This window comes from Sciurus carolinensis, chromosome 7 (assembly GCF_902686445.1).
Source record: "Sciurus carolinensis chromosome 7, mSciCar1.2, whole genome shotgun sequence".
In the NCBI taxonomy this organism is placed as follows: domain Eukaryota; kingdom Metazoa; phylum Chordata; class Mammalia; order Rodentia; family Sciuridae; genus Sciurus; species Sciurus carolinensis.
In genome coordinates this window covers 12,739,938-12,868,669 of record NC_062219.1, presented here as the reverse complement: position 1 = coordinate 12,868,669, position 128,732 = coordinate 12,739,938, and the positions used below count along the sequence as shown (strand labels likewise).

The 128,732-nt window shown below is 39.4% G+C and overlaps 1 protein-coding gene across 3 annotated transcripts; it reads right to left on the bottom strand.

Annotated features, from left to right (window-relative positions):
* Nucleotides 1-10,769: 10,769 nt before the first annotated feature.
* Nucleotides 10,770-126,176, bottom strand: Ipcef1 (interaction protein for cytohesin exchange factors 1). Of its 3 annotated transcripts, XM_047559688.1 has the most exons (11): nucleotides 126,090-126,176; nucleotides 89,943-89,995; nucleotides 77,014-77,053; nucleotides 76,227-76,396; nucleotides 54,379-54,452; nucleotides 52,832-52,903; nucleotides 47,436-47,494; nucleotides 46,060-46,145; nucleotides 34,741-35,113; nucleotides 19,730-19,923; nucleotides 10,770-13,359 (listed from the first exon to the last, which is right to left on the bottom strand). In XM_047559688.1, the coding sequence occupies exons 2-11, from the start codon at nucleotides 89,964-89,966 to the stop codon at nucleotides 13,156-13,158; spliced, it is 1,296 nt and encodes a 431-aa protein (XP_047415644.1). In that variant the 5' UTR covers nucleotides 89,967-89,995; nucleotides 126,090-126,176; the 3' UTR covers nucleotides 10,770-13,155. The 3 variants fall into 3 exon arrangements, with proteins under 3 accessions (XP_047415644.1, XP_047415645.1, XP_047415646.1); XM_047559689.1 differs by lacking the exons at nucleotides 77,014-77,053; nucleotides 89,943-89,995; nucleotides 126,090-126,176 and adding an exon at nucleotides 76,759-76,889; XM_047559690.1 differs by lacking the exons at nucleotides 77,014-77,053; nucleotides 89,943-89,995; nucleotides 126,090-126,176 and adding an exon at nucleotides 76,640-76,743.
* Between the last annotated feature and the right edge of the window lie 2,556 nt (nucleotides 126,177-128,732).

Here is a 128,732-nt window from a genome sequence, read left to right as displayed (position 1 = left end):
AGGAAAGACCAACTTGTCCAAGTTCCCAGTGTGCATAAAAGACAGCCAGTGGCCTTCAAGGTAATATGCAGCTGAACACTTGGGCCCAGACCTGCTCTCACTGTTCCCTTAATTTGGCGAGGTTTGGGGAAACAGAAAGGACATGGTGTTCTACTGTGCCCCTTGCTTTGGGGAATGACACGTATGGTCAAACCAACTGAATTATTTCTCATCACACGCTTTGCAGACTCGAGCACAAAGAAGTGACCCAGGCATCCTCCCACACTCATGCAGCCAAAGCCAACCTGGAACTGTCGCTCCCGGGTAATCAACGGTTAGATGCAGCACTCTCAAACTGGGGTCCCTCCAACTCTACCACATGCGTGACTTTGAGCAAAACATTTAACAGACCTGAGCCTTAGTTTAGTTTTCTCATTTATAAAAAGGATTAAAGCTGCCTCCCATAAAGGAGAGGCATATAAGTCACCAGATTATCCTGTTCTTTACCAGCTGGTAAGTACAAATATCCCGTTGGCTTGTCTCACCCCTACGCCTCAGGGCTCTATGCCCCAGGGTCTTCATGTTCAAAAGTCCAGTCCTTTCCATTTATTTCCTCCTGAATTAGTGCCCCTTGGAGGCCTTGGTAGGGGTGGGGATGGTGGACTTCCAGGCAGCCCTGTTGCCTGAGCTTGTCTGAAACACGGCATGACTCCCCCCTCTGCAAGCCTCAGTTGCTGCTTTGCCTTCTGCCTCTCGGGAACAAGTTTTAAGCCAGGGGCCCTTGTAGACCTGTGGCACCAGAAGCAAGATGGAGCTGTCCTTGCCAGTGTGCTCAGGACCTGAAAGAAGAAAGAATGTAAATGGCCCAACTCTCTGTACCTCTGATACTCCAGCTCTACAGTCTGTCCCCTCCCACCTGTGGCCCTCTCTGGAGTGGCCACAGTACTCTACCCTCACAGTGCCCGTGCCCCTCTCTCACTTCCTCGTCCAGCCTCATCCCAGGTTCGCCCAATCCCATGGAACAGTCTTGGTCTCACCGCAACCCCAAGCCAGGACCAGATCCTTTACAGGATTTACCTCTGTTCTGTACCAGTCAGGTATTGATTTGAAAGAACACCTTGAACACTCTCTGTCCTGAGTAGAGGACCACCAGCTAGACTAATCAAATCTTATTTCTAACATACCAAAAGCATCATCACTCACATATACATACATATACGCACATAATTGAATAGGCATAATTCATGCACAACAGAAGATACTTAGCGTTATTTTAATCACTTTTCTACAGGATGCCAAGCTGCTTTTGCTTTTTAGGATATACCTTATATTTTTCTGAGTTCAGTTCCCTGTACCTAGACTGAAGGGGTTAGGGTTGAACAGATTTTACAGTACCTCTGGACTTTCGCAACGAATACTTAATCCCATATCCGTCTGATTGATTCAGTATTCTCACTTTGATATCCTATGGATTCTTTGAAATAATACTCATAAATAATATTTATTGAGCATTTATTATGTTTTCTCCCCCCTCCCTATGCATATGTGTGTGTGTGCATGTGTGTGTGTGAACATGAATGTGTCTGCTTATTCACTTTTCTCAACAATCCAATAGCCATTTTGATAAAGAAGAATTGTAGGCACAGAGAAGATAGATGATTCGTCAAAATCACAGAGCATGGAAGTGGTGAGCGAGGATGTGAGCTTAGGCAGGCTGACTCCACAGCCTGTGATCTTAATAATCACACCCGCTGCCTCTTTAATGAATAGTAAGTTGCTGTAAATAAAATACTTTCCTAAAATTTTTTTCCCTCTGTTTACTCTTGCACAAATGGCAGCGCCACCCCCTGTGGTATAGGACGGAATGCTGGTGGGGATCCTGACCTCACCCTCCCATACCCTAACAGCCCCCAGGCCCTATGGCATCCAGGTCTTGGAGGCCTCTTAAGTCCCCCTGTTCTATGCACCCCATTACTCCTACTGTAAGCTCACGGTCCACAAATGACAGAGGCAGGAGACAGGAAGCAAACCTCAGATCAGCAAGCTGTCCTTATTCTGCAGCGAGGTCCATGGATCAGGCATGGGAGGGCCCATATTCTGGAAAATGGAGTTGGCCCCCCAGTTACAGGAGGAGTCTGGGTTTCATAGTTCCATTGGAGACTGCGGACATGCGGTTTGGACAGTCAGGGACTCGTTGTACAGGTTAGAACTTTAGCTTAGGGAAAGTAGTTGCAAAAAGGTTGAAACTCATTATTATCTGGAGAGAAAAGAGTCCAGATCCCGAGGGATGAGTGCTCAAATCTTGCCCTTTGCTTTTCTTTCTCTGGGATCCATTGTTTCCCAGAGTTTCAGTATTTGCTGTGACTCCACTTAGGACTAATTTGCAAGGTCACAGTTTAGGGCCCAGCATTCAGTATTTGCCCCTTTCCTTTAGGGCCCATTGTTTATTAGGAAAGGTTGCACTGGGAGAGGTTAATGTTTGGTCAAGTTCCCCTCCCTCCTCCCAAGCCACACTGTCCCTCCCACTAACTTGTAGGAATATTATTTTCCATAACCCTTCACCTACCATACAGCCACCGTCTATCAGAGACTTGCAAAGGGCTCTGGCTGCCTCCCTCGCTTCTAGCCCTGTGCTCGCCAATCTTCATTCAGCAGCCAGACACTCTTAGCACGCAGCTCTGATCATGCCAATCCCTCACTTCAAACCTTTCAATGGCTCTCAGTTTGGCTTCTATATGAATCCATTCTGTCCCTGGTTAAGGTCACAGCCTCCTTCCTTTCCACCTTACCCAAACACAACCCACTCACTCCAGCAGCAACATGAACTACCATTATTCTACATGCCACATTCTTGCCATTCATTCCCCTAGAGATGTACTACCTTCCCCTACCACTGGGGAATTGTCTTTGAACCGATTTGTATTCTTTTCTTTCTTTCTTTTTAATAAGGATGCCACTTTCTCCAGAAAACTTTTCAAGATAATATTCCTGCCTCTGCTTCCCTCCCATATTCCCAAAGCACCCCATGCTTTCTTCCATCATGACACTTAACTTGTGGATTGAAATTTCCCTTTTTAACTAGTTATGCCCTGAGCCAGATTCTAAAATTAAAAGCAGGAAGAGCAATGTGCATAATAAATTCACCACTTCCAGGGAAGATGGAATACATGTATATTTTCCTATTTCTCTCACAATATACAACAAAAAGTTAAAAACAGAAAAGCAAGAAAGAAAATCAATGTAATAAAAAGATAGCAGTCTGAAAAGAAATTGGCAAACCTTTAGCAGGATAGAAAAGGGAGAGAAAACACACATTATCAGTACAGGAATAAAACAGGGATTACAGACCTGCAGACATCAAGGGGATAATAAAGAAATATTAAAGAAAACTCAATAAAAGTAAGTTGGGTCATTTATTTGAAATGATCTAATCCCTGAAAATCACAGATTACCACAAGTTTCCCAATATGCAGTAAGAAGTGATTATCCTATTAAGGAAATAAAATATTATTTTAAACTTCTCAAAAAAATAAGAGGTCTTTAAACTAAGAATGTTTTCCTAGATAACTATGTTACATATTTAAAGAAAAATTAACATCAATTCTATACAATCTCTTCCAGAAAATGTAAGAGTAAAGAGCTCTCCCTAATTTACTTTCTAAAGCTACTTATGCATTGATACCAGAGCCAGATAAAGATATACTAAAAAACAATTATAGACCAATATCCCTCAAGAATATAGAAGGGAATATTCTTGACAAATATTAGAATAAAGTTCAGCAATACATGAAAAGAAGCATAAACTACTGCCAAGTGGAGTTTATTCCAGGAATGCAAGGCTGGTTTGATATTCAAAAATAAGTTAAGAATTCCACCATATTAACAGTTAAAGAAGGAAAATCATGATAATATCAACTAATGTAGAAAATTTATTCAACAAAATTCAACACCTATCTGTCATAAAAACTTTCAGAAGAAAAGAATAAGTTGGAAAAGACAATTCCTCAACTTGATAAGTAATATCTACTAAAAAACTACAGCTGCCATTACACTTAATGTGAAAGGTTGAATGTGTCCCCCAGTGAAGGGAAGCAAGACCAGGGCATTCAGCCTCACCATTTTACCCAACGTTATGCTAGAATTCTAAGAGAAAAGAAGGAAATAAAAATATGTCATAGAGTAGAGAGAAGAAAAAACTAAAACTTCCCCTGTTTGCCGATGTTGATTGGTGTAGATAAAATTCTAAGAAATCTTTTCAAAACTCCGTCTTCTAGAATTAATAAAAGTGTTCAGCAAAATCACAGCATTCAAGATAAACACACAAAACCAGTAGTATTTTACATACTTGCAGTGGACATGTGGACACTGAAATTAAAAATACAATTTCATTTACCATCACTCAAAAAAAATGAAATTCTTAGGGGTATATCTACCAAAAATATTCAGGATTCATTTGCTAAAAGTTTCAAAACACTCATGACAGAAATCAAAGAGTTCTAAATAGTTGGGAAGTTGTACCTTGTTTATAGGCTGGAAGACTCAATCAACCTAATCAAGATGTCAATTTGCCCCAAATTGATATACAGGTTTTTATGCAAATTCCTATCAAAATTCCAGCAAGAATTTTTTTTTAAGATATAGACAAGATTATTCTAAAATTTACATAATAGGGCAAGAAACTAAAATAGTTACAACATTTTGAGAAAGAAGAAGGTAGGAGGAAGCAATCTGCCCTATTCTAATACTTACTTAAGAGCTACAGTAATCAGGGCTGTGTGGTATTGACACAGAACAGAGACAGAGCAAATGACAGAATAGAGAACCAGAAACAGGACTGCATGAACACACCAAGCTTGTTCTGGACGAAGGTTTGAAAGTAATTGGATGGAGGAAAAAGTATTTTCAAACAATGATGCAAGAACAGTTGGTCATCCATAGGCAAAAAAGAAAAGGACTTTGATTTATACAGTTAACAAACATCACACCTTATACAAAAGTATCACACATTCCTTCATAAAATCACCTAAGGATAAGGCATCTTTGCCAAGCAGTATCTTTTTAGGGAGGTTATTTGCCTAACTTGGATATCTGGACCATGATTTATAATGGCAGGTAAATACTTCAAGTCCACCCAAAGTTTTTGAGTTATGTAAGGAAGGCTTCTGTAAAGAATGCATAAAATCAGTGTTTGTGAAGTGTTGTGTAATGGCAAACAAATGATTCTCATTTTCACTCACAGATGATACATTATCATGATGGGATGGGAAAAAAAGAGCATTTGCATTCTGACTTCATTCTTGGGGTTGGCAAATTTTTGAGCCTGGAGAAATACAATAGCACCTTCACTCTGTTGTGCTTCCTGGGGCTGTTATGCAAGATGGAATAAGAGGTGCCCCCTACATGGAAGAGCCGTGCAGAAAGATGGATAAGTACTTTAGGTCAGGCGACCTAAAAAGACAGCCAGACATGGGGAATTTGTTAAAGCGCTGTATTGGGGAGGGCTCGTAGAAGGGGTGTTGGGAAGCAGGATGGGGCAGGGAAGAAAGCTCCTTAACAAAGGGATCTGGAGAGAACAAGTTTCAACCTGATCTCGAGGGAGGCCCTGGAGTATTCACTGTACCATGGAGCTGGTCCTATCTTAAAACATGGCGGACAGAATCTTGCACCCTGTGAAATGAGTTAATGGCCATTAGCTGCTGGGGGAAGGACAAGGAAAGGGAGCAGGACACCCTCTCCATAGAGGAACCTGCTGTGTAGTCACAGGTCAAACTCTGGACAACAGGGCAGTGGTGAGCTGTGGAGAGCCACCCATCACTGGGGTTTGGTCCATTTGCCTGCACAAGGGGATCTAAACAACTGCATTGATATCCAATGGAGTTACCTCTCGTGCTGTTCAGATCCTCTTGCTCTTTCCTATTGAGTTTGCCTTAAGTCACAGTCATATTCTGGGTAAACTTCCAAGAGGCAAGTTAGCCTGATGAGCTGTGCATGTCTGCCGTGTTATTAGTCTGACGTCCTTAATGGACTCAACATCTCCATCCTCCTGCACCCCTCAAACACCCAGAGACTGCACCTGCTGTCTATATACAGGCACTGTGAACACCTGATCTGATAACTAACTATTGGCCCTGTTGTACCTGTGTGTGATTTCATTAGCCAGGAAAGTCTTCCTTTTCATATAAAGTCATCTTCCCTTGATAAAATCAAATTTGAGTCCCAGTAGATATGACACACAGGACTTTCAAGCTTGTTGTTAAAACTTTGAAATCCTGGAGTTTCTAGGAGATATCATGGGGAGTTATGGGGATCAAACAGGATACCTAAAAGGGAGATTTGTGATAAGGGGCATAGTGTGCAGGCCCTGATCACTGGCACCTGTGTATATATTCCAAGGGGAATTGAGGCTGCAAATCACCTGGCCTGAAATAGCCAGTTGAGCCCATTGTGACCACATGGTCCTTGAAAGAGTCAGTCTGAGGAAGATGTAACAACAGAAGAAAGGCACAGAGGGTAGGAAGATGAGAAAAGGAACCAGAGGCAAGCAGCGCGTGTGGAAGCTGGAGAAAGTTATGGATTCTCCCCTGGAACCTTCTCAAAAAATGCAATCCTGCCAATGCCCTGACTTCAACCAGGGAACTCTGTGTCAGCCTTCTGACCTCCAGAGCACTAAGGTAAAAACTTGTTCAAGCTGCTAAATCAGTGACCATCTGTTACAGCAGCAAGAGGAAACTAATGCAAGGCTGCTCTAGAAATCAGGAACACCCTCTATGTCGGTCTTTTTCTGATCCCTTTAGTGTAAAATAATTTTGCTGCTTGCACATGGGAGCTGAGAATCGTTGGTGGTGGCAGGATGGAGAAAAAGGAGGGTTTAGGCATGTGGAGCAAGAGTTAGGCAAGAAGGAAACGCATGAAAACCCGTTGTGTAGACAGGTACAGGAGATGTGAATCACATCTGAATGCAGGTCAGCCCCCTGGGATCCATGGATCCAAAACAAAGGCGAACCATTCAGAGCTTTCAGTATTTGCTTTGTTTACTTTTCCCAAAAACATATCTTATGTGGTTTAAGGAGTTTTGTGCCATTGGTGGTAACTTTTAAAATCTGCATATCTTTAAAATTACCAGAAATAAAACGTGGGTGTCCAGTAATGATAAAAGGTACTATAATATGCAAGTCAAATTGTGTGGACCAACGGCAATATAATTAGATCTTTTATTTTAAAGTTTCCTGGACTCTGTTATTTGGTGACTGCCACCAGAGGGCACTATAGCCTTTGTGGAAGATCACAGCACGGCCATTACACACTTCCCAGATCCCCCCCCCCGCCCCCCAGGAAGCAACAGAGCAAGGCAGAAACAAACGCCAGTCGCATATTTCATTTTTTAGCATGTAATTTTACTAATACATTTTCTTTGTTTTTATCTGCATCTTACAATTCAACCTTAAAAACAGCAGAAGAAACAAGCCATGCCTCTTTTTTCCAGTTTTGTCAAAAAGGGTAAATGAAAACAGAATAAAAGCAGAATGAAATTTCGGATATCATTTCCACATGAACATCTTGCTCCAAACACCATGCAGTGTTAAAAGTCACATCCCCATCATGCAAAGACATGAAAATACGTGGTGATTTTAGATCCTGATTTTTTATTATCAAATGTCTCCGTGGAGCATGCTTCCCTTTGAACTAATGGTAGAGATTATCAATACAAAGTAATGCAGCTTCCTCACAGTAAGAGAAATGCAAAAGCTACTTTTTCAACGTAGGATCCATTTGTAACTTTTCTGTGTGGTGCTGTGGTTGCATGGGAGAGAATAAAGACGAACAGAAGAGGCAAGGAGATTTCTTCCTGTCTCAAAACCAAGAAGTGAGTGTCTGCTCAGTTTTCATTCCCTGGAGTGCAGCTTATTTTGGTGGGGGATGGAATTCTGCCCCTCCCTTATCACCACCAATTTCATGTGTGTCGCAAAACTCTGGTGAAGAACATTTAATTACTGGTGATCAAGTTTTATGCATGTAATCTCTCTTGTGAGAGAAGTGTATGAAAGTAAACACATTTGAATAACTGCGTCACCTGTCACGAAGAGACACATCCTAACACTTCAGGGGACACAGCAGTTTTTCACATAAAGTGACATTTGAATTTTCAGTCTCTGTACCTAAATTATTCCCTAAGTCATCAGTGTGGCTTCATCAAAAAAATTGTGCTTCCTTCTTACAAAAAACTATATGTCCATGAATTTAAATATGGCTTGGATTGGTACAGCACCTCCCCTCAAAAAGCTCAAAAGTATTTTCTTTTATTTTAATCTGTTTCATGGCTGTGACACTGTGACATTGTTTGTGATTTGAGGTCTCCCTGAGGAAATTTTCATGACAGGAGAAGAAATTGAGAGAGGAAGGTCAGAGGACTAACCCCTAATCACTGAATTGGGTCTCTGACATCTGATAGTCACGCCTTCAAAAGAAAACAAAATATACCCTATTTCTTTAAATATACTTTTTTCATGTGAGATCTCACAGCACTAAAATGAGTAAAATAGTAACATTTTCAGAAGGAAATAAAGAAGTGCAGAGTGATAAGTTCAAGCCCCAGTTCACAGGGTGCAGGACGTTAGAAAGAGATGGAGCTCAGGGTCTGGAGCCCCTCAGGCTTCCGTAGACCAATTTACATAAAGCCACCCTGGCTGGCCAGGTCTGTGTGGAGCCCAGGGCCCTCAGAGTGGATGGTGCACATCAGACTGCAACTTAATGGCTCTGCTCCAGCGGCAATTTTGCAAGAGAGCAGGCAATCAGGGAGGGACTCTGAGTCCCTGGGCTCAAACTTAAATTCTGGTCCCACTACTTGGGGTTTGGGGTCAGGTACCTCTTGTATCAATAATCCACATTCATCCCACTCAGACTACAGGATAATAGGAAGTGGGGCGGGTGTGGAGTGGATGGAGGGTCTGCAGCACACCAATTTGCAAACTAAAACGTACTGAGTAAATAAAGGCATGGATCCACACTGAAATCTGATCCATGGGCCTCCTGGATTCTTAGTGATTTTATGCTTTAGGATTCTTTGTCTAATTTGGGATTCCATCTTAAGTTGAGACATATAGTAGCAAAACTAAGAATTCTTAAAAGTAACAGATACTCTTCAAATGCAAGATGGATGTGGGATTCCTGCACATTTGCAACGTACCTAACAGTGAGGGTCCCCATTAGGCTCTGGTCCAGGTCTATAGGCCAACAACAGAGGGAAGAAGTCATCCCACAGCCCCAAAGCAGAGAGCTCCCCAGATCCTATCCTTATAAGAGCCACAGGTTTGGAGCGTCTACACCGAGTTCCTCCTCTTCCTCCCCAAGTAGCCATGCATGGCTCTGAGTCAATTCACAGCCACAGATGTGGCTACAGGAGTGGGTGCAGGAGTCTCCCTTAGGCCCCATGAACTCCTCAAAATCCACTTGAGAGATGATCACTCCCCAGCAAGGAACTGGAAATAGTCCAGTTTTCCCAATATCTTTTGGACTGGAAAAGTGACTTGAAGCCAAGGCATAACTTACCAGGTTCCTTTTTATACTGAGTGTCATGAAAAGTATCACCCACTCTTCTTCCCACTCCGCTCCGTCTCCCCATCCTCCTCTTAGTGGTTATAGCTGAGGTGGAAACTCAGAAGCAGCCTCCTGCTTCCTAACTCAACCTAGCATGGAGCAAAAGCATTTCTTTACAAAGGAGGAGAAACTAAGGAGTGGGGGATCTGGCTCTAAAAAGACAGGGTGGAAAATCATGCAACTCAGTCTGACTTTCATTCGGGAATGTTCTGCAAAGTATCTTTTAAGTGCCGAAGCAGAAACTGCTAGGTACTTTCTTGAAGTGACTTTAACAAATAACTTTAAGCCTTGGTCAAGTAATCTCATGGGCTGATTTTGACTTTAAAGTTTGAACGATACTAAAGGGGTTCACATTAAAAACTCAGTTAAATAGGTATTGCTGAAAAGTCAAAGTAAAACATTTAAATGTATGCACAAGTTCAGGCCAAAAGTGTTTGAAGATCTACAATTTAGGAAAACCTGTTCAGAAGTTTATATGTTAGTGTTGCAAACCGAATACAAAGTACAACCACTCTGGAAAGCAATATAGAGATTCCTCAGAACACTAAGAATGGACCCACCATATGACCAACTATCCCACTCCTTGGCATTTACCCAAAAGAAGTAAATTTATCATAGTATACCAATGCATACATACCAGTGTTTATAGCAGTGCAATTCACAATAGCCAAGTTATGGAACCAGCCCACATACCTGTCAATAGATTCATGGATAAAGAAAATGTGGGATAAATACACAATGAAGTTTTTTAGGATAAAGAAATTGGTATATATACACAATGGAATTCTACTCAGTCATGAAGAGAATGAAATTATGCCATTTGCTGGATAATGGATGAAACTGGAGAACATCATGCTAAATGAAATAAGTCAGAAAGTTGGGGTGGAATGTTTTCTCTCGTATGTGGAAGCTACAGAGAATAAAGGAATTTTAAAAAAGGGATCTTGTGAAAGTAGAAGGGACATCAGTAGAGTAGAGGTAGAGGACCAAAGGGGAGGTGGGAGGGGCAGGAAAGGGTAAGAACTAAGAAACAAATATGTGCAAGTATGAACATATTACAATGCATTCCTGCGTGTGTGTGTGTGTGTGTGTGTGTGTGTGTGTGTGTGTGAAATGCACCAATTTAAAAATAAATAAATAAATAAGAGGAAGGTCAAGAGAGTAGAGGAAAGGGATCAGGGAGAGCAGGGGATAGTACTGGGTATTGAAATGAAGAAAACTATGTTAAATTCATTTATGAATATGTCAAAATTAACCCCACTATTATGTATAACTACAGTGCACTAAAAATTTAAAATCACAAGAAAGAAAAACCAGTAGAGTCGAAGAAAGGGATAATTGGTGGAGAGGTTCTAGGGATCAAAATTGACCAAATTATATTGTTATATTGTATGCATGTACAAATATGTAACAATGAATCCCACTATTCTATATAATTTTAATGCACCAATAAAAAATAGAAAAAAAAAGAACTGTGAAAAACCAAAACATCAAAGAAGTGGAAAAATACTGTGTCGTACTATGATTTCCTCCCTTGTATTATTTCTGCTTCCCTTCACACTTGGTTTACATTGTGAATTCTAAACCATTGAACTGCAAAACACTGCTACCTTCTAAAACCTGCTAATCACAGAAAGAACCAATGATCATTGCCAGAATAAAGAGGTTAAAGCACCAGACTCTCAAACCAGAACACCATCCCACCCCAGGACCTGGGGGACCTGTCATTCAGGCAGATCTCTATGCTTCATTAGGTACAGGACTGCCTAAGCCTTTGCTGAGCTAAACCAACAGACAGGGTGCCTTGTCTTAGAGAAGTTTCCGGTACTTCAACTTGCTTCCTGTTTTGTGTTTGGTTCTTTCTTAATGTTAAGGTCATTTTTTGTTGTTGTTCATAGAATATGAAGACCTCTTAGGAAATTTGGGGGAAATATTTAACAACTATTTCCATTTAGGGTTGCAGACACAATTCAGGTGGTTATCTGCATTTAAATGTCAAGCCACACTTTGATGCAATAAAATGAAACGTTATACCAACAATTTGCTAGTGGCAGGTAAGGTTCTAGAAGGTTATGGTTATTATTACAGTGAGAAATCTTCATTGTGATTAGTGAACAATTTCATATTGTTTCTCTGTTGAGTTCTTTAGCAACAAACCCCACATTTCTATTATATTTAGTCAAAATATTATATTAGTTGTGTTTCATTTGGCCTAGGGTTTATGGACATAAACAGCATAAACTTAAAGTTTATTTAATAGAAGGGATCACCTAAGATGAAAGTTAAGGGAAAGATTCACAATGAACACAAAAATTTAAGAATTCTAAAGAGAAACAGAGACAGAAAGAGATATCCCAGAAAATGAAAAATTAACAATACATGCCCCCAGAGTTTTCTCACAAGATTTCCTGAGCATTCCTTGTACATTATAGTGCAACCTAATGCCAATAAATCAATAGTATCCTTTAGTTTTCTCAAGCAAAAAGTATATACTTTCAGAATATATATGAACAAAACATAGAATAGTTATATCATCTTTTAAAACACTAGCAATTTGAACCTCTATAAATATATTTAAATAAAAATCATAGATGGCTATTCACACTGTTCACACAGTGACACATGAGCTTACAAAAATAAAACAATCATGTTGAACTCTTTAGTTTCTAATTCCCCCACTTCCAGTATAGACACTGAAACAATTCAGATGCCAGAATCATTTTTGCAATATTGATCCCAGGAAAACTGGATATAAATCCATACCGTTTGTGGGGACCAAGCCAAGGACAAAAGAGTAGGACATTCCTTGCTGGGTCTGTTAGTACCCCCTATGGTCATGTAGGGAAGCCAGGGAGGAGCAGCCATCTCTAACTATGAGGAGTAGTTTTTTGCTAACTGCTGTGAGAAAAAGACACGTTAATCACATTTGACATCCCCCAATCTGGGTGAATGTGAAAATACCACGCTGTCCTCTGAGCGAATGGAACACAGTGTACAACCCCTCCTTGGGCCCTCCTCCACACCACTCTCTTATAAAGTATTTCTCAACAAAATGGAAAAAGCACCACCTTTCTATACCAATGGCAAGGAATTTTTGTTCCATAATACCACTGTGACCTGTTCCAGTTGCCACTATACAAAGCACTCCTCCATTCAAAGAATACTTTGGAGAAGGGTGTGGGCTGTGAAGGTAGAGAGTGCGCATGCTTCTTTGCAGGAAAAAATGATACTTCTACGACTCATTATCTCTAGTGAAATTGGATCTTTTGTGCATGGTACATTGTGATTCTTTCTAGAGCAAGGGACACAGGACAGATTTCTCACATCCCTCCTGGAGTCTCCCATCTCTACAAGCTCCCAGTAGGGACACAAAATCATGTCAGCTCAGCTGGACTCAGTCACTCCAGTCTTGACAACGGTGAGACGCCATGGGGAACCAGGAGTCCTGCTGCATCCGGTGACTGTCTTCAGCTAAGCTGCAGAGGGGAACTTCAGTTTTCCCTTCAAGGGGAAACAAGCTCCAGCAACATCTTGCAAAGTTGCTTGCAGTAAAATACAACAGGAGAGAGTTCTGACTTTTTCTCAGATAGAATTTTCAAGACAGGCAGGCGAAGGGGGCTTCTTGAGTTCCTGTGGGGCACCTTCAGATGCAGCTGGGGCCTGCTGCTGCTGATAGATGTCCTGGATCAGGAGGGTGTTCATGACCTTCCACTCTCTGTACTTCCGGGCTGTCAGTTTCGGATCATCCAGCAATTGGTTGATCATGGCCAGATCATGTTCTTTACACTGCCCAGGAAGAAAAGAGGGAGCACAGGGGTCTGTCGTGAGCATATTAGTTTCAGTAAGCCATCACTGACCCTCTGCAAAGGCACGTGTACACACATCATGAAATTCTCAAAGTGGTTTTACACATTGAAATTTGAATCCTTGCACCAAGTCTAAACAATCTGACACAACATCTGTTTACCATGCTGGCCATAAAGAAGTTAAGTGTCATCACAGGAGTTAGGGAAGAACTAGACAGAAAGCCCAGGTCTTCTATGTTGCTCTTACCTGATCCGTCCATGAGTCTACACCCCAGAAATGATTCTGTCTTGTTGTGAACATAACTGCACACCTCCAGGAGTTTATAATTGTACCCCAAAGCATTTCTTTGACCGCCCAAACTTTACTAAGTAAAACTGGGACAAACACTTTCACACAAAAGGTAACACAAAGTATGTTTTTTAAAATTTTTTAGTTACTAAATTATCTTAATTGATTTTTGATAAATTGCATTTAATTAACATATACTGAATAAATAGGCAGGCTATCTTTTTAGTCAGAGAAGAGACACCCAACCTTCCATTAAAACAGTATGTATTCCATTAATACTATCAGAGTTAAAAAAAAAAAAATCCATTAGTGTTATTTTATCTTTTTATCTGCCTTTTAAAAAAGCAGTGATTCACTTTTTTTTTTTTTTCTGCCTTGGGTTATAGTTTCTGAGTCAAGGAATGGAGTAAAATATAATATGTATCCTTTTCCACACTAAATTAAGTAGAGCACTCAGCTCTGACAACTTTATCTCCAGTAGTTTTCTCCATCCCTGTGACCACAGTCCCGATCTGGGAGGCACTCCCAGTGTATCACACTTGCTCTGTGGCTACGATCGCCTACGTGAGGCCCCTGCCCCAGTCCCCACTCTATATCCAGGTTCTGCACGGCAGGGCAGGATCCGTCCACATGCCAGTCCTCTTGATGACTTCCCTCAGTGTCCCAGGTCCCTCAGCAACCTCAGCTCCACTTGCTGATACCCTTCCTCCTTCTGCCTTTCTGCTCTGACATGCACAAGACTAGTTCGTTCCTCCATGACGTCCAGCCACATGGAGGACCTTCCTCACCTGTATTCATCCAACACACAGAGCTGCTTTCACATGGAACACCTTCTGACCTTTCTTTACCTGATTTTTCTATTTTACTCATACATCTAAACTCACTTCAGGCATCATGTTCTCCAGAAAACCTTCCCTGGACTCCCCAAAGTAGACTGTGAAGCTTCTTGATTTTTATACTCTCCTGCCATCCAATGCCCACACCACCTATTCTAAAGCTTAAAGGTGGTGACAGGGAACATATGCTCCTCATTGCTGTACACCCAGCACCCAGGGCAACGCCATGCGCCACATACACACAGCACCTTCACACTAGGAACCACTCTCTCTGCCCACCCCAGGGCAGCACTGTAGCTAGAACTTCCCACATGCTTGCTGGCCTCCCTTCAAATTCAAATTCAAGACCAATGCCAGTAAGACACTTCCCTCCTATCCAGTAATCACACTTTCGCTTCCCTATTCTCTCCCAAAGTAATTGTTTCAAACTTGTCACCTCGCTGGGCACAGTGGCACAGGCCTGTAATCCCACCAACTAGGGAGGCTGAGGCAGGAGAATCACAAGTTCAAGGCCAGGCTCAGCAACTTAGCAAGGCCCTAAGCAGCTTGGTGAGATCCTGCCTCAAAATAAAAAGGGCTAGGGATGTGGCTCAGTGGTTAAGTGCCCCTGGGTTCAATCGCTGATACCAAAAAAAAAAAAAAAAAAACAACTTGTGATCTCATCTTACAGCAATTCTACCTCACTCACAGCTGATGGCCTTGCGCTGGTTTTTTTTTTTTTTTTTTGAAAAAATGGAAATAATCATCAGAAAAGTGCTCCCAAGTTCCTGTCACTCACTACCTATGTCAGCACAGATACACGCTGCCTTCCCTCCTATTCATGCAGATGAAATGCCTATGCACCTGCAAAGCCGGTCCCTCCCTTTGGCACCAATGCCCCTGCTCTCCTGTAACCGGTCAGCTTCCATCTCTGCCTGGTCATTCTCACTGCCCACTCTGAGTTCTTCCACTTTGAAAGTCCCCTCTGACCCCGATCCTTACCCAACTGCACTCCATTTCCCTCCTTGTCCCCTGGTCCCTGTGCCCATTCTTTCACAGACTCACTCCCACCAGATTTCTGCCCCCACCATCCCACCACAGCTGCTCCTGAGAAGATCAAGAGCCACTTCCATGTTGCTAAAAACCAGTGCAGCAGGAAGTAACCAAAGAGGGACAACAAGCAGGTGGTCCAGGACCCAGAAGCGGAAGAAAGGGTCAGTAGGTAAATAGAGGGATTGTTTGTGGAAGTCAGACAAGTCCCAGAGAGTTTTCTTTCTCTTCTATGAGTTCCCAATATTATGCTTCAAAAAAAACTTTCAAATAAAATATAAATAAATAATAAGCTTTCATCCTCTGATAGCACCCCAGTGCTATTAATATGAAGCTATTTAGGGAGTTTTATTTTGTTCTAAAGAAATTTAGACATCTGCTTCAGAGGGAGATCTTAATATTTTATTGAGAAAACTAAATAGGATCTCTGAAGATTAATAAAAAGTTGGGAAATTGATTTTTAAAAGGCAAGAATGAATTAACTGCTGCTTTAAATCTGATCAAAGTTTTTGGGAAAAAGTTAAAGGTCTCTCTAACTTTGGGAATGAGGCTAACACTTCTCACATGGTTTCTTGCTATAAAAAATCCAAAATTCTTGCTATTTGGGTGAAATCTGTGTTAGATCTTGCAGTAATAAAGGAAAAACTATGAACCAGAATACAGAAGCAGGAAATTAATGAAATGACAAAACCTTCTGAGCTCCTTCCCAGGTAAGATGCCCTGAGGGCCAAAGCATCTCGCCGTGGCCCTGCGGCTCCTGGCTGCTGCAGGAAGCTATCAAAGGCTTTAAGTTCTTTGCCAAGGTCCACTTTTCTTCCTGGCAGGCAAGCAAGGTTTCAGGCTGTCCAAAAATGCCAGAATAGAGAGAATGTGGACTTTCTGTTTTTAGTCCAAATATTCAGTTCACAGTCGGACTCAGGATCTAAGCACACTGGAAATGTGCCTGCCAGAACAGTTCCAGAGAAGACAGGGTTCATTCCTTCTGAAATAGGCCAGAGTAACTCTGAGAGGGTTTCATTTAGACCCACTACTCATTCTATTAATCATTCATAATCATTAAAATAAAGGCAGGCTTACTCGAGTCTATAAATGTTGAGCTATCAGAAATTCCAAAAGATCTCCACTTAGTGTATGACATAACAGTTTACTCAACCTGCAAGAATTTCCCAAAAGAGCATTCATTCCAACATAATCCAGGACAGGAATTTTTCTTTATTTATGGAATGCACCTATTACTAACATAAACATTATTACTACAACATTTCTTTGTTTCTGTGTGAAATGCTGCCTTGGTCTCACCCCATTCCAGGTTTGAAGTATTTTTTAAAGTATTTTAAACTTTATTTTATTTATTTATTTTTTTATGTGGTGCTGAGGATCGGACCTCTGATGTGCTAGGCAAGGGCTCTACCACAGAGCCACAACCCCAGCCTCTTGAAGTATTTTTTTAAACCAACGTCTTATAACAATGCCACCTACAGAGAGAGAAGTGCACAGATAGAAAGGTTTGTGCTCAATGAATCATCACAACGTAACCATATCCATGGGACCATCACAAAAGTCAGAAAAGGACCCTGACCCAACAATTCTGAAGCTCCCCTTGTGCCCCTTCCAGCCAAATCCTCCCTTCCCTCAAAGGCAACTGCTACCTTCTAACTGCTTTGAATTTTAAAAACAGTTTAAAAATAATTACTATTATAGCTTTGCAACATGAATAAACATGTATGCTGATTTATTTTTCCCCATTGGATAAATTGATGTGCTTCATTTTTGTTTGCTATTTGTTTTTCACCAAGCCAATTTCCACATGGTTCTGTCCTCTAGCTGCTGACCTTGACAGGTCCACACGGCACGGGTTACTTTCATCAGCACCCAGGGCTGCACTTCCACAAGATCTAAGAGATCTATGGAAAGATCCCAGAGATCTGTGCTCTCCTCAAGTGAACAGAGGGCAGTTCAGCTGGACATAGGAGGCAACCCTAAAAATGAACCCCAATGTCCCTGCGTCCTGAGAGTCGTTTCCTTGTGTAATCCCCTTCCTGAGTACGGGCCTACCTAATGACATGCTTTCCTGCTAAATAGAATACTACAGAAATAATGTGATGTCAATCTGAGACTGGGTTCTAACTCATGTTGCTCATTTACTCTTGCTGTCTTGCTCCTCTGAGAGAAGCCAGCTTCTAAGCTGTGAGCTTCCTATGAAGGAGCCCATATGGTAAGGAACTGAAGATGGCCTCCAACCAACACCAGAGAGCAACTGAGACCCTCAGGCCAACAACCTGCAAAGAACTGAATCCTGCCAACAACCAAAAGAGACTTAGCCGCACGTCCTTCCCAGGGGAGAAATGAACACAGCCCCAGCAGACACCTTAGCCAGAGCCTCATAGCCATGTTTATTCACAGATGCACAAGCTTGGCCAAGCCATTCCCCAATTCCCAAACCACAGGAAGTCTGAAATAGTAAATGCTTATTGTTGACGTTGCTAAGTTTGGGGGTAATTTGCTACCTAGCAACAGATTACCTAGTAGTATGCTGGGAGAAAAGAAAATGTTGGTGAATTCATCGATGATGTGGCCATAGTGCACAAAAAGCCAACTGCCACAGAGCCCCCTGTGGTTCTTCGGTTGGTGATGGCCCTGTGAAGGCCTGACATCTTTAGTCCATTGCTCTGTGGAGATTCAGAGACACAGTCTTTCTCCTGCAGTGGTCCACGCTGCCCCTGCTCTCCTCAGCCTCTACCTCTTATTTCTCCCAATGCGGGCAGTAGTGTATCTTCCGCTGGTAGACACTGCACTTCCTGGAAGGCCCTTCCCTTTCCTTCCTGATATTCTTCATCTCTCACTCACTGACCCATTGCCATCCACTGAGCTGACAATCAATCATTTCCCTTCTCTGGACAACCAAACCCTCCAAGATCACATCCACTGCAGTCACAGCATACTGAATTGTAACTGTACGTTTCTCTCTCTGTTTCCACTCTATGGTCACAGTGACCTAGAATAGTGCCTGGTACACAGTATGATTCAGGGAATGCTGTTCAATGAAAAGTAATTTGCTCATCTCAGTTTTTGCAGACAAAGGCAAATAGACAATAAAATTCCAAAGTACTGTGGCATATTACACTGAATGACCCATCACATTAATCCATTCTGTACGCACCATGGAATGAATGCCAGTAATATATTTCCATCATTTCATATTAGGGAATTTCTCTGCATTTGGAGTTTCTGTATATAATTAAAAATATGCTTCTCCTTTTCTTTTCCAACCTCATTTTTGCAACTTTTAGGTGCTATTGACTCGCTATTGGCTTACTGGAATACTGACTAACAAGAGCCATTCAGCTATGTCTTTGTAGCCTTGTTCTTTTGATTACTGACATTTCTTCCCAGAAAAGGACTCAAATTCTTAATGCACAAGGACATGAGCAAAACAGAGTTAAACTGCAGGACCTATCAAGGCTTTTCAGAATCTATAAATCTTCTGCTAATTTAGGACTATTTTACAAAGTATCCTGGCTTTCTCCTGCTTATGTTATAATCTAAATGTGAAAGCAGGATGCTTTTGTTATAAAGAAGCATTTTAGTTATGGGAGACCCTGAAAATAGCTTCAGTACATCCCGTACACGGTCTCTCTCGCCCATCGGGAAAACATCTGCTACTCCATTACCACAAGATGTCTACCACTCACTGCTGGGCTCTCATGGTTTCACTTGGCTGCAAGTCCTACAGCTGAAAGTCTTTGCTGTACCTGAAAATGAGGACTTTTTTCCCAGATATAGCATGTAAGAGTGGCACCCTCAGATGAATCAGGTGAAAACCCAAGAGCTGATTCACATTACCATCTATTCTAACCCACTGATGATCTCCGTCTGTAGGCAAGAGTTACTGAGCCAGGTACTGTGCTAAGCTACAAAAACAAATGACACATGGTCCTTGCCATCTCAGAGTTCAAAATTAGAAATTTTATATGAGAGTGAAAGTAAAATGAAGGCCGACTGTGGAAAACCGCCATGGGTGCCACCGTGTGAATGTCCTAGTGACTGAGGATGTCCAGGGTCACCTCACCCTCTAACGGTCGAATTTACCTTTGCCTCCACCCATGCATACACACCGTCATTAGCAAGAATCTCTGCAGAGCCGGTCATTCTTAGGCTCACATCCACAGAGTTCAGCCAGCCTGAAACTGTCTTACCTTTAATGTGCTATTCAAGGTTCGAATTTTGTGAAGTTTCTCATTGATGGATGGGTTCTTGCACCGTTTAACAAAGGACTTTCTCAACTCCTTTTTGGTCGAAGGCCGGCGGTCCCCAAGAGGAGACAGACTCGCTTGCTCTAATGATTTGTAAAGTTTCTCCATTTCATCATCCTCAGGTGCTTTTGTTTCTTCTATTGAAAAAAGAAAGAAAGAAAGAAAGAACAATAAAACTAGTCAAAACAAGAAGAGAACATTAGACGCTGTGGTCCCAAAGTGTGGCTCTGCTGACACTTTATCTCAGACTTAGCTCCAGAACTCTAAGAAAATGGTTTTCTTGTCTAAGCCATGCTTGTCCTGGAAAGCTGGAGAAGGAACTGTTCCAGGCTCCTCTTCCAGACTCTGGTGGTTCTTCAGTTTGTGGCAGCTTAATTCCAGTTCACATGTCACTGTGTCCACACCTCCCTTTTAATAAAGACACCAGCCATACTGAATTAAGGGTTCACCATAATGCCCTCGTTTAATTAATTGCAACTGCAACAATATTTCCCAATAAGGTCGCATTCTGACATAGTGGAGGAAAGGCAATTAGGACGGCAATGTGAGTCTGGGTGGGACATAATTCAGTTTAAGAGACCACTTGCTGCCCCCTCAAAATTCACATCCTTCTCACCTAAAAAATACCTTCATTCCAGTCCAATATCTCCTAAAGTACCTATGCCAACATCAACTTGAACTCCAAAATCTCAGTCAAATGAAAACAAAGTCAGGTATTGGTGAGATTCTGGTACAAAATTCCTCTCCAGCTTCAAACCTGTGAAACTAGGTAAATCATCTGCTTCTAAAACACAATGCAGAACAGGCAAGCCCTGCAAGCTAATAGCCACTCTCAACTGTGAACACCATGGCCTCGGATGGCTGCTGGGTGTCCGTCTCAGAACTGCCCTTTGAGAAAGACGCCCACCTGTGGTCTGTGGTTGTGAGCAGAGTGGCCATTTGTCACTCTGCCCACACTCTCCTCCCCTCTTCAGCACGCCTTACCCTCCCCAGCCCACATGAGTGACTAGACTAAGCAGCCCACAGTGCTGGTCACAGTCAATGACTCAGTGATGAGGTCACCACTTGGGTCACGCCAAAGGGTCCAGGAAGACTCATTTCCAGGACTTTGTTTTGTGGGTGTTGGAGAAGCATCTCTCTTCTTAAATGGAATGCTGTGGTGATAGATGCTTCCAGGTGGCATCTCAAGAACAATGGAGCTAATCCATTCTGAGACCGGGCTTTTGATGAGACCACGGGTGCCCTCTCTGCTTGGGGGAGCCGATCTGTCGCCTTGGTTAGGCTACTCTGGGTGTGGGATTCAATCCTATACAACTATACAGGCTTCCGGTGACGATGCCCGGTTTACCCAAAGTAAAGCATCTCTCGGTGTTGCTTTAATTTCTCACACAGAATTTCAATCACTTATTCTTTCAATCCCTGAAAATAATTCTGGAGAAGATCCACAACTAGATTTCTTTTTCCATCATGTCCTCTTTAGTGCTAATATGTTTCACATCCTGTCCTGAGGACAAACTTGAGAGTCCTACACAAGTATGGTCTCAAGAGAAACTGAACAAAACAGGCTCTCCAAGGAGAAGAGAGAAGCATAAAATGGCACTATATGACCCCAGAATCAAGCAAACTTCCTTCACTTTTCAATTTACTCCTCTAAGATTAGAAATCTTTAAGCAAGAATTAGTTTGCCCCCACCAAACCCCAGAAAGTCACCATGAGTGTTCCCAACAGTCTTATAAAATGAAGAACAAAGATTGTGGGTTAACTTGGTCACTGACTTAACGTACTAAACAGCACAACCTCTTTGTTCTCTAACAAAATAGTCTCAAGTAAGGGAGAAGATATTTAAAACTGTGTCTTTTTGGCTCAGGCTAGGCGCAAACATCAAAAGCAGACCTTTGCCTACAAGAACATGAAAAGATGCTCCAGTTCACTGATCATTAGAGAAATGCAAATCAAAACCACAGTGAGATGCAACTTCACACCCACAAGGATGGCTAAAATAAAGAAGAACAAATAATAAGTGTGGTCAAAGATGTGGGGAAATTGAAAATCCTCATGCTTTGCTAGCATAGATGTAAAATGGGACTGCCTCTTTGGAAAATGGAGTGACCATTCCTCAAAATCCTGAACACAGAGTTACCAGGTGACCCTGAAATTCCACTCTTAACTGTATCTGGAGACGATAAGAAACAAGTTCACACAATGGTGCATGAATGCTCACAGCAGCATTAAGCATAATAGGTGAAGAGTGGGAGAAGCCTATTTTTATCATGAAGATCATGTATTTTATTTTAAATACATTAAATAATATTAGAATTGTCCAATAAAGGAATCCTATGTACTTTTTATTTGGGAAATAAGCTCAAAATAAAACAATATTTTGTTAAAATCTCCATTCCATTGTTAAATATTTTTCTAAATTATAATTCCATACTAGAAAGCACTAGCTTATTTTTCTTATCTCACCATATTAGAAAGAGCAAAAAAAAAAAAAATGATTGGTGGAAAAGACTACTTGAAACTCTCCCATTAGAAATGGAAGCCAAGTTAATTATTTCCACCTCCTTTATCTCCTGAAGCAAAATAAATGAATTTTGTCTGACAGTGACTTGTTCCCAGGCAATATTTATCCTTCCTTTCAAGTGCCCGTTTCAATTTTCCCACATTCAACAGGTGAATGGACACACAAAATGCAGTGTCTGCCTAAGGGACTATATTATTCAGTTATTAAAAGAAATGAAATACTAAATCACCCACAATGCTGCAACATGAAGGAACCTTGGAATCATGCCAGCCAAAAGTAGCCAGTCACAAAAGATCGTAGACTGTGTGATTCCACTTACACGAGACATTCAGTACAGGCAAATCCACAGAGACGGAAGGTAGCACAGTAGCAGCCTGGGGCTGAGGAGGAGGCAAGCAAGGATGAAGATGCAGCTAATGCTGCAGAGGTGTCCTGGTGGTGCTGAAAATGTTCCCAAATTAAATTGTGGTGACAGTTGCACAGCTCTGTGAGTACACTCAAAACCGCTGAACTGCACATCGACACATGCATTTTATGGAAGGTGAAATATAGCTCTAAATAGCCGCAAAAAAGGTAGGCTTTTATGAGGCTGTCATGATACCCCATAATATGTCCACAGCAGAGATTCTAAGCAGGCAACAGTTCTGGGTAACTGGGGACATTAAAAAGTCTTAAGAAAATTAAGTGGAAAGATATCTTATTTGCAGAAGAGACATTAGGATTGAGGATTAGGAGCTTTCAGACAAACAAGGACATGGTAATCTCACATGGCCTTTATTTTAAAATATATAACTAGCCAGGTAGGACGCTACTTGGAATAGAGCCTAAGTACACAGCTTTCAATACCGCACCATTTTAAATTAGGTTTCACATGTGTATAACATTTAAACAAATGAAATACTAAATCACCCATAATGCTATAGATATGTTTGTAGAACCTTCTTTGTGATCAACAAGCAGCTCTATCCTGGTCCTAAACATGATGCTAGAAAACAAAAACTATTTTTTTTTTTTTTTTTTTTTTTTTTGTGGAGCCGGGGATTTGAACCCAGGGCCTTGTGCTTGTGAGGCAAGCACTCTACCAACTGAGCTATATCCCCAGCCCCCCAAAACTATTTTTGACTAATCATTTAGTTTGCAGTTATGTCAGGGTAAGAATTATTATATAAAGATGATGTATCTGACCCAATTGATATTCAATCAGGAAATATGAAAACAATAATATTGGAATAACATGGCATTGAGTTTATTTCCCAAATAAAAAATACATAGGATTCCTTTATTGGACAATTCTAATATTATTTAACGTATTTAAAATAAAATACATGATCTTCATGATAAAAATATCAGAAGCTGTATTTTCCCCCTCCCCAATTTCTTTCTCCAACTTAAACTTTAAGTCATTATCCATGAGGATATTGTGTGTGTGTGTGTGCGTGTGTGTGTGTAATTAGACCCTCCAAGAAATAATTGAGTTTTCAAACTAACAAAGATAAAGTAAACCTGCTTGAGTTACTGAAATTTAATATAGAATTCACCTAAAATTCATATGTAATGTTGAAAAGACACATTCTATTTTAATTCATCCAGAAACAAGATAACAAAGAGCAAGTATGTTCATATAAGCTTAAACCTGACAGGAAAATGAGGAGAAAAAAGACAGGCAAATTACCAGGAGTTCTTCCTCCTCACAGGAAACCTGAGGCAGAAACACTATACACCTGACCTTTAATAACCTGATTCCAGATTCAACCACAGACATCAGGAAACTAACATTATGAAGGGTTGCTAGGAGTCAAGAAGTTACCCTCATTTTTCCATGTGTGTGCACGCTCTTGTGTGTGTGTGTGCACATGTGAACATGCATCATAATTTGTGATGGAAAATACTAAAACCTGGGACACACCTTGGTCCACCCAAGTCCACACCCCATCCAGGGGCTTAAGTTTGTTTTGATTGCTGCTCATGGCTTGTGCCCCAGTCTTCACAGGGCCATAAACATCCAATAATAGCAAAAGAACAATTGAATATCCAATAATAACAGAAGATGGTAAGGAATAGACTCTCAGGATAATAAAGGGCACAATACCAATGCACCAAAAATAAAAATACACAGATTGACCTTAAGCAGAGGAGAGTCCTTCCACACTGCCATACCAAAACCAGAGCTGGTGGGCTGGTTAACCCTCTGTGGCTACTCTTGTACCTCGAAAAGGCTTCTCCGTAAAACAATATTTTGTTAAAATCTCCATTCCATTGTTAAATATTTTTCTAAATTATAATTCCATACTAGAAAGCACTAGCTTATTTTTCTTATCTCACCATATTAGAAAGAGCAAGAAAAAAAATGATTGGTGGAAAAGACTACTCGAAACTCTCCCATTAGAAATGGAAGCCAAGTTAATTATTTCCACCTCTTTTATCTCCTGAAGCAAAATAAATGAATTTTGTCTGACAGTGACTTGTTCCCAGGCAATATTTATCCTTCCTCTCAAGTGCCTGTTTCAATTTTCCCATATGAAATAGCAGGACTTTGACTTCCCACTGCCAGATAGTGTACTTGATGGTCTATCTCAGCTCGCCTCACAAGTGCTTGGTAAAGAAGATAAAAGCTATTATTATTTTGTGGGTGAGAAAGTGAAGATTTTGGAAAAAGAGTGAGTGATTTTTTTCCAAAACACAAATCAGTGATGGAGTTAAGAACCAAAGTTCCATTCCACAAGATACAGGCCCATGAGCTCCTAGACCAGTGTCTTCCAAACTTAACAGGCAAACAATCTCCCAGGGAACTCGTTAAAATGCAGATTCTGTTTCAGTCCACGTGGGACCGCACTTAGATGCTCAATTTTTCACAAGCTCTAGGTGATGCTGGAACTGCTGGCCCATAAACATACTTTGAATAGCACAGCTAGACTATCAGTTAGCAATTTTTCATGCAGCATCAGCCTCGACTCATTGGAAGAGAAAGGGACTGGAGTTACAGCTAGCAAGTTGGGGCTTGTCCATAAACCAGCATTTATTTTCTCTGTGTCATGTCCTAATTTTAAAAGAAGAAGAAGAAATATTTGCTCACAGAAATAGAATCCCTGCTTGAAAACCGGAGCACCTTGGATGCTGAGTGGTTGAGGTCAATTTCCATGAACTTTGTATCTGTTAGACTAGCTCAGAATGTCTCAAAACTAGTCAGACTAGTAACCATCTCCAAACTTGGGTCAGCTCTCAAGTTAAATTCAAGAAGGGGAATATTAAGTAAAAGGATGTTTTTTAAAACCTGGCTTCCATATGTATGCATTTTTAAACAAGTTCCTTCTTAGTGATATTAACAAATGAAACAAAACATTTGTAACTAATGGTTAGCAGCACATTCCTTTCCAAAATTATGCCAAATGAATGTGCAGCTCTCTCCTCCCACGGCCCCAGCCTTTTGTCAGCCACTGACAGGACAGGCCTGCTCAGGCCCAGCACTTCATGGCTGTTGTACACTGTGTGCAGATTATCTCCTGAAATGCGGTATTTTCAACTTTGCCTCCCCCACTATCTTATTTTTGGTCTTTCTTGTGCTTTCTAGAATGTGGCTGTTTATTTTCTGCTTAGAACATAAAAGCTGGCTTCAGGACACAAGAGAGGGATTCACTGCCAGATTTCACATCAGGGTTTGAAAGGAATTCGTATAGCAATTGGAAAAGTCTAAATGATGTCCCAAGGGAAATGATTTTAGTCCTCAACAGTGGAACACTTGGAAAATTCCAGGTAGAAAATGGTATTACCTAGTTCATATGTAAGGTTCTAAGTATTTCAGAACAAAACTACCGCTTGTCTCAAACAAACTGCTCCTCTCAAAAAGGAAGAAACCACGACACAGTCATTGGGACATTCTGCAAAGCTTTTAAGACTTTACACATGTCATTTAATATGGCATCTGATGCCAACAGATCACAAGAATTTCACAGTGCTTCTCTACTTGGAGATTTTGACGACAACAACAGCCAGACTTGAAATCATAATGACATTTAAATTACACAACTAAGAATAAATTTGGATAACTCGTTTTAATAGAAGGGACACCAATGACCAACAACATGAGTACAGTATAATTTGAGGGAGGAATCTGCTTCTGTCATTGTCGTGAGCAGAGCTTTACAGTGCAATAGGCACTGTTTTAACTGTTATGCCAACATTATCTCCAAATCTTTCAACTCCCTGTGAGGAAGGTATCCTTAACCCTGACATAAAGGTGGAGATCTCAGCCTTGGCCCAAGTCACCAAGAGACAAACCAGGTTATGAACCCAAAGCTAGTGTCCTTAAATACTGTCTTACCCTGTAAATCTATCAGTGGCAGTTTCTTTTGCATAAAACTCCATGAAGACAATATAGTTCAAATCAGGCCATCTACAGCCCCTGAGATGATAACCAGAAGTCTGGACAGGCCATGGCTCAGACCCTGCTTGGTCTTCCCTGCCCCAAAGGGAAAATACTCACTCAGAGTCTCTGCTGGAGCTCTACTGAGGGGCCCAGGTTTTGTGCCTAAACTCAGTTCCAACAAGACCACAGGGTGCTAGACCCCAGGACTGGAAACTCATGAGCTGGTCAGCAACCCAGGACAACCAGACCTTCAGATCTGACCTGGGCAGCTGGGGAGAAAAAACCAGTTAGAATCAGGAGAAGACTCCTGAGTATAACCTGAGTACATGGCAGCAGCCTTGTACTCAACAAAGGTGCTAAAAAAGGAGAAGGCAGAGGCAGGGAGCTCCAGCTAGGAAAGAGCTTAAGAAATAGCAGGTGAAAGAAATTCCATGGGAGAGAAATCAAACTGATTGTAAGAAACCAGAGCGAGAGCACTCTACACAGTTAGCATTTCACTTGTGCTTTTGTGAGTCTTGGACAAGAGTGGCTTCACATTGATCCCCCACGTTCCTTTCTATTTGTTTGACCTTCTCCACCACAGTCACGCACCTGTCTTCTCTGTGTGATCATCTTGTTCAGTAAGACGACTCAGTACTCTCCTACGTACTCTTGCTTTTATGAACAAGAGCAAACCTAGTCTATCGGGTGATCTTTAAAGTTCTAACACTGGAACTGGTGGTGGAGACTTTCTGAAATCATCTTAGTTTGAACCTGCTGCTCAACCATCTGATGAGTAGCTTTACCCTCTTAAAACTAATGTTTCATTTTTTTTTAAATTTTATGGTCAAATATATGAGCACCTAGGATGAAATGAAGTATTTAAAGAGACTAGATTTCCACATCTGTCACATCTCAAGGGAAAAAAAAAAAAAAAAAAAACACGTTGGAAAGCACTCAAAAGACATTTGGTCAGGTTTTTTTTTTTTATTTTATTTTAAAAACACATTTATGAGGTGGAGGTTAAATGGAAAAGATATGGGGGTTGTCTAAAAATCACTTAAACCGTGGGGTACAAATCCAATGTACCACAGATAACTATATCGGCTTGGCCCTGTAACCTGCTAGTTCCAGCAAACATTGTGATGCGGACAGGTGAGCAGAAGAGTTAGAAATGGAATATTCAGAAGGAGAAAGGAGATGAAGCAAGGGCTCTTCAAACCAACAGCAGTGAGGCAAGAGGAAGGAAGAAATTGGAAGTGTGGAGCAGATCAAAGATGGGGCTTTCTTTTCCTTATCTTTACAATTACAATCAAGCACGATCCATCATTACCTGCGTCTCATGACCTAAATAGGTAGATACACCACATTCGTGGGTTGAATGCTTTAAAGACAGTACTTGATGCCAAATGAATCCACACATTCAAGGAAATGGGAACCAAAATCTAAACATGATACCCTGAATAAAGCTTGAAAATTAAATTCCAAGATTACCTGAAAGATAGTACCAAGAGGAGCAGTGCTGTGTGAAATAACAAAATATTCTAGAAAGGTGGACTAAAGGTGCTGAAAATAAAACTTGAAGAACAAATAATAGACAAAGAAAAATCTTCACACTATGCATAATATAACAAGTAATCATGAAAAATAAATGGCTCCTAAAAGCCAGAAAGAAGTCAATTAAAAGTATACAAAAGAATGAACAGTATATTTATGGCAAATAAAAACACACAGACAAAACTTTGGGAAGAAGTTGGGTTTTACCGATAATCATGGCCTTTGGGTGCTTAATTCTAAACAGAAAGAGACATACCATGTACCTTTCAAATATTTAGAAAATATTTCTAACGGGCATTTTGCATTTTCATGGCAAAAGGTTTAAGGTTTAAATTGTGACTGGCCAAAGATGCCACCACCCAACCCCAAACTTGGAAAGTCTGTTCAGTCACTTCACATGGTTAAGGCTTAGTTTTGAATGGATGAAGTAACATCTCAATAAACAGGGTCATAAAATTGCTATCCATTGGTTTTGACTTTAACACAGAGCATACTGTCAACTTATGGTGGACAGATAGTGTCAAGGTCCATTTTATGATTTCCTCGGTTCCGTAATGTTCAAGCAATCCTTACCCACTTGGCTTTTTAGCAGCATCTGACATGTTGACATGTTTCCTCACTGAGCCTCTAGCGCATGTTCCCTTCCTGAACAGACACTTGTAAGTGCCCTCAGCAGTCTACACACTACCAGGGCACCACAAAGCTCATCACGCTGAACTCCTCTTCTCACTACCTCCGGGGGTTAGCCCCACTCTTCAAATACAATCTAAATGCTAGAGATAAAACATTCTGTATCTATGGGACCGCCTCTGAATTCCAGACTCACATATCCACCCTCACTTGTCTTCTTCACCTGAATTTCTATGAGACATTTCACCTTGACATATCCAAATTTTTGTCGGGCAGGGGGCGGTGGGGGAGAAAGGGGGTTACTAGGGATTGAACCCAGGGGCGCTTAACCACAGAGCTACATCCCCATCTCTTTTATTATATTTTAATTTTTTGAGACAGGGTCTCACTGAATAGCTTAGGGCCTCGCTAAGTTGCTGAGGCTGACTTTGAACTCAAAATCCTCCTGTCTCAGCCTCCAGAGTGACTGGGATTACAGGTGTGCACCACTGCGCCCGACTCAAATTCTTGATCTGCACCTTCAGCCAGAAGTTCTTTCCAATGTCAGAAATGGCAACTCTGTTCTTTTCATCATTCAGGACACAATCCTTGAAATCAACTTTGACTCCTCTTTCTAATCTCATATCAGCAAATCCTGCCATCTTTCCCAGAAATACACATGGGGCCTGACCTCATCCACCCCCATCGCTGGTGTTCAGGGTGGGGCACCACACTCCACCTCTCACCTGCCCCTGCAGGGCACTGGCCACTGGGGTCTGCTCTCCATCAAGGAGCCAAGTGATGCTTTCAAAATAAAAGTCAGGCAGCTTCACCGCTGTCCTCAAACCCTCCAGCAGCTTCTTCCCTATCACTCAGAACGGATCCCGGAGTCTTACCGAGTCTTAGAGAGTCTTGCTAGACACTCCACTTCCTGCAGCTGCTCTTCGATGGCCTCAGCACTGTACCTGGAAGCTCCCCCCAGGGATCCATTGAGTGCTACTCTCCCCTCCATGGATTTTTGCTGAAATGTCAATTTCTCAGAGAGACTTCCCATGACCACTGAGGTAAAAATAACATCTCTTACCTCACATTCCACCTCAGCTCAGTCTCTCTAAACCCGTACCCACCCTCTTACTAAAAATCATGACACAACCACTGGAGACATTATGTATTCACCTGTCAGCTCCTATTATTTCCCCTACCAGTCTTTCTCTCGCCACTATGAGGGTGTTTGTTTTGCCTTTTGATCACTTCTCTTCTCAGTGCATGGGCCAGTACTTGGCATGGAACAAGCACTTGATAAATATTTTTGAATGAATAAAGTCCCCATATCCGGAAATGTCATAGGAATATTTAGATGCTTTTGTTCCTATCACTTGTTGATCTGCACTAATTCACTAGTAATTATAGAAGATGTGATAGAATGATTGTCTAAAGAGGGAAATTATGCTGCTATATGTGACTTGATTCATCTATTTAACTTAATGCTGTGTTCTGCTGATTATTTATTTTGAATATTCCTTGGTATTTGGGTAACTAAAATCTCAGACTCTAGAGTCAAAAACAATTTCATTCCAAATGCACCTTCACCCTTATATAGTTGTATGATCATTTGAGCAATTTGCCTAACCACGGTAAGCCCCAGATTCTTCTCTCATAAGGTAGAGGTGAAACAAAATACTTATTTCTAAGTTTGTGGGAGTGGGGAAACACAGAAAACTTTTCCCTTTGAGATCGAGCACACCACAAAAATGCCCATAACTACCATTTATATAAGTATCATGCACAGGCAAAGCCAGAGCAAGAAAAGTAAATGACGGAATGACTGAAAAGAAAAACACAAGATAGTCATCATTTGCAGAGGTATAATTGTATATGACAAAAGATAGTGGTTTCCCTATACTCTATACAAATTTAACAGATTGAAAGAAAACATTGATAAAACAAAATTCTGGTAGCAGTGAAAGAGAAAGGTGGACTTCAAGCCTTGTTTTGTAACAGCAGGCAGGGTTCCATCTGAACTTGCCGCAGAGGTCTTGTGGCACAAGTCGTGGTATATCTAGTGCTCTTGACACCCAGAGCACTTCATTTTTATTGCTCCTTTCTCCATTCTTAGAACTGTTTACATCTAAAATGTCAACTCTAAATTTACTTCCTTCTGAGTACAACAATCTTCTTTTACCTTAACCACATTTTCCCTCTTCTGAACTTGTTGATCTTTCACCTTTGGTCATGACCTCCAGCTATTTGACCCCTCCTACCTCTTCCTACCTGTGATTTCAATCTGCATGCCTCTGAGTGCGGATTTCACTAGTCATCAGCTTCAAAACCCTGGCTCCAATGAGTTCCCACATCCCTCACTTCCAACTCCCTGTCTCAGGAAAAGTTGTAGAATATAAGAACAACAGCAACAAAAGATGCTAAGATAAAAGTCTGCCGGACTTCGAATGACCTGTTTAGACTGCACAAATTTATAGGCAACTTACTCAGTTTCTTTTGTGGCAAGTCACGGGGATCTTCAGCCACTTGTCGTGGGAACATGTGATAGCAGTGGTAAACCTTCCATGCCTGAGGTCCATGCTATTGAGACCAATGACCATTCAGACCAGATTTCACAGTATTAAATATTCTTTTCCATTTTAAGATCACTTCTCAAATTATACTTCAAAACACAGGAACACTAGGAATACTTTAGGGACTAAATTAAATTCTAAGGATGCACAGACCATGACCAGCCTTCACCCTGATAGGGCACAGAAGCTTCCTAACTCTTCTTGGTCGCTGCCTCTTCTTATTCTATTGTGCCCTACATCCTACAGCTAAAATCATAGCTTTAATTATATGATCACCTTAATTAGAAATGGTTATCAATTATATATTGTAATTCACTAACACCTGGTTCAGCATTCAACATGACCAGAATTTCCTTTCGGTCCTCCTTGCCTGGGTCTCCCTCTCTATGCACAGATCCCCACCCTTAGGTGTGACCACCCTGGGATGTTCTGTTTGTAGCTCCCTGGTGGCACCGTTTTACTCTGATTTCTTGTGTGAGATATGACTGATTCCTCCCAAGATTCCATTAGACTTTTCGAAGTCTTTTAGAACAGAAACTCTATACTGCTCATCTTTGGATTCACTTTAGCACGAAGTACACAAGTACATATTAGGTACTAAATAATGATGATGATGATGATGATGATGATGATAATGATGTTAAATTGAGTCTAGCTCAGTATGGGGCTTATTTTTTTAATCTCTTTGTTTCCTGAGGAGGCATACCACACAATTCCTACAGCAACATTCCAAATAACCAGCTAAAATATTGTAGCATCTGTACTGTCCAACTGTGATTTTTTCTAACACCCATCGGATCCTGAAATCTGGCTCAGAGGTGGTGTGCATGCTCTAGAAGGCCTCTCTCTTCATTAACAAAGCTTTTTATTCGATTTGTAATCAACATGACTCCCAAATTGATGCTGGCGGCACTGCAGTTGGCAGTGGATCTGCATCCGCTGGGCTTTAGTCTCATCAGTTAACCTGCAGCTTTTCAGCATCTGGGGTACAGCTGCTCCTCCTCACCGAGTGAGAGCAACCTTGCCTTCCACACTGTCCACAGGTAGCACGCGTCACATGTATGTATACAGAGGCGCACCATGTGTCGCACCACCACAGGCATGCCACTGGCCAAAATATCACTCAAAAAAGAAAGGCAGATCCCGGAGTGACGCTGAGATGAGAGGAGCACTCCATTAACCTCATCACCTCTCTTCCCGCCACGCTTTGTGGAAAGACGGCCATGAACCCTGAGAGCTCTCAGAGTCAGACTCTGCAGAGTAGAAAAGCAATATGATGCAATTAACACCCTCTTTTTTTTAATAGCTTTCACTACAGGGAGAAATGTCTAAAAGGAGATTTAAATTCAGTATCAAATTCTAGCAAGCACAATTTTAATTGCATACCAACTGCAAAATATTTCTTTCATTGTTTAAATAAAAGAAAGGCTATAATACATGCTGTCTGCTTGTTTCAGGACTCAGTTATTAACTTTCAAACATCTTTTCTAAGATAAAATCCTCTTTCTCCAGCAAACACATCTTGAGACTGGGAATTGTTAATCTAAAATTTTAACTTCTCGGACCATGTTTGAAACTCCAACCCTGATATAAAAACAGCCACAGGAGTATTACAGACACAGCAATTCCAGGGTTTTTTTTTTTTGTTTTTTTGTTTTTTTGTTTTTCACATTGACAACTCAAAGCAAATATTTTTTTTAGAAGTCACAAGAATAAAAAGCTACCTTCTTCTCCAACGTACAAACACGTTAAGAAAATACACCATACGCAATTTGATTACTCAACAGCAAGTCATCAGAAATACAAGCAAAGGCTGCCTTGCTGTTTCCATAGAGATGACTTTATGTGGTTCAGTTCTTTGGGGAATTTGACCAAATCCTCAGCAGCGGGAGAAAATCATCAGCAAAAATTCTGCAACATATAGTAAGAAACTGCCAACAAATCAGTGAGGGAAAAACACTTCCATTTTCTCTTTGTCTCTGTTGAGAGAGCACCTTCACCTCAAGCTGTTCCAAGAAGCACCCAGACTTTGTTGGTCACTCTACATGTAATTCAGAACTAAATAACCCCTGGTTTCTTCATTCTTAGATTAAAAGAGCTACACTGATGTCCTGCCAGGCTCCGCAGCACATGCGTTCCCAGGATGGCGTTTACACAGGGACAAAAACCGCACTCATCTTCCCACGACTCCCAGGCTATGGATCCTAAAGGAAAGCTCTCCATCTGCAGGGTTACCTCTTGGGAAAGACTGTAAATGGAATTTTAGTATCTACAGTGCTCTGGAAACTATGCTCATCATGTGGGGGTGAGTGGGAGGGAGGTGTCGGAAACTTTTTAAATTCTACTCGTAGATTAAAGTAAGAATCTTTTTTTTTTAAAATATTCTTGTTTTAGTTATAGGTGGACATAATACCTTTATTTTATTTTTATGTGGTACTGAGGATCGAACCCAGGGCCTCACACATGCTAGGCGAGCGCTCTACCACTGAGCCACAACCCAGTCCCTAAAGTAAGAATTTTTAATAGGAAAATAATAGCTGTGATAAATGTAGTACTTTTATTATTTTCTTCAGTCCCAATCCTCTATCTGCAAGGATCTTCTAAGCATCAAATTTGAGGTCCTCCAGATCAAGATACCTAAATTTTCTCTTCATTATATCATAAGAACAAAAATTGCCATCAACATGCAACATGTAATCAATATTCAATGAAAATGGTTCCCTCGGAATGAGGAAACACCCCCAAAGACAAGGATGCACAAACTCCCAAGGAGTCCGCTGTGTACAGAACAGTTCGCAGCGTCAACAAGGAGATTCTGATGCTGAACCTAAATGTACCTCTTTTTCACTCACACCACTGACCTCAATTTTACACTTCCAAGGAGACACAATTAAGCCCAATCCTTGGTCCACACAACAGCAGGTCCTGAGTCCAAGGCCAGGGTGAGCCTCCTCTTTCAATCTCCACCACCCTATCTTCACCCCAACATTTCTCAATGTGCCTGTGCCCCCCCCCCCACTTAGCTATCACAGAGCATGGAACCAAAATCAGAGGCAAGCTCTTCCTCAAATTGGTGGAAAGGTATTATTTTAGGAGCACATGTCTCCGTTTTAAGCATTTGGTTAATGACACTTAGAGCAGGTCATTAGTGGCCTGGCAACAGAAGTTGTCACAGGTGAACTACCCAAGCAGCACCAGGGTCGGCCCCACTTGACCACCTAAATTAAATCACCATTCATGGGTTTGAGCATTCTTGTTACAAATTCACGTTAGAGTCACACACACACACACACACACACACACACACACACTAATTCTCTGAAGAAGAGTAAATACTTTCTTAGTTTACCTCTGTCCATCACCCTTGATCCAGCAGGCTTGTCGGGTACAGTGAGATGATCTTGATTGCTACTCAATGAAGAAGTGTCATCACTAGACAAAGAGTTCAAAAACCCACTTTCAGATGTGACGAAGCTGGTGTCCGGGGCCTGGCAACTGGGAGCCTCCGAGGGCGCAGGTGCGTGGACCTGCATGGCAAAGGCCAGGGCGTGCCCCACGTCTCCAGCAGCAGGCGAGCTGTTCACCAGATCCAGCCAGGACTGTCTTTCTTTAGATCCCGAGGACAGACCGCTGCTGGGCGTCTTTATTGTATTCTCCAGGGAAGAGAAAGCACAGGACGTTTCTCTCAGTTGGGGTGAGGATGAAGACGCCCGCTGTGAGGCCTATTTTCCACAAATCAAACCGGGAAAGAATCAAATACATTGTGATTAAACCGTCATTCTCTATTTTTATTTTAAATAAAGGCATCCTGCTGTTGTTTCAAAAAGTGACCAAGAATAAGAGAGTAGATGGACAAATACATGCTATTTAGTTCCATCTGGCAGCCATTGGGATCCCATCCCCTAAAACTGATCTGTATAACTTTGAACTCACCATTCTAGAATCTGAAAAATCGCCACATCGTGATTTACCCTATTTACCCTATTCTTCAATGTTCTCTAGAAACTTGAAACGTCTTTGGGGGGCACTCTTTAGAATACTGAAGTACACCTAGAGTGAAACGATATAATCTGTCACCTGTCATTCAGTGCACACAGATGGAGCAAAACCTCTAGAGAAAGGCCACTAAGAGAAGGACAGCAGGGCTCGGAGGTGCAGCTCAGGGGTAGAACATTTGCCTGGCATGCACAGTGCCTCGGGTTCCATCCCCAACACTGAAAGGGGCAGGGGACAACAGAAGCTGAAGCCAGACGGGAAGCATGATCATGAGTGCCCGGGACATGGTCCACATGTTCCTCAGCACATGACCAGTGTCAACTCAACTACCCCGGTGAGGCAAGATGAATCAACACGCCCTTCAGTCTTTTAAAAACATTTAATAAAGTTTCAAGGACAAGAGCAAGGAGTCTATTCACAGCCTCTTAATTCTTTCACAAGAAACCCAAAGTGGCACCACTTAGGAGAAGGGGGTAGATGACATGGGGTCTTCTGGATCTCCTCTTCAGGGAGCTCTTGTTTAATGTTCTATGTAACAACTCTATGCTGCTCCCCCATTGTTAATTTTATTGGTCAATACAACTCCAAAATCTAGACTCTAGTGGTCTCTGGATCACCCTGTATCTCCAATGCCATAAGACAAGAAGGAATTTTTATGGGTCAGTTTCATTAGATCACTCTTTCCACCTTGCTGTTGGATACTCCTATTGGTTTCAAGAACTCAAAACTCCAAGGAAGCGGCAGGAAGGAGATTTACTAAAGAGAAGAAGCAAAAAAGCAAACTAGGATCCTCTCCCAAAACCTCAGAACTATTGCAACCAACTCAGAATGGCTTTGTTCCAAATTAGTATGGTCCCATGAATTTTGCAGGTTCTAAACTCCGAATTTGATTGGGAAAATCCAGTGTTTACCCAACACGTGCCAAACTCAGTGCATAGTAAACCTTTATTATCACATAATAAATTTAAGAAACATGACATTAAAATATCTAGTTCAGATGCAAACCGATCACACCCATCTTCTCAATTGTAAAAAACTGGCAAGACATAAAAATGTTCCATTCAAGAATGTGTCAAGCAGCTTCGGAACTGGCTACTTTAAATCACTTGGACCATTTAATAGCTAAGAGATCAAAGATCTGTAACTCACTAAATAAAGTCTTACTTATCTGGAGGAGGGAACACACAAGCCCCAAATGCTCCAAATAAATGTCAGGAATAGTTTACTTATTAACAGGATCTACAAAATAAATATTAACAAAAATACCCAAGCTGGCCCAGTCCTGAGACGTTCCCAATTGTGAGCTATTTTGGTAAAACTCGGCTTCCATGTGATCAGCTTCCTTTTTTTGAAAAGAGACCAAGCGTGAGCTTTTCCTGTTGTTCCCGCTGATACTACTTTAATTGGATTAGAGCAAAATGGGCTATTTGAGAAAAAGATTGTGTACTCAATTGCTGCCGTACTTTCCATAAGGTTCTCTGAATCTTAATAAACTGCTTAAAGGACTAAGGAAAGATCCTTAAGATGAGAAGCAGAAAAGGCTGTGGAGTGTTCTATATCCCTGCTGGGTGCTGCTCATACGAAAAGCAAATTATCAGTGAAATTTCTGCTGGCACCATGCAACACTGATAAAATGGAGAAAAAGAGTGAAGAAAGAAAGATCTAAGATTCTGTTGTTACCAACGACCAGTACCAAGCACAGAAGTCTTAGCTCAGTGCCTTCTAGGAACCTCCCTGCAATGTACTCATAAAGCCCCCAAGGACAAATGCAGGTAGAAAGGAGTGAGGACTCCTTCCACCCACTTTGTTTGACTGACAGAAGCCCATCCTCTACAGTCAGTTCAAATGCCAGCTCCTCCGGGAAACCTTCTCTGAAAAACCTCAGGGCCTGGTAGATACCTATGCCAGGTGCTCCAGGGTTTACTTTCAGCATACCCAGTAAACGCCATGTTGTCACCTTATATTGTAATTGCTGATTGACTGCTAACCTTTCTTGGTAAGCCACTTGAGAACAGGCTGTTTTTAGTCATTTTTGCACCTCCATTTTTTGCATCTGTGCCTGACACACAGTTGGTAACAAATTAATGCCAGCAAAGAATGGATGAGAGAGCCAGCTATGTAAAAAAAAAAAAAAAAAAAAAAAAAATTCAAAAAGCTCCCTACAGTAGTTTAGTTTCTTACTAAAGACTTCCCTGAAATTCTCTGCAGAGTTGTTAAGGGTAATTTATTCTAGGATCAAGGTTATTGCTATAAATTACAATGCAATTAATGCCACAAAATGTTCTTCATAATCTTAAATAAAATTCTTTTGCTTAGAGATTGATAATTCTATATGGTTTCATCCCTTTTAAAACATTCAGGTTTGAAATGTTTTAATTTTGATGAGAAAATTAAAGACATTTTAATGATCTTGGTTTTAATTAAGAGACTATGATAAGATTCAACTTAACATTAAAACTAATTTTTCCCATTTTCTGCATAGGATATTTTATTTATTGAAGGAGTTAAACTGAAATTTTAGTTAGCTGTAAAATTCTTTTCTCTAAATTGTTTTCAAAACACAAGTTTGACATGGTAAAAAATAGTTTAAAATAACCACCAAAGGCCTGTAATTAGGAAAAAGTGATTCAACATGTAAATCTGGAGTAACATTAGTCAATGTACATGAAAAAAAGGAAATAGAGAAATCATTTAAGATGGAGCATAATAAAATCAAATGAGAAAAGGGGAAGGAAAGTACACAGACTTTCTTTCCTTTATTTACCTATTAATGAAAACAGACCAGTCCACTGTTTTCAGTCCTTAGGAGGTGTGGTGTGTGTATTCTCCCATAAACTACAAGAAGCAGTGCCCTAAAACCCAGAGGGCCACGTTCAGTACACTGACTGCCTCCTCCTCACTGACCTTCCGCATGACCTTGGGCAATGAGCGGACAGGCATCCACTCCTCACTCCAATCCTTAGTGTCCAAGAGACCTTGGAGAAATCTCTTTACCTCCAAGGCCTACTCTGCTGGCTTCCGACCTACACCCTTGTCCCTTCCCTGAGAATCCTCCAAACAAGAGTAAGAGTATTTCTAAAGCACAAACCAAACCATGGTGTTCCTCTGCTGTAAGCCCTCCAACGACTGCCCATCACAAGGACAAAAAGATGCACTGTCATCATGAGAACAGAGGAGACCCACATGGAACCCTGACCACCTCTCCACTACCTCTCCTTCCATGTCCCCCTTCACCTATTCTTTCCAGTCCCTTTCTGTCTCTTAAGTACATCTGTGATTCCTGACAGGCCCTTCCCTGTGGTTTCCTGGTCTGCTGCCTCCTCCCTCTCACCTCGACCTCAACTCAAATATCACTTTTTCTGCAGGGTCTTCCCATGCGGTACACAAAACAACCCCAGCCACTCCCGAGCACAGGATCCTATTTTATCTTCTTTACAGCACTTATCAGTGTTTGAAGTACTTTGCTTGAGCTATCAATTTATTTTCAACTTAGAATTTAGGATGCTCAAGGGAGGGGACATTGTCCAGTTCTGCATTCCCTTATCCCCAGCAGTAGCTGACACATGGAAGATTTATGAAATTTTCATCAGATGCCTGACTGACAGATTTATCAAGAAGATCAAATACTATAAGGAAACGTTCTCAATAAAACATAAACATTTTGCAAATGTTACTTACAATGGTTGCTTTTACTTCTTGGGACTTGGCTTCCTCATTTGTAAAACTAATAAAGGAGTTTTGTTAAATGAAACGATTCCTCTTAAAGCTATGCAAAAGCATGGACAAGGATAAAGTCATTTCTTCTAATTCACATACAAAAATATTTGCAGAGCAAGAAATTTGAGGCGGGTACAAATGAGGTCACAGTAATTACCTACTTATGTATCCATTCATTAAATATTTATCTAGTTTCAAATATGTGCTCAATATAGTCATAAATATTGTAGGTAAACAAAAAAGAAATGGGGCACCACCTTTGATTTTAAAAATTTAATAATTAGACAAATAAGTCAGATATGTAAAATCTAAAATACAAGGCAGATTATGATAATGTGGAAAAGCATCAAAAACCAAAAAGCTACAGAACTGCAGTTCAGAAGAGGGCAGAATCTCCCTGATATGGAAGCCCAGGGAAGCATCTGTGAAAGAAGCCACCTTGAAGCAGTCTTGAAAGGTATCTCACGGTGGGGTTGGAGTAGGGATGGGGACACGTGGTTCCTGCAAGTCCAGAAACTTCTCACTGCAGGGAAAATAAAAACCTCTTGGGAAATCACAGTTTCCAGGACCAGTGGCAAAGGAGAAATCGGCAACAAGACTGTAAAGGCAGTTTGCAGAAATCCCAGGTCCTCAAAGACCAAGCCAAAGAGTCAGGAATTAATGTCATAAGCAAAGTGATTCACTGAAAGGTTTTGTGCAATGACTCAATCTTCTTAGCACTTCAGGAAGAACAATTCAGAGGTGGGTTTTAACAGAGAAAGCAACTAGAGATAGGAAAACAGCCTGCTATTTCAATAGCTTGCTGAAGTTATTGAGGGTCTGGACGAGGGCAGGAAGACAAGAAGAGGTGGTGGGGTAGCCACCAAGCTCTGTGATTGCCTCTGCCAGGGAGCCAGCTTCCAAAATGAACTGGTCAAGCAAGAGGTAAAAATATACAAGCAAATTTTAGAAAAATCTTAAAATCAGTTCAATGTTCAACCATAGAGATGATAATAATAATAATAATAATAATTGTATCTAAGGGAAAGAGTGAATTTTTCTTTTTTCTGATTTTTTTATATACAATTGTACTCTGGCAAGCATTCTTACCATTTCATGTTGCACAGATATTGAATGATAAAGTAACCTTTAGCAGATAGCTATTCAAGATCCATTCTGTTATAATTAAATCTGAATTTCTAAAATTAATTTTACCCTTTCTGTGTTTAATCTTCAACTTCCTCCTCTGTCACTGGCCAATGAGCCAGGCAGCAGGATTTATTTTTAATTATTGCTTCTTTAGTTTGCTTTAGTTGATTTTTTTTCTTCATTTGGATATAAAGGAATTATACTTTTAAAAAGTATCAAAATTTAAAGACCGTTATGTCAAAATGATCTTCAAGAGCTATTGTAGTTATTCATCTTTGCTTCTCTCAGATTTGATCCATCTATTGCTGTTCTATCTTCCAAATATAATCAAAATGCAAGCTTTGCTCTCTCCACCACCCCACTGCTCTGCCACCATGGGCTCACCGCTATCTTTCACTATACAATACTGCACACCCTCCCAGGTCTTCTCTGCCTCCATCTTGCTCCCTATAGCACAGGGTCTTTTCCACACACCAGCCTAAGGGGTCCTTTTAAAATGGAAATTATCACATCCTCCAAAGTCTCCCTAAACAACTCCAACAGAACACCCAAGTCCTCAACTGTCCCACGGGTCCCGTATGGTGGGACCCACAACCCCCTGACCTGGCCTCTGACCGCTCTCATCCTGGTTCATCCCACTCCAGTCACATGGGGCTTCATGCATTACTCTGCACCAAGAGACCTTGACCTGATGCATTTGCTTGGGAAACTCCTTCCCCCTCTAACCCTCTACTCAATTCCCACAGTACCTTTCAAGATTTCTGCTCAGACCAAGTTCTCACTGGGCTCAACCTGGTGACCCTGATCATTGCCACCATCCAATCTCTACCCCAGGACTCCCAATCTCCACACTCTCCCTCTCTACTTCCACTGATATTTCACATGTTTACTGAATGTGTTGACGGTTGATGTTCCATCTCCCTCCACTGCAGGTTGGACTCCATGCAGAATGTGAGTCATTACCTGCTTTATTCACTGATATGCCCCAAGTATTGAAAAGAGGGGTTCCCAATACTCATTAGATAAATGAATGAGTATGAAAGCACAGATCTGTTTATCAGATAACACTTTTTAAAAATTAAACTTAGAATACAATCAACAGATATAGGAAAAAAGATATGCTCAATATCTTTAGCAATTAGAGAAATGCAAATTGAAACTACTCTAAGATTTCACCTTACCCCAGTCAGAATGACAATTATCGAGAATACAAAGAACAATAAATATTGGTGAGAATGTGGGGAAAAAGGTACACTCATACATTGCTGGTGGGAATGCAAATTGGTGCAACCACTATGGAAAGCATTATGGAGATTCCTCAGAAAACTTGGGATGGAACCACCATTTGACCCAGTTATCTCATTCCTTGGTTTATACCTAAATGTCTTAAAATAAGCATACTACAGTGATGCAGCCACATCAATGTTTATAGCAGCTCAAATCACAACAGCTAAACTATGGAACCAACCTAGGTGTCCTTCAACAGATGAGTGGATAAAAAAATGTGGTCTATGTACAATAGAATATTACTCAGTCTTAAAAAAGAATGAAATTATGGCATTTGCCAGCAAATGAATGGAGCTGGAGAATATCATGCTTAAGAAAAATAAGCTAATCCCCCAAAAAACCAAAGCCTGAATGATTTCTCTGATATGCAGACGCTAACTCACAATAAGGAGGAGAGGCATGCTAGGGAAGAATAGAGTTAGTTTAGATTAGGTAGAGGGAAGAGAAGGGAGGGGAGGGGGGAGAGGGGTAGGAAGAATGGTAGAATGAATCAGACACTATTACCCTATGTACATATATAACTATATGACTGGTGGGATTCTACATCATGTATAACCAGAAGAATGAGAAATTATATTCCATTATATATGATATATCAAAGTGCATTCTACTGTCATGTATAACTAATTAAAACAATTTTTAAAATTTTTTAAAAAAAATTTAAAAGACAAATATATGGAGGAGATTTTAGTGATATTTACAGCTCTTAACTCACTTTTTTTTTTCATTTTTACTTTTTTTTTTATTGTAAACAAATGGGATACATGTTGTTTCTCTGCCTGTACATGGCATAAAGGCATACCATTTGTGTAATCATAAATTTACATAGGGTAATGTTGTTTGATTTATTCTGCCATTTTTTTCCCTTCTCCCCCACCCCTCCCACCCCTCCCCTCCCTCTATACAGTCCTTCCTTCCTCCATTCCTGCCCCCCTCCCTAAACCCAACTCCAATCTTAACTCACTTTGTAACTTAGAAAATTGGACTTAAAATGTGAATGAAGTTAGTTCCTTTTTTGCTCTTTTGTAGATTTCAAGGAATACTGGATAATGATTTCTACAAATAATCTTTCAAAGTGAAACTTCCAGATTCCCATCTATTTTGAGTCTTTCAATAAGCCTGTCCAAAAAAAAAAAAAAAAAAAAAACTCCCCATTTCTAATTCCTTTGAGGATAAACAGTATCCTTCCCATTCTCAATCCTATAAAGCTTGTTCACAACAAGAGAATATGAACCGAAACCTCTTCTGACTACAGGAGGATCCCAAATTGTCTTTATTCTTTACAACCATTTGAATGGGTGGACATCGAATTAATTTTTTTCAAGATAACATTTTATGAGATAATTTTCAATAATAATAATGTTTAGCATTATTATTTAGCAATACTAATTATTTAATATTAATAATATTAATAATATTTCATTATCATGAAATGAAAATCCATTATCCAAAATATTTTCTAAAACAAGAACTTAGAAAAAAAATTATGTTTCACCCCAGGTTTGTATATTATTTTTCACCCTAGACTTGTATGGACTGGCCTATATCATGCTGAACTAAACAATAACTTGCTTCATGCACTAGACATAAGTTACCAGAATTTCTTAAAACATCATCTGTTTACATAAAAAGCCTAAATGTTATTTTAACTAAGTGTCTTGCATGTCTGTTTTTCAAAACAAGAGAAAACAAAAACAAAATCTGCCTGGAGAATATGTGAGCAGGAGGAACAAATTCTGTTGCTAAGGGGAGAAAAAAAATCTGACTATTGAACATTTATCTGACTATTTTCCATTACATTTCTTGAGAAAACATTAAACTTAATGGGCTTTCAAAAATTGATCAACTTAGAAGATATTAGGAAGTAACATTTGATTGATGACTCAGAAAATTCTAAAGAATCTTTTGAGTTTAACAACCTCGTTTACTGATCTCATAAGCATCCTTCATTTATTTGTTACCAAACTAACACTTCATGAGCTTTGGCTCTGTGGATGGACAATTGTAACCACACAGTGGAAAGATTACACACTACCCAGCCAGAACAGCCGAGATTCCCCGCCAGGCGCTGTCCACTGGGTGTCTGGCCATGCTGCTCAACGCCTCTGAATCTGTTTCCTAACCATAAAATGAAGACAATGACATCTACTTCTTCATGACCTCAGCAGAGGAAACAATTTTTTAATTCAGAAAAAAAAGACATTAACCAATGGAAGTGATGGATAAATCTGACACATTAACATCAAGAACATCTGTTTATGAAAACAAACTGTGAAAGAGTCTAAAAAGTTAAAAAGTGAAATCTAATCACTTTTAGCTGAAAAATATATATTTCATTTGACATATAATGTCATGTCAGCTTAGGACCCGACTTCCTTGACAAGACTCCTAAAGTGCAAGAAATAAAATCAAGAATCAATAAATAGAAAGGATTCAAACTACAAAGCTTCTTCTCAGTAAAGAAAACAATCAATAGCATGAAGAGAGAGTCTACAGAGTGGGAGAAAATCTTCACCACATGCACCTCAGAGCACTAATCTCCAGGATACATAAAGAACTCAAAAACTTAACACCAAAAAAATGAATAACCCAATCAATAAATGGGCTAAAGAACTGAACAGACATATCACAGAAGAATATGATCAATCAACAAAGATGAAAAAATGTTCAGCATCTCTAGCAAGTAGAGAAATGCAAATCAAAACTAAGATTTCATCTCACTCCAGTCAAAATGGCAATTATCAAGAATACAAAAAACAATAAATGTTGGTGAGGATGTGGGCAAAAAAGGTACACTCATACATTGCTGGTAGGAATGCAAATTGGTACAACCACTATGGAAAGCATTGTGGAGATTCCTCAGAAAACTCGGAATGGAACCACCATTTGATCCAGTTATTTCACTCCTCGCTTTATACCTAAATGTCTTAAAATCAGCATACTACAGTGATGCAGCCACATCAATGTTTATAGCAGCTCAACTCACAATAGCTAAACTATGGAACCAACCTAGGTGCCCTTCAACAGATGGATGGATAAAAAAAATGTAGTAGATATATATATGATAGAATATTACTCAGCCTTAAAAATGAATGAAATTATGGCATTTGCCAATAAAATGGATGGAGTTGGAGAATATCATGCTAAGGAAAGTAAGCCAATTCTAAAAAACCTAAGGCCAAATGTTTTGTCCGATAAGTAGTTACTGATCCAAAATGAGTCGGGGAGGAGGGGATAGGGAAGAATGAAGGAACTTTGGATTGTGCAGAGGTGAGTGTGGAGAGGGGAAGGACGGTGGAAGGAGACAGAGATTATTATCCTACATATATATATATGCTTACACTACCCATGTGACTCTGCACCATATACAGCCAGAGGAATGAGAAGTTGTGCTCCATTTGTGTCCAATGTGTCAAAATGCATTCTACTGTCACATATAACTAATTAGAACAAATTAAAAAAATAAAAAATAAATTCTTTAAGAAAAGTACATAACAAATATATATTATTCATATACAAAATAATAAAAGAAGAATGCTATAAATCAAATATAAAAAGAGGAATAGGAGGAGGAAGTGGCAGCAGCTTAAAATACCCAAAAGACTTAAAAGACACTTTGTAAAAGAGAAAATCTAAATGATCAATAAACAAAAAGATGTCATTTTAATAGTGTTAAACATAGAATGAGGTCATTATTCATCAGTAAAATGCAAATTAAATAATGCTACTTCTCAAGGTTGTTAGAAGATTAAATTATCTTATATTAAATATCATATATTTAAGGCATTTACATAAGCCCTGGTACATGGAAGATATAAAAAAGAAATCTGGCTGAGACTGAAGCTCAATGGTAGATCATGTGTGTAGCATGTATGAGGTCCTGGGTCCAACCACACACACACACAGAGAAAAAGCAAATTAATCAAATAAATAAAAAGCATAAATCTACTTCCCCAGTCATCCTTCTCTGACCCTTTCTAAAGGCCATCCATCCAAATAGGAAGCAATTCTCCAAAGTCTTACTACCCATAAATAAGAGCAGACACAAAGCTGAGAATCAAATTTGGATTTCTCTCTAGTGAATCACAAAATTATTCCACACACAATTTTAAGGCAATAAGCCCACTCTTGACTTCCTATTTTTCTGACTCTTTTATTCTATTTTTTATCCCCTTTAAATTCATTTTGCATTGTTAGAGTACAGGCAGCTAGGTAAGGCACTTTAAATTCTTTCTGAGAACAAGTAGTGTATTAAAAACAATGCAAAGCAAGTCTTTCCAAGTATTAGATCATTACTTAGATACCCTGTGCATTTCCATGAATTCTCTGAGCATGATGTATCTGTGGGTCATGCACAAATGTATGGGTTTGTCCTATCAGTGGGTTGCTAAGGAGAAGGCTCAAAGTCAGTGCCTTGGGAACTGCACTTGCTCTTTTGCAGGCACCTTAATTTAGCCTATTCAAAAAATGCATCAGTCAAGGTAGTTTCTACTACTTGGCAGAGATGGCTGACCAATGGACTGCTCATGCCTCCACCTACCAAAGGAGAAGAAGCAGTGGAGTAGGGAGGGGGCGGAGTCTCCGTGGCCACATCGGGATCCTCCTGTTCGCTTTCGCTGTAGCATTCTGTAACAAAGAGGAAAACAATGTTAAACGCTGTCATCATTTATTCCGTGATGTGTGAGCAAAGGTTTTTCCTCCATCTAGCTATTGCAATTTCAGTCTAATTCAGAAAGAAGGCATCTGGTGAACTACTTGGTGCAAAGGAATTGCTTACGGTGGAGAAACGAACGGCCCCTCTGGGTTTCTGCTCTCAAAGTGCATCCCATGTTCCCAAAGAAGACCCACAGGAGCTCAGGGAAAATAGAAGAATTCCTCAAAGAAGGAATTCATACACTAAGAGAAAAGTCAGCGGTGAACATGTTTGATGATAGGAAACGTCATGAGCTGAGGGAGTAACTAAACCATCAGGTGTGCACAAACAGGGCCAAGTGAGCACACGTCTAGGGAGACCCCGAGGCCTATGGCAGAAAACGAAACTTCTGAAAGGTTGGGGGCAGCATCGTGGAAGGCCTTAAATACCAGGAGAGAGCAAGTTTTTTGCATGCTTTCCCCTCCCCAATCTCTATCCAGTGGGTGCTAACTTTATGGAAAAGAGGAAAGAAAATGGCGAGGGCACTGATTCGACAATATCCTGTTGAACTGCTTTGTGCCTTTAAGTCGATTTGCCACTTTTCCCTTTCTAAATTTAAGATGTTACCATTTGTTATCAAAAATAAATAAATAAAACTCCTTATTTCCCATTCCTTAGTCCAGAATCGACTCAGGATGTGGTTCCAGGATCTCAGGGACAGTCTCAGTTCAGGGGCCCTGGCAGCACCAACACTCTTCTCCTCACTGCGGAGCAACTGCATCAGGAAGAACTGGACTCCTGAGGCTTTTGAACCCTGAGAGCTACAGAGGAAGCTAAAAATATGGCCTGTGTCCCAGTCTGACCTTCAGGTTCCTAGTACAGTCTTGGGGTAATTAGTCTCAGCACACACCTGGCGGAAATGTTAAAATCTCAGAGAGGAAACAGTGGGATGAAAGTTATCTGCCTAGATCATGACAAGTTCATGGGTATGAGTAAGAATTCAGTTAAGTAGAGCAATAAAACATTTGCATTGGCAATTGTCTGAGAGATCAGTGAAGCCTACAGCTGCTCAAGTGGGTGAAGTGTGAAATCATTCAGAGCCGGCCTGGGGAGCTCTCTTCTGTGTTGGTGAGTCTGTGTGAATGTGTCTGTCTCTACATTCAGATCGTTTCAAATGCCAAACTGCTTCCTCAGGATCCGTCTATACATAGAATCTGACATTGTTTTTCTCATCCTAGTCTAATACTCTGGCTACTTTTTCAGAAATTTAAAATGGAATATACCTTCATCCTTTGTAGTGGATTCATGATGGATCACAGCTATACCAAGCTTATTTAACCACCTAGGATTCAAAGGAGAGTAAATGTTAGAACAGGGAGATTTGGCCCCCTTCCCTCTCACCTTCCCCTCAGACCCTGAGGGAGAGTCTTGTGCCAGACTTCATCATGAAATTCAGTCCTAATTCAACAGTCAGCCTGAACATTTCCAGAATCAGCATAAGCCTATGGCATCAAAATATAAGGCCTCTGGTTTCTCAATACTTTCCTTATTCAGGGTATGCTCTGTAAGATAAGCAAGCTGGCCATTATCCAGTTGGTTAAGGCAGGCAGTTAAATTAGAAATTCTAAATACATAAACAAATATATCTTTTGAAATTATGCACTTGAAAATTTTAGCAACCATCAAAACATTTACCACCAAATGCAATAACTTGCTCATTAAAGCTATGTCTCTATCACACTTAATAATGTCAATTTATTTTGGGAAATATAAAGACCATCCATTTCAAAACCAGGAAGATTACCATGTCAATCAATAAAAGATTTGCCTGAGATCGACAGTTATTCCTAAACTGGGAAAAGCAATTCCTTGAAAATTTTTGTATAGAATAAAAATTGACCATGTTCTCTCTTGTACTGACTTCTCATTTTATTGACAATGAAGTCCCATCAAACTTCAACAACAAAAATAGTACGACGAGGCAAACCTTAAGGAACTCAAACTTGGTTTACAACTTCAGGCCACTGTCATTCCTTTTCAAGAGTTTAGCTAAGAATTCTCTTTAAAACACAAATTTTCAAAGATAAGAGAAAATAATGGGTTTACTTCATATATTCCTAATTATATAATATTATGCTTAATGGTAAAACATGGTTTTGAGGCAATGAATATCCAGGTGCTTTGTTTCTAGTTCTGTATGTTTTTTAACTATTCATACTGTATATTTGCTTTTTTTTTTTTTTTTTTTTTTTAAGAAATGAGCATTTCACAGTGGCCCAAGTCAATCCATACGAACAAAATAACAGAGTCCCTCTTGTTCCTCATCGCTTCTAGACCTACACCTCGCCCACCTCCCAGCATGCTGCACTCCCACCGGGACCCACACACTGCACATTCCCATCCACAACTGTCAATTATTTGTAAATCCTCACCTGACCATCAACCAGCAATGATCTTGCTATATGCATTATTTTTTAACAGAAAAAAATATAATAAATTTAATTTTTCAAAATACATGAAACAGGAGATTCTACAAGAAAGAAGATGAACCCAAAATGGCCATTTAAGACTGGACCAATCTCAGGACCCAGACCATGCCACTGGAACGCCAAAATGTTGATCAAATTCCAATAGAAACATATGCAAAATAAAGGATCAGAAAATCATAGGAAAAAATTCAATCATTAATACATGTATGGAAAAAAATTATCCAGTCTCAAGAGCATTTTGGAAAATGCATATCTAAACACAGGAAGATATTTTCACCATTGGATTGGCAAAATTAAAACTATTGATTTCTAGTGCTTAGGAGAAAAAGAAAAAATAGTCATTCTCATCCATTGTTGGGTTAAACATGAAAATCAATACAGCTAATTTTGAGCAGGTAATTTGATATGATTATTCAGATTTTAAATATCCATCCTCTTTGTACAAAAATTAAAATATAAAGTCTATTTTATGTGTCTAAATACACCTTCATGTACACAAACATGGGAAAATGTAAACTGCCAGAGAGATTTATAATAGCAGAAAGAGAAAAATTTTGAGACAATATAATTGTCCAGTAATAAGAAAATGGATACATAAATTATGACATTGATTTTACTGACACCATGTTATAATGAAGCCACTAAAAGACTAAGGGGAGAGCTTATAATAACCTGGAAAATCCCAATATATGGTTCATTGAAAGGACCAAGTATCACAAATATGTAGCTGTTCTAATGTATTTTTAAAATTATATATTTGTATAAATGTATGAATTGCTATGCTAGAAAAGTGTCAGGAAGGATACATATCACACTATTAAAAGCAGTTAATCCCAGGAAGAGGAGTGGAGTGGGAAGATGAAGGGAGAATTAGATACGGGCAGTCTCTCATTTTTCCTACTTCTGCACTGATTTTTTTTTTACAAGAACATTTTATGTATTACTTAACTAAAAGAAACATTAAAGATTACATTTTAAAAACTTGATAGGCAAACACAATATATTTCAAGATTCACTTTTTAAAATACCATAATAACCATTTTTAGCTTATACCTAATTTCAAAATCATATGTTGTCCCCCAAAAGCATCCAAAATTGTTTTAAAAAGTAAAAAAATAGTCTTGAATTGAAGGTGCCTGAAATAAAAGAATGCACTTCTAAACCCCTTTCCAGAACAGGAGATTACAGCAAAGTGGAGGAGTGTTAACTAAAGATTCCGCTCCATACATGCCCAGAACTGGTGGACTTTTCCTTGCCACCGTCAGTAGCTGCTGTGACACTTTGCGGTGGTTCAGAACCCTGCGTTAAGGTTTTCTTTCTAGAACCCACTGGCTTGGGGTACCTCCTTTGCCAAGAACTTTTTTCTAACCTCCTGGCAGTACAAAAACTTCTGTGGCTAAATAGATGGGTGCACAAAAGGACTTATATTTACCCACAAGAAGATGACAGATGCTTCCTGGGAGTTTGTTGTGTGTGAACTTGATGAGAATGTACCAGTTGGAGCACAAGCGTTAGGAAATCCATGTACAAAACAAGAGTTTTCTTCCCACAAACACCGTCTGAGAAAGTGGCAATCTCCTGTCTTTGCCTAGAAACCAACTCTTTCATTACCCTGAATTACTTACCCAGTACTTGTAAATTGAAGGTCGCTGCAGAACATGAGAAGTTTCTATTAAACTTAATTACCTTTCCTTCCATGTCCCTTGAGAGAAACGTCACTACCCAGAAAGGCAGTTACCCCGGATATGAACATCTGAACCCAGAGCCCATTACTGCGGGGTCACCTCCTCCCTCCCCCACACCTCTGCATTGCACCAGGTCATCCCCAGGTGCATCAGGTACTGGTGTAAACAGACTACATCGATTGAAAGGAAAATCTTCAGGTGGTGGAAAAAAGTTAACTTGGTGGCCCAGAGAGATTCTGCATTCTTGGCTATTAAAAGAATCATCTTCCGAATAATGAAATTCAATCAGAGTATTGATACTTTATTTACATATATTTCTTATACACAAAGGAATCATGACATATTCAGGCATAGACAAAACAGGCATGTAACCATGTGGGGTCAGGTGAGTAATTTTCAAGCAAAAATGTCACTACAGAGATTCAAAAACAGGGGGTCAAGGTACCGTACTTTCAAATTTCCATGTATATCTTGCTTGTAAATTGGAAAGAGGAACACTAACAAATTTTCAAGTAAAATAACAGCTCTTCCCAGCATAGGTGGGCAATAAGACCTTGAACTTGATAACTGTGACAGATGTTGATTTAACAGCCAACACGTTGTGTATGTACACATCTATAGCTAATATGCATACAAATGACTTGCCACTCAATAAGTGTCTGCAAAGGCAGCACATAAATATAGAAGACTGACTGGAAATATAAAGGAAAACCAGAGAGCTGGTGGGGTAGGGAAGCAGGAGCTAATAATTCTGATGTGTGATTTAAAGAGCTAATTATGATCTGAAATATAATGGATTCAGCGAAGGCACTAAGGGTCTCGCCTTTTATTAATTGAAAAAGGCATTTTACTACGTAGGAGGAGAAATTCAGTAGCTGACAAAACATTTAGAAGGGATTGTTTCTCTGGGAAGCTCAGGCTCACTGATACCTTACTGGGGAAAACAACTACGCTAAAAGAACCGGCCCCAGGACAGATGGGAACCACCGTGAGGGAAAGATCTACCGATACAAGGCACCATTACAGAGGAGAAGCCAGGGACCACAGGAGGCCACTGTGAACGGGTGGCAGGCAGCACAGTCTCATGGCCAGAAAAGACCAGAAAAGACCATTCAGACTTCCCTAGTGGCTCAGCAAGACTGGCACGGTGACCGGGCACCAGGTACCTCTGGCTAGGCCTTGTGCCTTGACCCACACCTTACAGAGCAAGGGCTGGCTAGCCAAAGGACCTGCTCACCAACACAAATAAAAGATAAGGATGGACCTTTGTGAAGGGCTGAATCTCCTCTCCTTTTGGGTGTCTGCTCTTAATTTTTCTCAGCTGCTTAAGAAAGACATGGGGGAAAAAAAGCTAAAATCAGAAAGGGTAGAAACAAATTCTATCTTTAACTAAATAAGTCAAGGACTTATTTGGAAGACGGTTGTGAGAGTCATGCCTGGTTATGTCTATCACAGGATTTCCCAGCCTCCTGTGCCCCATTCCACCCTCATCTGGAGGGATGTGGCGGGAGGTAGGAGTGGGGAGCAGGCGCAAAGGCTCCTGGTTAGCCAGGGCTGTAAAGAGAGGCGAGTGTGTCAGAGACGGGACGAGGGAGGGTGAGGCAAGGATGCAGATGAAGGCTAGACATGATTTCCTTTAAGTTTCTAGGATAAGAAAAAGTACATAAGGCAGATAAGTAAGGATTTTATTAGGTACAAAAATAATGGGTTTTCAGCATAAGCTCTATGAATGGAGGGCTCGGTGTGTGTTTATTGCTCCCACCCATCATCTGCTACATTGGGGCACACAGTGAGTGTTTCATGAACGTCGTCTCATTGGTCAGGTGAAGGTAATAAGAGACGCTGGGAATTATGGGAAGAAGACTTAAATTAAATGGCACGCCTGGAGTCAGCTCCTGAGACACAGCCCCGTTCAAGTAGCGGCCATGGTGATGTGCCTTAACCTAGGCAGTGGGGGACATGAAGTGCACTGATTTAGACAGGGCAAAGAGGAAATGCAAGCTGCCGATGTAAAACTTTTAAATTAGAAACACTCTGAGCAAGGACATTTTACAAACTGTTCAGAATGATGCGTGAAGAAGTGATAAACCGTGATTCATCATGGTGATCACACAGCGCATGTGAAATGCAGTAGAGGGAGTTTAGCGTGTGGAAAGCCACAAAATCAGTCACAAAACACTTCTAAGTTCTTCTCCTGGTAATGCTGGTTCTCATTTTAACATTGTCTCGTCATGACTTGTGTCTACTCTTTTCTCAACTTAGTGGTTCCCTCAGAAGAATCCTACCACTTCTTCCCTAAAATAGCCATTCTGGTGTGTGTGTGGTTCTCCAAAATGCTTCTGAACATGAGAAGACAGCAAGGAGACTTCATAGCTGGTAAGGAAATTCATTCTTAAGTAACAGAAAGAAATAATAACTAATATGAAAATAAGCTGAAAATTCCAACGCTTGACCAAGGCAAATTTGTTCCAATTAGGATTGGATTTAGCAAGTTCTTCTACTTACACGTTCATTTCCTGCAAATTCTCAGCTGCAAAATAGAAGGTCTTGATCTGTGGATGGTTGATCTTAAATGCACTTGAAGAGGGAAAAGCATAAACATATAAGAGTAAGTGTTTGCATTTATCAGTGCTGTAAGTAAATCAAATATGACCATCATAAATATCTGCTTTCCTTGTAAATTTGCAAAAAAAAAAACAATTATTGCATTAAATACTTATTGCCTAGTCCCTAGACCTATTGTCTAGTATGGTGCTGATGGTCAATTTATATGTCAAAGCTTCATCTTAACTAGTCCTTAGTTTCCATTTAAAACACAAGGGCATGACCTTTACTTGCTAACTGCTTTACTATACAGATACGATAAGTTAGAATTTGGATTCACAGAGATGTCACTTCATATTAACTCCTTCCCACTACTTAAGTACTGATTCAAGTTTAATCAAATATGCAGCAAAATTTTATTTACAGGAAAATAATCAGATATGGAACATCCGTACACAACAACTCATCAGAAACCTTATCTAAGGCACCTTTTATTAGTAGAGGGAACATGGAAAGTGGATTTTAGTTTAAAGAAGACATATGAAACATTGAAGATAATAAACAATAAAGTATTTCCCCTTTACCATTTAGACCGGAAGTCCTGCGGAACAGGACAGTTTTTTAAAATAACCAATCAAAAAAACCACAAGCATCAACATACCCCATGTATCACGGAACACAGGTTGCTATGCAGAGTGGCAAAGAATCACAGCAAACACCAGTTTATTAATTTCTGACAAGAAATCAATGAATTACAACAACTAGTGCCACAGATGAATGAGGAAATCCCCTTTCTGATAAGACTAGTAGAAGAAAGAATAGGGAAGGTGAGAGAAGATAGAAAGAGTAAAGGGTGGCAGGAGGTCTCATGGAGGAGCACTTGACCAGGAGTCTGGGGGCCAGAGTAAGAACCAGCTCTGCCCAGAGCCCTGGGCGGGTCGCAGACTCCAGGTGTTTCCCTCCTTAGAAGAACAAGCACCGTGAGCTGGGGACTGCTCTGTTTCTCCTTCCGTGGGTTATCAAATCTTCTGGACTTAAACTCCATCAGGGTGCAATCCCACGTTCATGACATCCCAGGGAATTCACTTCCAGGGCTGCTCTTGACAATGCCGTGAGCTTGGAGAGCCTGGTCCCTCATGACACCTGAAATGCCACCCGGTAAGCCTCTCGAACCATTGTTCCCTCGACAAGGTCAAAGCCTTGACACTTGACCTTGCCAGGCCTGGGAGGGAGCACATTTTTCACTCCACCGCATACTCAGTCACCAAGGACATCTGTGCCAAGGCCTCACGGGGGTTCGAAAACCCATCTGCTCCACAAAACGAAATGCCAGAAAGCAAGAGGTTAAATACTTCTATTAGTATTGAAGGTGCCAACCCGTGATGCTCAAAATACTCAGACAGGAGAGCACTGCCTCACTCACTTCCAAACCAGCACCTCACTCGGTGGACATGGTGGAGGTCTGTTATCCTGGCAAGGGGTTTTGTGGAGGGGAAGAGGAGACTTACTGCTTTTTCTTGCATTCAGAGGCTCTTTCCACAGTGAAATCGGGCAGGTTCACAAATCCGTCAGCTTTCTCTGCCTGAAAGAGACACAAACCACAAACAGGAGTAGATGCATCAGCCCCAGGGGTTGGTCTATTGAGATCATCTACGGGGAACAGCGATCGTCCAAATGAAGGGAGGTAGAATCAAACCTGCCTCCTCCGAGCAGCGTTGATTAACTAAGAGCTCATCCCAGGTACTCTGTTTATAAGGAAATTAATATCTCGTCATTAGTCACCCAGAATCTTTTGGTGACAAGAGATGTGACAGAGCTTAGGGACGGTCCATGTGTCAGGCACACAGCCTCCCCTGTCTTGGTGGGCCCCACAAAGCCAACCACAGAGTCCTGCTTCCTGCTGGGCCCCAGGCATCCTCAGACTCCTCGTCCTACCGCTCTGGCAAGCCCCAAGCACAGAAGAGGAAACCTCATGAGCTCCTGACTTTGGAGCTCGCGCGCATCTACATTCCTACCATGGCTCTATCTCCTGGGAGTTGCGATGGCTTAAATAAGTCCAGATAAATAAAACACTTAGCAGACAAAACAAACATCACTCCCTCTCCCAAGACTGAAGGCAGCGTTTGGGGAATAAAGTCCAGAGCCACATCCTGCAGAATCAAAGTTCCACGATCAATTCCTATGAAGGAAAGACTTCAGGGAACAAAATGATGCTTTTGAGGACATTGCATCACTGTTGCTCTAGATGGTCTCAAAGTTCACAGGACACGTGATCGTCCTACCCCTCTATGAATTCCTTCATCTGTATTTTATGCGTAATGTTTAACTGAGCCACAGGCAAGTCAGACTGTCACAAGTGGAATGCACATCTCTTTTCATCTACCCTGGTGTCTCTGAGTGGAGAGATACGACCCGTAAGATTAAACGTGGGCGACTTGGTGGTTACCGGAATACCAGTGACGATTGATTTTGAAAACACAATCTTAATTTTAAGTCAGCTGGTTATAAGTTAGTGCCATGGTGCTCTCAGCTCACCTCCTGGTTCTGTGTCTTTTATTAACAATGAGAGGGTAACTTTGCACTCTTTCCTTTGTAAAAATTAAACCTCATCCCCATCTTCTGTCTCCCCGCGACTCAGTGTGTTTCGTTCTTCATCTACAATGCCTTCTTCTTATAAAAATGAAAACTCAATTTTAATGAGCACATTCCTTTAAACATACCTACATATGCATATACTGAATGAATATATATTCAAACATATATACAAATACTTATATGTTTGCATATATATTTACAGCTCATCTCCTGAGGGCTTCTTAATTACCACATGGTAGTTTCACCAATCCTATCCAAAAGGGAATATAAAGTATTCAAAGAGCTTACATTGTATAAGTCAATTTTGTATAATTCACAATGCCTCCTGTGGATTTTTAATTAGCAGTATATAAAAGTGTAGTTCTGAAAAACTGGTTTGTTCTATCAATTCCAATTCTAGAGATACACTCAAAGGAAGCAAAAGCAGGGACTCCAATAAATACACATGCATGCATAGTCACAGAAGTACTATTTACAACAGCCAAAAGCTGGAAACAACCCAAATGCCCATCAACAGGTGATAGATAAACAAGTCATACTATATCCATCCATACAATGAAATATCATTCAGCCATGAAAAAGAAGTACGGATACATGCTACATGAATGAACCTTGAAAACATTATGTTAAGTAAAAAAAAAAAAAAAAATCAGATTCAAAAGATCCCAGATTACATGATTCCTTCTATATGACATATTTTGAATAGGAAATTCATAAAGACAGAACACAGCTTGATAGTTCCCAGGCACAGTGAGGTATGGGGAGAAACTGCTTAATGACTTGGGTTTTCCTTTTTGTGTGATTAAACTATTTTGGAACTGGACCAAGGAGGTGGCTGCACACCATTGCAAATGCACTGAATTGTCTACCTTTAAAATGGCTAATCTTATGTTATATGATTTCCTTCTCAATGAAAAAAATCAATGTTATGCTAAGGTGTTCTTATATAAATTCCCATGACTGATTTAGAAAGAAAAAATCATTCCTTTATATTCACCATTTGTTTCAACTTCCTCCTCCCATTCAGTACTATGCTCATTGTTCCAGGAAAATGGTAGATATTACGGACCCCACTGACTTCCAAGTTGCTGAGTCCCATCCACCCGCTTAGCTCCCACTGAACTCTGAGCCTGATGCCCTGGCTCGTCCCCTCCCTGCCACACCTGGCCACCTTGGTTTGCCGACAACCTGGGACTGCTGCCTCCTCTTCCTCTCAAAGGTCTTCCCTCTCTCCCATGCCTGCTTCTGAAGGTGGAGGTTCCCCAGGGTTCTGTCCACACCCCGATACTCCTCTTGTTCCAGTACGCCCCTGGGTTGCTCACACCCCCACCTTGGCTTCGTGGATCACCACTGCACACACATGCCCAAAATCTTTTCTTCAGATTGCAATTCTTTTTTTTTATTTATTTTTATTGTAAACAAATGGGATACATGTTGTTTCTCTTTGTACATGGAGTAACAGCATACCATTTGCGTAATCATACATTTACATAGGGTAATGATGTTTGATTCATTCTGTTATTTTTTTCCTTCCCCTCCACCCCTCCCACCCCTCTTATCCCTCTATACACTCACTCCTTCCTCCATTCTTGCCCCCTCCCACCCCCCATTATGTGTCATCATCCGCTTATCAGTGAGATCATTGGTCTTTTGGATTTTTGAAATTGGCTTATCTCACTTAGCATTATATTCTCCAATTTCATCCATTTACCTGCAAATGCCATGATTTTATTATTCTTTATAGCTGAGTAATATTCCATTGTATATATATACCACAGTTTCTTTATCCATTCATCAATTGAAGGACATCTAGGTTGGTTCCACAGTCTGGTTATTGTGAATTGAGCAGCTATGAACATTGATGTGGCTGTATCTCTGAAATATGCTGATTTTAAGTCCTTTGGGTATAGGCCAAGGAGTGGGATAGCTGGGTCAAATGGTGGTTCCATTCCAAGTTTTCTAAGGAATCTCCACACTGCTTTCCAGAGTGGCTGCACCAATTTGCAGCCCCCCACCCAGCAATGTATGAGTGTACCTTTTTCCCCACATCCTCACCAACACCTATTGTTGCTTGTATTCTTGATAATTCAGATTGCAATTCTGCCCTGGAGCTCCTGTCCGCATTCCAATGCCTAGTGTGTCTGGTCACATGGATGTTCCATGAGTTCCCCAGGATGACAAATCCAAAACAAAGGCATCATCCTGCTCCACAAAATGCCCACTCCTCTTCCTCCTGTGTTCTCTTAGTCAATGAGCAATATCACTTTCTATCCGGAAAGAAGGAAGGAAGGAAGGAAGGAAGGAAGGAAGGAAGGAAGGAAGGAAGGAAGGAAATCTGGGAGACATTCACAATCCTACCAGACCAGACCAGCTTGTCACCACCAAAACTCAGGGAAGGCTTGGTCCCCAGTGTGGTGATGCTCAGAGGTGAACACAGTTCTCCACCACTTCAAACAACAATCTGTCCTGTATCGTTAATCCATCTACTACCTCCCACTCCTTCAGACCACCATTAACTTTTTCTTGAATTACTACAAAGTCTCCCATTCTCCTTCTTCCTAATTCTCTTCTCCTCTTCAATTTGGTGTCCAAATCCCAGTCACAGGGAATCTTGGCCTCATGAACATTCTTCATGTCACTTCTCTAATTAAAACTCTGCATGGTTCCCAATTTCCCTTGGATAAAGTCTAAGTGCCTTAGCAGAGACCCTTTATGATAAACCCTTATTATTCCACAGTTTCATCTTCTCCAATGTTCCTACCCTCTATTCAATCAAAAGCAAACAGAAAAATTAAAACAAAGAAAACACAATACTTCCATGGAGCTGAATTATCAACACCCAATTTATGGCATGATTAGTCTCCAGACAATTTATTTTCAGTACAACAAGCCCATCTCCAATGACAATAATACAAAATTCAATCCAAAGGGAAACATACGCATATATGCTCTTGCCGATATTTCTATTCATTTAAAAAATAAGCCAACGTAAAAGATAAGTTGTGTATCTTCTTGAGTGGATTCCTTTTCTGCATAACTGAAGTGGCTGAGATTTCTTCAAAACAGGGCCCCAAATAAACTTGAGTGAAGCCACTTTAGTGTTCCCCCAGTGAATCTTTCCTTTCATAAGCAGAGGCTTTTTCTTCCCATTATTTGGAAGACATTCAAGCTGTATTCAAAGTCACAGACAACTGTGTCAAAAGTGGTCCTTGCTTATTTGACTTGTAAAAGAAAAAGTCTCAGAAATGAGAAGCATTGAGGATAAATCTTGAGGGAATGACAGTTTTCTTCTCTTCCTCCTCCTTTTCCTCCTCCTACCCCTTTCAGGTCCCTTGTTGCCTATTATATTAACTAAAATAACTTGCTTGAATGGTATCCTTTTAATGATTCCTAACTTTCTAAAGAGTTGCTTGACAGTTATGCATTGGTGGCTGCAAGCTTCTCTGAATTATGACACCATAAAGACATTTTATTTTCTCTCGCCACAACTAGCAAACCATCCTCTGGCCACTGTGCCAACCTGTCTCACCAAATCCAGTCCTAAATTCTGAAGCAATAACACACCTCTCACTGGGTCAGATGATGCTCTGATGATACAGCGACCCCAGAGGCCTCCCAACCACTTTCCCCAGCGTCTCAGGTTTTGCTCCCCTCGGTAGAGTGACACAGGCACTTGCTGTCTTTCCAGAGTATAATTCTCACAGTTATCCCAACGGCCCGTGTTGAAACATGGGGCAGTTGAAATCAGGTGCTGATAACCCGGGTCCTGCCATAAATCACCTGTCTGTATCTCCTCCAAACATCCTGCTCTCATGGATTCAATGACCTGGATTCAGTGACCATTGACCAAGTGCCTTCTTCACACCAGGTACGGTGTCAGTATATGTGACATATTAGTGGACAAACCAAAGACCTCTGCTCTCAAGGGCAAAAGACGGCAAGCTCAACCTGTGAACACATAAGTTACAGGGCACAAGGTAGACAGCAATTGCTATGGAATAAAGCGGAGCTGGTCAGTGTGAAGGAGCTTCAGGTGTGTGTGGGGCGGGGCCTGCTGCAGCCTGGGCCCCTCCTCACGTTGAGCTAAGTTTGCAAGACTCAATGTACAGGGGACCTTCTCCAAACGTTTTTCCTGCTCCCTGCAGCCTGGAACAGGTGCCCTCCGGGCCCCCACAGCAGGGATGGGCTTTCCCTATAGTGTTCCCCTCCTTGCAGTTAGTTATCTGGGTATTCTATGCTTCTCCAATAGAGTCTGGGCACCTTGAAGGAAATAATTGTGTCATTTCTACTTCTTATTTACACATAAGGTCGGTGCTCAATACTTGTAGACTAAAGGAGTTTTATGAATGATCAAGCCTTAGGAACAATTATCTTTTTCCTCTGACAATACAGAAAGCATTAAAATGAGATGCAGAAGCCACTTTGGAAAATAGTTCAGCAGTTTCTAAAAAATATAAACATATAATTACCGCACACCCAGCAATTCCACTCCTAGGTATCTACCCAAGAGAAATGAAAGTGTATGCCCACGCAAAAATTTACGTGCAAATATTTATAGCGGTGTTATTCATAGTAGCCTGGAGCTGGAAACAACCTAAAAGTCATCAACTGATGAACAGTGGGATGTGTTCACACAATCAAGCACTGTTTAATGAAGGAAAGAGCAAACGATGAGTGCATGCTAAAACACGGATATACTTATTATTCCGAGTGGAGACACAAGAGACCACACGTTACTCTATGACTCCAACTGCAGGAAATCTATGACAGAAAGCAGAAGAGCAGGTTCCTGGTGGGGAATGGGATTAACTGTAAATGGGCAAGAGGGATCTTACCAGTATGATGAAAATGAGCTAAAATTGATTTGTTAATTCTTTATATTTATTCTAATTAGTTGTATATGACAGTAGAATGCATTTATACATTTTGATAGATCACACATAAGTGGAGTATAATTTCTCATTTTTCTGATTGTACATATTGTAGGATCACATTTGGTCACGCAGTCATATATGGACATGAGGTAATAATGTCTGTTTCACTCTACTATGCTTCCCACCCCATAACCTTCCCCTCCCTTCAATCCCCTCTACCTAATCTGAAGGAACTCTATTCTACCAGACCTCAAACTATACTACAGAGCTATTGTAATAAAAACAGCATGGTATTGGCACTAAAACAGACATATAGACCAATGGTACAGAATAGAAGACACAGAGAAAAACCCACATAAATATAGGTATCTCATACTAGACAAAGGCTTCAAAAACATTCACTGGAGAAAAGATAGCTTATTCAACAAACGGTGCTGGGAAAAATGGAAAGCCGCATGTAACAAAATGACATTAAACCTTTATCTCTTACCGTACATGAAACTCAACTCAAAGTGGATCAAAAACGTAGGCACTAGAAGAAAAAGTAGGCCCAAAATCTTCATTATGTCAGCCTAGGATCTGACTTCCTTAAAAATACCCCTAAAGCACAAGAAGTAAAATCAAGAATCAATAAATGGGATGGATTCAAACTAAAAAGTTTCTTCTCAGCAAAAGTAGCAATCAATAATGTGAAGAGAGAGCCTATAGATTGGGAGAAAATCTTTTATCACATGCACCTCAGATAGCATTAATCTGTAGGATATATAAAGAACTCAAAAAACTTAACACCAAAAAAACCCCCAAATAATCCAATGAATAAATGGGCTAAGGAACTGAATAGACAGTTCACAGAAGAAGAAATACAATCGATCAACAAACATATGAAAAAATGTTCATCATCTCTTGCAATAAGAGAAATGCAAATCAAAACAGAAAATTGATTTATTATAATGGTTTCATCATTCCGTAAATTTGCCAAAAAGATCACACTATAAATAGAGTGATTTTGTGGTACATAAAACATACCTCAAGAAACTGTTTTGAAAAACATAAGATGAAAGAAAATTTGGGAGAATAAAAGCATGTGAATAAGACCCTCTTTTTGGGCTGTCAGTGAGACTTGGAAGAAGGCAAAATAAGAGGTCTTGACCTTTCCTACTGAATATGATTGTTTCAGTCTTTCACACACCACTGAGTGTGTGAAAATATTCCTAATATTTTATGGTTTAAGCTTAACTATGGTTTCAAGTTTGGGCTACAGGAATTTGAGACATAAATATTTCATACCAAATTTGTCATGCTTCAGACATTTTTAAAAATTAACTAAAACAGGACATCAAATTTTAGCATTTAAAATAGCAGAGCACAGAGACTTTTTACAGCAGTGAAACACCTTGCAACTTTATAATGGCGGATATGTGTCATCATACATTTGTCAAGCCCACGGTGTTCCCCAGGAGTGGACCATGATACTATGCACTTTGGGTGACAGCAACAGGTAAGGTAGGTTTGTCAATTATGCCACATGGGCTGCTCAGTCAGGGACAGTGACTAAGGGCTTGTGCCCATGTAGGGCAGGGGGCAATCAGGGAATCTCTCCATCTTTAGTTCATTTTTGCTATAATCCTAAAATGCTCTAAAAATGAAGTATTTAAAAAAATTAACTAAAATAGGACATTAGATTTCAATATTTAAGTGCAAACCTAGGTGTCCATTGCCATGATAAATGTTGACTTTTACATACCGCAAGTACCTTGAAAGATAGGAAGATGACTTCTTAAGCACCTGCATATGTCAGGAAGGGAGCAGGCTGACAAACAGAAACCAGTGATCTGTATCCCAGAAACCACAGGAGTCAAAGAAGACCAAACTGGATTTTAAAAAAATGAATTGTAACATAGGACATTATTATGGGCTTCATGGTTAAAAAGAAAGAGTATTGTCATCTTTCTACTTTCAGTGGAACCATATTTTCTCAATTCTAAGAAACCTAATTTTCTTACCCTTTGATAATTCTGAAATCAAGAGGTACCTTCAAATCTGTATTCACTGCAGTGTTTCCCCCCAAAAAAGTGTGTTGTTGAATAAATTGTAGGTCTAAAGTTTGAGGAAGAAAATAATTAAAGAAAACAAAATAAAGATTTTTTTTTTTTTTTTTTGGTAAAAATCTTTTGTGTTTACAAGTGACTTAAAATTCTTGGGATTATTTTAATTCCAGTGAGGTTACCCAGTGAATATCAGAATCAGGAGAAGCTACAGAAGTCCATTTCTCCAAATAAACCCTGCTCTCTCAGTTCTGCCCTCTGGGAACAAACTCTCCACGTCAAGCAGAGCTGCACTGTCACCATAGCTGAGAACAGTTGTCACTGAATTCTTGTGGTACAACAGACTAGTGACCACAAGAGAAATCTGAATTATATTTTCTAAAATATAAGCTAAAGGAAACTAAGACCCCAGAAGAGGTAAGTTCAGCTCAGACGGGAGACAGACGTTCGGCTGCAGTGCTGGCAGCAATGTCCTAGGAAGTGACATGAAAGGAGACCAGCAGAAATGGCAAAAATTCACCCTTGACCCGGAAATCTACTTTCGATATCTGTCCCCAGTGGGTCCTTGAGAATGTGTGTGATGACGCACACACTGTAACTTGTTTGTATTTGCAAAAAATGGCGAAGAGTGCATACTGTCTGGAGGCAGTTGAAAAACTATGGAATCCACACACAAAGAACAACCAGGAAAAATGTCATCTACGGAGAGAGAGGGTCTCTAGGACATAGGAAGAGAAGAGGCAAGCTGGAGCATGACACACCGAGTATACGAATTTTTTGTGTAAGAATAAAACAGTGTCATTTGACACGCACACTTGTCTGTATTTATTAAAGCAAATAATGGAAAAATAATTCCAAAACAAATAGGAAAGAAGGGAGGAAAAAGGTAGAGGGACAGAGGTAAAAGCAAGACTTATCTGGCTGTAACTTGTTAGATAGCTTTGACTTTGGAATTGGGTTAAAGATCGTTTGGGTTTTTTAAATCAAAACAGAAAAAAAGAAGCAATTCCCCAAATTAAAGAAATTAACTGAACGTGAATGTGGTGTCATGCTCCCCATAAACAAGAATGATCCCAAGAGACCTGTGAGCACAGAATTTTGCTCATTCACAGTCAGTGCAACATAGTCTAAGAACTTTCAGTAAGGAGAGTGTTAGTATCACTTTTAGGATTGTTTGGGGAGTATTTCTCTGCTCTTCCCCCAAACTGCACAGCCTCTAAAGCTTTCTCCTTCTCTCCCTACAATAAAGTTCATCATATTGCTTTGCTCTCATAAGCAAGTCATCTCCCTCTTCCTTTCAGGAAAGGAAAGACACAAATCAGAACAGCAAGCTGATCTCCAACCTCCAACTGTCACCTGGGCCCGCAGAGAGCTGTGCCGCTTAGCGCTAGCCTGTGACCAGCACTACATAGGAAGCAAGGGAAAAAACTGATTTTTTTTTTCTTGTAGATAATAGAAGTAGGCCTGGCATGGAGAATGCTTGGCATCCTTTCAAGAAATGGAATGATTCTGAGTAACATCAAATAAGAGCTAACCATGACTGAGTGTTCAGCATAAACCAGCAAGGTTCTATACACACACAGTCTTTGGAGAAACACTAATCCTGTTCTGAGTGTTGGAACTCATGAAACTGATAGATTTTTACCTAAAGCACCAAACCAACATAGTAATAAAATGGGAAAATTGCATGATATTAATAAAATGATAGACCTCAGACCAGGCCCCAGTAACTAATAAATTCTAAACATGAGATTAAAGAAATCCTTCAGTCTCAGCCAAGAGCTGTAATAGGAGGATAAAAGGATCTGTGGTCAACGCTTGGCACAGGACAAAGAGCCATGAATTTGAAGTCAAAATAGCTCAATGCCAGTCACTCACTGTGTGATCTTAGGCAGAACACTTTACCTCTCTGAGTCAGTGTCCTCACGGTGAAAAGCAGATAAAAACAGCTTCTCAAAGCTGAGTTGAAAAAACCCTGAATGTATTTAATACCATAAATCTATTAAAACTATAAAAAGAGTTTATTATCATTAACCCATAGGAATAAAGAAGAGGAAAAAGAAAACAAAAGAAAAGGAACAATTCGGAAAAAAGAAAGGTGACGTTGAATAAGCCTTCAGACTCAGTCCATTCTCACTACCCTGCTCTTCCTGTGCTGAGCTGCTTCTGCCCCTCAGTCCGCCTTTGTCATCTTTGCATCCGATTAATGGTTGAAAAAAATTCAAGTTCTTTGGAGAATAACAATGCTTGCAAGCTTGCTAAATTCATCACACATTCCTCTGGCATATTTTAATACAGTACTATCGCGTTTGGTTTTCTCTAACAATACACAATGAATATAATTTTGATCCCGAGACTTTCTTTTTACAAACGCATAAAAAGAGACATTCTACCCAGAAAACATTTGATAAATGTTTTTGGCCAATAAACAGAATGGCCCAGTTTCCTACAGATCCCTTCATTATTAAAATGGCCCCAAAGAGCGGCTGAAGATAATCAAGACGGTTCTGAAGATGTTGAGGCTCCAGCAAAGGAGAGAGGAAAAGGGATTTGAAGCAAGCAGATGCTGCTGGGGACCCAATCAGGTCCCCTGGCCAGGCTTCCCACTGCTGGCACTTGTACCCCTTGGAGGGAAGGCTTCTCTGACTGCCTGTGTCCAACCTCCGTCTGTGCAGATGCTCAGGAATCAGAACCTACAGGGTGAGCTCTCAGCTAATGACTGATGGAACCTGGTGACAACTACCCCAGTTCCCTTGCCCCTCACAAGCTCTCCAAGTTCCCAGCATGGGTAAGCATCAGTTACCCTCCATCATAATCTTCTTCCTAAAAAGAGCCCTCTAGCTTCCTTCCCACCCTCTCTCCCGACTATTTTTTTTTCTGCAGCTACAGTCAGCCTGCCAGATTTGTGGGTTCTATTTGTATGGATTGAACCAACCGTGGATCAAAAACATTTAGAAAAAAAATTGTGTCTATACTGAACATGTTACAAATTTTTCCTTGTCATTATTCCCTAAACAAGACAGTACAAACACTATTTACATAGCATTTACATTATATTATTATCAGCACTCGACATGATTTAGCACATACAGGAGGATGTGTGCCAATTATAAGCAAATTCTGCACTGTTTTACATAAGAGCCTGAACATTCAAGGATGTTAGAATTCACAGGACATCCCGGAAACAGTCTTCTGCCTATCCCACAGGGTGACTGTATTTTCTGGACGGCTTCCCAAATCAACGACTTGCACCCAAATTCTCTTTAGGGTCTGCTGCTGGGAAACCTAAATCAGGATGCCAACCCCACAGCAGAATAAACAATGCAGCTGCTCTCCATTATGACTCCTCTGTAATATCTCCTCCTCGAAATCCCCCAAGGACATGACTCCCTCACTATCACATTAGGTCCTGGTAAGTGGTGACCAAGAGGGAGCTGGCATGCTCCTCTGTGACTGGTAAGTCAGCTCTCCTGACTTACTCAGATTCTTCAGCTCTCTCCCTGCAGAACCATAACTGAAATTGTGTTACTTCCAGGTAGTTGGAAATACAGTCACTACTTCCAGAAATGTTGTTTTCGAAATCAATTAAGGTGGGCATTTCACAATTTAAAAGAACTGTGTGAGTGTTCTCCAAAGTGTGAAATGCTCAGCACAGCACACATGCCTCAACACACTCTCAGAAGCTGCCCCTCCCATCCTCAGCCACCGTCTGCTCTCTCGAAGCCGTTAACCCAAAGATGCTAATGTCTCACTTACGTACACTGGCCTCTTCAAAAGTGTGGTCAAAAAGGAAAAAAAGAGAAACAAGAAGAGGAAGAAAGCAATACCTTTTTAAAAAGGGCAAGTTTCAAGTAAATTCAAAGAAATTTGCTCAAATCTCACTATTATAGAATAAATTATATCTCTATCTACTAAATTGCACCTGCCATCCATGATTAGAACAAGAACAGGAGAACAATAAATAAAGAAACACCATTTAAGAAACTTTAAAATTTGTACATCCCCTTTCACTATTAGAGATTAATGAGCAATAAACACCAAGGCTAATTCTTTTTAAAATCACAATTAGTATAGACACAGTATCTTGCCTTCATGCAAAGTATATTAATCTTCAAATTCCTCAGGAACTTTCAGATCTCTTGAAGATGCTTTCCTGATGTTCATAAATATTATTAAAATCCACTCAACCCATTATAGCCATCCCCAAATCCACATCCATTCCCTTATCCATCAGATCTTCCTCTAAAGCTACTCCCTAGTCCTGGTCCAAAATTTCCACTGCCACCATGGGAATCCCCACCACAAAGTCACCTCCTGTTCCACTCCTAGAACTTTGGACTTCTTGTATTTCTTGTCTTCTTGTAAGAAGCCTTTCTTACTTCTGCATTATGACCACTTGCAATACAATTTTATCCGCAGGATCACAGTCGTCAAAAGTAATAAAGCCAAAGCCTCTTTTCTTTTCAGACTGCCTATCAATAATTATCTCAATGGTATTGATTTTTCCATATTCTTCAAATTAATCTCTAAGGTGGTGTTTCTCAGGATTTCTTCTTTAATTCTGCCAACCAACAGTTTCTCCACAGTCACCTGGAAGTGGCAATTTTGGAGGTCGCCCTGGTTATGGAGGAGGAAGACGAGGATATGGTGGTGGAGGACCTGGGGATAGCAGCCAGGGTAGTTATGACAAAGGAAATTATGGAAGTGAAAATTATAAAGATTTTGGAAATTATAACCAGCAACCTTCTAACTATGGTTCAAAGAAGAGTGGAAACTTTGGTGGTAGCAGGATCATGGGGGGACCATATGGAAGAGGAAGAGGGGGTTATAGTGAGAGGAGCCGATACTGAGCTTCATCCTATTTGTCTTGGGCTTTGCTGTATAAACAGGAGAGGATGAGAGACCAGAGGTGACAGAACAGCTTCAGGTTATTGAAATGACAATGTTAAGGAAACTCTTATCTCAGTCATGCATAAATAGGCAATGATATTCCAGAAGACACCAGAGCAGATGCAGAAAGTCATTTTGTGAATGGATTGGATTATTAAATAATATTACCTTACTATGAATGAAGTATTGTAAAAAAGAAACTGCTGTGAGACAATGGCTTCACTTTTTAATTGTTTCTTTCTAGTAGTCTTCGTAAGAGTGCAGAAGCATTCCTCCTTTGATAATGTTAAATTTGTAAATTTCAGGTGAAATGTGAAACCTTTTTTTTAAAAAAAATTTTTCAATTGTAGATGGACACAATAGCTTTATTCATTTGTTTTTTATATGGTGCTGAGGATCAAAACCAGCACCTCAGACATGCCAGGCAAGCGCTCTATCACTGAGCCCCAGTCCCAGCCCATGTGAAATCTTTTTTAAGATTTTTCTCAAAGTTTTGAAAAACTATTAGCCAGGATCATGATGTAATAATACATAAAGTTTTTCCTTTAAAAAATTTAAGGACATGCTGGGTGTGGTGGTGCACACCTATAATCCCAGCAGCTCAGGAGGTTGAGGAGGAGGATCTGAGTTCAAAGTCAGCCTCAGCAAAAGTGAGGAGCTAAGCAACTCATTGAGACCCTGTCTCTGAAATACAAAATAAGGCTGGGGATGTGGCTCAGTGGTCCAGAGCTCAATTCCCAGTACCCCCACCACCACCAAAATAATATAAGTGCATGTGTAGAATTAAGAAGCTGTTGTACACTTATGATTTAATAAAATAATTCTAAAGAGAATAAAATCCACTCAAAAACAAATCCAATTCAAAGATGGGGAAAAGGTATCTGTCCAAAGAGGATATACGAAGGGCCACTCAGCGTGTGGGAAAGATGTTCATGGCATTAATCATTAGGGAAATGCAATCCAAAACTCCAGTGAGATATCACTTCACACTCATTAGGATGGCTATTATCAAAAGTAAATAACCAAATACCTCAGTGCTGGTGAGGACATGGAGAATTTGGAACTCTTGGGCACTGTTGGTAAGAATGTAGAGTAGCTACCAGGAAAATGTCGGGCAGTTCCTCAAAAGACTGAAAACAGAATCACCATATGATCCTGCAATTTCACTTCTGAGTATGTGCCCAAAAGAATTGAAAGCAGAATCTCAGAGAAATGTTGGTATGTCCATCTTCACAGGGGCATTATTGAAAATAGCCAAAAGGGGAAAGAAAGCAACAGATATGAGTGGGTAAACAAAATGTGCCATATGCTACCATGGAATAGCATTCAGCCTTCAAAAGGAAGGAAGTTCCCATACAGGCTACAACATGGATGAACCTTGATGACATTACATTAAGTGAAATAAGCCAGTCACAGAACAAGTGCTACATGATTATATTTATGGGAGGGACCTGGAGCAGTCAAATCCTAGAGACAGGAATCAGGAAGGTGGTTGTCAGGGAAGAAGAGGAGAAGCAAAGGAAGGTGTTGTTTAATAGGTACAGAGTTTGCAAGATGTAGAGTTCTGGAGATGGGTAATGGGGGTTGGTTGCACAGCAATGTGAACATGCTCAGTGTCACTCACCGTACCCTTAAAAATGGTAAAGATGATAAATTGCATAGTATGTGTATTTCATCCATGGTTTTGAAACAATAAACTTTTTAAAAACTGTACCTACTACTCTAAAATCATTATGGGTCAGAAAAGGATGGACATGCATCTGCCACAGGAAGTTTTCTAAGATTCCCAGTGGAAGAGTATCAGCAGCTCTGGGCTGTTAGTGAGCAGTGACCCTTTCCCTGCTGGCAGCACCTACTTATGCTTCTGTTTAGCAGATGAGGATGCAGAAGCCCAAGAGAACATGGGGTTCGTGAGGGCTGTCCAGTGGCTCAGGGTCAGTTTAATCTTGTCCTGGTTCTGAGCCCAGGGAGTCTTCCAACAAATACAGCATGCCATTTCCTTCTGTTGCTTCTGAAGACATTATTTCTAATGTGTTCCCCTAAATTCTGCCCCTTTAAAAATATTCCATATATTTTTTAAAAGTTTCCACTGCATACCGTCCTTGGGAAATGTTGTTGAAGCAGGTCCTATGTTACATGAACACACCAGTGCGCTGAAAGATGAGTTTCTCAGCTACCTTGTCCATGAATCAGCTGACCCTGGCCCTTGAAAGAGCTCACTCCAGTGGGGGGATATATCTTCAGATAGAGACTTCTTAGGGAAATCCTCAAATCAAACCAAAAGTTCAGTTCATGTCATGGGCCACTCCTGACGCCAAGTTTGAGAAATGTGCTAACTCCTGCATACCGCCACTAACTCATGCGTCATCTGCCCTCCTCCCCAGTCAGAGAGGCACTATGTTGAAAAATACTCCATGCCTTCCAGTCCTCTTCCCTGGATTATGGCTTAAAATCGTCCTTTAGATCGGGCATGTTTTGAGTATTTCCAGCACAGGGTAGGCCATTGTCACCAAGGGAAATCATTTCTGGTGTCTCCAAATCCTTAGCACTATTCTTCTGCATCCTGAAATCACAATACTTATGCAAGCCAATTTCTTATAAAGCAAACATAAAAGTGCTCTCCTTTGTATGTATTCCTTTGATGTTTTTCTATTGCCTTTGTCTACATTTGATCTTCTCAATGCAGCTCTGAATTATATAGAGATAATATTCTGGGTCAAAGTTTACTTGTAAGAAAAGGGATGCATAGAGTTATACCAGTGACCTAGAAATTCGCAACTTCAAGAGAAAAAGTGTGGAACTAGAATCTGAATAACAGACAACCTTAAAACATGCTAGCAACATCCACCTTCCTGCTTTCTTGCTTAAAAGAGCAAAGAAATTATACAAGGGCCTACATGCACATATTTACACACCTGTGGGTCAATATAGTATATATTAATATTTGCACATGTTCACATTAATACATACTTATTAGTATTTATACATACATAAGTTTAATACATATCATTTCAGATTTAGGGTAGTGAGCTGTGTGTGTGTATTCATTTCCTGTTTGCTCTTTTAACGGATTTTAGAATGGAAGACAATTTTATTTTTATTTTATGGATTGACAAATGAATAAGCCTTGATCCACGAATCATCATTTTGAGGTCAACTGGTCACTGGCAGCTATTGGCACCTCACATCTAGGCTGTCACCATTTCAGCCTCTCATCCTTTTCAGCATGAATTCTAGGCTGGCAGAAAGTTCACCAATTTCACGTAATTGGTTTGGATTGTTTTCACTGAACATTTCAAAACACTGGAATTTTGTTTGAGTTACACTCTACACTCAGAAGCTGGTGGTTGGCTAAGGCAATGAATATAGAGTTCAGATAAATTTGAAGTCCATTATTCTTCTTTTGATAGGAACATATCAGGGGACATGTCAGGTACTCAATAACGCTTTGATTAGATGATTTATGTAACAAATTGATAGTTTAAAAAAGTAAGTAATTCCCTTTCAAAATTCTGGTGCCGACTGTGTATCTACTACTTCTAGTCTACAAAAACAGTGCAAATCACCAAAAAATATGTTTTTAGGTGTTCACACTGTAGTCAATAAAAGGAAGAAAAAGAAAATTATTTTCTAACCTATGGCAAATTCACTCAGACATGTTTTCAAAATTTATGCTAATACCTGATTATGGATAAAAGGCACAGAAGACTAAATGTCTCTTTCTCAGGGAGAATTAACCCATTCTTTTTCCCACCCTCTTCAGTTCAAAGAAAAGCACTCTATACTGAAATTTTCAGGACAGTCATCTCATGAATAGAGATATTCTGGCTGTCGAATAACATTTTTCAACAGGGGTAAATTCCGCCCAATCTAAAAATGAATAAGAGCTTTGCTATAAAAATTCTCATAAAATTGATTCCAAGGAAAACACCTTCCAGATCGAAGATCCTCTGCACATGCAGCTGGTGATGCAGACACAGTTACTTGACTCCACAGACACACGGAACCATCCAGATGAAAAGAGAGAAACAATCACATCTGCACAGGCAGATTGGATTCCCAAAGAACTGAAAAGTCTGCATAATGCGTCCTAAACCAGTTATGTGCCCACAGACCTCATCAGGCTCCTAAAAACATTCATGGAATAGTGGGGTGATTCACCCAGGGGCTCCAAGGCTGCCTTGAATTGTTGATACAGCAGCACAAGTTGCATCAATAATTACTTTACTAAAAAATGCAAGTATCTAGTAATTTTATACAAATAATAATGAACAAAATGGAAATAAACCCAACAAATAATACGAATGAATTAAAATGAAATTCTGTGTTTTAGCCACAAACTCTTCCTTCTTCAATGTTCATATTATTTTTCCCAGGCTCCAAACCTTGGCAATCATTCTGTCTCACTTTAGCCTCAATTTTTATGTCCTATGTCCAAGCCCTCTCCGTATGTTGCCCTTTCTTATTAGCAAACTGTGCACATTTTTCACTGCGCACACTCCAGTCTAGAAGCCCGTGTCTGAATGCTGCATCTTCATACAGCTCCTGTCTTTCTCCAAGTCCCCTCATTCCTGAAGCATAGCTGCTACATTATATTTTTAATATGCCATTTTTCACTTCCAGCTCAAGAATATGCAATGGCTCTCTACTGCCTACTGGATCATGTCCACATTTGTGCCCCGTGTGCACAGGCCCTCATTTACTGACCCTGCGTCACATAGTGAGGAAGCCATGCAGTCTGGCTTTGGTGTTGGAGGATCTTGGTGTTAATACCAATTTTGATGTTTACTTCTTATAAAGCCTTGAGCAAGTTCCCTCTACCCCTGAGCTTCAGTACACTCACTTGAAAAATGGAAATAATTAAACCCATCTTGCTCAGTTATTATGAGAATCCAATAAGATGCCTAACACAGTGGGTGGGCACAACTCATCTACATTTTCATTTCTTTGTTCTCCATCACATCACACTGGGCTGCTCACCCCGCTTCCCCCTACCCCCGCTAAATTCCTAATAAGATGTGGACAAAACAGCGACAGCTGCGTGGGACCTATTGGGAACCCTGGGGACTTTCTAGCAAACCCCAAATTGAACCTTTCCATGTATCTGTTTTTCAGAATAGAAATGGAACTCACATTCCTGGAAAGTTATCTGCTGTCAAAAGCAGTTCTTGTTTGTGAGATCCCATTTCTCAAAATTCCCACAAGCAATGCGGGAGGCCAGGGATCCCTCATTCTCGGTTATGAAATCAACCAATTTTAGTCAAGTGCCTATTAAATGTAAGACACTAAGCGAAGTCCTGAAGATGTTCCATGGTTGCCCTACACAGATTATTATCCATGATGGAAAACAGCAGGATGAGTGTGATAATAAAAATCATACAGGTGCTCAGGAAGCCGACAGAGGCACCCAAAATTCAGGTCAGAAGATCAGGAGAGTCCACACAGAAGGAACACTTTTTAAACTAAAATTTGCCAAATGAGGAGGAATCAGCTTGATGGGATTGGGTAGGAGAAAGATTTCAGGACAGGGAGACCCGAGTTTTCTGAGCAGAGAAGTAGCGTGCGCAGAGGATTAGTGGCAGCTGGTGCACAGGAGCGAGGGATCGGAAGTTCTGCACTGGGCCCGGGTGGGGTAGGAGGTGTAGGGAGGAAGAAAGGGACCAGCTGAGGAGAATCCCTTGGCTTCACACGAAGTGAAGTTGAGCTTTATCTTAAGGGTGGGTGGGGGGAACAAGAGTGTGGATTTTAATTCCGGAATTTTAACCAGCTGGGATTTTTATGGTTGTTAAACTTACATATGGTTTTGTGAGACTTGGCACCAGACTTGTGTGCTGTATCACAGTCTAAGCACGTAGAACTTGATGTGAAATATGGCAGGTGACCTTTCTCAGGGGAGCCTGGGTAGTGCCGTTTGGAGCAGCGCAGTGTGGGAAAGAAGAAGGTACTGGGTAACAAGACCATGAAAACCCCTGGGAAGGGAGAGGTCCCTGTGGTCTTCTCAGGCAGTGTCGGGACCAACAGGGACAAGCAAAGGGATCCAGTGGGATCCACTGCAGCTTCACAGGAGAACGGGCCTAGATTTCCCTTCTGGACCTGTTCCCCCAGGACCCCACTGAAGGCTGAAACAGGTGCTCCCGATGGTGGCATCTATCCTGGTCCCCAGATGTGGCCAGGTTGGCTGGGCAAGACGACCATGGATTAGGAATCAAGGGGCCTTAACGTGACCCTGATTTCTTCCACTAACTTCTTATACGACTTGGGGTGATTCACACAACCTCTCTGAGTCTCAATGTTCCCAGCTTTCAAAACGTGGAGTGGTCACTGCCTCTGAGGTGTTCCTGACCACTAAATTAAAGTACACACCAAGGTCCTAGAGTCCCCCTTGGCATACAGCAGACATCCGGTAAGAGGTGGTTCTTACTGTGAGGCCAAGAACTCACACCCCACCGGGCTGACCCGCCCTCAAGCATGAGGAATACCGAAGGCAGAAGAGGAGCTCTCGGCTTAGGTGTCTTAGGAGCAACTCTGTTGAACCTGAGTTCTTTAGTGGCAGAGAGTAAATAAATGTCTTAGCTTGGGGATGTGCTTGGCTCTCATTTCACAGTTGATACTCACAAGGGTAGCGGGACTATGACTGCTAATTAACTATTTATTGAGGGTTTCCCACAACGAATATATAATTAAGATGTCAGGGTGTGTGTGTGTGTGTGTGTGTGTGAGAGAGAGAGAGAGAGAGAAAGAGACAGAGAGGTCATTCTCCTATGGAGGGAACCTTCCATTGCCTACCATTAGTTTAATTTGCTCTTCTCTGGCCACCTATTAGCAAGCTTATTTTCAATATGGTGGTGCCAATCTAACTGGGTTTGAGAACATGATGGGCAACCTGAGTGTTGCTTTCTGCATTTGCACAAAAACAAGTCAGGACAGGGTGCTACATGTGCCTGTGACTCTGTTCGTCCCCTCTCTCTAGGCCGGTCTTGGCCAACACAGCTGCCCCCTGAGGAAGATTGACATTCTGATACCTAAAATATCAAAGGTTGGCTGCCTGGAGGCAACTCATTGCTCCTCTACAGGAAGCATAAGCCAGATGAGCCAAATCTGTAAACATGGGGGTTCAGGTGAAATTTCTCTAAAGTCTATGAAGACAGGGATAGACCCAGAACACATGTGCTGAATAATCTGAGAAGATGAATGAATTTATAGTTCCAACAAAGCTTTACTGCTTCGTGTAGATGCACCATGCAGCATCAGTACCCTGCTTATTCAACAGCCTCTGGAAATTCCCCAGAGCTGTTAAAGGTCAATCAGGAAGTCCTCTCATCTTAGGAAAGAGGCAGATGACCACCACTTGCCACAACCACCCAAGAGCAAGAGCCTAAAAGAGTAGGAAAAAAGAAAAAGTAGTTTATGTTACCCTTAATTCTCCAGAAGGAAACTGCATTTGCTTATGAAGCCACCCTCGATAGGAGATGACCTCAGCCCGAGCTTTTCTTGACTTGGCTAAAACTATTCCATGGTAGACAAGATGTGTCCTTGAGGGAAGAAGGGAAAAAAGAGAAAGAAGAGGTAGAAGTCTGGGCACTCTACATGGGGCTGTCTCTGGTAACCCCCTGAATTTTGATAATTCATCACATGCTTGAAGAAGTGAATTCTTGTGAACTTACTGATGAGCTGTGTACCATGCTTTGCATGGGGTGAAATCAAAGCAATCATTCTGGAAAGAGGGGTGCCGAGAGGAGCCCAGGGGAGTATGCTTATTCCAGGGCACTGACACTGAATTGAGTTCAATTTAACCAATTCCTTGAAAGTGCCTAGGGGTCATCTGAGTAATTCAAATTTCTGTTCAATTTTTTCGAGTTTCGTTTCTTTCTTGGTTACACGAATGTACTTTGACAAGTGGCCTGTGAAGGCAAATTCATCAGCTAAAAGGCTGGCCCGCAAACAATACGCATTTATTAAGTTACACGCTCCATAACACTGTTTACAGCGATGGGTTTGCACGTTTTAAAAGAACAGCAACACACAAATAGAATTTTTCTGGTTCGTGGGCAATTTGTTGAGTACTTTTCCCTTAACTGATTAAATGATACCCATTCTCATCTTTACAGAGAGACTGAGCTCCCCAGAGATTAGCAATGGACTCCACCAGGGTCACTGGAGAGAAGTCCTACCTGGAGAGTCTCTTCTGATTCCATGTGCCACAGCATCATCGCCTCAAAATGTTTCCAGCCACGGAAGATCAGCACATCCTCCAACAACAACTTTCTTTCCATCTCTTTCAACAGAAAACTAGCCTGTGAAGCCAACCACAACTGTGTCTGCCTATTGAAGGATAAACGAGGTGACTAGCTCATCAAGCATTGTCCACACAAGAGTGGTTTGAATGTCAGTCCAGAACAAGAGACTCCAGTCGCCAACACAACACGGGCACAGAGGACGGCGGTTCCAAACCAACCCACCCAGTAAAGGTCAGGGGGGAAGGAGGGCAGGAAGGCAGCGAAGAAGGAGACGCGGAAATAGCTTCTCTGTACCAAATCAGTTTACACCCTTGGGAGAGGGACGTGCTGAATCCCTTTTCAGTAGAGACCTTAGCCATGTAAAGTTCCCATATTAAGTGCTGTCTATGTAAATCCTGCAACAACCAGAACCTCATGGAACAGTGACATTAATAGAACCCAGAAGCTTCCTTGGGCAAGGCTATAAATCGGGATTCCCTCTTTCCTTCCTCCCCAGCCGAACAGCAGTCAGGCAAAATGGTTTTCTCCTCTGTAAAACACAACAGAATAACCTACATTTTCACTGCATCAGAAAAGGTTTTTATAACTCATTTATTTGGTGTGTTCCAAATTCCAGAAATCAAAATTAACTGTCTCCCAGGGATCGCCTGATCTGTGATCTTTAATCTGCCCTTTGGTAAAGAGGTTGGGGACAGGAGGAGGACAGAGGACTCACCATTTGACTGCTGTACCAGTACAGCGAGGACCCCTTCAGCACCACCCAGAACTTTTTCCATTTGTTGCTTAAGAAAGTTCCCTTTTCCTTTTTCTTATACAGCCACCCTTGGCAGTCAGCATGTCCCAGATCTTTACATGATATCCTCCTCCGACTCATGGTGAAAAAACCTGCAATAATTACACGGACAGGTAAGTCTTCCCTGAATTGATGTGACAGACCGAAAGGCAACTTTTCATTGCCAACCTCCCAGTAGTTGGATTTTTCACCAAAATTTATGCAAAATAAGTGCAAAAAAAAAAATCATTTGTCTGTTTTATTTTTAAACATTCATCCAATGCCTAGAAGGTATAAGATATGGTAAAGAACCCTGAGACAAATATTGCAAGTATTGCTCTAAGAATATTATTCACCTAGAATAAGTTGAAAAATTAAAATCACAAGGCTGGCAGGGACATCGTCGCTGTCACACGGCTCCTTTGAACAATGATAGCACTAGTTATGCAATAGACGTGGAAGGGTTAAACCTCACCTAAAGACACAGCGACTTCCCGACCCAGTGCCAGTTTTTCTAAGCTCTGTTGACATACCACGAGGGATTAATCCAAATGAACAGCATGTCGTCATTTCTTAAAATCCATCCAAACATAACCCAAAATTAATCTGCCATCCACCTCCTGATATTAACATTCAGACAGACAAAAATCTGATCCCAAACAAGGCATCCGGGAGAAAAATCCACACTCGGGCACACAAGGGGATATAGAAACAAAAGAGATCTAATTACCTTGAGTTTTCTTCCTCGGCTTCTGACGCAAGGGAACCTGCTGAAAATGCAGGAAGGAAAGAAAAGAGGAAATTTCTGATTGTGTTGTAACATTTGTAAAGAGAGAAGGAGGGAGGAGGTGGCAGTGTTTATGAGCAGGGTGGATTCTAAAAAAAACTCTCCGAGCAGCGCTAAAGGGGAGCTACTAGCTGAGGCACAAAATGTGCTAATTAGAATCAATATACATTGAGCTGAACCCGAAAAAAATGTAACCGGCATTTATCAGCAATATTTCCTGTTTCCACCCACAGCACTTTAGTTATGATAGCACCGTGTTCACCGAAGTTTTCAGAAGCCATCCATATTTCCCCTTTTACTTTTTTTGTGAGATAAGGAAAACTATGTTCTGCATCTTTTCTTGTAATTTCTAAATAATGATGATTGTTTTTAAATACCTGGAAGGCAGCAGAGCACGGTGCACACACCTGTAATCCCAGCAACTTGGAGGCTGAGTCAGGAGGATCACAAGTTCGAGGTCAGACTGGGCAACTTAGAGAGATGTTGACTCAAAATTTAAAAATAAAAGGGGCTGAGGATGTGATTCAGTGATGGAGCACCCTGAGTTCAATCCCCAATGCCCGCAAAAAAAAAAAAAAAAAAAGAAAAAGAAAAAATATGATTTAAAAAAGGAAGACAACTTGAAATATTACAGTTCATGTGAGTCTAAGTTCATGGTCTCACCATCACATAAGGTTATTACACCTAAACCACATGAATTAAATACCCCAGGGAAAGAAATTTCAGCTGGGTGCAGTGGCACAAGCTAAAATCCCAGTGTCTCAGGAGACGGAAGCAACAGGATGGCAAATTCCAGGCTAGGCTGGAAAACTTAGACCCCGTCTCAAAATTTTAAAAGGGGCTGGGATGTAGCTCAGCAATAAAGCATCCCTGGGTTCAATATCTCATACCACAAAAATAATAATAATAAAAGAAATTCCATATATCTTTTGGTATGTTCTCAGTGATGCTTAAACCTCCTTATCAAGAAATTCTTATTTGAAGCCAAGTTTAAACTTCTTATTCTGTCTTTAAATCTAAATATTTCTTAGAAGTAGAGGAAAAATTCATTATCAACTACTCTTTGTGCTGGCTCTTCAATATTCATCAGACATAAGACAACATATTTGAAATGCATATATTTTTTCACAACACATTTTGAACAACCCATGTATTATCAGACTACCATCAAAACTAGGACACCCCCAAAAGAAACAACTCCCAAAGGCATAAGTCTATGTGCATGTGCAAGTGGAGGGAGAATTTTTGCTTAAATAAAGTTCATTTTTCTTCTAGAAAAATCTAAGTTGAATTTATTCAGGCTTAATTAATTTTCCTTTGGCTAACAGAGAATTCAAAAAAATTTAAAAGCCTACAATTGAAAAATAGTTATTAAAGTTGGTAGATAATCATGGCATTTTATAATATTCTAGATGCATCTTCTAGTATTCTGCATAACTATTGATCTAATAGCTCTTGTATATGGTTCTACTACATGTTTGAAGCATATATGATATACAGTGGAATAGGATAGTATTTTTAATTCTAGAGGTTCAGAATTAATTCACAGCTGTCATATTGAGTAGCTTGTGTCACATAGGGAAAAATCACTCTGAATTAACTTCCTTATTTGTAAAACCAAGATATTTACAAGAATTCCAATCCTATAATTCTCACACAGATTTGATAAGAGTTGTATAAATGTACTAAACTGAAAAATATAACTTTATATGGATAAGTGTAATAAAACATTCTCTCACTAAGATATAAACAAATACTTCACATCTAATAAACAAAAATCTCATAATATTTTTTAGTATCACTTGTGTTTCCTTCAGCAATAATGAAGTTCAAGTTAAGTTGTATTTCCTGGAGAATATATGTCCTGGGAAATGCTGCTCTTTATTTTATGAATGTCCCCTTTTCACAGGAATGATTGATTAATTTCTTTGGGCATAGACAAACATGTGACACTCATAGCATGTTACTAAAATCTATGCATGTTATCATGGAAAGGACCAAACTCAGCTCTGTTTCACAAATATCTCCCACACTGACTGCTTCTTGGCCTAAAATTCCTACCATTCCCTTTTTTAATATGCCAATTATCTGAGATCACTAAAACCCAATTAGTACCTATAGATGAAATATTTTTGCCCAAAAATGTATGTCATTTGTGTGGCTAACTTAGCTGAGAGCCAGAACTAGAACATGCAAACTTAGATGGTGGGTAGCAGTCGGGAAATCTGGGATGCAGGAGGCACCAGAAAGCAATTAAAACAACTAAGACCCAGAGGAACAGGGAGAAAGCAGAATCATTCACAGCTATTCCTAGAGAGCTTGGGCCCCACATCATTAAAATGAAATTACATTATTTCAAACAAAAGAGAGCATCTTTTAAAAAAGGAACCAGTGAGTGAGAGGACATCCCTAGGGAACAGCCACAGCATCTGCAAAGGTAGACAGGAACCACATTTACTCCACGGTCCTGACTGGGCACCAGCGGGTCTCCTCCACTCAACCCTCACAGGCTCCAGTGAGCCCACTCCTCCATCAAACCTGAAGCCTGCTTCCAAGGAAAACCCCAAATCAATTTTGCTCAAGACCAGCCTTGGTCTCTATTCTCATACCCAGACTGGGGAGAGAAGTGAATCCCAAGCAGGGCAAATGCAGCCTCAGACAGAGTGAGCATTCACTCCAAGCAAGCACCTTACTCAGGCTTCTTTGAAAGAGGGAGACAGCTTTGGGAGTCAACCCTACTCCGATAGTACTTCTCCTAATGGCAATTATTAACTGTTTGAACTGTTCCCGTTGGCCAGAAACAGAGTGCATGTTACAGAAATAAAAAATTATAGGGAGTTTCGGTTTCACTTGATCTCAGTGAATTTGAAACCTAAATTGGTTAAATGAGAGGATGAAAACAGTCTTTGAAAACTTCGGTGAGTCTAAGATACATTTTCCTCCTCACAACAGGAAGTGGAACCCACTAACTAGTCAGTTTCAAGATCTTAATGTGGTTTTTTCACTAAGTAGGTGAAAGAAGTAAGCAACAAACTCTGAATTTTGAGACAGTTTCTCAAGAGGGGAATTATAATTTGTTATCATCACAAATATTCAGAGCCTAATAAGATATTTTCCCCATACTATTATCTTCCAGCTTATAGGTAAATTTGAAGACTAATTCTAAAAAAACAAAAAACAAAAAACAAAGCCTTTAAATTTTCCCTAACTTGGATCTAAAGTCTGGGGGAAACTTCCCTTGAAAATGTTTATTTCCTTTTAATTGAAATGCACTCTTCTTCTATTTTTTTAAAAGATGATTCAAAATCTCCACTTGGCCCCTAGCCATTCAAAAACACAGACATATACAAAGGAATCAGTACAAAATATAGCAAGGAAGCTCCTTTGATATTAAGTGATGGAGTCAACACCCAAGTTACAGGTAGTATTGGCTTCTACTTCATAGACTAGTTGCTAAATCTTGCAGGCACTATTTATCTCATGGTGTGTTAAAATTCAGAATAAGATGGTTTGTCATTGTGATTCAGGTAATTAGCCAAAGTTATGCACTATATGCTGGTAAATAGGCTCTCTGGCTGCAGAAGCCCTGATTGGTAACCTTTACCAATTTCTGTATTACAGTTCCACACATCATTGGCAATTTAAGCTAACAGTACTTTAACAACCAAGCTACAAGAATTCCTGAGCTCTTAGAATTCCTGCTCTCCATAAACTCCTGACATTTCCACAAACTCCTCTCCTCCTTCTTTGAAAACTAAATTCAAATTTCTAAAGGGAATGGTAAAGTTTTTGATCAGTAAAATTTTACTTGTGAAAATCCATTTAAAAACTTGCTTACTTTTTTTTTTAAGAAAACTAACCATGTTAAATATTTCTTAGTACATGAATATGAAATGAAAACCTCTAATAGTGGATAATGGAGACAGGTAGTAGAAGCCTTGGTTTGGATGAGATTACTTGGAGAATGAAAAGAAAGTACCCTGAAGGCTTGAATCAGAATCTGAAGGAAAACCAACATGTGACAGCGAAGCAAAAAAAGGCACCCATCAGGAAGACGGAACAGGAACAGCCAAAGACAAAGTCAGGAGCAGGGGCATCCAGGAGACTAGGAAGAGATTCAAGAGAAAGGTAGGTCCAGACCATCAAATTCTACTGGTATGAAAGATAAGGAGTGGCTGCACCAATTTGCAACTCCACCAGCAATATAAAAGTGATAGACATCATTACCCTATGTCCATGTATGATTACACAAATGGTGTGAACCTACATCATGTACAACCATAGAAACAAAATGATGTACCCCATCTGTGTACAATGAATCAAAATGCAGTCTGTAAAAAAATTATTTAAGTAATTTTTTTAAAAATGATAAAGAAAAGCTTTATTAGACATCTTGGCAAGACAACTTCATGGGCTAAAAGGCAAATTCCAGTGGGTTGGGGAAAAATGGTAATTAAGGAAATCAACAGCATTGCAGGCTACTCTTCAAGAATCTTTACTGAAGAGGAAACACAAATGTGTAGGAGATTTTAGTGCCAAAGGATGGAGATGCCACATGCTTCCTCCAAAATGAGACTTCTATGTTTAAAATCATTATCACAATAATACATACATATGTACTTAAAAAGCAATTTTCAACTTATTTTTTACTCCATTTTGCTTATTTTTTGACATTATTTTTAAGGGAATAAAATATGAACACAGTTGTGTTTCTGTGAACTTCTTCCCTTTCCTATCACCCTCTCCCAGGTTACACTAACCTGAATGTGATGTTCCTCATTCCCATACATTTTTGTATGGAAAAACAGTTTTTTTTAGCAATATTAAAACAATAGCATTAATATAGACCATTAGTTTTCTGTATTGTTTTGATATTTTTTCCATGTTGATGCAAGTAGCTCTAGCTCACTTTCAATGCTGCGATGAATTAAAATGTCAAAATGTATTGATCCACTTACCTGTTGATGTACATTTAAGTTTTTTACAGTTTGCCCTATCCTTACAGTGTGCAATTAACAACTCTATAATTCCCATTGTGCATATGTACACGTTTTTCTGAACTGAGTATTTTTCTGGAAGAGGAACTGCATGATAATAAGATGTGTGAGTACATCTTTTAACTTTTGGGATATTCCCAAATTGCTTTCAAATTAGTACTTATAGTACAATTCAATTTCAGATATCTTTCCCTATATCTCCTTTATTTGTTTTTCTTTTTCCCTCTTTTTTCATGGTTTCTGCTCTTTTTATCCATATCTCTTTAAATTTTAAAATTTGCTGCTATTGTTTTTCTAATTCCTAGAGGTGTTTACCTCATATTTTCTTTGCTTTTAATAATACATTTAGAGCTATAAATTTACTTCTGAATTTTACTTTACTTATATCTCCCTGTTTTCCAATTCTAAATCATATTTTTATGTCTATAGTAGAGAGTCAAGTGTATTTGCAGGCTTCTTAAAACATGGAAACTTTTTAAAAATTTCTTCTGTTTGATTTCTAAATTCATTGCATTATTTTCAGGAAATGTGATCTCTATGCTAGTTCTTGAAATTTATTAGCATTTATTTGTGACTACATAGTCAAATTTTATAAAGATTCTCTATAAACCTCAAAGTTGTTAATTCTGTTTCCCAAGCCTTTTATATCTCTATTCAATTTTTATAACTTCATAATTCTATTATTTGGTTTTAAACCTCTCTGTGTGGTTTGTTCATTTGTTTTTGCTATTTCTTTTATAAGCAGCATAAGAATACATTTTGATGTTTTTTAAAATATAAGATTATCTGTGCCTTTTAGTAGGTGAGTTTAATCTATTTACGTTTAATGTAATTTGTATTTTCAATTTAATTTATTTTATCCCTTTCTTCCCTTTTGTCACATGTTATTTCTCTGCTTTAATATTTCTAAATTTATCGTGAATACAGCACAGATCATCACATCTTAACTCCTTAAATGTCTATTCTCTTGCTACTGTAGTCTAGATTTTTATTTTTCCATTAAAATGTTAAGATTATTGTCATTCATCAATCATGTTAGTAATAAATTATTCAATCGATCAAAAAATAAAAACTTATTTTACTAATATTATTTTTGAAAGTTTCCAATATTGAGTTTATGCTACCCATTGAACTCTCTATTTCCAGGAATATGTCTTCTTTTCTAATATTTATAGATTTTTTTTCAAAAATCCATTTATACTTTTTCATTTGGTCCAAATTATTTAAAAGACTGCAAAATAGTTAAAAGATTATCTGAACTTCATTCTTAATTTTTTGGTCAGGATTTAAATTTTTTATTTAATTTAGAATGAAGTTATCTTCTAATTTTTTATCCTACATCCTGTCTTAGTATTATTTTTTAATGTGTTTTGGAATTTATCTTAGTTTGGGCTGCAGAATACAAAATTATAGACGGGTGACTTAAATAACAAATATTTTCTTCTCTCAGTTCTAGAGACTGGGAAGTCCAAGATCAAGGTCCAGACAGCTACTTTATTATCCTTTCATGGCCAAGAAGAAAATCATCTCTGTGATCTTTTCTGATAAAGACACAAATACCATTCATAAGACCTCCAGCCTAAGGACCTGATTACCTCCCACATGCCCCCTTTCCTAATATCATTTCGCTGGTATTTGATGAGGGCTTTAGCACATGATTTAGCAGCGGGGAGGCACAAGGATTCAGTCCATAGCAGAGTTTAAGTTTGCAGAATTTCTTTCTTCCTCTCTCTTTCCCTCCTGCCTCTTTAGTGATCTGAGGTTGCCTCTACTTAATGCAGAACTAGTCCTACAATCATGTCCCGGTGCAATCATAGAGAATCCTTTATATTCCAGCAGGCAAGTATATTAGTTACTGGTTTTGAGCCTGTGCCTGTATCTCCTTCCTTCCTAGGTCCATAGTTGGCTGACTGTGTAAACTCAAGCAGCTGGGCGCAACTGTGCTCTCTTTTTATGTTTCACCCATTCATGAGTAAAAAGGTTATTTATCACTTACCACCATCATCAAGGAGGGACCTAGCTCTCCCCACATTTAATGGAGCATTTTTTATACCTTCTAAACCTGCAGCAGGAAGCGAACTACTTTCTGCTTCCAGATCAGATGCCCATCAAAACAATGGCTTCAGCCGTACCTCCTGCCTTTCATTTCTGATCCCAGAGATGGTCAGCATGTTTCTGAACCTTACTATTCCTTTTTGGTTTTCTGTTTCTCTTTGTCTATCATTACTATATGTTTGAAGAAGAATGAAGTGCCAAAGTATGAGCTCACAGGACCATCCCTGAATGGAAGTTGGCCATTTCAGTAACAGTCCATCCTAAAATCATAATCAAAATGCTAATTCAGCCCCTTTCCATACTGCCCTCAACATGCCACCAAACATCTATTTGCTCTTCTAGCATCTTAAGCTTTTCTCGATTCTGCAGAAATATCAAGCACTTTTGCAATTCCAATTTATTTCCTTCACCTATTCTTCACCAAGTTAATGTTTATCCTTTGAGATCCATGTCAAATGCCACTTCCACCTTGAAGCTCTCTGTGACTATAGAAGGCAGTTAGCTCCTATAATAACCTTATGTTCACTCAGTGTTATTTATTTATGGTCACCGTAATGGTGCTTTATGTTATCTCCCAAAGTTCTTCATGTTCAATACTATTTTTAACCTCCTTTTTTACAGATGAGGAACTTCAGCTCGGTGTGGTTAACCCACAGATCACACACAACCAGTAGCAAAGCCAAAGCTAGGAGTTGGGCCAGTTTATATGTTATTCTGCTTCTTCTGGCTTCTTATATACTCACAGTGCTTTGCTGTTGCCTCTGAAATAGATATTATAATTCATCTATATATTGATCTATGTGGTGCACTGTGGTACATACATTATGGTAACACTACCCCCCAATGGTCCTACCCAGAACCTATGAGTAACCTTTCCCCATCCCACACATTTCCTCAGTCACCACCCCTGTCCATTTTGCCTCAAATCTTTCTTCCCTCTCCATCTCCAATATTGCTGTCTTAGACAGGTGCTCATTATTCTCTGCTGATAACAACCATCACATTTCTGGTCTCCCTGTATATAGTACAGACCCTCAACAACCCAGGTAAGACACCTCTGAACCATTACAACTCTGCTTAAAATGCTTCAGCGACTGGTCAAGACTTCAAGATAGAATTGATGCTCCTGAACATATCATGCCCTTGAAATCTAGCACACAGCCCAAAGTTTAACACACAGTGAGACAAACAGACTGTGTCTTATATTGATTTCTGCCTCCTCTGGTGTCCTTAGTAAGAATGCTCCCTCCTGTGTACCTGGCACAGAGTAGAATTTGAAAATCATAGGTAGCTTGTTACTTGATTACTCAGAGCTACAAAATGCCTCCACTAGCAAAAAACATTAGCAAAGTTGAGCGACATAAAAGTTCCTCCAATATATTTCTCACCGCAGATTTATACAATTTTATGGAAAATCCCCTGAGATTGACTGACATTAAACCCAAACCCACATAGAGAGTTGGTTCTTGGTATTTCCTTGAAGGTGAAATGGACTTTTGTTAAACAAATCTCTAGTTCTACCTAAAACACTATTTCCTATAAAACCACAGGATTTTTCTCCAGTATCCTGTCTCAACGGTACCCTCCAAATACTGAGAACTGGAACCCAAGAAACAGCACATCTGAGGTGGAGTGAGGGGCAGGGCAGGTTTCACTGGGCAGAAATCGGGTCTGTGCTATTTACTAACATAATCAGGCAGAGATCAGGCAATGAATAATGCACATCAAACTTTCAGTGACACAAACACAGGAAGTACCAGCTGAGATGAGTGCCACTCTCTCCCACAGAGGAGAGTCCAGACAGCAGTTAGTAGACTAACCACAGTGGCAGACATACATGTGCACTCATAGCCACCAAACTGCTCAGCAGTATGAAATCTGAGCAAGGAAACCAGGACTTAAATGCACAAACATTGGCTTCAGGAAAAACTTTCACTTGACATCTTATCTTCCAGTAATATTTAATGAAGAAATTTCATTTAAAAGAATTCTTGAAAATGCTGTAATAAAGTTTTGATTTGAGATAATTCCAATATTTCTACTCTACTAGAGCCATCTCTGAAAGCAAGAGCATTTAAAAGCTCTGGATAAAAGAACTATGAATAACAGTAAAAGAAATGATTTGCTTAATTCCCTCAGATCCTTGTCATCCTTAAACTCAGGCTTGTTTTCTGTTCTTAGATAAAACATGGTTACTAAACTCTAAGGCCTTAGAAGTTTCTAATCGGAATTATATGTATTAGAAGAAGTAATCATTAATCAATTCATTCATGTATTTATTTTAATGAAAAACTAACCATAAAACTAAGTAATTTAGTCTGTAATTTATAATCACCATAGTATGAGGCATGGAATGAATGTCTTGTCAGTATCAAGGACTACATAAAATGGGCTTGTAGAGATGCCTAGGGATTGTACCAAATCTAAAAATTATGTGGAAGATTTCCCAAGAAGCCATGACCCAAATCCTAAAGGTTGATCCATTATTTTTTCTTTCAGGTCACAATCTATAAATCAAAGCTCTTGTTAATTCAGCAGACACCTATTGCACAATTACTGGGTACCAAGAACCAGAGACGCAGTGACTGGCAAGTTCTAAGATAGCTTCCGGTGAAATACAGAAGAAGACAATTAAGAAGGTTGGCCAGTGTTAAGATGGATTACAACAGAGGCAAAAGGAGAGAGGTCAGTCACCCAGAAGTGGGCAGTCAGGAAAGGCATCACGTGAGTAGACCAAAGCAGACTCAAAAGATAAAGACCCCGGCAAAACAGGATCAGATACAGCAATGCAGGTACGATCCAGAAAGATCAGCCAGAGTGGAGGGGAGGGCCACTGTGAGAGTGTCGAAGCATGTCACTCAGGGCCTGTGAGCTACGTTCTGAACTGTGAAGTCTATATCTGAAGGTCAGTGGTAGCCATGGAACCGGTGTAAGTAAAGGACACAATCAGCCTTAGATTAAGAAAATTCATTGAGTAGTTGCATGATGAGAATACTGAAGAGGAACAGGTGCAAAGGCAAAAGTCCAATGAGCAGAGAGAAGGGTCAAGCATGGCTGTAAAGATGGAAAAATATTTAAGAGAGAGGAGTAGAGCCTGGTGAGTTAACACATTAGGTCCTCTGTGCACCTTTAGCTTTGAAAATTCCACTCTTTCCTTTTGATGAGAGAAAATGATACTACTAAGTACTAAACAACTCAGCTCAATAGAAAGCACCATGCTACACACAGTACAATTTCAAGTACTTAGACTTTAGTCTTAAATTCCAAGTTCCATTTAGCACCCCAACCTCAATGATCAGCTATCCGGGTCAGAGCAACGAAAGTCCCTTCAAAGTACAATCCTTCTGCTGTGAGATGGGAAGCTGCTCATGTTTGTACCCTAGAGCCAAGCAGTGCTCGGCACATGGAGCTCAGACAATGTTAGTTTAGTGGAAATGAAGTGCAATTTGGGAAGTGATTAGGTCAAATGTGTCAAACCTACCGAAACTATCTTGCATAAAAATAGGCCTCCTGTGCTACGTTTTATTAAGGGAACAAATGACAGAAGAAAATTGAACTAGTTTTCGGAATGGAAAGATAAAGTAGGGTAACCACCGAAAAGCAGCTCTAGCTGAAATACATAAGAGAGATGTCAAGCAGCACCACCCAGATACTGAGGCTGTGCAAGAGAAATAACAGGAAAGTAGACACGCAAGGGGAGCCGGGCCGGCTGGGACTACAGTGGAGGATGGCTCACGAAATGAGAAAGATCCGTCAACAGTTGGTTCCCCCTGAAAAACAGAGTTCATTTGCACCCAGGACCAACAGAAGCAGGCTGCACATTACAGTGGTAATGACCAGATTGGGGCGTACACAAATCCCATGTTGGTCCTTTGGGAATCATATCTGTAATCTTTATTCCAATATCTGGTTTTTAAGATGTGGAAATTTTTTTTTTTTATTTAAGATGTGGAGGTTTTAACTTGTCTAAAATCAATTAAGTCTCCAGTTACTTCCCATTACAGTCCTTGAAACAGGACAGAATCAGGGAGGATATTTAAGAATATTTCAATGAATGAAGGAATCTGTGGTTTAAATTGCTTAAATGCTGTCTTATTATCTCAATTTCTATTTTTTCATGAACACATGGAGATTACATTCTTACAGTGGAAAAAAGTGAAGCAACATGAGAATTAAACATTTCATTACTTTTCCCAAGGATCTGGAATTCTTAATGCTTTCTTTCATTTCTATGTTCCATGTACCACATACACATAAGACCACAAGATATACTTTTTTCCTATTAAATTTTGCATGATGGTCAAGCACAGTGGTACATGCCTGTAATCCCAGGGATTCTGGAGGCTGAAGCAGGAGGATTGCAAGTTCAAAGCCAGCCTCAACAAAGGCAAGGCACTAAACAACTCAGTGAGACCCTGTCTCCAAATAAAATACAAGATAGGGCTGGGGATGTGGCTCAGTGATTGAGTAACCCTGAGTTCAATCCTGGTACCAAAAAAATTTTTTTTTTGCATGAACTTTGGTTACTCTGAACTTTAACTTCCCTGGCTATTTTTACATACTTGTGATATTCATTTGCTTTAACTCTTGACCATAGGATCGTCTTTTAATGTCCTGTACATATGCAGCAAGTCTGCCTTTGCAGCCTCATTTATTCTCCTAATTGCTTCTCTTATTTATTGTCATTGTGATGCTTCTCACTTCTATGAATCATTAATGTCCCAGGGATCATGCCTTTCTTTTTTCATGTTTTGGATGGAAAATTTCCTACAATACATATATAATTCGTTCTTTCATTTTTAGCTTTCTGTGGTCCTGTCTCCCAAAGTTCTCACCATTTCTCATCACTAACAAGCTTGTCCTCCTTATTTAGAACCAGCACCAGATTTAAAGTGTGTTCATTGCTTTCTCTATTTCTGGGATATGAAATTGTCAGCAAGCCAAGCAAAGAATGTGTCAGCTTCCCTGCTTTTTAGTAAGATGTCCCTTCCAGGAGCTGTCCAGTTAACTTCTCCATCACTAGTACTACAACCCACCTTGACGTCCATTATCTAATCTGCATCAGGAAACCACTGTCCACATTCCTTACTGGGCAGGCAGTCTATACTGCCTTCTGACACATCACTTCTGCTTCTGCTTTTAGCTCTACTCCAAAAACTCTGTCCTGTGCGTCTACCATGAGGTCACTCCATTTGCCAAAAGATGAAACCATGGAGCTCCACACCATTCCTCATCCCCTTTTATTAGAAATGCCATGTTACCAATATAAACTTACTAATTTCTGTGCCTAAGTTTCTTCACCTAATTCAGATAACATACTTGCTCAATTTATTAATCTATCTTATGCAAACTTAAGGCCATAAAATTGTTTTAAAAGAAACCTATAATTTCAATGTAATGATTAACAGATTATTTTTTTCCTATAGAGGTTTCCTGAGAGGTTGCACTAATATCATACTTAGCATCGGAGTACAGAGATGATTTTTATTTTGTGCATGGTTGTATTTTTTATCACCACATTATAATTATACATAAAAATGGGATTCACTGTGATGCATCTGCACATGTACATAACATAGTCAGGTCAATTTCAACAGGTTACTTTACTTGATCTTTAAGAACTCAGAGAGAACTTAAAAACTTAAGTGACCACGAAACCCTTGATATCTAACAGCAGGGTCATTTAGTCTACTGTGTGTTGTGGCTAATGAAATGGAGGAAATAAATGGGGAGCCAAACTTTAAAATCAGCTTGTCTATTATGTTACTTTTTCATCAAACTAACCATATCCAAAGTCCAATTTTTGCAAAGGGTACTTACAAGAGCATTGCTGTCAGTAGCCATGTATGCTATCAGACTGGTAGAAACAAAATCTAGAAAGAAAAAAAACATTTTTAGTTCAGTGTGGGTTTAGAATGTTAATAAAAACATATATCTAAGTAGAGGGAGAATGTTTCTATCGCAACTGACGAATTTCATAATAAGGGAAATTCCCTGAATGGCTTTTTATCCAGAACTCAATAAACCAACAACTTAAGATTGAATTCATAAAATAAGTCAAAGTTTCATCTGCACATTTGTCAGTATTTGTTCAAGTCCATAAACAAGACAAGATTTCAGTTCAGTTGTTACTTTTTTTTTTTTTTTTTTAAGAAGTGAAAAGATTTCCCTCTTCATGATGAACAACGTGGAATTATTTGGTCATTGCTATTATCCAGTTTCAGATATGTAACCAACCCCCTGCCTCAGAAGTCCCAAGGGTAACACCGAGATGAGCCTTTTTTGATGTGTTGCACTTTGTAGTGAATTGCCTGAAAAACAAGGCACTCTGTGGTTTTGAGACAAGCAAACGAAAAGAAAAAGGAAAAACTCCTCAGGTTTTTTCAGACTTTGACAAGCAAGAAACTTGTCAAAGATCCACAAGCCACTGAAACTCTCCCAAAAGCAGAGACCATTTTCACTCCTTGGCAGTGACACTACAAATACATATGCATGCCCCATTACTCATGCCAATGGTCCCCCATCTTTAAAGAGTGTAAAGAATGACATATTTATATTACATAGATGTGACTAAGGCATTTTATTTGCAAGATGCGAAAGAGAAAACAAAAGCTAGCAAATTTAATTTACAACTTATTTATTTTTGAAAAAGCACTAAATACCTAAATTTTAAAAGTCAAATCACCAACTGTAAATACCTGAAAATATCTCTAATATTCATTTAATATGTAAGAATCACAATGTAGAGAGAGTTCTTACACGTTAACAGAAGAATAAAAGCAGGAAAATTCGAAAAATAAAAACAACACAAGTGACTAATACTTAATCGTTAGTAGTAAAAAAAAGTACAAAATAAAGCAACACAATTCCATTTTTAATCTTCAAGATGGCAAAAATAAAATTAAGCGATAGATGCCACGTTCCATGGAGATGGAGGCATGTTGGAAAGAGTATTCTCATCTTTTGTGATGTCAACATATTTCAGCCTTGCCGGAGAACAATCTAAGTTATAACATTGACTATGACAACTGTAACCAATAGTCACTGAGCCAACCTTTTACTAGGTGCCATGAACTGTCCCAAACATGGCCAGATCAAACATGCAAACAGTTTTGCAACTTATGGTTAATTAAAAAAATAGTAGGTTAAATACAGAGTGATCCCGTCATTTTGTGTCATAAAAATACAGCTTTACACGCACACATTCATATGCCAATACATCAGAAGGAAACCAAAGTCTGAACATATTTCCAGAAAAATGTCTATATTAATTATCTATGGGAATTGAAATAACAAGTGAATGATTTTTATTCCCCTATGTATTTGTTTTCTACAATAAGTTGTTATTTGTAAAATAAAAATTTTCAGATAGAATGATACAAATATTTTATTGACTCATGAATTTTCAATACATTTTAGAATATATTATAAGCAAAAGCTAGGTTGAATTCCAGAGCACTTTCAGGTAAAGAAGGAAATATATTGTAGAAGTTATGGATAGACATTTTGGATTGCACCAGACCAAACTTAAATCTCAGTTTAGCAACTTACTAATTATATGATGCATTGAGCAAATAAATGATATCAGGCGGCTCAGGACACTTATCTGTGAAATGGGGATAATAATCAGTATTTCTTTTGTAGGGTTGGATGAAGATTAAATAAAGAAATATTTTATAATGTTCATAACAGAGCCTAACATATAATGAATTCCCAAGAAATTATTTTTATTATTTTAATACATATGCATCCTTTAAATAGGCATTTATTAAAGGCCAACTGTGTGTACCTTTACACGTAGACCACACCCTCAGATGACTTATTCCACTGGAATTCTCAATCCCTCCCCTCAGTCAGATTTCTAGAAACAAAGCAACCACAAAATTGGTAGGAGATAACGGAAGACAATGATAAAAAAAACTCCTCTAATTCTTCCCTTAGCGCTGGCATTGGTTGAAAACACACAGCCGTAGCCACTGACGGTAAGCCTGGGGAAACTTGCTTGGTAAAAATTGTACTGCCTGTCACCCTGACCATTTCTGAAGGGTGGCCACTATGCCTGCCCCGTCGCCACCACCTACTCAAGACTCGAGCACTCTCCCTCCTGGATATTGTCGAAGCTTCTCCTCTGGCCAGAGTGGTGCTGTCTCAGTGAACACCTGACTGTGCATCTCCTTAAATCCCTACAACGGTCACTGATATTGAGACAAAGACCAAAATCATGAAGCTCGGTGACAAGGGAGCCTCATTGCTACCTGCCTGTGACTCCCCTCCAGCCCTCTCTTAGATTGTTTGTGTCTCTATCTCCCCATCTCCCTGACCTACCTGACTTTTTAACAATGTCTACACATATTTCTCTTGATCTCAGAACCTTGTGCATGCTTTCCTCTACAGTCCTGCCCAAGGTGGCTTATAACATCCAGTCTTCCAACCCTCTGATTAAATGTCAGTGGAGAAAACTTTGCCTGAACCTCGTGAGATCAATCTCCTTTTATACGTGCTCTCAGCACCTGGCCTTTATTCATAAAGGTTCCCATCACTGCGAGGAATGATTAACTTTGCAACTGGTCCTTACTCTCTGACTCCCCACCATAATACAGCATGCCCGTGTCTTGTCTTGTTCACATGTCCTGCTACATCCCCAAAGTGATTCCATAGATATTTTTTGGGCAAGTGAAATAAATGGACAAACAATTCAATCACTGAACTATAAGTTTTCATAAGAGGAACCTATAAATTCTGAATTTTTGTTTTCTGGAATATTACCATCATGGATATCCCATCAGAAATTTCCTTCCCAAGCTGTAGGGTACGGAAATGAAACCATGTTGATTCCAGACTTCAGTCAAAGAGTAAATGGGTAGAAATAACAGGTTATCACTGGTGGTGGGGGAGTTGGAATGCGGACACCTAAGAACGGATGTGCCTCTGTAGATTCTATCTTTGAGCATCTGCTCATTGACTTTGGGGCTTCAGTACTCCATCCCTTGAAGTAGTTGACATATATGGAATCTAAAATGTCACCAAAATGATTCAGAGATCATTTGGGGCAGAAGAATCATCAAGTCACCCAAGTTTAACTCTTGCTTCTCCTCTTCCATACAGAATACGTGGGCATACTCTGGGAGAAATGGAAGCAAATGGTGGTCATGAAGACTCATCTCAATGCGTTTGATTGTTGTTTGGACAAGGAGAACTGACTCAGCTAACCCACTTATACGGCACATGATATCTATACATTGATAAGTTAAATAAGTAGCTCCAAGGTTTAGATGAAAATATAGTTGTAAAGTACAAAATAAAAGTTGTTAAGGAAAAAATAATAGGTCTAACAAAAATTTTTTGAAAGTAGTTATTTTCCAATGTTTCCAATCTTTTATGAGAAAATGAGTCTAAGTAAAATCAATGCCTATAAAGAGCTAAAGAATTAAAGAAAGAATAATTATTTGATATGCTTGATAAAGAATTTTCGTATAACCAAAAATTTGAAAATGAATAAGAGCCTAATGAGAGTGTAAAAAAACACTTTTTCAAATCAAAAGACTTCTAATTCTTTACTTTCAAAAAATTAAAGAAAATACTATTTGAACTATTGGTCATTAAAAGTAATAGTTTTGATAGATGACCATGTGTTATTTAGCATGTAATTGGAAGAATTCAAAGAGTGCTCCATCTCAACACATTTACTTTTATGAAAAATATTTCTAGATCCTTGAATAATAAAACCCAACAATAGGATTAGAATTGGTTTTGAACTCCCATTCCAGCAATAAATAGTATTCATCCATGGGTATGCTCCATAATTATGGAGAAAGTTTCATCTATGCATTAAGTAATGCATATTAAGTAAAAATATTTATCTCTTATATTTGATATTATTGGTCAAAATAGGTAGCATATTTGTGTTATGTACAAGTAATAATCATAATAACTCACTCAAAGGGAAAACAGTTTACTTGTACAACTATGTCACCAAAAAAGTTTAATTAGTTTCAATTTAAATATGTATTCTCTAATTTAGCATATACGTATGATAAAAATTATCAGTAGAAAATTTCCAAGCATAAAAATATTATATGATGGGATTAAAATCCTAGGGATAGTACAGTAAAAAATTTAGTTCCTGGAGAAAAGAGAACAATGTAAAATTTATAAGCCCTAAAAAGATTACTTAAAATAAATGATGGAACTTATCAAATCTCTGTGGTATTTATATGGTACAAGTAAACTTCAGGATTTGCAGTATGCCTGAAATCACATCTTTTTCAACTACATGTATGCTGTCACCCTAGGTGACAGTTAAAGTGTAAAGGGTCACACAGAGCTTCCAGGGTATTATACGATACACAACCAAGAGATATGTTGTAAAGCTACACACTGAAGCACGTGGATTGAAGAACAACAGGTTTAAGTTTGAATTCCAACTCTGCCACTTGTTAAACGTGGAAACTTACAAGAATTACTTAATTTCTCTGACTAGCAGATGTCTCATCTGTTCAACAGAAATAATAATAACCAACTCTTAGGATTTTTGTGAAAACTAAATGAAATATCCCATGGAAAACACTCAGGGCACAGTACATGCTTGATAACTGATAGCAATTGCCTAGAAGGGAAGCAGCAGCCTAGAAGTAGCTTTGTTATACAAAATTATTCATCCTCGAGGAATTAGAACAACTGAGGACTTTGAGCAAGTAGGATAACAGGTTTCATCAAATAAAATAATTTTCATTCTTCAAGGCTGATTCAACTCCCTAGCTGGCTCTTCCAGCAACATTTTTGGTGCCTTGTTTCAGAGTTTAAGGGAAATTTTTTCTCAATCATATTTATGATAATTATCTTTTTAAAAGAGCAATTCCTTAACATACAACAGCATGAGACAGACCAATCAATGGGGTCATTCCATTCATATTTTCAAAGTTTGTGAAATGAAATTCAAAGCATTTCTAACATCTCTGCAACTGAAAAGCAGAGAACATTTTTTTTCATTATCAAATGAATGAGGAAGCTAACTTCAAAGAGATTTTCCTTCATTTATACTAATGAAGAATCATTCCACTTTGTTTTAGGCATAAAATACATGCTTCTTAAACCAAGTACAATTTTAGGAATTGTTGGGTAAGTTAAGTCAGAAATACGAACTTTGGTCCTATATCATTTTAAAACCAGAAAATAACACAAGAATTCCATTGACAAAGAAGGCTCCATACAATTGGTATTTTTTGAGAACTAAGAACTATCATTTCTTTAAAGAAATTTATAGGTTCAATTGATCTAAAGGCAACTTTTGTGGTCATTCTCTATTGGACATATTCTCTGGAATGATGTAGCACAATAAGCATAGTGCCTAATGTTATAAATTAAAAAAAAAAAAAAGATAGTGAGTCAGATACAATTTTCCAATTGAAATAAAATAAAGGGGTTATTCTCTTTTTTCCAGAGCCTTCAGTGAAAACAACATAATTCTGAATCAAAATTTTAAAACCCCACAGATTAATTCATAACTTGCTTACCCTCTAAAATTACAATAGCATTGACAAGGTATTACTGGAGCAGCCAGTGAATTCACAGAAAGCTCAAACAATGTGCACTATTGTTAATCCAGATATTAAAGTCAAAGAGGAAACCGAAAACATTGGTCATCCTTGGATCAGAAGTCTGGGTCATCAAAAAAGCATGTTGTACATGTGGCAGTTAATGTGCACACTTAGCTTAGGGACGGAGCTATCTGTAAGCAAGCATCTGCTACCAAATGATAGTCCATTGCTACAGCGCCACAGAGAGCAGAAGAGAAAATGCATCTTGGCTAAAAGCAGAGGACATGAAATAATCCATTAGTTTTGCCAATTAGCAGGAGATTTCTCTTGTCAGGGCAGAGTAGGAGAGAAGGAAGCCAATGCAAGACGCCCTCTCCATTAGTCTAAGTACAGCGATGGGTGGTTTGGGGTCGTGACTTTCTCCAGAGAATTTGTGAAGGCGAAAATGATCCCACCCAAATTATGTCAAGCATTTTTCTTTTTAATATAAGCTCTGTCATTTTGATTCAAACCATTTTCTTCCACTTGCTTTAGAAATTCTCTTTATTATCTTTTCCTTCAATTTTGTTGCCTTTCTTTTCTGCTCTCTCCACTTCTACAATGAATTGACAGATGGTTTTAAGAACCATAATTTTTTTAAAACAGAAAAACTGTGATGCTTAAAATTACTTTATTTTCAACACATTAAAATCCTGGAATAAATCATCTGAGGAGATTGGCAGGCCTCTTCCTTCCTTCTCCTCCATGCGTTCTCACCAAAGCTGTCAGTCTGACAATCAAGGCTCAGACACACAAAATCCACAAATGTGAAGGAGATAAAAGCCCTCTTTCAGTCACCGTCAATCTTTGCTCCCAGCCAACAGTTTACCATAGTAACAACCAGGTGGTAAACTGCAAGAGAGCTCAATCTGCCTCTTCTATCCCCTGGACGAACCAACCAGATGTAAAGGGCTATTAGCCTTGCCTCTCTGGGAGGCATTAATCCCTTCTAAGTTGCTCAACTACAGAGGTTTCCTGCCCTTCTGCAGACTTCCAGATCCCAGGACTTCTAAGACTATGCTCTGTACCCATAGTACACGCTGAGGTTGGGGCAAGGGGACCTGCCCAGGCTGCATGCTCCTCAGGAGCTGCTTCTCCAAGCTTCCCAGGTTCTCTTCACCAGCACATGGGGTCAACCAATGCTCCAAAGAGCACTGAGACTCATTTTCATTGGGTTGATTTTATCCCCTGATTGTCTTAAGTTCCATGGCACCAGCAGTAAACAATACCTGTTGGTCCTCCAGAATAGGGCGGGCATACTGGTTTTCTGTGACTCAAATTTTTTATATAGGAAGGGGCCCCATAAAACACATTCACACTTGCACAAACACATACACACATACACCCACACCTACATACAAATGAGCAACAGCCCTGGTTCACCAAACCACATAAAACCTGTTATCACCCTGACTCTTTCTACACCAGATTCAGATCCAAGGAAGCCAGTTATTCTAAAATCCAAACTTAGTGTTTAGGTCCAATTTTAAGGGACTTGTAATGAAAACCCAGGCAATGTTCTGAAAGGGTTATACTGACCCCAAACTCTACATCATGTAAGGAATGGGGTATCAGACTCTTGATGAAGCCACAGGAGGCTTTGGTAGACCATAGGGAAGGTATCAGTTATTAGGTCTCTTACAGTCAGCCCCATATGCACAACCAGGCTTCTACCAGATTTTTCCCAAGGTTGCCATAAAGTAACATCATCTGATTGCTAAGCTCTCTTCAATGCAGCCTGTGGGGCAAGACCAGACTCAATGATCCAAGACAGGCCAGACAAGCGTGGTGAATGATGGCCCATACCTTTCTGCAGTGTGTATCCCTCAGTTTGTCCATATAAATAATAATCATTATTTTCTCTATATGGAAAATAGTGTTTTTCTTCTTAGTGAAACTGGGCAGTATATACACAGTTCTCAGGCAGTTAATCACAGTGTTTGACTCAATAGTCTTTCCACCAAAGTCAGGTGATAACTCATGTAGCAGGGGCTTCTACAACAGGACCCTCACTGGCTGGAAGGAAGTTAAAGAAAAATGACGGTAAAAGCTACCAGAAGTTTGCACACAGTGCTCTGGAGTTGGAGCCAAAATTCTTTTGTCTGGCTAGCTCTTTCATGGAAATACCAAGTTAAAGGGCTTTATGATTTTGCAAAGGTAGTGCCCAAGGCCTACTCAGACAGACAGAGACCACAATGAGCTAACCCACTGTGCGCAACCGTGAGGAAGACTACCTTTATCAAGAATCTCTAAGAATGAGTTACTGCTAACTGTTATTTGTCTTCACAACAACTCTGAAATGTAACACTACCTGTACTTTTAGAGATAAAGAAATTAACATACTGAGCAGGTAGACTAATCACATAGGTAGCAAGTTATAAAGTGAGAATTTGAATTCAAATCTTCAAACTCCAAGCCCAGGTCTCTTTGGTCATCAACAGTGCTGTCTCTTATAATAATTTTTGCCTTATCGACTTCCCTTTAGCAGCATGCTTAATTATTCTGCAAACAATAAATCAAAAGAATGTACAAATCCAATAATGCTTGTAGATCATCTGGGCCAACCATACAGTAGGCATCTAATAAATATTTGTTGACTTGTACTGACCCTGTCTCGGCTTTAGGACAAAAGTGGGCAGGCTATTTGCCAAACAGCTCAGAAGGAACCTGATATGACTTGCAGTTCTTATTTGGATGCCCAAAGGGCTACATGTGGAATCACAGATCACCTGCTGCTGGGTATACAGCTTCTAGAAAAAGGCTCTGGAAAGCCAAATGCAGCTTGTTCTAGAACGGCACATCCTTGCTGAAGCTGCATTCAGAAGTAATGGGGGCTGACTCTTCTCCGAAATCTGCATAGAACAGGCACTGAACCTAAGATTCTCATCTCTGTCACCTTCTACCAATGCAGAGGGGCATGGGGACCTCAATTTTGCATCTGCTGGGAATCGTGGGTTAGTGTCTCCTAAGTTTCCAAGAGCAAGAGATGTAGCCAAGACACAGTTTTGATTCGTTAGGCAAAACTGTTGTGTTAAAGTCATTCTTAAGTACTTCCAAAATTGAGGTGGTTTTTTAATACAATCCACATTAGCTAATGCCTTCAGGATAGACGGGTTTTCTCTGGAATCATAACGTGTATGCAAGGAGACACCTAGTGGAGAAACCTGTGAGTACGGCTTGAGCTTGAGACAAGATTGAAACATCCTTCTGATTGGGCAATTTACAGTTCATTTGATATCAATAGAGCATTTAAAAAAAAAAATTCCTAGATTCACAAATCCAGACATCTAAATTTTATAAAAGAACATTTTGTGTTTATTTCTCAAGGAAGTGTTTGCTCTTTTATCTGTTTTTCCCAATTACACTATCTTACTGAATGAAGTCCTGAGACGTTAATATAAAAACTGCAGAGCAGATTGTCACTGGTGAGCCACTTTGGTTCACCTTTCCCTGCTCACATGTGCTGGTTTTCTTGTTTCCACCTCTTTAGAGACTTGGCACGTGAGATTTTCCACCTGCCTATAGGTTGTTTAATTCTGGCTTTAAATGAGGTAAAGTCAAAGACTTCCTAGCCAGCTTCCTGTCTCCCCCCATCCCCATCACACACCCGCTTTCCCACTGCACACCCACCCACCCCCACCTCTCGCTCTCTGCCCTGGATCACTTCATCTCACCCAAGAGGAAACGTCGGTCTCACCAAAGACAGGACTCATCTGATTTTTTTCCTCTTCCCCACAGTGTTAAAATCTGGTTATGTCAAAAGTTTAGAATCGAATGTTTACTGAAATAGATATGATTGATTGCAATTTATATAACCTCATGGGTGCAAGCTCATAGGATTCATTTATTTATTTATTTCTGTATTTTGAGATGGGGTCTTGCTGTGTTGCCCAGGTTGGCCCCAAAGTTGTGGGCTTAAGTGATTCTTCTGTCTCAGCCCACTGAGTAGCAGGGACTACAGTTAAGTGCCACCACTTCTGGCTTGACTTGGAGGATTTCAGATCTGAAAGAACATGTGTTCCAGTACTCTGTGCTGTAAAGAGCCCAGCCTTGGGGACAGCCCCAGGGGAGCGGAACACCACGAGCAGCAGAAGCCCAGGTATGCCAGACAAGTGGATGGAAACATGATCTTGGAATTGGTTCTTCCATTTCCAACCACTCCGGTCAAAGCCACATGGACTGAAGATGAACAGCCAAGTCAAGCCCTCCCAAATTCCTGACATGGGCAAAACAAAGCCCATTCTTCGCCATTCTCAGGAAGCAAAGAGGTCGTTACTGCCTCCATCTCACACGTGATGGTCATACGTTAAAACCTTTTCCTTGGATACTAGGAATAAACTGAAGCTGCTCATTATCATTCGACAGCATGGATCAGAAGTAGTGGTTAGGGTAAGAGTTACGATGATTAAAAGGAAGAAATGAAGGCTGACAGTTTTTTCAAACGATTACATGTGGTTTTACATGTGGAATGTACAGGAATTTTTTAAATTAGCATGTGGATGTTGAAGGTTCCTAGATATTAGAATAATATGTTAAAAACTAGTAACATTCTACATGTGAGCAATAGAGAGTTTGGAAATGAAATTTCTAAGTAAATACACACAAAACAACATCATAAAATTTTAAATACATTAGAATGAATCCCAAAAAAGGATATGTAAGAATTCCATGAAGAAATCTACAAAACACTAAAAGAAACTAAAAAAAGCTCAACTAAATTGAAGGATATGTCATGTTCACTAATCAGAAAGCAAGATTTTAAAAATACGATATTGAGGTTTTTCTTTGCTATTAATTTTATTATACTATGGTCATAAGAATGTTATTCTACCCTTTCTTCCAGAACTTTCTTGTTTTGACTTCCCTATTAGATCTATAATCTACTTGGAATTGATTTTTTATTATGGTTTTAAATAATGGTCAAGACATTTTTTAAATTAATAACCAATTATCCCAGTGTCATTTAATAAATACATCGTCATTTCTCTTCTGAACCTCAACATGAGGGAAATGCTTGATAAGTTGAATACACCAAAATTAAGAATTTCCATTCACCAAAAGACAATGCTTGGGATTGTCAAAGTAAGGCAGTGAGAAAAGGCACGTGCAATGCCTGTAACCTGTGCAAGGTCAGGTACCCAGAAAATATAAAGAACTCCCACAAATCAATAGGAAACAGGCCTGGGGAATAAGATTAAACTTTCATAGACATTTCCCAAAAAGGATACTCAATTAGCCAATACACATATGAAAAGGTACTTTCATGAGCAGAGAAATGTAAAGCAAAACCGCAATGAAACACCCACCAAACAGTGAGATTTTTAAAGACAGACAACACCAAGAGTGGGCAAGGGTGAAAGCCAAGGAAAACTCTCAAACACTGCTAGCAGGGAACTATTTAGTCCAACAGTGGATATCTGGTAAAGCTGATCACATACATAGCCTATGACTCAAAAACTTTACTCTTACATTCTGAAAACATGTCTAAGAATGTATCTTGTAGCTTTATTAAAAATAATCAGAATGCTAAAAAGCAACCCAATATCCATCAACAGGAAAATGAATAAATAAATTGTGGTATAGCCATACGACAGATTATTTAGCAATAAAAAAAGAAAAAGTTCCTTGTATTCACAGTGACACAACATGAAGAGAAAGAAGTCAGAAACAAAAGAATCTAAACTCCCTGATTTCACTTGTATAAAACAATAAAAGAGGCAAACAAGATCACCCTGTTCAGGGAGGTGGGCTTGAATCATAAAAGTACAAATGAATGTAAAACGATATGATGACCACCAGTGGCAGGAAGCTGGTCCCCTCTGGGGCGACATCGGAAGGAGCACAGAAGCAGGTCAGGGTCCCAGCAGCATTCTGTATCTTGACTCAAGTAGCAGTAGCCAGGGTTTCTGCTAATGATCAGTCACACGCTAACCAAGCTTGTATCAGGCACTGCTCTCTGTGTGGCGTATTTCACAATAAAAGTGATTTTTTTTTTTTAATTTTCTAGTTGGCAATAGGCCTTTACTTTTTTTTTATTTATATATGGTGCTGAGAATCAAACCCAGTGCCTTGCATATGCTAGGCAAGTACTCTGCCACTGAGCCACAACCCCAATCCTAAAAGTGATTTAAAAAAGGAAGAACTGGCAATGTTATCTAAAAGAGGAAACATAGAAAACCAAAGGATATGAAAGGTTAAAAATGAATAGATGGAAACAGATATGCAGGCCAACACACCCAAAAAAAAGCTGTGATGATCATTTTCATTTCTGGAAAAAAAAAATATATATATATATATATATGTACACATACACGTTCTCATTTGGAGAAACAAGGTGTTATACAGTGTTTAAAAAAAATAAAGCCCCAAAATACAGCTTTCATAGACATAGAACGAGTTGTCTTAAAATATATTAAGCAACCATGACTCATAGAACTAGAGAGATTTACAGAACTCAGCAATCATAGCATATCTCTGTCAGAATCCATAGCTAAGCTGACTATAAGAGAGCTGCAAATGAGCCAAGTGATACAAATTGGTAAATGAACACTGTTGGACACATAGAACTCCACACTTGAAAAGCAAAGAATACGCACTCACTTCCAGCACACATGAGATATATATATAGCGTGTGTGTATATACATAGTGTATATATACACATATATACTATAAATATTTGTTATACATATATATTTGTAACACACATATGTACTATATTACAAAGGAAGTCAAAAAATTCCACAGACTCAATTTAATGGACATTATGTTCTCTAGCTACAAAGAATGAATTACAGAAATCAATAATTGAGAGCTTAACTTTAAAAAGTCTAGGTGTCTGGAAACTATATCTTACACTAATAAAAAATATTTGGATTGAAAAGTAAATAAAATGGGAAATATTTAAAATCTACCATCATTGAAAATACATTTTAAAACTTTCAGGGACAAAACTAAATCATTGTTAGGGGACAATTTATACTTCAAATATACTTATCAGAAACAAGAAAGAACAAAAACAAACTGGCAAAAGGCTCAAAACACAAAAGTAGAATACTAAAAAGCAGCAAATCTGAAGAAAAAGTAATGATAATAAAGACTGAAATCAATGAAGAAATCTATTGAAAAGATTAATAAAGCCAAAAGCTATTTCTTTGGAAAAATTTAATAAAAATGAAATAGAACTCTAGCAAGATTGACAAGAGGGAAAATGTTAGATACAAATAAAATTTTCTAAGTTACAGTTCAATTATTCAACCAGTTACGTGACAATTATTCAACCTGTAATTGTTAACTTCAAAATTCCATTTTTTTGCAGCTAAATGGTTAATAATGAATCTAATAATAATATAGAGAGGTTGCCTGATAATCTGTCTTGCAACCTTGCCTTCTTAAAAAATAATAAATAAAATATTCTTTATCAAGTTCTAACTTATTTTTTCATACATTCATCAATGGAAGTAAAAACAAATCAATCAAAATTAGAAAAAAAAATTCAGAAAATCAAAGAAAATTATTTATCTCATGATCTTTCCAGGTATAATTACGTAACATTTAAAATCCATCATGACATATTAGAATAATTATATACACCCAAAATTAAGATGGGGAAGAGTGGTTTGGATCTGGACTATCCCCCAAAGTCCCGTGGGCTTCCTGAGCAACGTACAGAAGTGGAGCTTTGGGGCAATGACTGGATCATGAGGGCTCGGACTTCATCAGTGGATCAATCCACGGATGGCTGAATCAACTCCTGGGAGATGGAACCTAGTTGAAGTAAACAGGTCAGTGGAGACAAGCCCTGGAAGGATTTATCTTCTCCCATCCTGAGCAGTTTTTCTCCACCACATCCTTCTGCCATGATATTCTACCTCACCTCAGTCCCCCAAAATGAACTGAGCCTCTGAAACTGTGAGCAAAAAAAAGCATGTCTGTCTCCAAGATTTTTCTTGCTATTTTGATCACGTTGATGAAAACCTGACTAACATAGGATGAAGAAAATACTATCTACAAAGAAACAAGAATAAGTATGACATCAGTGTCCTCGTGCAACATGGGTTGCTGAAAAACAAGCAAGATGGTGGAATTTGCATCAACTCACATCCCTGAGTGACTATGTGGAGCAGAGTGTCCTTCTCCTCCTTGTTAACCAGCACTGAACATAAAGAATGTGAATAACAAATAAAAGTTTGTTGTGTTAAGTCACTGAGATTTTAGGGTTAATTTCAGCAGAGCCTCACTGAGCCTAACAGAGCTCTTTGTGCCTCATTAATTATTAACACAAATCTTTCCTAAACTTACCTAAATTCTGTTTCAATTTTGACTCTGTAAACTGACATGTACCCAATGTAGTTAGTTCCCCAATTTTAATACTTTATTTGGAAGGTGATTTTATTAGGAAAGACATTGCTATCTCCACTGAGCATAAGAAATTAAATGAAAATGTCCAACAAGTAATTTCGCTCCTGAAGATGCTTGTCTTTCTCCCCCTTTTCCTCACTGTCCACAAAAATAAGTGCAGAAATTGTTCTATTTATGTGTGGATATGACCTGTTTATATGTAGATGTAAACTCAAAAAATTCTGAGATTTTTATCAAACACCCTTTCATTCCTAGAATTGGAGTCTACCCCTTATAAAGCTATATCCATATTTATTAACCAAAATGTGAGAAAGCACACATTTTGTTAGCTGAAAAAAGTAATAACTCAAATGTTATCCTGCCCTCCAGATAATCTGAAAAGCTGGCAGACTGTGTTTTCAGAGACTGATCTCTGAAGAAGTGGGCCTTCAGCTAGAACCTTCTTGCTTTGTTGACCCGGTTGTCCCCATTTCTCTTCACATTGTCAAATTTTGTGCACAAAATTATGCACCTTCCAGAGGAAAACATATGTGGTCATCCATTCCTTTATTGTCAGCTCACAGCATTTTAACATGGAGTTTATTCTAAAATAAGCTAAGAAATCCTTGGAGTCTCAGTCCTTTCCCTATTAGAGGTATGAGACTTGGCCTCACAGACCACTGACACCCTGAATCACTTGGCAACACAAACCAGAACTAAGTAGGGCTCATAACACAACTTTCATAGACACAGCAAGAAAAAAACAAATAAGATAAATATAACCTTGTGTTCAAAATGCAATCACATAAAACTTCACAATATTCACTGGCCAGCAGGGATGCGTCAAAATAATTTGACAAGCGTTCCGTACTTAAGAATTCTGTGAAGAACTTAAAATAATCATGGGGCCAGAATTTTAAGCACATATGAATGAGAATTAAAGATGAACTGTTTGCTCTCACGACACATACTTGGACTAAGAACAACAAGCCTCCTTCACGGTTTGCTTAACGACATAGTAAGATGAAAACTGTTGATATGCTTTTGTATTGAACTGGAGGACATTTCATGATCCTGGTAGCTGCTTCAAGACTTTCTCTTAGGTAAACAGATGGCATTACTCAACACACACACAAACACCCCACGATAAGCCCCTTTGTTGTAAGACCTGAGGTCTAGAGATGTTTAAATGTGTGCAAAATGTCCTGAGGGAAGCCATGAGAGGAAGACGGGAAAAGAAACCTGAGAAACAAGGACAGCAGAATGATAGAAGGAGATCTGCTGTGTTGGTTTACGGGGAAAACCCAGAAAAGTCTGAGCTTTGTCTGCATGTTGACTTCAGGTGGAACCCAGACAGCACATAAGGATACCTAAAGACAGAAGTTGGAAATGCACGCAGTCACTACAAGAGGCATTTCACTCTTAAAGATCAGAAACTTCAGGGATTGGTGTCAAAGATACATAAAGCTTCCAAAAGACACCAATGCCCCAACTGAGGATAAGATTCATCCCCAGCATTTGTTAAGTACTTAATTATGTACAGGTGTTGTTCAAACAGCTATATTTGTATTAACTCATTAAATCCTTGCATCCGCTTTAGGAAGTACTATGACCATCTCCACTGAACAAGTGAGGAAAATCACACACATAAAGGTCAGGTAATGTGCTCAAGATCACACAGCTAGTAAGTGTATCCAAGACAGGTTCAAATCCAAGTCATCTGAATTTACAGCCTGCTCTCATCACCACCACACTATATCTTTGTTTTCAAGGTAAAAATTTCTATAATATTTAATAAAATTAAATTATCTGATTTTGTCACTGATGGCAGAGGTGGGTGTCATGTCATGGGAGTGTAGTTTTGCTTTACAACAGGCTACATGTAGAGTTCATTGAATTCAGTCTTTCAATCAATGCAATGCAAAATGGGGGAACCCGCCTCCATTTTTATGAATACCTTGAAGTACCAGTTTTCTAAACTATCAATGAAAAGTATAAGTATGAAAAGCATCACTTAAAATTACACAACAAAACATCACTTTACATGGTAACTTATGAAGTATTCTTCACCAAAGAAACCAAAGTGGAAATCCTTGACTGTTGCATTAAAAAATGTGTCTCCCCTGTATACATGTCAAAACAATAAGAATTTATATATTTGAAGACAACTGAATGACAAAGGTATGCACCAAAACTAATCTTCCTTCAATGAATTAGACAATCAGGACATTAGGTTTCAATAACTACAGAAGGAAAAAGAGAACAATGGTCACCTAAATGCAAGATGGTGGCTAATGGGTCATGAGTCACAATGTTTCAAGACTAGAAATGCAACTCCAAGTGGTACAAACTGCAAACTATGGACAAGAGTGACTATGATCATTATTGTCTGGCTCATAGAAAAATAATAGCACTTAAACTGATAGACTAATATTTTCTGAACAATTACCAGAATTTTAATAATATCTGTAATATCACAAAAGGAGGTGAGCGTGATAGAAAGCTGTAAAAAAAAAAAAATGCTTTCTTTTGCATTCCCCAGCAAGATTAGAATTGTGTTCCATCTTTAAAAAAGAATTAACCCAAAGAATAGATGGACATTCCAGACAGGAGGTAAGACATTTCAAGGTCATTTTATAAATAGACAATCAAAGGAATCATGAGAAGAATCACACATGTATTCACAGATCTCCAGTTTGGCCTAGATTGTGAGAAATGTTTTAAGATTGCTTAATTTTATCTTGCAACTATTAAATATAAGCATTTTATTTTTATTATTAATAAATTCAAATCAGTAACATGTCTCATTTCTAGAGCATTTGATTAACATTTGGGCATCTAAACACACAGCTGCTTATGAAATAGAGTCTCACATGTGACATTTCAAGAGTTATGTCACCCTGAAGGGAGCAGAAAAAAATCAATCCATAAATATATAAATTCCCCTATTATACAATTCTCCCTCTGAAATATCACTACAATCAAGAATCCATCTCAAAGGGAAATTCAGAGAACACAATACAGTTGTTAATTCATCCTTCCTTTTGCGTAGATACTAGCCTAGGGATAAACATACTTAGGCTATTCTAATTTGGTGCATAAATGAAAAGAACAAAGTAGAGTTCAGGGTTTTCAGGTTATAAATGTCACCAAAAGAAAGACTAGTTTCAAAGACTTTTCCATCCCATACAGGAATGTTATGAACTTCCTAGGTCCAGTTCCTATGAACTTCCTAGGTCCTATGCTTGTGAACTTCCTAGGTTCAGTTCTGCTCTCTCTGATCTATGCAAGAAAAAGACAACAAAAGTTTTCTTGAGATTTCAGCCTGGACTCAACTACCTGGGAGAAAATCAGAATCTTGCCACATCAAGAGCAGGCAACAAAAAATAGTGCATTGATCAAAGTGGTAATTACCCTGTGTCTCTCCCAGGGAATGAGATAGAAAATTCTATCTCAGGAAAGATACAACTACTAAATTATTGGGAAATAAAACTGAGAGCCCCCAAAACTGAATGCTTTCTGAAAGATAAAGTGAAAATTATGTTCCAATTTTGTGCACACACCCAGATACATTTTTTTACTTTACTTTCAAATACTTTGAAAAATGCACGCGTAAATTTAGAACTCACAGCTATTTTCCTAGAATTTTGCCAGAGGGAAAATATTTCAAATTAGTAAAACAATCCCACTTATTACCTAACCACATATTTAAACATACAGATTCCTCTTTTTGATAATCCTATATATTTGTATATCATGGTAAAAAAATGTGAGAAAACACAATTCTGAAAGAACATATTTAAAAGTCTGTTTTTAATAACTCAGCTGGTTTGGTCTTTGGTTTAACTTCTTAAATTTCTCTCCAACTTTTTATTATGAAAATGTTCAAAACTACAAAAGAAAAAATCTTGTAGAAATAATTAGTAATGAACACCAAGATAGTCTCACCTGGATTCTCAAAATCATTACTGATTTACCATATTTGCTTTATCAGTCTGTGTGCATGTGTGTGTGTGTGTAGCTGGATCATCTGAGAGTTGTGCATATAAAGATGCTTTACCCTTAATACTTCAGCAGGGAAAAAAAAATAAACTTCATTGCCCTATGTAATCGTATGATTACACAAATGGTATGCCTTGACTCTATGTACAAATAGAGAAACAACATGTATCCCATTTGTATACAATTAAAAAAAATAAATAAATATAAAAAAAATAACAATTTAAAAAAAAAAATACTTCAGCATGCATCTCCTCAGAAATATTGTCCTGTCATAGTTATGCAACACTGATCACAATCAGAAATTTTTATGTATTTATTTATTCATTTTGGTACCAGGGATTGGGCCCCAGGGGTACTCTATCACTGAGCTACATCCCCAGACTGTTTTATTTTTTATTTTGGGTACTAAGTTGCCAAGGCTGACCTTGCACCTGCAATCCTCCTGCCTCAGCCATCCAAGTTGCTGGGACTGCATGTCCCCGCATGCCCAGCATAATCAGAAATTTTTAAATCAATACAATTGTCTCAGCAATGTACATTTTGGACTGGAAGATTTATTATATTTTACTTTAAATCCAGAGTCCGATCAAGGATCACCATTTGAACATACAGTTCTCCTTTGGTATCCATGGGGGATTGGTTCCAGGACCCCCAAGAACGCCAAAATCCATGGATGCTCAAACCCCTTATGTAAAATGGTATACTGTTTGCATATAACATCCTCCAGGGCTTAAATCATCTCTTGGCATTATACTCACTACAATGTGAATGCTATGTCAATAGGTCTCGCACTACTTTGGGAACAATGACAAGAAAAAAATGTGTCCCGTACAGAACAATGTCTTTCTGAATATTTCTGATCTGAGGATATGGAACACATGGATACAGAGAGCCAACTGTGTTTTTATGTGTCTATGGTCTCTTTTGGTCTTTGGCAACAGACATCTTTTAGAGTAAAGGCCAGTTGCTTTGCACAATGTCCCTCATTCTGGATGTATCTAATTGTTCCCTCACAATTAGAACTAGGGTAACATTTGGGGCAAAGGTACCCAATGTTGGAATGCTTCCCTTTCCTTCACATGTTTTACAAAAAGCAAATAATATATTATATTAATATCTCATTTCAATCACTAATGCCTAGAAATTGCCTTGTAAGTTTAGTGTCACAGTTTGCAATTTATAAAATGTTTTAACATGAATGAATGCACTTAATTTCTACTACCATCCCATGAAATAGGTATTTTTGAATTATCCTTCCTTTTAAATGGAAATAAATCCAAATTCATATAACCAATAGGACTATTTCTGTGCCCAATATTTAACTATAGAAACCCCGTAAATATCACCCTATAGTAAGAAGCCTTCTTCTATTCTAATGCGAAATAAATCTAGGTCTTTTTTTCTCTTTGGCAACCTGTACTCTGCATTGTCCAGATTTGTGAACTTAACCTTTCTAACTTCATTGTGTTTAATTATAAGGTAAGATGATATTATGCTCTATTTAAATATTTTCCAACTATAATAATTTGAAATTACAATAGTTAACCCAGAAACAATGTAAAAGTAAATGAGTGTTAGCTGCATCGAATGTCGGGTAATTGGCTTTTCTTCATGTTTTGTCTTTGTAGCTGGTGGACCTAATAATGCCCCAGCTCTCCCTTTCTCCCCCACAAAAAGATTTTACATCACTTCCTCCTACTTCCCAAAGCACCTTTTTTTAAAAAAAAAAAAAAAACTTATCCAATCCCAGTGTTGTCTAGTTTGAGGTCAAGTCAAGAAAAGTTTGGGAATCTGTGTTTGTAACTTGAATCACAGCCAATAATACGAATCTCTAAGTAGACACTGCAGCCAAAAAGACACAAACAGACCTCATCTTATAGGACTAGGATTCTAAGAAAGTAAAGCCAGACAACATTTGCAGAATACTGAGATTTAAAAAGCAGTGCCACCAAGTTCAGGGAAGGGTGTCTGCAGATGCTTATCTGGGTGGGATTAGACTCAGATATACTATCAACATCATTTTTAGTTTGGAAAGATCTTAAAGAAAATAGCGTACAATTTTCCACTGATAAAATCCACTTTACCATATCTGGAACGCCTCGATTGAGATGATGGATCAGGATCCATTTACCCTGTCAGCCATGCACAGTGTTCTTAACACTCAGTGATTTCAATAGCTCATTTTGGAATGAAAGATAAATTTAAAAGCCCTGAGCAATGAATGTGACATTACTGTCCTCTTCAGAATTCAATTTCACAGAGAAGCGGGAATGGGATTCTGAAAAACACCCGGAGAAGGGACTGAACTCTCTTTTCAATGTTCACAGGATTCTTCAGTATGACATTATTTTCTTTTGAATTGGCATATTATGCACCCCCTTAAAAGAAAATTCTATTCTTTAATCCTAGAAACAGCATTATTCTCATTATTCTCATCTTTCATTTGATTTAGATTGTAGGTTAAATGCAGTTAAGGCAGCTGCATCCGTGATAATGATGCCTTAAATATTATAAATCATGGAAAGACAGGGTGGTTGGAAGCACTTCAACTGTGAAGTCTTCGGCAGAACATGTATCGCTCACTTCCCCACTAATCCTCAACAGAATCCTATTATCTTCAAATAATAATAAGAGGAGCTGCCTGCAGTTAATTTAATCACTGTAATTTCCTAAGAAATAAAGACTGATGTCTCTTGGAAATTATTCCAATTATATCTTGGAACATGAGTTCAAAACTGTTAAAATTACCACTTTCAATAATATATTAACCTCCTCAAGGGTTATTAGTTCTCACAATCTTCCTAAAGCAAAGAGTGATATCAGTGCCCACACTTTTTTTATTCAATAAAAATTCAACTTTGAGACACAATTATTTTTAAAAAACTTTGCTCATGTTCAACCCACCACAAGTTTAAACTAACCCTTTTAAAATACATCCCGGAAAGCAATTTCTCTGCTTAAAACCAAAAAAAGGTCCAAATGCATTTAATCATACCACATAAAATCTAACCAAGTAATCACCCAAAAATAAGTAGAAGATAAGTAGATAAAAACTAGAGCAGGGAAGTCGCAAACAGGGGGGCGATAAACGAGATAACAGCAGACATACATTTGCTCTGACTGTCATTTAATTTGCACTCAACACTGGACATACAGTGTTCATTTCATTTTCACAAGAACCCTGTGAAATTGCTGCTGTCATCATCGCCATCTCACAGGTGAAGGCGGTGACCTGGTAGCTGCTGCTCTGCCGACTCTGTGCTCCGTGGACAGACGCCACACCACTGCTCACAGGTGGCTGCCTCTGCTGCCCCAGCCTCCTCCAGACAGCCCCCAGCAAGCTCCTCTTTCTGATTATTACTTGGAAGAGAACTTTCCACAGTGACACACACTTTCCTTTGCGCGTAGCTGGAGGAACAGAAAGCAGAGAAGTGTCTGGGTCGCTGGCCTCTGTACCAGGAGCCCTTCCTCCTCCCACACTGCCAGACTTCTTTGCTCATCTTGGCTTTGACTGGGTCCCCAGGGCTCTCCTCTGAGCCCAGCCCCTTGGGGGACCTTCAATCCATCCGTCAGTCTGTGCGTGTCTAAACCACAACTGCAGCGAAATTTTCCCCCTTGCCCAGGGCTCCTGGACCCAGACAAGTCACCCGTCATGCCTCAGAGCCCCTGAACTTTCTAACAGGGTCCAGCATTTCACCAAATGTTCTCTGACAGCCGGGAGGTGATGCTACCCATGCACATACTCATCTAGAAGTTGGTTAGCTATAGCCTGACTTAGACTCTCTTCCTAGACATGGTTCAAAATAGTAGGTCCCAAATTATTAGCTGTAAGAGCCAAAATTCATGACTCTCAAACTTTTCTGTGTTTTAATATGCTGTGATGTATTTGATGAGGATAAAGCAAAGCACAGAGAGAAAGAAAAGAACAGGAAGAAGCGGGCAAGGAGCCCTCTCACGTGAGAGCTCAGGCTGTCATTGTGAGGCTCTGAGCGGGCAGGGCTGGCGTGAAGAAGGCACCCAGGGGAAGGGAACTGCAGGAAGAGCACAGAAGCCAGACAGGAGAGTGCTGAAAATACAGCTCCCTTCTCGGTTTTGCCCTTCCCTCTGTTTCTTTCTCACATCTTGGACCCTCCTTGGCCAGTCCTAGAGCTCCAGAACACTCTAGAATCTCCCAGGGTAGAGATTCTTTGGTGTCAACTACCCACACCTAGGAAATCTTGCCCTCTGTACCGCTCCATGACCAAAAAACAGTGCAGAGCATATAAGATGCTGTCAACAGAGGATCCCAAGTTCAAAGCTAGCCTCAGCAATTCAGGGAAGCCCTAAGCAACTTAGTGAGACTCTGCCTCAAAATGAAAAATAAAACAGGCCAGCAATATAGCTCAGTGGTTAAGCACCCCAAGGTTCAATCTACAGTTAAAAAAAAAAAAAATGCTGTCAACCAAAACAAAATGCCATGCCACAGGGGCCAAGGGTACAGGTGAAGGTCTGTTGAAGTGGAGGAGGCCAAGAGGGCCCGTGTCACTCAGTATCAGTGCTGCTGCTGACGGAAGGGAAGGAGGGAATGGATTTGGACCCTAATGCATGGTTTACAAGGACACAGCCCCCACTCTTCAGGGTTGGTCCCAAGTCATTACAGTTGTTGTTTGGTCCTTCTCGCAAGGCGCAGGTTCCCGACTCACCATGACACATTTTTGAACCCAACATTGATACAGGCACCTGCCAACTGGTGCACACTATCGAGCAAGGTGCATTCAGAGCTCACGGTCACCACATGTAGAGTGACTACAGGTGACCCCACCTGTAACAAGAGCATGAATTCCACTTTAGAAAATTAAGCTGTTTTGATATTTACAAATATACATTTGCATTGCTATAAAATGAAAAATGCAAAAGAAAAAAGGTAATAAAAGAAAACAAAACTCACCCATCATCCATCCCCTAATCCACAGATACCTACTCCTGACTCATTATATATTTCCTGCTCTATTTTTTTTCTGTTCATTTCGAAAATGAGGAACATAGCAAGAAGTCTCTGTATGTGCATTTTTCGAGTCTAATCTTAGAGCTCTGTAAGGATTGGGGATTATTGCTAATATATGAGCTGCTTGACATGTCATATTTGGATCCTTTCATCCCAGCAGAGATCCTGACATTCCACTAGCTTTATCAGGTCTGTGCGAGGCTTTGGACAGCATGCTGAAGGGCAGTCATGCCCGGAAGAGCATTCTTTCCTTATCTGAGTTGTTGAGCACATGGTCTCAGGATGCAGAATAAGGTGAAAGTCCACATGCACATTTTCTGCCTTTGAAAACCAGCAATTAAAACTCAGGAGTGTTTTTGAGACTATAACTGAGGTTCAGTGATTGGAGCTATTTCAAATACTTTATTGTTTAACATTTCTACCTTCTTCTAGGAAAAAATAATATCAATGGCAGCATGAAACTGCTGTAAACTAAAAATTCATCATTGGCAGGAAACCATACGATGCAAGCTTCTCAAGCTCAATTTTGGAGAAATACTAAAACTTTTTCTAAGAAAAAAAAAATGTGAGGCCACATTACTGACTATATTATAATGAGCTTTTATATACACACCACTTTGGTTTAATAATTTCCCCGATGGTCCTCAAAATGTCCTTTTAGAGTTGATTTGTAGAGAACCTCTTAAGAAACTAAATTTATACCAGCAGTATAACTTTAACTTTCCAAACATGCCATGAGTTATTAGTCAATTATATACACCCAAATCAAAAAGGACATTTTGATTGGTTCATAGAAGAAACAGACTGTGCCCAGCAAATACAACTGAAAAAATGACTCAAGGCCAAAGAAGGCAAAGGAAATGGAAAGCAGCCTTCCTCAGAAGAAGGAGGAACCGTAAAGGTCTTCATCCTTCCAGGGAGAGTGGGCGGTTTCCAGGAAGGTCACCAACATGAGGGTCATGTGTGGGTGCACACGGATGATCATGGAGACCGCCATCTCTTGTTTGTCATAGGACACCACCCAGGGTCCCCAGGGACTACTGCTGTTGCTTTCACAGAAAGGCTGTGAATCATCCATGCCTTACAATCTGTTGTCAGTGGCGAGTCTCCCAAAGCCTCTGCCTACAGTCCTCCCTGGGCGCTTTGCTGAGTTGGGCCGGGGCTCTGAAGCCACCAAGAAGGAGGGAGGGGAGGGCTGGTGGGGGGCTGCTGGGGACCTGAGGGGGAAGGCAGCTGCACTCTGGTCAGCTGCACCGAGAGTGCGGGACTGAACTTTCCTCAAAGAAAGGGCTCTATGCCTTTTCAACTCTTTATACCTCTGGAAAATTGTGAATTTCTACTCTTCCGATTGATTTTTCCAAAGTTCAAATTTTGTGCCTTAAATGGTTTTTTTGATTCATCAGTTGGTTTAGGACCTAAAACATGAGAACTCAATTGTATAATTGTAATTAACAGCTAACAACTAAAGTCAGTTCGTTTTCTAAGTTCACAAGAATGGAGGGCATTTCTCCCACTCCTGTCTACAGCATTTTGTATTCCCTCAAAAAAAAAAAAAAAAAAAAAGCCAACTTATTCTCCATCTTCATTAAAAATAAAATGAAGGTTTGACCTCTTTGTGAGTAAAATCCAAAGCAGAGGAACCCATAGCTTAAACATAGGAAAGTTTTCTTACTTATTAAAATTCCTCAACTGAGCCTCTGAAAGAATTTATTTTCCATTTATTTAAAAGTAAGTATCAGGGCTAAGGATGTAGCTCAGTGGTAAAGCACTTGCCTAGCATGTGGAAGGCTCTGAATTCAATCCCCAGCAGATAGATGATAAATAGATAGATACATAGACACAGAAGCAGATATAGAGAGTAGATAGGTGATAGTTGGATGTATTGAAAGACATGGATTTGTTTTTTCTTTGTCAAGAAAAGCAGTGCCCCCTACATACACACACACACACACACACACACACCACAGTGGGACACATACCCCTCACACTTCCCTGAGCTTTGAAAGGCAGGTGTTTCATGCTTCTTAGCACCGTATTATTCCCTTGGATGAAATCAACAGACACTCTACTTTTGCAGTAATAAAATAGAATTCTGATATTTGAAAAGAATAGGTTTTATTATTATGAGCTAGGAGTGGCTTTAACGGAGAAGTGGCCCTGACACTTTGACCACTGAAAAAAGGAACTGCAAACCAACTATCCTTAACCCAAAATAATCATCTTTGTTAGACTCAGCTCCACGTTTAAGTGGCATATAATCAGTAATCCATAAAACAAGTCAACTTAACCTCTTCTAAAACATATGTTTTGCAGTCAGTTGTCTCAGGGAATACACCCGAAAGTTACATAAATTACAGTTAAAATAATCCATTGTGTGCTGTGGTGAGAGTTTTATACTTGAAATTAGCACATGGTTCTGTTTAAACTTTCCAGGTTAAAATTATTGTAATCATAGTCCATGGCCCATGTGGCTTAGTCTGTTTTTTGTTGCTATAACAGAATACCACAGATTGAGTAGTTTATAAACCACAGAAGAGCACTGTGGCTCAGGGGTCTGGAGGCTGGGAAGTCCAAGAGCATTGCACTGGCATTGGTGAGGGCCTTCGTGCTGCACCCTGACATGGTGGAAGGAGCAAATGAGCACGCACAAGCAGAGGGAAAAGCAGGCCCTCCCATCTTTGTTGTCAGGAACTAACTCTTAAACTAACCCATTCTGGATAAAATGGCATTACTCTGCTCATGAAGGTGGGGCACTCATGACCCATCCTCCTCTCAAAGGTCCCACCTCTCAGGATCATAGGCCTCAGCAGGTTCCTCTCTGTTACAATGGCAACTAATTTCAACATGAGTGTTGGAAGGGACAGTCGAACCACAGCACTGTGGCATGAAGCATCCTTTTGTCTGTAAACATAAATCCCAAACTGTTCCAGGTGGTGCTTCCTCATTCTGGCAAGGTGTGTTCGAGATATTGGTTCTCTTGGGGCCTTCTGATAATACCATATCCCTGTGATTGGTAACTAATGAGATCTTTCCAGAAGAGAATATCCATTTCCATTGTCTACAAACTTGGAAAATTTTATAAGGAAACGCTCCCTCTTCCTTCCATCTGGGCCTTGCTCTCTTGAGCCTGTATTGTAAGGAGACTTACTAGAGGGTTGCTTGGAGGTGATGTAAAGATGGCGGCAGATCTTAGAGTAAATGGGAGAGAGGAATGTGCTGAGGCCTATGATCCTGAGAGCAAGTGTGTCTAGAAAGGGAGATGAGACTTGTTTAGTAATTAACGGGATATATTTACGTTGCTTGCAGCCTCTCCCTTGTGTGGACATTGCCAGCTAAGTGTAGTGATGACTTCCAGTGACACAATGCTTCTCATGGTAACAATTCACACAGAACAGTCCCGTGATGGCTCAGGCCCAGAGGTCATATTACCATATGAACAGATCTCATCTCCCAACACTAGAAACCTATAGTTGACAGGGGAAAATCAAGGTTTGGAAGAGTCCCAGAAGCAAGTTTATGGAAAATCCCTTCAAATTTTAAAGCTCATAGTTGAAAACCATGAGAAAGAATTCATAATAATTTATATGACCAGTAATAAATTATGAAGCCAAAAGAAGTTTTTCTAAACAAATTCATCAAAAAGAAAAACAACTCTCATCAAATAGAATAAGGAAAAGACTGGATTATCTTCTATGTTCTCTAGAGAATATGACACTATAAAACCATTACCATATGAAGAGGCTACCAAAAAGCAGGCAGCAAAAAATGTTAAGGGAACTATTTTAGGGATATGTTAGTTTAAAATTATGTTATTTTTCTGGAAAATATGCTGTTTATAGTATTTTTCAACATTTTAAAACTTGAAACATATTGTCATTTTTGTCATGTCTCTTAAATACTGTTTCTTAGAACTCACTATTTATAATTTTCTATCGTTTTTCTTAAGGAGGGTCCCCCACATACACCAAATCATGTAAGTTTCAGGTCCCACAAAAACTGGATGGACCGTGGTAATCCCTGAATCTTCATGTTACAGCGTAGAGTCAGCTAGGATGTGGGCAGTCACAGAGGTGGGGACAGTGTCCACATCTGGGTTTTCATCCCTGGGGCCACACAGTAGTGGCAGCCAGAGATCTATGATATATCCCCAAAAGGCATGAGAATCTTGGGCACAAGAGTTGAGGATACGTGATCTGGGCAGCCCTCCAACACTGACATTTTATCAAGGGGTTTTGTTAAATGTGCAAGTAGGCTTCCTGTTCCCCAGGCTGGTAAAGGCTTTGCTTAATCTGCAACCTGGAAGTACAGAATCTGCCAGAAGCATTAAATCCAACTAACGGGTTCTCAGTCCATGTCAAACACTCAGTTACAATATTTATAAAATATGTTTAGACATATTTATTACTTTATATTCCAGAGTTATTTACTAAAACCTAGAGTGTGGGGAGGTCTATGACCCTTGAAATTCTGTGCAGAATTTAATATATTGTATATTTAGAGCTTTCATCATAATCTCAAATTAGTCCATGACATAAAAATTGAGAATCACTAATCTACATTTCAAGATTAAGTACCCCCAAGGAGGTAGTACTAAAAAAATTAGTGAAGAAATCAGTACCTTATACTCCCCCCTACAAAGTAATCCCAATCCAGGAGTCCTTAATTTGGGGTTCATGAATACCTTCAAGGTGCCTGAAAACAGAATCCAGGAAGTCTGTGTATTTAGGTAGAAAAATATATCTTCATTTTCACTAATCTCTGCATGAAATTTAGCATTGCTTTCAAATATAAATATTGGCAACAAACCACAGTGGTATTAGCCATATCTACATATTTATTTCCCATAGAAATCCCTGATATCTTCATCTCCCACTGTGGTTGTTTGCAACTATCTGAAAATATCATTGTCACTCAGCACTGGCGTTCATGTGTCACTAGGCTTGCAGATAGATTACGCTTTTTAGTGTTAATAAAGAAGCACATATAACATTACTCAATTAGGGATCCGGGGATTTCCTCAAATCTGTGAACAGCACCAAAGAAGTTGAAATTCTGGCAAATATGATTTAGGTAGCATCTTTACAGAGAGCTTGCAAAGCTTCTATTGAGATCTCTACTGGGGCTAAGGAATGATGGTTCCTCTTGCTCAGATCCCAAAATAAAAGGGACTATCCAAGCTGTAGGGTCTTCTAGGCCCTTTGAAATGAATATCAAAACCAGCACACAGCAATGAATTCTCCACTTCCAAAGTGTGCATCTGTGGCTTCTGAAAAGAGATTTAATAGCTTTGGGAGACTCTGATCAACATTTCTATTACAGAGAGAGAAAAAAAACACGCATGGACTGAACATTTTAAATGTCTATTATGGAGTAGTGAATTTGGTTCCATCGTTTTAAGACTCTATTTTGCAAATTATCTAAGCCCCTTCCTTGAATTTTTTTTTTCCCTTTTGTATGTCAGGCTTCTTTTGCATTTTTATCAGACTTTCTGACACTTTTAGCATAGCTGGAATAGGGCAAAAATAAGGAAGTAAAACAAAAAGCCTGTCAGCATGATTGCTTAACACACACTGAAATAGTATTTTTAGTTACAGTTATAGCTGTCTCAGTTAGGACCTGGGACAAGGCACGGGTGTGCCTGTGTGGATGTGTTCGTGTGGGTAGTTGAAGGAACACTGTACCTATGCTGAGAACACCCGGGAAGACCCTGGGTTAGGCCCATCTTCTCCAAGGTCAGCTTTCCCAAGGTCAAGAGGGAGCAAGACCAGCTGGGAGATTTTCTCCCACCACCACCCACCGGTACTGCAGGAAGAGTGGGAGAGAGAAGGAGCACTAATGGGGTCAATTCACAGACAGGATCCTGCCCCTAAAGTTCACTATATTCACTTTACAGATGAAAAAGTCAAGACTAGGAGGGGACACTAATTTCCCGAAAGTTCCACCACTAGGAGGAGGCCTGGTTGATCCCGTAAATGATGGAATTTCTCCTTTGTCTTCTTCAAGCCAACAGGAGACTCTCATCCCTGGCCACCTGCCCCATCCCAGTGAAAGTGGTTGGACCTTGTTGTTCCTGGTCAAATAATAATGCACCAGATTATCTCAGATCCTCTAAATATGTTCAGCACATTGTCTCAGTAATGAGTTTTCTGGATGGCTGCCTTCCTGTCACCATACGCAAGGACATGTTTCCATATGGGTTACTTTGGATAACTGAATGTGTCATAATTGTGCTATAAACCTCCTGTCTGCCTGGACAAGTAGCCTGAAATTAGTTTAACCTTATATCAACGACTCTAGCTCAACAATAAAATCTCCACTTTCTCACTTGGTGTGGCACAAGAGCGATCCCTAGGATCCCCCTTGGACCATACTATGAGTTGATGCAGAGATTTTAGGGGGGTTGCTACAGCTACTTTTTCTATTTTTTCTCTAATCCTTTCCTGTCAGACATCACTTCTCACTGTTCTCAGTACTCAAAATGATGAGTTGATTTGTAAATCAGATGAGCATTAATAAATAGATGCTAAGTGAGGGCTCAAGAGCAAGTTGAGTGGAATAACTGTGCTGAGCAAAACGTACTATTGACGGTTTATGGCATCTCTTCGTTTTCAGGGTCGTGCTGAGTTCTTACTTTCTGCCATGTGTGCATTTGTAACACCAATAACTTCCCAGTCAATAAGACTCACTGACCCTGGGATTCCTGCAGAAATCACCCAGGGAGGCCTCCCTGTTCTCAGGTATAGATACCAACGCAAAGAAATGCTCATTCCAGGTTGCAGCTGACCGCCAAATTCCACTGTTGAGTTAAAATCTCTTAAAGTCAGTAACTGAAATGCTGGGGACTCTGACTCCACAGCCACTGGATCCTGCCATCAGAAATCTGAGTCACACACTTGTTTTCCTGGTGGTAGAAAGCCACATTTCCCCACTTCCTCTTTCACCTGAGCTTTATTTGTCTCATTTAGTTGTAACCACACGATATGGTGGCATGACAAGGGATCCACTGAAATCCTTCTCTGCCGCCAGCAAACCGAGAGACTTTGGGGGAAATTAATGTTCTCTCCAAATCTCAGTTCTTTTCATCCCAATGTGAATATGGCCTAGGGGCCAGTGTGTTTTTAGGATAAGGTGACACAATCTGTGTGTATTTAACCAGTTGACATCAGGCACTTCGTAGATGCTCAATCATTGTTTGTTTCCTATCCTTTTCCATCTTTCTTTGCTTTTCTGTTTATGATTCTGTCACACCCAAACATGTAGATCATCTTGTAAATAAATAGTTATCATCTTTAGTGAGGCATTGTTGATCAGCAGCCCAACAGCTTCAGGAAATCTTCCTAAGTCCCCACCAGAATCTGAACACAGCTATAGGACCCACTCTTCACACCGCCATGTGATTCTGGGTATATGTGATTGACAGCCCTTAGGTCATGAGTTTCTATTTTATTTTCTGCTAAATCACTCCACTTTAAATGATATAATATTGGGGAAAGGAAGACAAAAAGGCTCATTTACTTTCTCTTTCCTAGAGTTTGCTTTTAAAAAGAACTAAAAACAAGAAGAGCATGAATCTCATACTCTCTTTAAAAGTACTACCCCAGTCCAAAATGAGCTCCTAGAACATACACCAATGAGCAGCTTCCCCCTGCAGATCAGCATGATTCTCCTCAGGGAGAGAGAATTTGTGCCATTATTTTTCAGGTTTTGCACATGTTGAGACTCCTTCCTGAAATCCCTTTCTAAATTTTATGTATGATGCAATTTAAAACCCACATGAATTCAGAATGAATCACTGATAAATCATACCAAGCACACAATCCAAAGACCTCAGAGGATCTCACCATTGCAAAGGAGAAAGCATGGGGCTACTCAAGAGTTGTCACTTCATAAATAGGAATAGTTCTTCAGCAGCCTCAGTGACTTCCCAGGGAGAAGGATATAAAGAAAGGGTAGGGCATTGTGGAAAGAAATCAGAAATGGGCAAGAGGAGCCAAGAGTATCATTTGCTCAGATCCTTCCTGAAATGCTTCAATGAGGTTCCAAATTTAAATTTCTACCACTTAATTCATCTATAGATCTGATCCAAAAGTCAGCCTTCTTCCCCAAAGCAATGGCATTTCATAGAAAATGAAGAATAAAAATTTCATGTTAATTTCACACATCCCAAGAAAAGATGATATTCCTTCTGCAAAGTCTATCTTTGCTGTTTAATTGAAAAAAATTAAATTGACTAATGAAACTAGCTGTTACTTTGTGTGGCTTTGAGGTGAGTTTTACCTGAAGGTGGGAATATAACAAATCAATAATTCATGTGGAAGGGTTGTAAAAGAATCATAAAGACACCAGCCCCTGAGTTAACACAATGGGGAGACAAAACACATTTATAACTTCTAGGTTATTCATCTAGTGTCAATAGCTGTACATGTTGCAATTTACTGTCAGTTCTACAGTATGAGGTTTTTTTTGTTTTTTTGTTTTTTAATTTAAAATAGGCATAAGTGAGTGTGATGTCTGCAACTCCAGAGCAGGTAGCCATTAAAAATGAACCACACAGTGTCCTGTGGCTCTCATTTTACAAGTATAAATATGTACATGTTAAAAAAAAAAAAAAAAGGAACTCCTTTACACACACGCCCAGTCATCTTACATGAAGAAACTTTTGTAAAGGAAGATATGAGGAAGAGGTCAACTTTTGCTACAATAAGTTGTCTCTGTTAACTAATGTGATTTCTAAAAAAGAAGAAAAACTAACACTGAACTATTTTGTATTTTGTATTTAGCACCTGTCCATCTCTCTGGGGAACTTTCCCTGAACTCTAAGTTGAACTACCCATTACATGGTCTCAGAATTCCAAAACTTTCTCAGTTATAGCCTTATTACTGTCTCAAATTTGGATATGTTTGCATAAGTAGGATTAATGTCTTTCCCCCACTCTATAGTGGCTGAGTCCACCATTTAATCCTTAGCATATGAAAGGAGCTCACAACATGAATAATGACACCTAGCTAACAAAACAAACCAGCAATTATTTCTGATTTCACATACAATCCAGCCTTCACCCATCTCTCATTCAACCACCCACCTTGCTGCACAGAGCAGTTAGAGACTGTCATTATATATGTTGTGGTTTGAATCTGGAATGTCCCACAAAATCTCATGTGCTGAAAGCATGGGCCCCGGTGCATCAAGGATCATAGGTGGAGTTTTTAGACAATAATTAAATCATGAGGGCTCTGACCTCATCAGTGGATTAATCCACTCAATGGATTAATCTGGTGATAGCTGAATGGATTACTGAGAGGAGGGACCTATTTGGAGGAAGTAGGTCACTAGGGGCATGCCTCAGCCCCTTCATCTCTTTCTCTCTACTTTCTGGCTAGTATGAGCTGAGCCACTTTCCTCTACCACATGCTTCTGCCATGATGTTTCACCTTGGAACCAACTGGATGTGAACTGAATCCCTGAAACTATAAGCCAAAATAAATTTTTCCTCCTCTAAGTTGTTCTTGTCAGGTATTTTGGTCACAGCAACACAAAGTTGACTAACAAACATGTCTGCCCCTCTTCCTTTTGAAAACCAACCCCTCCACCATGTTTGGGAGCTACCCTCCTCTTACTTCTTCCGAGAAGGCACATCTATTTTTCTTCTCTGACCTGCATCTCTATGTAATCCCTCTTTACTCTTTCCTCTCAAACCAAAATCATTCTTAAATCCCACCCACCTTTTTAAAAAGTCCTTAGACGTCCTTTAGTCATTGCTCATTTGTTTAACTTTCCTACTCAAGTTCCATGAAAGAAATCTCCAGGGCTCACCACGTACACAGTTCTCCAAGACATACTCAGCTGAACTGAGACACTCACATCAAAACTGACGGGCATTTTCTTCTGGATTCAATGACACTTTTCCATTCCTTTCTTACTAACCTTCCCACAGCACAGGATCTCATCTGAATATCCTCTTTCTGTGGGGATTCAGGACTCAGCTTTCTCTCAGTCTTTTTTCAACCTTTTTTCCATCTCTTCTCAGACTCCTTGCTCCCTCATCTCTCTTAATCCTTTTAATACTGGTGTTCCCTTGTCTCCTACTCATGTTTTTACTTTCTCATACTACAATTTATGTAACTGTCACTAATGCCAGTGTCTCTAAATCCATATTTGAATCTTGATTTATAATACAAACTCCAGAACAAACTGCCCACTGACCATCTTCAACACCATGTACCACAGTTTCCTAAACAAGTCAAAAGAAAATGTGCTCACCATCTTTCCTCAAAAACTTGTTCTTAAAATAAATAAGCCAATTTTAAAATGAGTAAAGATCTGAACAGACATTTCTCAAAAGTAGACATACAAATGGCAGACAGGCATATGAAAAAGTGATCACCAATCATCAGGGAAAGCAAATTAAAACTATAGTGAGATAACACTTCTCACGTGTTAGAGTGACTATTCAAACAAAAAAAGATTTCAAGTGTTAGGGAAGGCGTGGAGAACACTTGTGCACTCTTGGTGGGAATGCAAATTAGTACGTCTGATTTTGTGAGAAACTTCTATATATTCTATAGAACTGGAATACTACATATGACCTACTGTAGAACTACCATATGATCCAGCAATACCACTATGGAGCATATAGTCAAAGGACATGAAATTAGTAATGTCAAAAGTGATATCCATACTCCTAAGGTTGTTGCAGCACTGTTCACAATGCCCAAGTAATAGAATCAACCTGCGTGCCCATCAGTGGATGAATGGATAAAGAAAATGTACTGTATATACACAATGAAATACTGTGCAGCCTTTAAAAGGGAGATTCTGTTACTTGTAACAACATGGACAAAGCTGAAGGATATTAAGTGAAATAACCCAGGTTCTTTTCACAGAAAAGCAAATGCATGATGTCATTAATCTGTGGAATCAAATAAAGTCCAACTCAGAGAAGCAGAGAATAGAATGGTGTTGGCCAGGGGCTAGGAGCATGGGAAGGAGAATTGTGGAGATGGCGGCAATGGATAGAAAATTTCCATTAAGCAGGAAGAATCTACTGGACAAGTTCAAGAGATCTACTTACAACCTGTTGGCCAAAGTTAGTAACAGTGGCTTGCATACTTGAAAATTGCCAAGAGAGAAGATTTTAAGTGTTCTCATCACAAATAAATGGTGTGTGAAGTAAGGCATGCGTTAATTAACTTCAATTAGCCATTCTGTGTAAATAAGATTTCAATGCATCATGTCAGACACCATAAATATATACAATTTTATTTCACAATGGAAGAATAAAGAAAGAATAATTTTTAAGAACTTGTTCTCAGTCCTCATGTTGACACTAGTACCACAGATCTAACCTGTCACCTAATCTGACATTTCTTTAATTTCTCATCTTCCATGTTATCACTAAACTAATTTACATATTCCTTTCTAAATATAAAAAAAGTGTAATTAAATAGAAAAAGTCTTCTTTTCTGGGTTTTTTTTTTTTTTCCTTTTCTCATGGTGCTGGCCTTGAACCCAGGGCACTGCACATGTTGGCAATGACTCTACCACCAAACTACACACCCAGCCCAGTCAGTCTTCTTTAAACTGCTTTTAAGTGTATATTTGATAATCTGAGAGTTAGATAATATTTAAATTCAGATGTGTGTAAATTTTTCCCCCAGAATATTTTAAGCTAGAAAAATCTCTCCTATTGAATATCTGAAACATTTTCCTTTGCTATTTGACTATAGTATCTATTGAAGAAGGATGTTTTAGATTAATCCCAATTTGTTTTCAATCCAATCCCTGTTCCAGAAAATGGGGAGATAGATATATAGATATGATGGATAAATCTTTCATATATGTAAGAGATTTTATACAGATAGATAGATTTGATATAAAAGGCATGAAGCACTAGGGAGTAAAACTTCATCTCATGGTTCTCTTTCTGCATCTGCTCCTCTGCCACTTCACCTTATGCTTCCTCTGGCATCAAAAAGGGATTTAACTCTGCTCCTTGGTTAATAATCACAGCATCATGCTCACTTAGACACTTTTCACAAAGGGCTCCTCTATAATCTATATAAAATCTCTTACATATATAAAAGATTTATCCATCATATCTATCTATCTATCTCCCCATTATTGGCTCCTCTTAGAGTTAAGAAACTGAAACAGACAGTATTACCCTATGTACATGTATGACCACGTGAATGGTGTGGATCTACATTGTGTACAACCATAAGAATGAAAAGTTGTACCCTATTTGTGTACAATAAATCAAAATGCAGTCTGTAAAAATAAAAAAAAATCTTAATTAAAAAATAAATAAATAAAAAATTAGAGAAAAAAACAAATTCTTTATAAACTAAGAAAAATAAAAAAGAAACTAAGAATGGAGTTAGGGGGAAATGCTCGATATAAATGGTAGGGAAGATTCAAACTCAGCACTATATCTCTGTGCCCAGCAGTGCTTTCAAAAGTTCCAAGCATATTGAAAAGATTAATGAGACTGCCATGTGTCTGCAAGTTTGAGCCAATCAAAAGAAATTCAAAGGAATGTCCAAACTTCCATGATGTGCATGTCTACATTCCCAACAAAGATGCCAGGGACAACTGAATCAAAGAACAGGCCCATCCACCTGGAAAACATTTTTCTGTTTTCTTTCCACTTCTTTATACCTCTTCCTCCTCTTGTGTTTCTTTCTCTAATCTTAGCACCCTAAGATTCCCTTGCCTCTTCTAACATTAAAGGAAAGCTCAGAAATGTGCTGATTACTGTTTCTCTTTGAATTTTTCCGACCTCTTGATCATCTCATCAATTGATCTCAAGTCTTTACAGGAAAAATGCAACATTCTAAACAGCATTCATTTTTGTAAAAGGCAAAATGAGATAAGAACAAAGTCACATAAGAACAAATTCTTGGGAGTGTTTTTTTAATCCCTAAAGGTCTCAGGGATAAGCTTTCATAGAAATGGTTCCTTTCCCATCAGGGTCCCATCTACATTGTAATTACACCTTCACCAACATCTGTCTCCTTAGGAGACTGAAAGACCCAGGAGAACATGGGCAGAGACTGTTTTGACTCACCCTTGCACCCTGAGCACTGCAATGCTCAGCCAATACTTCAGGACCGTTCTACAAGTGTGGAACAAAGTACTCCCAAATATGACATCCTGCAGGGAAAGAGGAAAAAACACAGAATCAACGTGGTAGAAATCTGAAGATCTTCTAACTATGAAGCCATTGGTTTTCTCTGATAACAGCTGTTCTATTATGTGTGGAGTTCGGTGATAAGGCCTTTATTTTGAATATAGTTATAAAGCATAAGGTAAGATGAAGAACCAGGACAAGAGACTCCATGCCTACTTCCTTGGTGGCAAGGATCACAGATGGGAAGGGAACGGAATGCACCACTGATGAAGACAGCGTCCCAAGTCCCCTTTTTATCTATCTCAGTCCTACACCTCTACCAGTGACCAAGCTCACTGGTCTGTCTGTATTTGGTCCCTGTTCTTCCCTTGTCTGTCTTCAAATACAGAACATAGATTCAACCTTGAGGTTCTTCAAAGACATATTAATGGAGAAATTAATAGAAATCAAAATACAGAAACATAGAATCAAGATTAAAATGTGTGACTGTTTAACCCCTATTTAGGTGGCATTCAGTAAAGCACTGGCTGGGTCCCCTCTGTCCACCAGGGGAAGCACCATTTGCACTTGGGCAGGTGCCCTCCTCCTCCTTCGGGTGCCCTTGGTGGAGGGAGAAGAGATGGCTAATTGAGTCGAAGGTGAAATAAGTAAAGAAATAACTTCAGACCAGAAAAGATGTATTTTCATTTCAGATGCTTAGGTACAAACACAATCCTTTCCCCACCCCCATTCTCATTATGTGTGAAAACTGTTCCACAATCTCTGACGAAAGAGTGTATTTTATTGAAACAAGAGAGGGGGGTTGCACACCCAAGTGGATAAGTATATTGGTCTTCAAATAAAGTCCTATTTTAAGAATCATGCCTTTGAAAGAGTAAGTATGACTCCAGGACATTTTCACAAGATGTTTATATACTCAACCATATGGATCCTATCCTCAAACTTGGGACAAAGCCTATTTTCCAAGATAAGAGGGGATAGGAAGGCAGGGGAGTATGATGTGTTAGTGGGAAATTGCCACAAACTTCCCCCCACACAGACCATCGGTTTAAAGAATTACAATATATTTAAATATTAATAGAAATCTATTCTGATATATTTGATATTTATATATTTATTTATATATTTGATACTTATATATTTGATATATATTGAGATATATTTGATATTTCAGAATGAACTTTGAATTTTATGTCTATTCATAATTATGAAGTTCTATTAAAAGCAGATCATATCTGATTTATTTCTGTATTACCATAGAGCCAAATATACTGTCTTTTGATTAAGTATGTCATTTAAATGATAGGATATTACTGCCACCGTTTAGAAATGTCAGAATATAGAATTTCATTTAAGAGAATACGTCATACTAATATAACATTAACAAAATGAGTAAATAGTAATATTTGTGTGTATAGCACATAACATAGATTATAGAATTTCATATACATTCACTCAATTTGATTTCCAAAATAACCCTTTGAGGTAGACAGGGTTATTAACTGTGTTCCAGGAAAGGGTGAAGGAAACACTCCCAAACTATTTTTCCAAAACCAGAGAAGAAAATTATAAGAAAATAATACGCCTCATACATACTAACAAAAAATCTTAAAATATTAACAAATAAAATCCAGTATATTAAAAGGCAACATATTCCAGAATGCAAGTTTATTTTAACTTTGAAAGCTAATCAACACAATTCTGCACACTGACAAAAGAGAACACACATGTGATTGCCTTAGTAGATTCAGAAAAAAATAAAACTCATTGTTCATTCAAGATAAACTTGAAAACACTCATAGCGAATTGTGGCTAGGGGAAGGAATATCTTCAATTTGGAGAAAGTGCCAAAAGTTAGAGGCAACATCATACTGAATGACCAAAGGTTGACCACTTATACAAGGTCAGCAACACCACAGGAGGATCACCCTGTCCATTGCTATTCCTCACCTGTTCCGACAGGCTGAGCCAGTGCAGTAATGCAAAATGCATAAATCAAACATAATATTGCAGAGGAAGAAGCAAGGGTTGGGTGTGTAGCCCAGGAGTAGAATGCATGCCTAATGGACATGAGGTCCTGGGTTCAATCCTCAGCACCAAACAAGAATGAATGAATGAATGAAAGAAAGAAAGAAAGGAAGAAAGAAAAAAAGAGAGAGAGAAAAAAAAAACAGATTACCAAAACAAGACTGTCTTTATTCACAGACAGATCATGGACACAGAAAAATCCAAAGACACTTATAATCTACTCAACTAATAATTTGGAACAAATAATATTTATATATAATAGCAATAGTAATTTATATTTAATAGTATATAATAGTATAATAGTAATATAATAGGAAAAAACTTTAAAATATCATCAAAAATTATAAAATATTTATGGATAAGCCTAACAAAATATTTAAAAGCTTTATCTAAAAACTGCAAAGCACAGGCTGGGGAAATGGCTCAGTTGGTACAGTGCTCGCCTCGCAAGCACAAGGCCCTGGGTTCAATCTCCAGCACTGCAAAAAAATAAATAAGTAAAAATTTAAAAAAATAAAAACTGCAAAGCACAGGTAAGAAAAATCGACAGAT

Excerpts from the sequence above, each read along its gene's own strand:
- Ipcef1 (XM_047559688.1), bottom strand. The coding sequence starts at position 89,966 with ATGGCTACTGACAGCAATGCTCTT. Across the intron at positions 77,054-89,942 it reads CTACTGACAGCAATGCTCTT|CAGGTTCCCTTGCGTCAGAA; the intron begins GTAAGTACCCTT and ends CTGCATTTTCAG. Across the intron at positions 47,495-52,831 it reads AATTTGCAGGAAATGAACGT|GTGGTTAAATAAGCTTGGTA; the intron begins GTAAGTAGAAGA and ends TTTGAATCCTAG.